At 48.5% G+C, this 132,010-nt stretch overlaps 2 protein-coding genes across 2 annotated transcripts; both read right to left on the reverse strand.

The window, feature by feature from the left end:
- Window positions 1-23,547: 23,547 nt before the first annotated feature.
- LOC138287019 (olfactory receptor 5J3-like) lies at window positions 23,548-71,734 on the reverse strand. The gene is made up of 2 exons (XM_069227380.1): window positions 71,679-71,734; window positions 23,548-24,505 (listed from the first exon to the last, which is right to left on the reverse strand). The coding sequence occupies exons 1-2, from the start codon at window positions 71,732-71,734 to the stop codon at window positions 23,548-23,550; spliced, it is 1,014 nt and encodes a 337-aa protein (XP_069083481.1).
- A 6,969-nt stretch (window positions 71,735-78,703) lies between these two features.
- On the reverse strand, window positions 78,704-79,642 carry LOC138287020 (olfactory receptor 5AP2-like). The gene has a single exon (XM_069227381.1). It carries the CDS (start codon window positions 79,640-79,642, stop codon window positions 78,704-78,706), a length of 939 nt encoding a protein of 312 aa, XP_069083482.1.
- Window positions 79,643-132,010: the final 52,368 nt, after the last annotated feature.

Consider the following 132,010-nt stretch of genomic DNA (forward strand, 5'->3'; position numbering starts at 1 on the left):
GCCAAAGAGTATGATAATGCTGTGAGACAATTTAAGCAGATGGGGGAGCAAAGTTTGCATGAGATAGTTGCTTTAGAATCAGGATCTGATGTTTATTCAGATTTGGAGGAGCATCCTGGCACCAGTAACACAGATATATGACCATTAACTACTGTTGAATTTCATTTTTTACAACAAAATTGAGATCCACGGAGAAAACCAGACCCAGGAAGAAGAAGAAGCAACAGAAGACTCAGAGAGGTGTCTCAAAACGACAAAAATAAAATGCCCTATGGGAGATCGACACGGCAGACAAATAGGAAATGATGGATGAGAAAAAATTGACAGTTAGTAATCTTTCCTTACATGAATTTTGTGAAGGTGAACAGTTCCTTTTGGATGTGTGCATGCCTTTTTGCCCTGTATCTAATATGGATTATTGTAGGTTCAGATAGATTTGTTTTTATTTATTCATAAATTAAAGTTGATGAAAATAACGGAAACAAGTACCCTCCATGGCCAGAACGGTGGATCAGACTTTTGATAATCTTTGTCCTTTTTTGATTATCTTTGTTTGAGTGACATTGATGGGTTAATTACCCTTAAAAAATTGGAGGATGGTGTGAGAGAATGGGACATGGAAAGGGATTTATTAATTTCTATATGATTATGAACTGACTAGTTATAATTTATATAAAGAGTCAATTTTACGATATCACATGAAGCTGGGTGAATAGAGGGAGGGGGTTTATTGAGCACTGATGAGTTTAAATGTTTATTTGTACAGAAACCCATAGCACCATGTCTTTATATGCTCCCAAAAATCCACAAGAATAACTTGAATCACCCAGGGCGACCTATTAGTCTGCCAATGGGAGCCTTTTGGATCCAATGCCAATTTATCTTGATCATTATATACTACCATATGATTTGAGTTTACCCTCATATTGTAGGGATAGTACAGATTTAATAACCAAAATTGGTGCAATACCTTGGCAATCTTTATATCTTTTGGTGACGATTGATGTTGTGCCACTGTATAAGTGTACAGATCAAACTTGGGAACCAGGGCATGCAGAAATTCTTTCCGGGACAAGGCTATATTTTTGTATAATCACACTATGATGCTTCTTGACATGTTGAGATTCTGTTTGGGACATCATTTTTTCCTATTTAATGATGTATGGTACAAACAGGTTAACGGGACGGTGCTGGGCAGTTGCTTTGCTCCAAGTTTCTCTGTGATTTTCATGGGCTGGTAGGAGGTGCAGCATGTTCGGACAAAAGAACATTTATAGTGGACAAAGCACATGACCTACTACACCAGATATATTGATGACCTTTTTATTATGTGGGATAGTCCCAGGAACCTTTTACAGGGTTTCATGACACATATCTCACAGAATGATCAGCATTTGTCATTTAGATTTCAGGTACATGAAAAGAGTATGAACTTCTTGGATGTGCATGTTGAGAAAGAGGCATGGAGGGTTTATACTAGCCTTTTCTGGAAAAAGACAGCAGAGAATAGCATCCTACATGCCTGCAGCCATCATCCTATCAAATTGAAATGGAGTATCCCTTATGGAGAACCGCTTAGGGCTTAATGGAATTGTAGTAGTAAAAAGGCTTTTGATTGAAATTGGGTAAAGTGTTATCTAGATTTAAAGCTATAGGTTACCCTTGTGAGGTCCTCGAGACTGCAAAAAAGTAGTGGCTGGGCAAGAAAGAAATTACCTCTTGGCGCAGAGAACTGGGCCTGTTAGGAGTGATGAACAGGTGAGAATGATCACTACTTGTAATGCAGAGCCTACTAGAATCAAGAATATGATTGTGAAACACTTGCATTTGGTTACATCAGATACTGTTATAGGACAGAAAGGGACATAGGGGGTAATTTTGACTAAAATGACGGAAGCACCGGCAACAGGCTGGCGGTGCTTCCTGGCCTATTACGACCGCGGCGGTAGTGCCGCGGTCGCACCACCGGGGCCGGCGGTTTCCCGCTGTTTTAGCCCCGGCGGTGATAATCCGCCAGGGCAGCGCTGCCCTGGGGATTATGACCCCCCTACCGCCAGCCTGTTTCTGGCGGTTTGCACCACCAGGAAGAGGCTGGCGGTAAGGGGTGTCCTGGGGCCACTGGCATGGGCAGTGCAGGGGCCCCCAAACAGGGCCCCGGCCAGCTTTTCACTGTCTGCATAGCAGACAGTGAAAAGCGCGACGGGTACAACTGCACCCGTCGCACGGCCGCAACAACGCCGGCTCCATTAGGAGCCGGCTCCTATGTTGCGGCCTCATTCCCGCTTGGTTTGCGCCCGCCGGCCCAGCGGGAATGTTTTGATGGGGGCCGCGGGAGTGCGGCCGCATTGGCGGCCGCACTGCGGTTACCGCCCGCCAATGTCGTAATGACCCCCATAATGTCCGCAGATCACTCATCGCAGGACCAATTTCATGAAAGATATTTTGGTTCACAGTTATTTGAGTACAAAACATAAGGGATGGCTGTCAGAACAGAATGGCTTTTATAAATGTGGCAAATGCAAGGCATGAAAGGGCAGTAAGAATGTTATATCATGCACCCTACCTAATGGGAAGCGGATGAGGATTAATACCTTTATTTCATGCAGTAGTGCCTTTTGTGTATATGTGCTGGTATATCCTTGTGGTCTCTAATATGTGGGAAGTACTATTTTCCCTGTGAAGAAGTGGATTTTATAGCATTTAAGAGCCATTACAAATGGCGATCAGTGCTACCCAGCGGCGAGGCACTGTATGGCGAAGCACTCCCAAGACCCTGATGCACTTTCTTTTTTTGGCATTGGCAGGGTGTTCCTAACAGCAAGAGGAGGTGACAGGGAAAAGAGACTTCGGATTATAGAGTCAGAATATATCATTCACCTCAACAGCAGGGACCTGGGGGGGGGTCTTAATTTGGATAAAAAACTGTTTGTCCATATTGGTTGAATCTCCATTATTTCAGGCTTAATCTGACTATTGGATGTAACTATGAATTGACATTATGGGTTCAATTAGTTCTTGCTGACTATCAACCATACTGTATGGGATGTTCTTTCTTAGTGATAATTTAAACATGTTATAACATTGGATTGAGATGACTGTGCTACACTTATTTACATATATACTTGTTGTGCACAACCCTCCCCCTTTTTTTATTAAGCTGTTTTTTTGCTGGATTATACCATTATGTGGGCAAGCTAAACCCTATGATAGTGTGATCAACCCATAGAAGTAAACTAATTTCCTAATTATTACCCAATACAGTTCCAGTGTTGATAATTTTGCCATCCTCTCTAGAGAGACGTATATACAAGAAGGTATGAGACAACTGAATGACAGAGAAAGTTATGTGAAGGTATCCAAACAAGAAATAGAGACTTCCATCTCTTTACTTGCTATATTATGATATGTTATGGGATTCAAAGGACCATGGCCTCATTGAGTGTGATGAGTACTCTTTCCTTCTCAACAAATATTCTAAGCTATCTGTTATGTATTTGTTGTCAAAGTTACATAATAAATCATCCTTTCCCCCGGAAGACCTATTGTCTCCTCTATTGGGACCCTTTTAGAAAACACATCTAAGTACATAGGTTATTTGTTGCGCCCTCTTGTGTCCTCACGCCCATCATACATTCAGGACAGTTAGGATTTCCTACTGAGAATCTATGACATCCCTTGGGAGGACAAACCCTGTATAATCTCTTAACCCTGCACAACAAATGGCCTTTTGGCCTTTGGCTGGGCACAACAGGAATGAGCTACAGGGCCTGCATTGCCAACCCCCTATAATCACTTAACCTCACACCACACATGGACTTTGGCAACAGGGCCTACCTCATGGCACTCAGGAAGTGTTTCTTCGTTTGGTGGAGATGTGATCATATTCCTATGAATCAAGGACGTGTGTCCTAAATCAGTGGGAAATGCACTCAAAGGGTTCTGTCCCTCTTCATTTGAAAATGGAGGGAAGATGTTGCATACCTAATGTATATGTGGAGGCGGCAGAAGAGAGAACAGGATCTCTGGTCTCAGTACCAGATGACAAGAAAGAACCCACTTGTCACAGTCGCTACATGATGTATTGTGCTAAAAAAAAGAAGGATACAAACATTTCCATGAAGATTCAAGGATAATTTATTAAGATTGAAATGCACACAAAAACACCTACTTTTCCTTGACCATGCATAGAGAATTAGGATGTTTAGGGGGTCATTCGGACTTTGGCGGGCGGCAGAGGCCGCCCGCCAAAGTCCCGCCATCAGAATACCGCTGCGCGGTCAAAAGACCGCCGCGGTTATTCTGAGTTTCCCGCTGGGCTGGCGGGTGACCGCCAGAAGGCTGCCCGCCAGCCCAGCGGGAAACCCCCTTCCACGAGGATGCCGGCTCCGAATGGAGCCGGCGGAGTGGAAAGGGTGCGACGGGTGCAATTGCACCCGTCGCGATTTTCAGTGTCTGCATGGCAGACACTAAAAATCTTGGTGGGGCCCCACGACACCCCTTACCGCCATCCTGTTCCTGGCGGCAAAAGCCGCCAGGAACAGGATGGCGGTAAGGGGGTCGGAATCCCCATGGCGGTGCTGCTAGCAGCGCCGCCGTGGAGGATTCCCCAGGGCAGCGGGAAACCGGCGGGAAACCGGCGGGAAACCGGCGGTACACCGCCGGTTTCCCGTTTCTGACCGCGGCTGTACCGCCGCGGTCAGAATGCCCATGGGAGCACCGCCAGCCTGTTGGCGGTGCTCCCGCGGTCGTTGGCCCTGGCGGTAGTCTACCGCCAGGGTCAGAATGACCCCCTTAGTACTTTACAGAAGTGGAAAGTCAACTTGAGCTCCTGCTTTGTTTATATCTGTATGTGCTTCCCATTAAAGTTTAATTTCTGTGAAATAACCATCATACCAGAAGGAATACTGTCCTGCATATTTATTAAGAGGCCACTGTTTTGTGCAGAATGACTACCCAACTGGAGCTCTTTCTACTGGCTAAATAGTAAGTGATAAATTTGGTAAAATATATACTGCAACTCCTACAGTAAAGTTAGTAAGGGATGCCGAGGTAATGTCTGCAGATTCCTTGTGTGTCTATAGCTTCGCCAATGTGATTGTTTCTCTAGAATCTCCATCAGATAACTTTACGAAGAGGAACTGGAGAGAAAACACACTTGGGTGATTTGTACTTTACATAGGCAGGTGATTCTATTTTTCTTGGTGATGTAAGGGACCTCAGAAGGAGCCTCACGTGGATCCCAACCTGCTCCCTGTCTCCTGCGGGAACCTGCATTGCTCACACACACAGAGAGCTGCTGAAAATGCAGCTCCTTGTGTAGGGGAGCAATCCTTTCATCTCTTTCCCTGTAGACATGAAAAGTATGCTTGCAGCAATCAGGAGCGGTTTCAATGATCCTGCTTGCTGGAAGCAGTGTTATGTTTGCTTTTTCTTTGTGATAACTGTCATAGCTCCTGCCAAACAAAAGGAAACAGCTACGTGCCAAGGGTGGGCACCTCAGAAGATAGCAGGAGCTGGGCCTGGTGGGTTGCAGTCCCCAGGGCCATAAAAGAATATTCCCTCCTTTGTATACATTGTTGGTCTCCGGGGAGGTGGTGGTCCTGGGGCTGTATATGGCCTAAGAGTAGGGGCTATGTAGCCCCCCATGTTTTTATAATTTTTTATAGTCCCAGGGAGGGGGTGGTCCCTGGAAGGTCCATGCAGACCCCCTTTTTTAAATTTGTTTGGATTCCCACAGAGGTGTCAGCCCTTGGGGACTGGGGGTGTCCGCACGGTTGCCCTTTTGTTTTTAAAATGTAGCCCTGAGGAGGTGGTGGTCCCCAGGGCCCAGGAGAGTCTGTGCGGCCCACTTGCATAATTTAATTGTTATAGCCCCAGGGAGGTGGAGGTCCCAGTGGGTCTCCTTGCCCCTGCATCAATATATTGGTAAAACCCCGGGGAAATGGTGGTCCATGGATCCCGGGGCATATATGCGGACCCCCAATATTGTGTTATTGATCCCCTTGGGGTTGGTGGTCACCTACAGGGCAATAGATACCTGCACAAAAAATTCTTGACAATCACAAAGAAAATGTGTCTGCAAAGGAGTGTGCAGTAATGTTCCCAAAATCTCAAAAGAAGCAACTGAAACAATATACCAAATCTGAATCAAACAATCCCATGATAATGTAAAAACTATACTACAACATGCTACAGGTGTGTGTACACAGAATGTACTACAATTTTTACTGGTGAGCTGCAAACATGGCAGAGATGTATGAAGGTCACATGGTGTGTGCAATATATCACAATCATAAGATCCCATTTGACTGTAAAGGGAAAGGTTCCCTTTGTAATGCATATCTGCATATCATTGACACATCAAGTAAAAACAAACAAACATGCTTTCTCTTGTCATAGACACAAATACGATTTTAGTGTAAGTGTCTAGTAACAAGTTTTATGTCAATGAGGTAATTCTCTCATAAGTAAATAAATACAATTGCACATTAAAAAACAAAAGCAAAAGGCAGCAGCTATGGGGCACAGAGCAGGCACCTCAGTGATCTCATTGGGAGGGGGAGTCCTTGGGTTTGGGAGCTGCACACTTTGAACTTCACCAAGAAATGGTCTTCGCCTTGCTTCTGCAACTCCAGGAGTAGACTCCCGGTAAGCTACAGGTAAAATAAAAATGAGCTAACCAGAGTCTCCTGCACCACGTCCTGCAAGAAGAGCCCGCCTTACCAGTGTCCAGTAGCCATTTGAGGTTTCTGAACCGGTGCATTCTGGGAACTGTAGTCCCAACTTCCAGGGAGCAACTCTGAACTTCTAGGAACCTTGGATCAAGTTTGTGGACACTTCAAGGATCCAAAGAGGAAATCTGATCTGGAAGAAGACCGAGAAGTTTGGAAAAGTTTGGAGCAGCTGTTCTAAAAAGCTATATTAGTTGAATAGGTGCATTCTGGGAGTTGAAGTCCCGGACCTTAAGAGGCAAACCAGAGCCTCTGAACTCTTGGCTTGTGCTACTGATCACTTTCCTGAATCAAGAACCACTACTAAAAGTAAGTGTAAAAGTGTTACATCGTGGGTGGCCTGGAGTCTAGACTGTGCACCTGTCCAGTGGCACCTTTTTTTTAACCCTTTGATCACTATTTGCTTCTAAGTGCTAGTTTTACTTTGATCTTTAAAAAATCATATCTTTGGTTCCCTACATTGGATTGTTGTTGTTGTGTTGTCATTTTAAAGATACACATTTTTCTATTTGTATAAATTGTTGTTGGATTTTTATTGTGTTGTGGTTAATTACTGTTTTTTTGATATTATGGGGGTCATTACAACATTGGCGGTAAAAGTCGCTTACCGCCGTGCAGAAGACCGCCAACACACCGCGGCGGCCGCGGAATTCCGCCACAGCTATTATGACCCACATCTCAGAATCCGACAAAATTCAGACACCCACACAAGTCCGCCACACCAAAGGTCAGTGATAAACTGGCGAAAACAAAAACCTCCACCGTCACTCCAACAGAAATACGGCCACACTATCACAACACATGAATCCACGTGGCGGTCTTTTAACTGCGTTATTCCACTGGCGGTACACACGGCTGCGCTCAAAATACACACACACATACAAAACACCGCCACATTGGACAATTCGAAATACACACACCTGATACACATACACACACCACTCCCATACACCCATTGCAATATAAAACACACACCCACATCACCCACAAACCCTTACGACCACAATTACAGAGAGAAGGCCAGAGAGAGACACAACCATCCACAAACTAGCAGCCACAGGCACACAACACCATCACCCACACAACTTCCACGTACAAAACACCACACACCACTACATATCACCACACTTATCAGCACACACACCACCCCACACATCACCTACACCACCCCATGGCATGGCAAAGACACCCCAGGTTTTCAGAGGAGGAGCTCAGGGTCATGGTGGAGGAAATCGTCCGGGTAGAGCCACAGCTATTTGGATCCCAGGTGCAGCACACCTCAATTGCAAGGAAGATGGAGCTATGGTGAAGAATAGTTGACAGGGTCAACGCAGTGGGACAACACCCAAGAAATCGGGACGACACCAGGAAGAGGTGGCCTGCCCTATGGGGGAAGGTGCGTTCCGTGGTCTCAAGACACCACCAGGCGGTTCAGCGGACTGGCGGCAGACCCCCACCTCCTCACCCACAACTAACAGCATGGGAGGAGCAGGTCTTGGCGATTCTGCATCCTGAGGGCCTCGCAGGAGTCGGTGGAGGAATGGACTCTGGTAAGTCAAACCTTTAACAACCATATCCCCCACCCTACCTGCATGCTATCACATACCCCCACCCTCGCCCCCACCCCTATCACTCCAACTCCTCACAAATGTGCCAATATCACAAAACACACATCCCAACACCAAGCCCTGCATGCAACAACAACGCATGGACACCCATCACTAAAGCATGCCCACTGCACATACACTAAACCATCATCACACAAGCCCCCACACAGGAATTTCAGCACTGGGGTACACGGTCACCCACCCATTGCACACCATGACACACACGGATGCAATAATCATGCTTTTCCACCCCTGCAGGACCACTACCCAACGTCACCAGACAGGAGGGTCCAGACATCTCCACTCCACCCATAGAAGAGGCCCACAGTGATGACAGCACTCCTGTCTACCTGGATCTAGATGACCAGCCCGGACCATCGTGGGCCTCAGTACAGTCGGTTCCCCGCACACAGGCACAGGCCATCACAGACATTCCCCCCTCTGGTAACACCAGCACAGCACCCACCCAGCGGGCCCATACCTCCGTCCCCAGGACACGTCAATCAGCTGTGTGTCCACCACTACAGGGAACCCAGGATAACCCACCACCCCAACAACAACAGGGACCTGGGGGCAGTGGTAGTGGGCACACGGTCCAGGGGACGGAGGCCCAGGAACACAGGGGAACTGGGAGGGCTGCTGTGCGACAGGGGGCGGACAGGCCAAGGGAACCCACTCTCCATGAGGCCCTCTCCTCCATCATGGGAGCATACCACCACTCCCAGGAGACGATGACAACGGTCCTGGCCAAGTTTCAGGAGACCCAGCGCATGCAGCAGGAACAGTATTTGGGGTTCAGGGAGGAACTCTGAACCATCAGTTCCGCCCCGGGCACCATCATAGGGGTGCTGAAGGAAATACTCAACACCAGGATGGACACTGTGGCACTACAAGGGGCCCCTGACACTAGCATGGGCGATGAACTGCCCACCACCTCCGCCGGCGCTAGTGGACAGGAGTTTCCGCCACAGGACCACCACACCAGCACCCCACCCCCTGCAGACGGAGAACCACCCCGCAAATGGTCCCTGAGATCCAGGAACAAGACAGAGCACGATGCCAAGACCCCGCCAAGAAATGATACCACCCTGATTGTCAAGCCACTGTCCCACTTTGTCACCCTGTCCATATTGAAACAGCCCCAGCTCCACTTCCAATGCCCATATGGGCAATGCACCTGTGAGACTAATAGACTGGACTCTGCCATGGACACTACTCCGCCATCACCCCTCACCATTTGACTTCCCCCTCCAATATTTTGTATGTAAATAAACACACCTAAAGCACCAAAAGATCTGGAGTCTGTCTGTGATTTCGAAATAGTGTATTTACAATTACAGTGACACAATTTTCAGGAAATAGTAATGTCAACATACCTATGTCACACAGCTCTAGTCCATTTAGGAATCTAAGCAGATGACACACGTTGGGACCCACACCTGTGAAACCGTAATGGAAAGTGACAACTCAGTGACTATACACTGGGTGAAATCGACAGACAGGATAGAGGTAGAAGTGTAAGAGTACCTATAGTAGGCAGGAATGTATTCTCACCTGTGTTTCACTGGAAATATTTCTGGATGACTGAGTCCCTGTTGTCAATGTCTTCTTCCTCTGCTTCCTCCTCATCACTGTCCACCGGCTCCACAGCTGCCACAACACCGCCATCTGGACCATCCTCCTGCAGAAAAGGCACCTTTCGTTGCAAAGGCAAGTTATGAAGCATACAGCAGGCCACAATGATCTGGCACACCTTCTTTGGTGAGTAGAATAGGGATCCACCTGTCATATAAAGGCACCTAAACCTGGCCGTAAGGAGGCCGAAGGTCCGCTCGATCACCCTCATAGTACGCCCATGGGCCTCATTGTAATGTTCCTCTGCCCTGGTCCTGGGATTCCTCACTGGGGTCAGTAGCCATGACAGGTTGGGGTAACCAGAGTCACCTAATAGCTACACACAGTGCCTCTGGAGTTGACCCATCACATAAGGGATGCTGCTATTCCGCATGATGTAGGCATCATGCACTGAGCCAGGGAACTTGCCATTCACATGGGAGATGTACTGGTCAGCCAATCATACCATCTGTACATTCATGGAATGATAACTCTTCCAGTTCCTGTACACCTGTTCACTCCTGTGGGGTGGGACCAAAGCCACATGGGTCCCATCAATGGCACCTATGATGTTGGGGATATGTCCAAGGGCATAGAAATCACCTTTCACTGTAAGCAAGTCCTCCACCTGAGAGAAAACGATGTAGCCCTGCCGGTGTTTCAGAAGGGCAGACAACACTCTGGACAATACGTTGGAAAACATAGGCTGGGACATCCCTGATGCCATGGCCACAGTCGTTTTAAAAGACCCACTTGCAAGGAAATGGAGCACTGATAGCACCTGCACTTGAGGGGGATTCCTGTGGGATGGCGGATTGCTGACATCAGGTCTGGCTCCAACTGGGTACAAAGTTCCTGGATTGTGGCACGGTCAAACCTGTAGGTGATAATCAAATTTCTTTCCTCCATTGTCGACAGGTCCACCAGCGGTCGGTACACCGGAGGATTCCGCCATCTCCTCACATGTCCCAGCGGACGGTGCCTATGAAGGACAACAGCGAGCACAGAGTCAAACAACTCAGAGGTATGTAGCACAGTCTACAGAGAACACGATTAATACACAAAATCTGGCATGTATGTGTGTTGAGAGTAGGCCTAGGTATGTGTGACGCAGTTGGTAATTAGGCCATGTGGGCCCCTGAAATGGCGGCTGCCTGACCTCTAAAGTGGGACAATGGGATGTGAGGTAACTGCGCTGGCGTTGTACACCGTCGCGGTAGGCGGTCGAAGACCGCGGTGCAATGCTGCATTGGTTAACATTGGACCCTATGGGTCCCAGGAGCCAATGACGATGTACACCGGCGGTGATGGTACGCACCGCTGCAGACGTGACCGCCATTTACTAGCTGTTGAATCACTTGATACCTGATCTTCGACAGGAGAGGACCTACACTGCAAGTGCTGCTGTGACCGCGGTCTGGAAGAGACAATGGCTCATGCGTCTGGGGAAAGGGCCCCTGCCTTCACATCGAAGGAGTTGGAGAAGCTCGTCGACGGGGTCCTCGCCCAGTACACGCTACTCTACGGTCCTCCAGACCAATAGGTAAGTACACGGAGCATGTTGTATGGGCTATGCCTGTGTGGAGAGGGCTGGTTGTAAGAAGGAAGGGGGCAGAGTTCTGAGTGCATGAAAGACGGTGGGTGCATGTGCCACATGGCAAGGGTAGGGATGGGGGCCACTCACTTTGACGGTGCAGTTGGTAATGACTTCTCTTCTTTCCCTGTAGGTCAGCACCCACCAGAAGAAGGATATTTGGCGTGCCATCGCCAAGGACGTCCGGACCCTGGGGGTCCACCACAGACGGAGCACGCACTGCCGGAAGAGTTGGGAGGACATTCGCCGCTGGAGCAAGAAGACGGCAGAGGCTCAGCTGGGGATGGCCTCCCAAAGTGGGAGGGGTGCCTGTCGAACCATGACCCCCCTGATGTTCGGGATCCTGGCGGTGGCCTACCCTGAGTTGGATGGGCGCTTGAGGGTATCACAGCAGACACAAGGGGGTGAGTACACTCTCATTCAGCTGACTTTGCGCGCAGTGGAGGGGTCTGGGTGGGGGAGGAGATCTGTGGGTTTCCCTAGGCCAGGGCGAGTTCCGTAGGCTAGGCCCCTTCGTAAGGCATGGCCCTGTGGCCCCCCACCCCACCTCTGTAGAGTGCCAAGTACAGCTATTCATGCACCTGTGTCATCTATGTGTGCAGATGTCATCCATAGCCTTGTAGGCCATTTTCCAGGAATTACACTGTAGAGCCCAATAGCGTGACGTAGTGCAGGGGGCTGCTGTGTCTGTCTTGTCCGCCAACGGTAGCGGTAAGCCATGCACTCAACATGTCTTTCTTCTGTTCCCCCCCCCCCTTTTTTTATATGGTCTCCCTGTTCTTGTGTGCATTAGCATCATCAGGGGGAGGAGCAGTGGCACCGGAGCACGAGGGAGCTGGATCCCACATGGCCATGGAGGCCCCCACTACTGACTCTGAATACACCAGTGGGACGGAGGGCGAGGGGAGCACCACGGTGGTGACAGGAGCTGAAACCAGCAAATCAGACTCGTCCTCTGATGGGAGCTCCCTTGTGGTGGCAGCAACATCTGTGCCCCCCACTTCTACAGGTACAGCCGCCACCCCCCCCCACCAGCACCGCCCTCCCAGCAGCCCCTCAGCCTTCGCCCCGTGCCCGCTCACCCAGGAGGGTGGGCATCACCTTTGCCCCAGGCACCTCAGCCCCTGCCCCTGTCACCTCTGCTGCCCTCAGTGAGGAGTCCATTGACCTCCTCAGGTCATTCATTGTTGGGCAGTCTACCATTTTGAATGCCATCCAGGGTGTAGAAAGGGAGTTGCAACAAACCAATGCATTCCTGGAGGGCATTCATTCTGGTCAGGCTGCCCTTCATCGAACCTTTCAAACTCTAGCCTCGGCACTGATGGCAGCCATTGTCCCTGTGTCTAGCCTCCCCCCTCCAACTTCCTCCTCCCAGACCCAATCCCCTGTACCTCTGCCTCTACTAAGCACACCATCAGACCAGCCTGCACACACCTCACCACACAAGGGAAGCTCAGCCAAAACATAAGCACCACACATCCCACAGACACTCACGCAAGCATCACACACATACAGACACAACAACATCCACTGCCTCCACTGTGTCCCCCTCTTCCTCGTCTCCCTCCTCCCTCCCAATCTCGTCTCCACTCACACCTGCATGCACTACCACTACAGCCACTACGTCCTGCACCAGCACACCCACAACCACACCCCGCTCATGTGCACTCACCACCCCCACTACCATTAACACGTCCCCTGTGTCCTCTCCTAGTGTGTCTGTGACACCCCCTCCGAAGATACACAAATGTAGGCACACACCCACCCAACAGCCATCCACCTCACGACAGCCTCCAGCACATGCACCTGCACCCAAAGCCACAAAACGTACACCTCCTACAACCACCACCTCTTCCTCCACTCCCAAACCTCCTCCAGCTACCCGTCCCAGTGTCTCCAAACAACTTTTCCTGTCCACCCTTAACCTATTTCCCACCACCCCCCCGTCCAACTCATAGGTCCCATACTAGCACCTCAACCACAAAATCTCCGGGACCAGTGGTGCCTGTTGCCAGGTATGTGGAGTGCACCGGCCACAAGGCCAGCCAGTGTGTCACGGAGCCACAGCACAGCTGGTCCCCCCCCCTGACGCACCAGAAGTTGTCCAGTGCCCGGCGGGACGGCTCCAGCCAGCCAAGCCGCTCACAGGGGTCCCAGGAGGAGTGTGGACTCAGCTGTGACTCCTCCCAAGGTGGGGAAGGGGCAGAAGAAACCTGCAAAGTCTGGGAGGAGCAGCACGGCGGAGAAGACTGCCATCATCCTCGCTGGCCAGGAGGCCACCGGCAGCCCCATCGTCGCTGCCCAGAAGGCCACCGCCAGTCCCATCGTCGCTGCCCAGGAGGCCACCGCCAGCCCCATCGTCGCTGCCCAGGAGGGCACCGCCAGGCCCATCGTCGCTGCCTAGGAGGGCACCGCCAGCCCCATCGTCGCTGTCCAGGAGGACCCCGCCAGCCACAGCCCAGCTGCCCAGGAGGGCCCCGCCAGCCACAGCCCAGCTGCCCAGGAGGGCCCTGCTAGCCACAGCCCAGCTGCCCAGGAGGGCCCCGCCAGCCACAGCCCATCTGACCAATGAAGGACCGCCAGCCACAGCCCAGCTGGGCAATGAGGGACCGCCAGCCACAGCCCAGCTGGGCAATGAAGGACCGGCAAGTCAAGCACCACTGAACAGGGCAAAGACCTCCAAGGCAAGCACAGCTGAAAAGGGAAAGCACCGCTGAACATGGCAAAGACCGCCAAGGCAAGCACTGTTGAACAGGGCAAGCACCGCTGAACAGGGCAAAGACCGCCACGGCAAGCACCGCTGAACAGGGCAAGCACCGCTGAACAGGGCAAAGACCGCCAACTCAAGCACCGCTGAACAGGGCAAGCACCGCTGAACAGGGCAAAGACCGCCAAGGCAAGCACCGCTGAACAGGGCAAGCACCGCTGAACAGGGTAAAGACTACCAAGGCAAGCACCGCTGAACAGGGCAAAGACCGCCAAGGCAAGCACCACTGAACAGGGAAAGGACCGCCAACTCAAGCACCGCTGAACAGGGCAAGTACCGCCAACTCAAGCACCGCTGAACAGGGCAAGCACCGCTGAACAGGGCAAGGACCGCCAACTCAAGCACCGCTAGCCCATGAGCAGCAGGGGCAGTGACGTAACTGGGACCGTCACGGGGTGAGTGATGCACTCTGGGCACCAGTCCCCCTCCAGAACCAGTGGAGACATGCATCCACTACCTCTGTCCTGCACAGGATGAAGCACTCTGGGCACCAGTCCCCCTCCAGAACCAGTGGAGAACAGCATCCACTACTTCTGTCCTGCACAGGATGAAGCACTCTGGGCACCAGTTCCCCTCCAGAACCAGTGGAGAACAGCATCCACTACCTCTGTCCTGCACAGGATGAAGCACTCTGGGCACCAGTCCCCCTCCAGAACCAGTGGAGACATGCATCCACTACCTCGGTCCTGCACAGGATGAAGCACTCTGGGCACCAGTCCCTCTCCAGCACCAGTGGAGAACAGCATCCACTACCTCTGTCCTGCACAGGATGAAGCACTCTGGGCACCAGTCCCCTTCCAGAACCAGTGGAGACATGCATCCACTACCTCTGTCCTGCACAGGATGAAGCACTCTGGGCACCAAGCCCCCTCCAGAACTAATGGAGACATGCATCCACTTGAGAGACTGTGGCTGTGCACTCCCCAGGATGGAACAGTGGGCAATCCACCCACTGTAGGGACTTGAGAGACTGTGGCATTGCACTCCCCATGATGGTACAGTGGGCAAACCACCCACTGTAGAGACTTGAGAGACTGTGGCTTTGCACTCCCCAGGATGCAGCAGTGGGCAAACCACCCACTGTAGGGATTTGAAAGACTGTGGCTTTGCACTCCCCAGAATAGTACAGTGGGCAAACCACCCACTGTAGGGACTTGAGAGACTGTGGCTTTGCACTCCCCAGGATGGAACAGTGGGCAAACCACCCACTGTTGAGACTTGTGAGACTGTGGCTTTGCACTCCCCAGGATGGTACAGTGGGCAATCCACCCACTGTAGAGACTTGAGAGACTGTGGCTTTGCACTCTCCAGGATGGTACAGTGGGCCAACCACCCACTGTAGAGACTTGAGAGACTGTGGCTTTGCACTCCCCAGGATACATCAATGGGCATGGAGCCCCCTCGTGGATCTGGCGTCGTGCACTCATCCGGCTGAGGTGCCCCCCCTTCCCTTCCCCCTGAGGTGCCTGTTGTATTTCTATCTGATGCCCCAGCAGTGTTCTCTCCGTCATGTTCGGGTATCTTGTGTGGGCCTCGCCCATGCATTTTGGGCCCAGTGGTCCACGGACTATGAATGGTGCAATACCTGGACTACTAATCGTGGTGTATATTTTGTTAATAGTGTATATATATATATATTTTTTTTTTTGCTTACTGAATTTTGATATATTACAATGGTTACACTAATTTCCTTTTGTCTTTGCATTCTTCCGGGGGGGCTGGAGGGTGTTACTGTAATGTATAGATATGCATTGGTGTGTGTGTGTTGTAGTGGGTGAGGGTGGGGGTGGGGGTTGGGGTGTTGTGTGTGAGTGTCCCTGTTTTTTCCCTCCCCCCCCCCCTATGTCGTAGGTGCAGTACTCACTGTGGTCTTCGCCGCCGGCGTTGGTGCTCCTGGTAGAGGAGCAGGAAGCCTAGCGCAGGGAGAATATGGAGTTTCCGGGTCCATGGCATCCTCGTTCCTCGTGGGGTGTTTAGAGGTGAGCGTTTTTCCTTCAAAATGCCTGTTTCCGCTGTGTTTTTATCTGCGCTGAATCCGCCCCGGAAAAGGTGGCGGATTGGCCTGTCATAATAGTGTGGGCGGTACATTGTCCTCTGCCTGTCTGTTTGCGGTGACCGCCGCGCTGTTTGTTTGTACCGCCGTGGCAGTCAGAGCGTTAAAGTGGCTGTCTTTGTTGGCGGTTTCCGCCACGGTCGTAATTCAAATTTTTTTACCGCCGGCTTGTTGGCGGTCTTACCGCCGCTTTAACACCGTCCGCCGGGGTTGTAATGACCACCTATATGTTTTACACACCTGTCTCTTAAGTTAAGCCTAACTGCTTGTGTGCAAAGCTACCAAGGGTTGAGCGAGGACTAATTTGTTGAGACCTTGACCGGACCTAGTGGGAATTGTGGCCCATTGCTAACTGTCGGTACCTATGTACCCTTCCCAATAACCCACTTTCCTGTAGGAATACTTTGAAGAAGGCGTGGTGAGGGTCAGGTGGAGCCCCAGAGTATATGATCTTCATGGTAGAACTGATTTCAATGGTAGTGACAGCAGGCCACGGGGTCAGTGCTCTTCTTCTGCTGTGATGGAAAGTTGAATTGTGATGGTAGCAGGGTCGGTTGATGGTTGTAGAATTTCAAGAGCATGTTGCAACGGTCTTGTTAAATGGTGATGCTGCTGGAGGTGGAAAAAGGTACGGTGAAGTAAAATCTTTGATGATGGTGAAGATTTGCATGCTACTGTTAGTGCTGGCATTGATGCAATCTGTAACAGCTGTATACTTGTTGTTTCTTATCTGCTCATGGTAGCATCTTTGGGCTGAAGATTTCTTTATCTGCAGTGTCCTAGCTTGTTCTCCATTTGCACTCCAGTTGCTTGCAGTGGCATTTTGTCAGCTTGAGTTCCTCAGTACACCAGTTAGGCTGTGGCCGGGCTTTTGCATTTAGGTTATGCTTGAGGGGAACCAAGGTGTCGGCACATGCAATTTTGATGGCTTTCTACAAGTCACTGGTATGCTCTGCAGGTTCTCAGAGAGGGTGAAAGCCCACTCCTCTTCAGAGTTTTTTTCCATCTGTGGCAGGCAGTTCCTGTGGTCATAGGTTACTGATGGTGTGTGTTAGAAATGGGGTCTCCAGTTGGCAGTCAGTTTACACCTTATCCAAGTAGGGATCCTGACTCTAGTGAGGGAAGGGAGTCATACGCCTAAGCTAACCTCTGCACACCCCCTTCGTAGCTTGCCAGCAGTTAGGCTTATCTCAGAGGCAATGTGTAAAGTATTTGTACACACACACACAGCAACACACTGAAAACACCACAAAAGCACTCACCAGTTTAGAAAACAGCCAATATTTATCTGAGTTAAACAAGACCAAAACAACACAAATCCAACATACACAAGTAGAGCTATCACTTTTTAAAGTTGAAAAGAGTCTTAATTCTGAAGAATCAGTGGTTGTATCCTTATAACACGCAGTAGCTTGGATGCATCAAAAAACAATGATGATGCGGGCCGCAATGGAGGTGATGCACTGGAAAAGCAAGCATGCGTCAGTTCTTTTCCCATCGGATGAGCGATGCACCCATTCTTTTCCTGCCAGTTGGCAATGCGCCAATTCTCTCCTAGCAGAAAAGGCAATGCATGGCATCCTTCTTGCCGGGCAGCGTAAATGAAGAATATGATGCCCAGGGGTAATGCGTAGGATATCCAGACGCACAAATAAGATTAATCCACTCTGAAGCAAAAGATGCGTAATTTCTACAGCCTCAAGGCAGGCACTGCATAGAGTTTCTTCCTCAATGGCTCTGTGCAGATCTGTGCATGAATTTTTCTTTGTGTCAAAAGCTTCCACTTTCAAGGGCCCAGGTACTAGATTTGGATTTGGAACCACTTGGCAAGTCAGGACTCTCAGCAGAAGAGCCCAGGCACTGGCAGATGAAGTCTTTGATATCCCTGAGAATTCTTAAGAGGAGGCAAGCTCAGTTCGAGTCCTTGGAGAACCTTAGAAAGCAGGATGTAGAAAGTAGAGTCCAGTCCTTTTTTACTCCTGGGGCAGAAGCAGCAGGCCAGCACAGTAAAGCAACAGGCAGAGGGATATTTTCTCGTACAGCATCCAGCTTTTCTACCTGGCAGAATGTCCTCAGTCCACAACTGATCTGAAGTTGTTGTCTCAGAGGCCTGATACTTATACTAATTTCTACCTTTCAAGTAGGGAAATTTCAAAGGAAAGTCTTTGTAGTGCACAAGACCCTGCCCTTTCTGTCCTGGTGCCAGACACACTCCAATGGGTTGGAGACTGCTTTGTGTAAGGACAGGCGCAGTCCTATTCAGGTGCAAATGTCAGCTTCTCCCTCCACTCTAGCCCATCAGGATATGCAAGGCACACCTCAGCTCCCTTTGTGTGACTGACTAGAGTGAATTCACAAACAGGCCAACTGTCACCTAGACATCTAAAAGTGGCATTTTAATACTTACAATTTAAACACCAACTTCACCAACAGATGTATTATTAAATTGTGAGTTCCGAGACTCCAAACTCCATACCTCTATGTGCTCGCATTGGGAAATTTCACTTAAAAGACATTTCAAGGCAATCCCCATGTTAACCTATTGGAGGGATAGGCCTTCCAATAGTGAAAAATGCACTTAGCAGAATTTCACTATCAGGACATGTAAAACACACCAGTACACGTCCTACCTTTTAAATACACCGCACCCTGCCCATGGGGCTGCCTTGGGACTACCTTAGGGGTGACTTACATATAGTAAAAGGGAAGGTTTGGGCCTGGCAAGTGGGAACCCTTGCCAGGCCAAACTGACAATTCCAAACTGCTCACACAGACACTGCAGTGGCTGGTCTGAGACATGTTTACAGGACAGGACTACTCATGTGGGTGGCACAATCAGTGCTGCAGGCCCACTAGTAGCATTTGATTTACAGGCCCTGGGCGACTTTGGTACATTTTACTAGGGACTTATTTGTCCATTTACACAGGATCACAACAGGAGATCAGAAGCCACAAAGACAGGGGAAACCACACCAAGAGCTGACAGGTCTAACAATGTCTGTGAATATATTAATACAGTCAAGGGTGTGGTCTGTCCAAGTCCTAGCTGTGGCTCATCGACTGGGAATGTTGTTTATTGAGATGAAAAACTGGACCAATCAGTGCCCAGCGGTATGGGTGGGTTCAGTAATATGCTGAGTGAAACCAAGGTTTCTGAGGTTTTCTAGAAGGGCCATAGAGTTTCGATCCATGCGGTCTTCTAGGTGACCGAAGTCTCTGAGGAGGATAAATTTACTGACTTTGATGAGGTCTGCAAAGTCAATTATGTCACTACTGAAAATAGAGCACGAGTCGGGTGGTATACAAGGGTTCCACACAGGGAGAAGTTGGCTTTCATGTTCATCTTGAATGTGAGGTGGTATCCTTGGATATGATGGTGATTCCCCCTCTGGGCTTGTGGTGTCAGTCTTGTCTTGTCAGTCTTGTCTAATGATCATCTATGCAGCAGGTATGGTGGTGGCAATGTCTGGTGCCAAGGTTAGGACCCGCCACGATCCATGAGAAAGAGCATGTCTGGAGCGTCGTCCCATATCTCCATGGCATGGGTGAGCATGTGAGTGTTGAGGAGCACGTCAGTGTGGCATGTTGTTTTTGTTGTACTTGGTCTATGTGTGGGAGCAGGGGGATGGTTTGTGAGTATGAGTGATTTGGGTTCTGGGTGCTGGGTGCTGTTGGTGAGGGAGTGGTGGGTGAAGGGTGTGGTAGAGTCCATCAGTTTAAAGTCATATGTTACACAGTTATCACTGTGTGGTTAAAGATAGGGCTGTATTTAAAAGGAAATATATTTTTTGGTTTGTCAATAACTTTGGTGTTGTTTCACGAATCTTCACAACATTTCCCAAAAAAGTTCATCCACCTCAGCTCCATTCAGAAGGTCTTGATGTGACCTGTCGATCAGTGCCTGACAAAAAGGAGGCGATCCAAAATGCTTTTTCCCCATGCATTTTCCTTAGGGATTTTTAAATCACACTACAGCCAAAGCGACTGAGTAGAATAGTACCAAATACGGCAGAAAGCTAGATCTTTACCCAGAAAACATGTTTTTTGTGATTTTGTGTAAATCTACAGTGAATATGCCTACTCTAAACTAATGCCCATCAACAAAGGTTACTTTGTTCTATTCTATACTGCTCAATTGGGTATGTATATATGTGGCATGTGCATGGTATGCATGTGGTATCTTGAAAAAAAGTCTTTGTAAACGATAATTAAAGTGAAGTTAAGAGTTCTTGTGGTGATTCAACAAAATCACTTAAACACATTAGGGACATATTTAACATTGAGTTGTGTCGCAATTGTGCCACGCAAGAGAGCGCAAGGATGACACAACTACTAAGTCAGATTTGTTAAGCCATGCAAAACTACCTTGTGTGGCTCTAGAGTAACACAGCTCAGCACAAAGCAAGATGCAATGCGCCACTTTGTAAATTTGGTGCAGCGATTTTGGCCTCTTTGAGCCCCGTTTGGCGTTAAAAAAAATGATGCTATTGCGGCGCAAGGAAGCGCTAGGGACACTAAAATCTGCCCCTTTTACTTACTTGTTTTCTCATTTCCTTTGCTAGTGACATCGCTTTCAGTTAATCAAGTTAATTACTTGTAACAGCACATCTACTGACTTGAGTAATTTAGTGGTAGTCGATGGAGTGCAGACAATATTGTTTTCATACAATATATCTCACAGAATGATACCCACAGTTAAGGACATTCAATGGATGTATTCACAATCAGACCCTCTTGATCAGGTACATTTAGGCCCTGGTTTATACTTTTTGGTGCAAAACTGCACCAACACAGTATTGCACCAAAGAATTTAGGGGCATATTTATACTCTGTTTGCGCCGAATTTGCGTCGTTTTTTTCGACGCAAATTCAGCGCAAAACTAACGCCATATTTATACTTTGGCGTTAGACGCGTCTAGCGCCAAAGTATGAGGAATTAGCGTCATTTTTTGGCGTGAACCCCTTCCTTGCGTTAATGAGATGCAAGGTAGGCGTTCCCGTCTTAAAAAATGACTCCGACGCATATGCGTCGTATTTATACTCCCGGGCAAAAATCACGCCCGGGAGTGGGCGGGTCAAAAAACCCCGCTTTTGCGCCTCTTTTTAACGCCTGGGTCAGGGCAGGCGTTAAGGGACCTGTGGGCTCAGAATGAGCCCACAGCTGCCCTCCCCTGCCCCCAGGGACCCCCCCTGCCACCCTTGCCCACCCCAGGAGGACCCCCAAGGATGGAGGGACCCACCCCAGGGACATTCAGGTAAGTTGAGGTAAGTAAATATTTTTTTTTTTAAATATTTTTTTTGTGGCATAGGGGGGGCCTGATTTGTGCCCCCCTACATGCCACTATGCCCAGGGGACAGAAGTCCCCTGGGCATGGCCTTTGGGCAAGGGGGCATGACTCCTTTCTTTGCTAAGACAGGAGTCATGTAAATGGCGCCTGGGCGTCGTAAAAAATGGCGCAAATCGGGTTGAGGCGATTTTTTTGCCTCAACCTGACTTGCCCCATTTTAAGACGCCCTAACGCCATTTTCCCCTACGCCGGCGCTGCCTGGTGTACGTGTTTTTTTTTCGCGCACACCAGGCAGCGCCGGTCTGCTAGCGCCGGCTAACGCCATTCAATAAATACGGCGCCAGCATGGCGCTTCAGAATGGCGTTAGCCGGCGCTAAACTTTTTGACGCTAAACTGCGTTAGCGCAGTTTAGCGTCAAAAAGTATAAATACGGGCCTCAGCATCAGCTTTCACCATTTCTGAGCACCAGCTGGACACCATATTTATGGAATGGTGCAAGCCGGTCCAAAAGTTGGCTAGTGTAAAAACAAAGGGGTTAGCTGGGTGGGGCTGGCAGTATGGAAGAAGCAGGTTTTGCATCAAAAAATGACGTTAGGCAGGTTAGAGTAAATAAAAATGACTCTAACCAGCCTAGCATCATTTTCTGATGCAAAACCATCCATAGCACCTGCCTCCTGTCTTAGAAAAGGCAGGAGTCATGCCCACCCAAATCACCAGCACAAGGGACCAGGGTCCCCTGGGCATGGCTATTGAACCCAGTGCCATGTAGGGGAGCCCACTTCAAGGCCCCCAATGGCACTTTAAAAACAAAATACTTACCTGTACTTACCTATACTTACCCAGGATGGGGTCCCCTGTCCTCCGCTGTCCCTCTGGTGTGGGTGAGGGTGTCCCTGGGGTCTGGGAAGGGCTCCTGTGGGCTTATTTCATGGTGTTACAGCCACATTTCCCCTTACAACAGCCCTGACCCTGGTGTTAAATAATGGTGCAAAGCAAGCTTTGCAACATCATGTGACCCCTCTTTCTCCTGTGCGTGATTTTAGCACAGGGGAATAAATATGGTGCTAAGGCCATAGAGTAATTTTTTGCACAGGAACGCCTACTTTGCATCTCATTGACGCAAAGTAGGCTTCCACATCCAAAAAATGACTTTAACTCTATAAATTTGGTGCTAGATGAGTCTAGCGCCAAAGTATAAATATGGAGTTAGATTTGCACCAAATATGTGTCAAAGAACTGACGCAAACTTTGCGCAAAACAAGTACAACTATGCCCCTCAATGTTAATATAAGCATTACGCAGTTTCAGAAATGGCCCAGCAGCATCTGTATCAACTGGAGAACGTAGAGCCGGAAATTGATGGTGATGAGTTAACTGGCCTATCATTCCTGTTTACAAGTGCCATTAGATGCCAGTGATATTTGGACAACAAGCATTTTGTAGTTGGACTATTCAATCGCTAAGAGAAGCAGCAGGCATTTTGACAACATGGTTACTGTACATCAGTCACAGAAATGAAAGCAGAATATTGGAATGAGTAGGAAATTCTATATGGGATAAAGGATTATGTACTTCAACTTGATATGCAATTATGCACAGGATATATATCCCTTCAACTATTTCATTGGTTCTCTGAAAATTCAGTAGGAGCACACCAATCTGCAGAAACGCATGACAGCTGTTCATAATCATTGCTTAGAAGTGGATGGCTGTTCTCACTTATTCAGACCTCACTTAGCCAAAATATGCTACCTGTATAGGAAACAAGAATACTGTGTAATGAAGCATAATTACAAATCAGGTGTAAGGTCTGATGGTATGTTGTGGCAGGTAATTATTACAAGTACCAACAGGACTTTTTGGTCATCTTTAGGAGGTTGTAATGATTCTTATCACCAGCAGGATGTCTGGTACAACAGCTTCCTTAGAGCTTCTTTCACCTCATTGTTCCTCAGGCTGTATATCAGGGGGTTTAGAGCGGGAACTACCACAGTGGGGATGACTGATACCATTTTGTATTGTTCTTCTGAAGAGGCTGAGTTGGGTCTGATCTCCATGAAGAAAGCAGTGCCGTAGAAGAAAAAGACACAGGTAAAGTGGGAGATGCACGTGGATGCGGCACGGTGTCTCCTAGCTGTGGTTGTGATCCGCAGGATGGCAGTGACAATATAGGAATAAGAGACAACAATTACTAGGAGTGAACTTATTACGACAAACGCAGCAAATACAAAGCGTAATGAATCATTAATTGAGATATCATTGCAGGAAAGTTTCAGAAGCACAGGGTAGTCACAAGCATAGTGATTCATGACATTAGGACCACAAAAATATAATCGCTGTAAGCAACTTGCATGAATCAAAGAGTGCAAAAAGCCACCTACATATGATCCTGCAACCAAGCGTACACATAGACGTTGACTCATAGTCAATGTGTAGAGCAATGGGCTACATACCGCTACATAGCGGTCAAATGCCATCACTGCCAGCAGGAAGAATTCAGTACTACCAATGGCGGCAAAAAAGAACATTTGTGTTACGCAACCATAAAAAGAGATTGTTTTCTTTTTGCCAATGAGGTCAAGCAGCATCTTGGGGGCAAAAACAGAGGCAAATGTAAGATCCAAGAATGAAAGCTGGGTGAGAAAGAAGTACATGGGTGTGTGAAGATTAGCGCTGCACCAAACAATGAGTAACAGGCTGATATTACCCAATAGTGTGAAGGTGTAGACTAACAGAAACAGAAGGAAAAATATCACTTGCAGCTCTGGATAGTTAGTGAATCCTAATAGTATAAACTCAGTCACAGTGCTTTGGTTTCCTGCTTTCATGGCTGTGGGTGGTAAAAGTGATCTGAGGAAGAGAAACACAGGAAACACATTATTGAGCTGGGCAAACATAGGTGTTTTAGAATATAAACTTAAAATCAGCTTAGACAATATGAAATGGAAAATGGAATGGAGCCTCTGTGGAACAAGGATCGATGGCCAGAAATTAAGGGCCCAATGTACAAGAACACTCACAAATACATGGATCATTGATACTCTTGCTTGGTAAAGGTACAGAATACCGACAATGTTGAGTTAAGGTCTTTTATATCAACATTAAATACAATAGGGTAGATCACTTACAGACACATACACACACATACATACAAACACTCACATATATATATTATACAAATGCACAGTTAAACTCCCATGTATCTTTGTAGAGAATCATACATAGGCATTCCCCCTCAGTTTCCCTGTGATATGCTTTAAAGAAGCTGCAGTAGACTATGTGTAGCACACACACACCTATATGCCTCCCTCTCAGACACAGACACAAACCCACGCGCACACAAACATGCATACATAGAACCATCTTTCCTGTGGTTGGATGTGACCGTACTTATGTGTATGAGACAAATACCCCTTAGAAAACCAGAATAGAACAAAATGCTGAAATTGTCACAAAAAATATTTTTGAAAAGAGAGTGTGGTTTGGTTGCTGGAACCTTTGAAAACAGTGTTGTTTCTGGTGTTGAAAAGTTTTGTGGTGCTATTCCTCAGAATTGCATTGCTGGGCATTTTAGAGGATTTAGGGAGACAGCAGGAATAATGACAATGGTGAGTCTACCTACACATCTGGCCAAGAGAGACATTGTGCCTAAGCAGAATACCGGCTATGGACTAGTGCACACAATTATGTATCTACCGTGCCCAAGGCTGCCAATGTAAACACACCAAAATATGAAAAAAACGGTGAGACTAGTTTGGGCTGCTTTGTTAACAGGTAGATGTCTGATAAGTCCTTAGATATGAAAGCCCAAATTTATGAAGCATTTGCGTTGCCATCACAAAAGGTAGCCGAAGACAAATCAAGGGCTTCAGTAAGATTTAGTAAGCCAGGCAAAGCCATCTTTTGTGGACCTGCGTGGCTTAATAAATCCAGAACAACACAAGGCAGTGGAAGGTTGCTGTCTGCATTACTCTGCCTTGGGAAGGCGTTCCTTGGGTGGAGTGTAGGTGTTCACATGTATCCACCTATAGATGGGATTTTGGTCTATTCCCAGATTCACTAGACCAGTAAATTTGGGAGTGCTTCAAAATGCTATGACTTCCCAACAGAGGCATAACAAGTATAAATAACTTAATTTCTCTTGTTTATTTCCTCTTTCTATGTGAGCTGCATTCTGCAGCACACACAGAGGAAAATCCCTCGGAGGATAGCTTTTGTGCCTTCCTGCACCAAAACAATCCTGACTGCAATCAATCAAAATATTTGTAAAGCGCGCTACATACCAGTGAGGGTTTCAAGGTGCTTGAGGAGGGTGCGGCTACTGCTCGAGAGCCAGGTCTTGAGGACTCTTCTGAAGGAAAGAAGGTCCTGGGTCTGTCTTAGGTCAGACGGTAGGGTGTTCCAGGTCTTGGCCGTGAGGTACGAGAACGATCTGCCGCCGGAAGATTTGCGCCTGATGCGGGGGATGGAGGCGAGGGCGAGGTTGGCGGAGCGGAGTTGCCGGGTGGGGGTGTAGAAGCTGAGTCTGCTGTTCAGGTATGTTGGTCCAGTGTTGTGGAGTGCCTTGTGTGCGTGGGTGAGGAGCTTGAAGGTGAGCCAGTGAAGGTCTCTTAGGTGGGGGGTGATGTGGCTGTGGCAAGGGATGTTGAGGATGAGTCGGGCAGAAGCGTTTTGGACGCGTTGGAGGTGTTGTTGGAGTTTGGATGGGATACCGGCGTAGAGGACGTTGCCATAGTTGAGTCTACTGCTGACGAGGGCCTGGGTTACTGTTTTTCTTGTTTCTGTTGGGATCCATTTGTAGACTCTGCGGAGCGAGCAGAGGGTGTTGTAGCAGGAGGAGGAGATGGCACTGACCTGCTTTGACATGGAGATGGGATGAGTCGAGGGTGAAGGTGAGGTTTTGTGCGCTGTCGGTATGTGTCGGTGGGGGACCCAGCATGGCCGGCCACCATGAGTTGTCCCAGGTGGAGGGGGTGGGCCAAAGGATGAGGACCTCTGTTTTGTCCGAGTTCAGTTTTAGCCGGCTGTCTCTCATCCAGTCGGCGATGGCTTTTAGTCCCTCGTGGAGGTTGGTTTTGGTGGTGTGTGGGTCCTTGGTGAGGGAAAGGATGAGTTGGGTGTCGTCGGCGTAGGAGATGATGTTGAGGTTGTGCTGATGGGCCACTTGTGCGAGGGGGGCCATGTAGATGTTGAACAGCGTTGGGCTGAGGGATGAGCCCTGGGGTACGCCGCAGATGATGTTGAAGGCCTTGGATTGGAACGGGGGGAGGCAGACTCTTTGAGTTCTGCCATTCGAGGGCCTGGTCTTGGATTCCTGCTGCAAGGAGGCAGGTATTCAGAGTGTGGTGACAGACAGTGTCAAAGGCGGCTGATAGGTCTAGGAGGATGAGGGCTGATGTTGCAAGGGTTGCTGCATTGGCAGTAGGCTGCACTATGTCCACCAGCAGAGAGGAGGAATGCACCATGTATTGGTAAAAATGGTGTATTCCTTCTCTCTCCATTTGGCACAGTGTGATAGTAAATCTGTGCCTAAAATGTTTGTATACATTCACAGGTAACTGCAGTTGGGCTGCTGGAGAAGAAAATGTTGATCTGTCACAGAGTCATGGTGCTGTGAAACGGCCATAGAAATACAATTTGGTCAAAAATGAGAAGGAAAGAGAGCAAGAGAGGGAGTGTGTGTGTATGTGTGTTTTTGTGTGTGAGTGTATGGAAGGGGTGAATGTGTAAGTGTGAATGATTTCTTGGTGACGAGGAGTTTGATTGCTCCCTACTGAATGAGTATATATATTTATATATATAATATATATATATATATATATATATATATATATACACACACATATATATTTATATATAGAGATAGATAGATAGATAGATAGATAGATAGATAGATAGATAGATAGATAGATAGATAGATAGATAGATAGATAGATAGATAGATAGATAGATGCTAACTTACTAGAAAATATCTTAATCTCAGTAGATCTCAGTCAGAAATTCAGAGGTTGACATGAGCAGAACCTACTAAATGTCTCTTAGCCTGGCACAGTGCATATTATGGTACATTTACACCAAATGAGTGAGGAAGCTTTTGGCACAGTAATTACGATTGGTGAAATGAACAGGCTTGTGGAAGCCCAGAGAAGACACTTTTGAACAAAAGACGTAACACAACGGCTTCAAGTCAGATGATCTCAGTTGGGACAAGCCCAGTAAAAGTCTATATAGGTTGCCACTCGATGCTTGCCATGGTGAGACAGGAATCGGGTGAGAGACTACTGACCTTAAATAACAAGACTGACCAGGCCTGTCTCATTTTACCTGAGTGTCCCCACTCCTCCATATAACTCAAGACTTTTATTTTAGATGCCGTGGCTACATGAGGTGGAATCCTCCTTCCTCTTAACCTTCAGTTAAGACATTTTGGAATGGGCTTTCAGGGCAAGAGGGACAACAATGTTCTTGTAAATACTATGGCCCACATTTATACTTTTTTTTGCGCCGCGTTTTCGTCTCTTTTTGGCGCAAAAGCGGCGCTAACTTACAAAACACAATTGTATTTTGTAAGTTAGCTTTTGCGTCAAAGAATGACGCAAACGCAGCGCAAAAAAAGTATAAATATGGGCCTACGTGGCTATATTTATACTTTTTTAGCGCTGCATTTGCGCCGCTTTTTGACGCAAAAACGGCGCAAACTTACGAAATACAATTGCGCCGCTAAAAAAGTATAAATATGGGTCATATATTTGTTTAGAGCTTTAATGTAGTAGCATCATATGTTCCGTCTGTCATAATAGCCGGAAGCACTGTATTCATACAGAGATAGGACACGGATAATAAGACACTTTCAAAGTATGAGTTTGGCAGAAAGTAGTGTTCTGTCCACGTGTGAAGTCCATGGACATTTTTTCTTAGTGTTTAGTGGCAAGTAATGTGACATTATGTTACTGGCATTTGTGTAGCGTACAGTCTGCAATTAGCATGGCCTCATAGATGGCACTCACCTAGTTATCTAGGGCAGAATCTCTCATGTTATATCCCAGCAAGAGGACTGTATTCCACAAAACGTAGCCACATTCCACCCCAAGGCAGCCTATGCCCCTTCTATGTTTAGGTCCTTGACAACGCTCAGCTGAATCTCTTCACGGAGCTCGTCTTTAAATCAATGACCTATACACTCTAGAAATAACCACAAAAAGAAACACCTTTCCCATCCTCAAATCTTGTTTCCCGAACCACTACCTAATCTTCACCTGTTAAGTGAGTTAGGTCTGCTCTCTATGCCTGCCAACAATATGAACACTTAAATATAAGGAAATAACAGTGTTTCTGAGAGATATACTTAGATCTCGAATACAAATAGAAAGCGAAATGTTGTTAAATTTCACAAACAGAAAAGTTTCCAAGAGTCTCTCTGGCCCCTCACCTAGCTACTGGTCTTCCTTGGGAATCTTGGAGGTCATAAGTGTGAGGGTGCAGGCAATCCATTGCTGCCACTGCCTGTACCACCCCATTTCTTTATGTAAGGAGTGCCCAAGCCATCACTTGACGACATAGAGAGTTGACATTGCACCTTCATGCCACACCAAATATAGAGAACACGCATGCATCCTTCTTTGATCTTACCTTGAGGCAGGTTGTGAATGTTATATTGATTGTCCTTTCCTCAGCTTTTCAAAAATGAAAAGTAAACAGACAGGTTCGAGATATACATTTGCGTATTGTTACTTTATGGGCCTCACTCAGTGATAGTTTTGTATGTGGATTAGCAGCTCATAAAGCGAATATTATGCATCTCATTGAAGCAATATATAATTCAAGTGTAATGACCTGGGGACTTCAGATCTCTAAGGATAACCGACACTGAGATGCCAGGAATGTGGCACCACACATGATAGATCTCCGAGTAAGCTCAAGAGACAAGTACATGTGTTATCCCTCATAGGGAGGCTCAGACGGAAATTAACTCTGCTGTATTTGACAAACCAGAAATAGCAATGCACGATTCCATCTCTTACTCAGTATTTTCATATTCTTTTTAATCCAGAAGATACGGTGAAGTTATGTTAAATTAAATTATTGAGAATGCTTTGCAAGCACTCTCTAATATTCAGAGGGGAGGCTATTAGGCATACAGATATGCTGAGCCAACAGGAAGAAGGAGTCTTATTGGGCAGCAAACTTTAATGCACGTAAATCAACAAAATAACTGGCTCATGCTTCATATTGGTATGTTATGGAATATTTCAAATGAAATTGAAATAGAAAGAAAACTGGCTAATGTACAGAATCCACCCAAATCTATAACGATGTTCCATGACACGGATCGTTGCTAAATTAGACCTTAGTTTGTTACTGAAGGCGACCGCCACTTATTGAAAGGCATATGCAAATATTAGGTTAGAATTCCAAAGAAAGTTTAACATGTGCTTTGTACATCTTGTGTGACTCACGCTCAAAAGTTAGACTCATGTAAGGCTAAAGTCAGCCTTGCATCATTAAGGGTTCTATATATTGAGCACCAATGGTCACACATTTTATTTACAATACTTAGAAAATGCATTCACTGTAACATGATATACTATATCTAGACAAGCTGCGATAACTTTAGGGAGAAAGTCTATTTGTGTCTGCACATGAGGTCTGCTCTCCATCTTAAAGGAAGACCAACTAATAACCCATCACAGGACAACACTAAAAGGTGATAGGTAGTCAAACCCTCTTTTGGTCTAATGGCTACCAAGGAAAAAGTACCTAGTTCACATATCTTTCCAAAAATAACCAACCCACTGACTACCCCCTTGTTCCTGTAGCCTACACACTGAAAATGTAATTATGGAGAAACCTCAGCCAAATGACACCATTTTTAGTGCAGTCCATAACATACCCATTCAAGAGATTTGGGGGCTCAGAATCTCAATTCGTTCGTTCGTTAAACTTTATTTCGGCAAAAATTGCCATAAAAGTCAAGACAAGAGATAAATACAACATACATATATACATTTCACAATTAGATATAAAATACAATACATACAGTTGGCAAGAAATATATGGATGTCTCCATGATTAAGCAGTACCGCATATAAAAATATAAATAACAATTTATAAATTAATTAAAAGCCAGAACTAAAAAATTAATTAACTTGGATCGAAGAAACAGTGCATCATATAACTATACCAAGGACGGGAAAAAGCGGGCCACCTAACAAAATATTACAGTTTGTGACCAAGTCGTTTCCTGATAAGGTACACATTAAATAAAAATCTACTCGTGCCAAACACCACTAATTGTGAAGTATTAGACTGAAATATGCGCTCTGCTTCTTTGTAGGATCTAAGCCCCACATATTTACAAACGGGTTTGATCCAACAATCCCTTGGTTTCTTGTATACTGGGCAAAAGAAGAGTAGATGAACAACATCTTCTTTAGCCCCTAAAGTACAGAGAGTGCACAATTCACAACCTTTTACCCCTCCCCAATTGCATGTGTATGCATTAGTCTGTAGGACCCCATACCTAAACTGTAAGTATAGTGTTTTTGCCAGTGGAGGACCGATCTCATCCAAAAATTGTTCGAAGTTAGGTGTATCTTTTATGTTAAAAAAATTCAAAGTCAAAATACCAATCGATGAACTATGCAATAGCTCTCCGTTGACATAAGACCAAAAGGTGTCCTTTACATATTTCCTGGTACTTGTTGTCATATTCTGAGGAACTTCCCATAGGTGTGATAAACCTAATCTCTCATACCACTTAGATACATATTTTAACCAAGGGGTATTCATATGACCATCTATCTGAGTTAATTCAGTCAGTCCACTCTTGTAATCACTCAACTCCGGGGTTACCCATAACCTAACCCAATACAGTAGTGGTCTTAATAATGCTTGATAGTCTGCTCTTTTAAGGTTAATATCAAGGAAAACAGGGACTAGAGGAGTTCTTGTCGGTATTTTAAGTAGCCTTCGTACAAAGTGGTTTTCCGTTTTTCCAAAATTATTGTTACAATAGTAGCCCCAGAGTTCAGCACCATAAAGGGCGGCCGATTGGGCCTTCGATTTATATACTTCAAGTGCCGGTGAAATTGCTTTAGAATAACTAGCACCGTGTACTTTTAAAATAGGCATCGAGTTTTGTTTAAGGGATAAGATGCTTTTATCCATCTGTCCTTTCCAGGACAGGTTACTATCCAGCATTAACCCCAAATAATTAAAGCTCCCTACCTGTTCCAGTTTTTGATTCTCCAAGGATAGATTATTCCTGAGGGATTTCTTGGGGTTTATGGACATATACTTAATTTTGGTAGGATTTATTTCTAGCCCCTTCCCCACACAATACTTCTGGAAAGAATCCACCAAATTTTGCAAACCTCTCGGAGTTTGAGAAATAAGGATGGTATCATCGGCAAATAATAATGCCGTAACCGGCTCACCACCTAGCTTCGGGGAGTCATGTACACAATTCCTTAAATAGCTCGGAATATCATTAACATATAATGAGAAGAGTGTAGGTGCTAACACGCAACCTTGGCGCACACCACGATCTACAGGTATGGCCCTTGAGGTTTCACCTTCTTTTCCCCATCTAATTTTTGCATAGTTCCCTGTGTGAAGCTTGATAAGTTCTTTTAGTAGTTCCCCAGGGACCGCCATGTTCCTTAATGTAATCCACAACAAATTGCGCGGAACAAGATCAAAGGCGGTCCTTAGATCCACAAATGCCACATAGAGACTACCCTTCCTTATGTTTATATACTTCCAACAGATGCACATAAACCTAAACACCTGGTCAACCGTACTGGTTTTTATTCTAAAACCAGCCTGATATTTGGTTAATATTTTAGTCTCTTCAATCCAATCTAAAAGCCTATTTAAAATGTGTCTGGCATATATCTTTTGAAAAATGTCTATTAAACTTATTGGGCGGTAGTTACTTGGATCATAGCGATCACCTTTTTTAAAAATTGTTATGATTTCTGCCCCTTTCCATGAATCGGGGATCGGTGTGCCTGCCACAATGGAATTACTCAGGTAATTTATATAAGGCCCCCACACATCCACATCATATTTTAGTAAATCGCCGGGAATTTTATCAGGGCCTGGGGCTTTGCCCATTTTCACAGCTAATAAAGCCTTATTAGTTTCTTCTAAACTAAAAGATAATGGAGCAATACTCATTTCTAAGTTTGCCTCATAGTCCCCGAAGGGCAAACTCTCCTTTTTGTTAGCATAGAGCTTAGTGAAGTGATCACACCAAGTATTTTCATCTAGGATAATATCCTTTGTTGATCTACCCTGCTTATTTCCCTTAGCGATTAAATTCCAGAACATGCTCTGATCCCGTGACTTAGCTGCACTCAAGAGATCTTCCCAAAAACTTTCATCCCATACTTTTTTAGCTTGGGCCATAGTGTTTTTGTAGGCTAGTCTACTGCTTTTCATATCCAAACAGTTCCCGGATTTTACTGCCTGGATCAATCTTGATTTTGCTATTCGACAATCTTTATTATACCATGGGTTCGCTGTCTCAAGGTGGTTCCTTATCCTATTACCATCTTTTTTATAAATTTTACTCACTAGTGGAGTTAGTGCATCTACCAGCTTAAGATGTAAATCCAGAACAGCTTGTGTTCCCACTAATGCTGACTGTAAGTCTCCTACCGTTTCAGTAAATACATTGTAAATATTTATCAGCGTCTTTTCTGTTCCCAAGATATATGGCCATCTTAGAGCACGCCTGTTATTGGTTACCTCTAGCTCCGCGACCGTGGTATTTAATAGGGTCTCTTCTTTGGATCTAATAATAAATGATTGAGAGTCTAGCCATAGTTGGAGGGGGAAATGATCACTCTCCGTCCTATGGTCTATCTTGAAATCAGTTATTTGGTCCCATATATTCCGGGTAGCCATTACAAAATCTATATGTGACCTGGAATTTCCCTTAAAATAGGTTGGAGCTGCTGGTCTGTCTGATCGGAATCGACCATTACAAGCCCTTAGATCATGTACCACAGTCAACTGTAAAATCTGTAAGGCGGCTTTTGTGCTTTTAACTGAACTTACAGATTCTAAGGGCAAGATATCATTAGCAGCATCTTGTTCATCAAGTAGTTTTTCCAACCCCAAGACAGGCTCATATTTACAGTTAAAGTCCCCACCAACTAACACCTTGGCATTATCTCCTAATGAATCTAAAAAGGAATCCAAGAGTTCTACCACCCCTGATTCCTTGTTAGATGGGGACGGTCTATTATATATATTTATTAAATGTATAGTTTCTTTCCCTCTTGTATCAATTTTAAGGGCTAGTAGGTCCGGAGAGGGGATGGATAGCTGGGTGACATCTATTTCTAGAGTCACTTTAACCCAGATAACCAGCCCCCCTGAGGCTCTACCTCTAGTTGATGGAATAGCATAAGAACAGTATGTTTTATACCCCAACCTATGGGGGATTTCAACCATCCAAGTTTCCTGTAGGAATATGATATTGTGATTCTCAATATAGGAACACCATACCACATCCTCAAGGTTCCTGGCTAAGCCAGCAATATTCCAAGATATCAGTCTAATATTTGTTTTCCCTTTTACATAGGGTGAATCTAATACTATAGGTAAGTTGTCTTTTTCTGCAACATCCTCTGGTTCAACTAAAGGATTTAACTCTTTGTCTTGATTATAGTCTTTACTAACGTCATTAACCTCCGTAGTCACTGTAAGGCACTTATCAGGTACGCCCAAACTGATTACCTCACTCAAAAGGGAATAAGGGGATTTAAAGCTGTTTACCAGTTTAACTGTCCGTAAATTTCTGGGGCTCGAAGGTACTATAAGTTTCGGTTCTAAATATTCTATACTCTGTTTTTTTTCCCACGTCTGGGTATATACTAACATTTCTGTGATAGATTCCCCTGCTCGTGGGAGTCAATAGTTTTCATACAAAGTACTCAGTACCGAAAATCTATTTTCAATAGGAGTATTAAAATTTGTGTTTCTTCTATTAGTCAAGAGTCTGTGTTTTTTAGAAAATTCTGATGTACTGGCTAAAAAATACCCCAGAGGGTGCACCCCCACGTTAGACTCCTCTACATCCAAAGGAGCTGCTCTAAGAAGAACAGTCGCAACATGTTGAGGGTGCCTAAAATTAACAATTACACAATCCCCCTTACATTTTTTCTTCGCGTTTCCGATCCATGGTACCCGTCTAGTAGACAGTATATGATCGGATAGATGTGGGGGGAAACCACAATTTTTGTTTAATCAAGCAACTGATTTCCGTTTGAGAGAATCATGTGATTCCTCACGGAAATTCATTGCTGTTGGTTCTAAGGGAGGAACATTCGAAAGGACTATGACATATGGTTCACAATCAGGTGGAAGATTAATATGATTTGGTCTGTTCACGGGAGTAGTGTACCTCACGATATTAGATGCAGCTGCTTTCATATGAGAGGTACTATCCACCATACATGGTGGCTCCCTAGATTCTGGTAAACATGACCTCTGTGCTACAACCAATTGTGCAGTTACCGGATTGGACAGGTAGCTCAGACTGTTTCATAGTCTGTTCCTTACACATCTTATCTAAAAGACCACCCAACCTAGATACCTCCGTAGATAACAATTCAATTTTTTCCATAAGAGGTTTAGTCATATGGTCTAGTTTTCCTCAAATAGCTTAGCGATGTGACCCAAGAGATCACAATTCACCTCGTCCTTATTAATTATAATCTCGTTATTAGCTACATTACTTCTATGACCATATTCTATCGTTGGTTTAAGATGTATGTTCCCCCGCTTAATTTGCGTTTTTCTGCATTTTCTAACAGCTCTCTTAGGAGGAGAGTGAGACAATGCAGACTCACTCGGGGGCTCAAATGGGTCTTGAATTGGTGGTTCTAAGACTAAGGGTAAAATGGCTGAGTTTTCCAAAGGGAAAGCTTCAATATTAAGGGGATCCACCATAATAGAACCGCTACCATCATCTACAGATGAAAAAATTTCTGAGGTGGGCTCCTTCCCTAAGGATTTCCTTCTGTCAATGTTTATCTTGCTCACCATTTTAACCAGGTAATTATCCAGGGTGGAAATATTTTTAGTCATTCTACACCACCCTCACGTATATAACAACCACTACTAGAATCGATAAGATACTCAATGGACTGTCTAGTATTTAAAGCCCTGCCCTGCACAGTGCTTTTATATCGTAATACAGTATAGGGCACCTACATATATCAGCAATAACACAGAACAACAGTGTGTATGACCCAGAAGGCACAATAACTCAATTAAATAGAGCCCAAGTATACACCTTACAAAAGCGTTATCAGATTAAATAGAAGCAATTGACAGCTTAGCGAATTGGCCATGCCCTGGCTTAGCCCGGTCCCGCCCAGCCAGGGGCAAGATCAGTTTAATAGCGCCTTCGGGTGCGCAAAATGCGTTGGTTCTGCTTCCGGGGTGCAAGGGGACCTAGGTAATGTAGTCCCGTCCTGTCCCGTCAAACGCTCCCCCCACACAGCGGTCGCGATGTCAGGAGACGGCGGGGGGGAGACGTGGAGGCCAGCAGAAGGAACAGCAGCCCTGAGGACCACAGGGGTACACAGGTATGCAACACGATACGGGCGGGCGTAGGTAAATTCACTGTAACCTCTGACTTGGCCTCGTGACGTAAGTGACCAACCAAGACGTTTCCAGTTCCGTTGCTTACAGAAAGGAGAGATGTGAAGGGAGACTTGGTGTTTTAGATAACCAAAAGTGAGGATGGAGACAGTTCCAAATGAATAAGAACGACAAGCTGATAGGCTGTAGTTTCAACCGGACTGCGCTTTTGGCAGACGTAGTAATCGCTCCTCCTCTAGTAACGCTGGAGGAGCATCCGAGGTCTACGCGCTCCTTCCACAGTTTTGTTGTTAGGTTTAAGATGAGCCCCTGCTCCTGCCATACACTAACACACACTGCAGAGCCCCTCCTGTGCACTCAATTTTCTGGCAATGACGGCCTTCAGCTGTTGCGCCAGGGACTGTCTGAATGTGTATATATAAACGTGTGTGTAGTTACTATCCGGAAGAACCCCGCGTATGTTGTAGTTTAGGAGCCCAGCGCACGTGTGAAGCGCCGGCTTGAGTCCACCCTGCACGTGCTGTGATTGGCACAGTGTAAAGAAATGGCTCCCTGTTGCAGTTACCCCCCACTTTTTGCCTGATACTGATGCTGACTTGACTGAGAAGTGTGCTGGGACCCTGCTAACCAGGCCCCAGCACCAGTGTTCTTTCACCTAAAATGTACCATTGTTTCCACAATTGGCATAACCCTGGCACCTAGGTAAGTCCCTTGTAACTGGTACCCCTGGTACCAAGGGCCCTGATGCCAGGGAAGGTCTCTAAGGGCTGCAGCATGTCTTATGCCACCCTAGGGACCCCTCACTCAGCACAGACACACTGCTTGCCAGCTTGTGTGTGCTGGTGGGGAGAAAATGACTAAGTCGACATGGCACTCCCCTCAGGGTGCCATGCCAACCTCCCACTGCCTGTGGCATAGGTAAGTCACCCCTCTAGTAGGTCTTACAGCCCTAGGGCAGGGTGCACTATACCACAGGTGAGGGCATATGTGCATGAGCACTATGCCCCTACAGTGTCTAAGAAAACCTTAGACATTGTAAGTGCAGGGTAGCCATAAGAGTATATGGGCTGGGAGTCTGTCAAAAACGAACTCCACAGCTCCATAATGGCTACACTGAATACTGGGAAGTTTAGTATCAAACTTCTCAGAATAATAAACCCACACTGATGCCAGTGTTGGATTTATTAAAAAATGCATACAGAGAGCATCTTAGAGATGCCCCTTGTATTTTACCCAATTGTTCAGTGTAGGCTGACTGGTTCCAGCAGCCTGCCACACTAGAGACATGTTGCTGGCCCCATGGGGAGAGTGCCTTTGTCACTCTGAGGCCAGTAACAAAGCCTGCACTGGGTGGAGATGCTAACACCTCCCCAGGCAGGAGCTGTCACACCTGGCGGTGAGCCTCAAAGGCTCACCCCTTTATGCCAGCACTGCAGGACACTCCAGCTAGTGGAGTTGCCCGCCTCCTCCGGCCACGGCCCCCACTTTTGGCGGCAAGGCCGGAGAAAATAATGAGAAAAACAAGGAGGAGTCACTGGCCAGTCAGGACAGCCCCTAAGGTGTCCTGAGCTGAAGTGACTCTAACTTTTAGAAATCCTCCATCTTGCAGATGGAGGATTCCCCAATAGGATTAGGGATGTGACCCCCTCCCCTTGGGAGGAGGCACAAAGAGGGTGTACCCACCCTCAGGGCTAGTAGCCATTGGTTACTAACCCCCCAGACCTAAACACGCCCTTAAATTTAGTATTTAAGGGCTCCCCTGAACCTAAGAATTTAGATTCCTGCAACTACAAGAAGAAGGACTGCTGAGCTGAAAAACCCCTGCAGAGGAAGACCAGAAGACACCAACTGCCTTGGCCCCAGACTTACCCGCCTGTCTCCTGCCTTCCAAAGAAACCTGCTCCAGCGACGCTTTCCAAGGGACCAGTGACCTCTGAATCCTCTGAGGACTGCCCTGCTTCGAAAAAGACAAGAAACTCCCGAGGACAGCGGCACTGCTCCAAAAGAACTGCAACTTTGTTACAAGGAGCAGATTTAAAGACCCCTGCAACTCCCCGCCAGAAGCGTGAGACTTGCAACACTGCACCCGGCGACCCCGACTCGACTGGTGGAGAAACAACGCTTCAGGGAGGACCCTCCGGCGACTCTACGACTGTGAGTAACCAAAGTTGTCCCCCCTGAGCCCCCACAGCGACGCCTGCAGAGGGAATCCCCAGGCTCCCCCTGACCGTGACTGTCTGAACTCCATTTCCCGACAGCTGGAAAAGACCCTGCACCCGCAGCCCCCAGCCCCTAAAGAAACGGAACTTCTGTGCAGGAGTGACCCCCAGGAGGCCCTCTCCCTTGCCCAGGTGGTGACTACCCCGAGGAGCCCCCCCCTTGCCTGCCTGCATCGCTGAAGAGACCCCTTGGTCTCCCATTGAAAACTAAAGGAAACCCGACGCTTGTTTGCACACTGCACCCGGCCGCCCCCGCGCTGCTGAGGGTGTACTTTCTGTGTGGACTTGTGTGTCCCCCGGTGCCCTACAAAACCCCCCTGGTCTGCCCTCCGAAGACGCGGGTACTTACCTGCTGGCAGACCGGAACCGGGGCACCCCCTTCTCTCCATTATAGCCTATGTGTTTTGGGCACCTCTTTGACCTTTGCACCTGACCGGCCCTGAGCTGCTGGTGTGGTAACTTTGGGGTTGCTCGGAACCCCCAACGGTGGGCTACCTTGGACCAAAAACTGAAACCTGTAAGTGACTTACTTACCTGTGAAAACTAACAAAAACTTACCTCCCCCACGAACTGTGAAAATTGCACTGTGTCCACTTTTAAAACAGCTTATTGTGTTTTATGTCAAAAGTATACATGCTAATGTAATGATTTAAAGTTCCTGAAGTACTTACCTGCAATACCTTTCAAATGAGATATTACATGTGAAATTTGAACCTGTGGTTCTTAAAATAAACTAAGAAAATATATTTTTCTATAACAAAACCTATTGGCTGGATTTGTCTCTGAGTGTGTGTTCCTCATTTATTGCCTGTGTGTATGTACAACAAATGCTTAACACTACTCCTTTGATAAGCCTACTGCTCGACCACACTACCACAAAATAGAGCATTAGTATTATCTCTTTTTGCCACTATCTTACCTCTAAGGGGAACCCTTGGACTCTGTGCATGCTATTCCTTACTTTGAAATAGCACATACAGAGCCAACTTCCTACACACAGGTACCGCTGTGAATATGCAAGCAGAACCAGGCAATTGTTCGTGTCCCTGCGCGGCTCTACCCCCGCGGCCCTCCCTTACCACAAGCTGCGGCTCAAGCAGCGACTCTCCGCGGCTGGGTGTGCTGCTCGTCGGCGGCTGGGTGCTAGCGGTCTGTCCCGGTGCGCTCTGTGCAGCCGCTGCTGGCTGGGAGGGGGTGTGTGCGCGGCGTGCTCCGGGCAGCGGCTCGGCACTTCCTGTCTGGAGTCGTTCGTTAAACTTTACAATTGCAGTAACGCCACACGCCTTGCTTGCCCCTTCTGCCAAGTGTTTGTTGTCTCAGGCGTCTGGCGTTTCCACGTGTGGCTTGGTTCCGGCTTAGTTCCGGCTGGCTGCCGCTTCAGTGCGCTGCGAGCAGAGTGATGAGGCAGGGATCCTGCCCCGCGTTTACCACTCCTTGAATTCTCCGTGGGAGTGGGGGCAACGCTGCTGTGCTGGGCTGCAAATAGCCGGGAGCGGATCCGGGTCCGCGGCTGCCGCTGACCTCCGTGTTTTTGCCGCTCCTTGATTTCTCCTTGAGGGAGGGGGGTATACCGCTGTGTGCCGCTGTGCCGCTGTGCAGGCAGCCACAAGCGAGTCCGGCTCCAGGTCGGGCCCCACTCCTGAAGGGCCTGCCGCCGCTGCCGTTCCACGGCTCAGTCGAACTCTGTCGAATCAGCTACCTGCTTCCGGTTCCGCCCGCTGTAATCTAATCTAAAGTGCCCTCTCTCAACAAAGAGGTCCCGCTCTGTGCCTCGCCAGAATCTCAATTGAAAATATGATACCTTTTGAACTTCTCATTCCATCAATTTATACAGTTTTAGAGTGTTCCTGCTTCCTTTCAACGGACCACACTATTTAGTGGAAACCTACATTCTAATCCCAGAGACAACACTTTCTGGTGAGATCATTCCTCAGTACACCTCAAAAGGGACGGTGTTGCTTAGAAGAATATCTCTGAAGGTTCAAACCACTCCATTTTTTTCCAATATCATTTGTATTGAAAAGGTAGGTGAGGCTCATGTGCCCGACAACCACTCAACCACTTTCCACTCATCAAAGTCCGGTGTTTCCTGGGAGGAGAGGCTAGGTATTCTGCCATCACTCTGACAACAGGATGGCTGCAGGAAAGAGTAACAGATACTCATTCAAGTCCTACTTCTCTTCTATCTGACACCAGAGTTAAAATGCCTAGCTGGGATCCTTTTTTCAAAGCCTTCCCCACAATTTCATTCAGATCTACTTCGGAGTCAGAGCTGGTTGAAGACATTGGTGTGAAGCCTAGTATGAATTACAGAAAGTAATCCTCAGTCCTGAATAGGCAATATCATTCTGAAGGGCACCCTACCAAACAATTGTGAGTCCAGAGACACCATATGTATGTACATAATGTAATAAGGTAATCCCAATCTTATCAAATGGGAGAGATAGGGCTTGTTGTAGTGAAAATAACACATTTCAGAGTTTTTCAGTACATACATGCCACTCTGCCCTGTGGGTCATATAGAGCCTACCTTAGGGGTGACTTAAATGTTTAAAAAGGGAAAGTTTAGGCCTGGCAAGAGGTTTATTTTGGCAGGTCGAAGTGGCAGTGCAAACTTGTGTCTTTACAACATGCACATCCCATGTTCCCCTTTTCGAGTGTGCACTGGACTTGTGTCTGGCTATGCAAATGGTTCAATCTATAATATGAATCTGCATGTGTGTCTGTTGAAGGCCCAGCTTCAGTATTGTCCTATGAGGCTGCCATTGCTGCTGGATGGATACTATGAGCCACTACTTCTGAATCAATACAGATGCTTCTACCTCTGAATTCCTATGCTCTGGCTCTCACATTGTGGTTCCACTACCGGCTATCATGCCTTCAGCATCTGCTGAATTGGCTAGATTTGACCATGTGTTTTCACTGGAACTTGCTTCTCAGGCCACTTTGGATCCGGTGTATTCCAATGTGGGTTTCTTCCTGGACCCTAGTAATTCTAGACATGGAAATGCCTCAAGAGCTTCATAGATTTTGGCTCAGCCCCTTGCTTTAAGGCAATTTGTTTTTATTAGTTTTTATTGGCTTTTTAATTGGCATGTTTTTAATATGTATTTCATGTGCTCTTATAATTAAAGTATATTTACATTTTACATATGTATTCATTTATTACTAATATTTTAGGCTAGCTTTTTCGCTTTTATTTTAGTTTGAGTTAAATCTCCCATGGCCAGGGAGAGGGTTTGGTAAAGCACAATAGGGCCGACAAAGAACTTCTATTTTAGATCACACATTTTTGCTTTCCATCTTTTTCTGATGGTGTCTTTTAACATGGTTTAATGCTCTAGGGATAAAGTATTGAGAAGACACTGTACATGGAGCCTATTCCTTGTAAGCATGGCTTCCATACAGTCTTTATCCGCTGTCCAAGACTAGGCATACAGAAGGCTATGCACTTGTATCATGATTGTCCATTGGAGACAGCTACAAAAAAACAGACATATCATTGCATCAGCTCTGCACCACTGAGACAGTGCAGTATGAACAGTGCTTTTATTATACAATCTGGCTATGTGCTATGTTCAGCAGAGGAGCCCTGCTGACTCTGACCTCCATCCTGCAAAGGATGATAGCGTGCACCACATCAGACAAACTTCCTGGCTTTCTGGTACATCTTACCCAGGTATGGGGGGTCATGTCATCCCAATTAATGTGGCAGAGGATACTCCCAGTATGCTCGCGATAGTGTAGATAGTAACAGATAGCAGAGTACCAACGCATTAACATTATCACTGTTGAATTGTTTATCATTTGTTTTCCTTTCTTATAATGCTGGTTACCATGCTTAGTTTCATCTGCCTAATATTTGCAGCTCATGCTTTCTATGCAGGAATAAAATTGTTTCAATAACCGTTTGAAAATACATTTGTGCATCTCTTTTGTGTCTTACCTTGGACATGCAAAGTGACAATGAATGGGTAGATCTGTTTCCAAATGTCCTTGGAAATGCAAGTAGTCATGTTTGAGGTTACCTAAATCATTTGGTCCCCTGGTAAGTTTAGGGTTTCAGATGGAGTACTGTGAAGAAGCTAGGAATTGTGTCAACATTTCCTGATGTTACAGACGGATTGAGTCCTTATCTCCGGAAGTTTATGTTGACCAGATGCACAGTACTACTTAACTCATAGGAACTGTATAACAGATGATCTGAAGATACTACAATTTGTCAACCAGGTATCATGGTGTTTTCCACAATGTTCAGCAATGCTTTTTGCATTTCAAACACAAAGTCTTAAAGTAGTGTTTTGTGTTTTAAAACATAAAACAGGGTCGCTGATACACAAGATATTTTCTCCCTGCAAGCTGGGAGCATTGATTTCCCGGCCAGACAGTTATTTTGTTTCCATATTCTGGTACATCTATGGTACATTTGAGATTTAAATTAGCCTATCCTCTTTCTCCAACACTCAACATGAATGGCAATCATGAGCAAGTAAAAGTAGTGTTGGTAACACCAAACTGAATAGGGCAAGGGCAATTGTCACTGTGACATGGCAGCCAAGAAGTAGGTGGGCCCCCAGGTCAAGCATGTCAAGCTGATGTGCCAGCTGAGGCTCTGTCTTGACAGTACACCAGACCTCCCAGCAAACTCAATATAACATTATCTTGGCAACTCCTCTTTGGTGCATGGTTGGGGTGAAGCAGTCAATTGTTTATCTTTGTTAGTTTCACTAAGGAACCATGACAATTTGTTGCATTTTTAATTAATGAAAATTGTAGTTTTTGTGTTTCTCACAGGTTTAAATATGTTTGTTGCATGCTTTACTTAAGTCATTGTTTTTTTGTCTGAGTAACACTTTGGGGGTGATTCTGACCTCGGCGGTAAAATGCCCTTACCGCCGGTCAGAAGACCGCCATAACACCGCCGCGGCCGCGGTCAACCGCCACGGTCATTCTGACCCACAACGGCCAAACCTCCAAAAATCCGTCCTCCACTGCAGCCCGCCACATCGGCGGGCAGCGATAAACTGGAGATGACCAAACCTCCACTGTCACGCCAACAGAAATACGCCCATGCCATTACGACCCACGAATCCACACGGCGGTCATTCAAACGCGGTATTCCATTGGCGCTACACACCGCCGCGGTCAGAATACACACACATCACCAAAACACAGCCACATTGGACAATTTGAAAAACACACACCTGATACACATACACACACCACTCCCACACAATCAACCAACTATAAAACACACACCCACATCACCCACAAACCCCTGCGACCCCAATTACTGAGAGAAGGAGAGAGAGACACAGCAGACAATCCAAAGCAAGACACACTGAGGCACACTACACCATCACACACACCACATAGTAGCACAAAGCAACACTCACCAACACACTCCTCATCACATACACCACCCCACACCTCACCCACACCACCCCATGGCACCCCAAAGGCATCCACGATTTTCGGACCAAGAACTCCGGGTCATGGTGGAGGAAATCCTAAGAGTGGAACCCCAGCTCTTCGGCTCGCAGGTGCAGCACACCAGTATAGCCAGGAAGGCGGAGCTATGGCAGCGGATCGTGGACAGGGTCAACGCGGTGGGACAGCATCCCAGGAATAGGGAGGACATCCGCAAAAGATGGAACGACCTACGGGGGAAGGTCCGATCGATGGTCTCCAGGCACAACATCGCGGTCCAGAAGACTGGCGGCGGACCCCCACCCACCCCTCCCGAATTTACATCGTGGGAGCAAGAGGTCTTGACCATCCTGCATCCTCAGGGCCTCGCAGGAGTAGCCGGAGGAATGGACTCTGGTAAGTCCCATCTCAACTACTATATCCCCCACACCCCACCAGCATGCCAACCCACACCCCCACCCTCACCCCCAACCCCCCAGCACACATCCTTCCTGACAATGTCTCACCAGCACAACCCACCCATCCCAACACCAACTCCTGCATGCCAACACAAACCATGGGCACCCATCACCTAAGCATGACCACTGCACTAACCCCTCCCCCCCACTAAATACCCTCACAACACCTCCCTCCAGGGAATGCCTGCACTGGGGGACAAGGGCACCCACAACACGCATGCTATTGCACACACAGAAACAATAACCAAACTCTCTTACCCCATGCAGGACCCGAACGACAACACACCAGCCAGGAGGGTCCAGAAGTGTCCATCCCACCACCGGAACAGGCCCACACTGAAGATAGCAGCTCTGTCGACAGTGAACCTGATGACCAGCCCGGACCATCGGGGACCTCTGGGCAGTCGGTTCCCCTCACCCAGACACAGGCCACACCAGACCCGACCCCCTCTGCCGACACCAGCACAGCTCCCACCCAGCGGGCCCATGCCTCTGTCTCTAGGACAGCTCAATCAGCGGTGTGTCCGCCACTACAGGGCACCCAGGCTAACCCGACACCCCAACAACAACAGGGACCTGGGGGCAGTGGGAGCGGGCACACCGGCCAGGGGACAGAGGCCGGGGGAAACCGGGCAGCTCGGAGGGCTGCTGTGCGACGGGGGGGGGAGGAGAGGCCCAGGGAACCCACTCTCCAAGAGGCCCTCACCACCATCATGGGGGCATACCACCACTCCCAAGAAACGATGGCGACGGTACTGGCCAGGTTCACTGAGATCCAGGCACAGCAGGAAGAACGCTACATGGGGTTCAGGGAGGAGCTGAGAATCATCGGGACCGCAATGGGGACCATCGTCCTGGCCCTCCACAGGATAGAGGACGCGTTGCGGGACCATGGTGCACCACACAGGGCCCCTGTCACTAGGCCGGACCAGGAACAGCCTACCACCTCCGCCGGCGCTAGTGGACAGGAGGTCCCAACACCTCGACAGCCCCCCAGAACCCCACCTCCTGCTGAAGAACAACCACCCCGTAAGAGGAGCCTGAGACCAAAGAAAAAGACAGAGTAGGATGTCAAGACCCCCACCAGCAGGACATACCCCCTCAAGTCTTCCCACTGTCCCACATTGCCACCCTGTCCAACCATGAACTGCCTATGCTCCATCCTTCCACAGGCAAAAGAACAATGCACCTGTGAGACTGAGAACTGGACTCTGCCATGGATATTCCTCCACCCCCACCCATCACCCTTAGAATCACATGTACCGGTATCTAGCACTGTAAATAAATCACATTTTGCACACAAACCTGTTTTGAGTCATGCTGTATTATTAACAAAGGGATAACATATTACTGTTCAATTTCTGTTCTGTCAATTAGTCATGACAACATACCAATGTCAATACGCTGTATTTCATGGGCGAACCAAGCAGAAGTCAGGTACTGAGTCAGACAGCACTGAGAAGGGAAGGGAAAGGCATAAATTAATAAAAAACATCTGTGGGGAACTACAGAAAGTATAGATGCAGGAGGCTAGAAGCAATTGTGAAATGGCGTGGGTGATTCTTACCTGGGTGTTACTGGAAATACTGTTGTATCACTCTGTCCCTATTGTCTGTGTCGTCCTCAGAGTCTTCCTCCTCTTCACTCTCCACAGGCTCCACGGCTTCTACAACACCACCATCTGGACCATCCTCCTGCAGGAAAGGCACCTGGCGTCGCAAAGCCAGGTTGTGAAGCATACAGCACGCCACAATGATATGGCACACCTTCTTTGGTGAGTACATTAGGGATCCACCAGTCATATGCAGGCACCTAAACCTGGCCTTCAGGAGGCCAAAGGTTCGCTCAATCACCCTCCTTCTACGCCCATGGGCCTCATTGTAGCGTTCCTCTGCCCTTGTCCGGGGATTCCTTACTGGGGTCAGTAGCCACGGCAGGTTGGGGTAACCAGAGTCACCTATTAGCCACACACGTTGTCTCTGTAGCTGCTCCATCACATAGGGGATGCTGCTATTTCGCATCACATACGCGTCATGCACTGACCCTGGGAACTTGGCATTTACATGGGAGATGTACTGGTCAGCCAAACAGACCACCTGGACATTCATCGAATGATAATTCTTTCTGTTTCGGTACACCTGCTCATCGTCTTTTGGGGGTACCAAAGCCACATGGGTCCCATCAATGGCACCAATGATGTTGGGGATATGTCCAAGGGCATAGAAATCACCCTTCACTGTGGGCAAGTCACCCTCCTCGGGGAAAATGATGTAGCTCCGCATGAGTTTCATCAGGGCAGACAACACTCTGCTCAAAATCTTAGAAAACATAGGCTGAGACATTCCAGATGACATGGCCACTGTGGTCTGGAATGACCCAGTGGCCAAAAAATGGAGGACTGACAAAACCTGCACCAGAGGGGGAATCCCTGTGGGTTGGAGGATGGGGGACATCAGGGCTGGCTCCAGCTGGGCACACAGTTCATGGATAGTGGCACGGTCAAGTCGGTATCGAAGGATTATATGGCGTTCTTCCATTGTCGACAGGTCCACCAGCGGTCGGTACACGCGAGGATTCCTCCTTCTCATCCCAAGTCCCAGCGGACGGTGCCTAGGAAGGACAACATGGAGCACAGAGTCAGCCAAACCACAGGTACGTACAGACAGCTTGCACAGTTAAAGAATGGCAATGGGTTGAAAGGCGTGTATGTGTGGCAATGCAAGGCCTAGGCCTGTGTGTCGCAGTCAAAATTAAGCCATGTGGGCCCTTGAAATGGCGGCTGCCTGACCTGTGAAGTGGGACAATGGGATGTGAGGTCACTGCGCTGGCGGGGCACACCGTGGCGGTAGGCGGTCGAAGACCGCGGCGCAAAGCCGCATTGGTTAACATTGAAGCCTATGGGTTTCAGGAGCCAATAACGAAGTGCGCCGGCGGTCGCGGTACGCACCGCCGCGGTACGCACCGCCGCGGACGTGACCGTCATTTTCTATCTGCTTAATCACTCGAGACCTGATCATCCACAGGAGAGGACCTATACTGCAAGTGCTGCTGTGACCTCGGTCTGGAAGATACAATGGCTGCTGCGACTGGGGAAAGGGCCCCTGCCTTCACGTCTGAAGAATTGGACAAGCTCGTGGATGGGGTCCTCCCCCAGTATGCGCTACTCTACGGTCCTCCAGACCAACAAGTGAGTACCCCGGGTGCTAATGGAATGGGCTATGCCTGTGTGGATTGGGGTGGATGTAAGTTGGTGGGGTGGGGGGCGAATGAGGAGTGCAACGCCCGACAGATGAGAGCATGTGCCATATGGCAAAGTGGGTGGGGGGGGGCCAATTACATCTAACATGCAGGCCATTGATGATTTCCTCCTTTCCACCCTGTACATGTCTAATAGGTCAGCGCCCATCAGAAGATCGAGATTTGGCGTGCCATTGCCAAGGAAGTCCGGACCTTGGGGGTCCACAACAGACGGGGCACCCACTGCCGCAAGAGGTGGGAGGACATCCGCCGCGGAACAAGGAAGACCGCAGAAACACTGCTGGGGATGGCCTCCCAACCTAGGAGGGGTGCCAGTCGCACCATGACCCCCCTGATGTCCCGGATCCTGGCGGTGGCCTACCCTGAATTGGATGGGCGCTTTAAGACATCACAGCAGACACAAGGGGGTGAGTATCAGCACATTCTCCTATCTTTCTGCGCAGTGGAGGCGTCTGGGTGGGGGAGGAGGGCTGTGGGTGACATTAGGCCAGGGCGCTTTCTGTAGTGTAGTCCTCTCCCTTAGGCATGGCCCTGTGCCCCCGGCCCCCACCTCTGTAGGGTGACAAGTACAGCCATTGAAGGTCCAGCATCTCCCATGTGCGCGTTTGACGTCTCTTGGCCTGTTGTCTTAGTCAGTAGTACTGAGTAGTGTACCCCGAATGCGCGGCTTAGTGCATTAGGCACCTGTGTCTGTCCTCTCCGCCAACGGTGTTGACATTGCATGCACTCAACCTGGTCTTCTTTTTTCTCCCCCCACCCTTTCTCTTCATCTTCTTGTGCATGTGTGCATTAGCATCATCAGGCGGAGGACATATGGCATCAGAGCACGAGGGAGCTGCAGGACACAAGGCCCCGGTGGGCCCAGGAACAGACACCGAGGGCACCAGTGATCCGGAGGGCGAGGGGAGCACCACGACGGGGACCGCTGGTGAGAGCAGCGAAAGCGACACGTCCTCGGATGGGAGCTCCCTAGGGGTGGCGGCAACATCCGTGCCCCCGCCTCTACAGGTACAGCCGCCACCCAGCGCACCAGCCCCGCCCTCCCAGCAGCCCCTCAGTCTTCGCTCCGTGCCGGTTCGCCCAGGAAGGCGCGCGTCTCCTTCGCCCCAGGCACCTCAGCCCCTGCCCCTGTTGCCCCTGCTGCCCTCAGTGCGGAGCTCATTGACCTGGTAAGGACGCTCATTGTTGGGCAGACGACCCTTCTGAATGCCATCCAGGGTGTGCAAAGGGAGGTGCAACAGAGCAATGCGTACCTGGAGGGCATTCATTCGGGTCAGGCTGCCCATCAACGAGCGTTCACTGCTCTGGCCTCAGCACTGACGGCAGCCATTGTCCCTGTTTCCAGCCTCCCTCTTCTGACTGCCTCCAGCCTGTCTCTGTCTCCTGTTCCTCAGCCTATCCCATCCACACCATCAGACCAGCCTGCACACACCTCAACACCCAAGAGCAGCTCATCCAAACACAAGCACCACAGATCCCGCAAACACTCACCCGAGCAACACCCAGATGCAGACATGCCAACAGCCACTGCCACCCCTGTGTCCCCCTCCTCCTCGTCTCCCTCCTCCCTCCCTGTGACGTCTACACTCACACCTGCATGCACCCCAACATCAGCCAGTGCTTCCATCACCACCTCACCCTCCAGTACAGTCCACACTCGTGCAGTCACCACCCCCACTGCCATGTACACGTCCCCTGTGTCCTCTCCCACTGTGTCTGTCACCCCCTCTTCCAAGACACACAAACGCAGGCAGCCACCCACCCAACAGCCATCCACCTCACGACAGCCTACAGCACCAGCACCTTCACCCAATGACAGCACACCTGACTCTCCTACAACCACCTCCTCTACCTCCACTTCCATCTCCACTTCTCCTACCCTTTACCTTGGCCCTAAAAAACTTTTCCTGGCTAACCTTAACCTCTTTCCCCCCGATGACCTCCCCCATCCATCTTCAAAGAGTCCCAAGAGCACCGCAGCCACCACCAGCCCAGCTTCGGGTGTCACTGTTGTGCCTGGGTTCTGGAGCCCACCCTTTGCCAGCAGTGACACATCGATCAGCAGCAAGGACACGTCCAGACCCCCCCCCCCCGGCAAGAGGACCCGCAAAACCAAGGACCGCCGTGCGAGGACCGACAGGGCTGCCCCCAAGGAGCAATGTGCGGCCACTTCACCACCCACACCATCTGGGGGAGGCAAGGGCCCGAGAGCCCCATCAAAGGAGCGGAAGGGCAGCAGGAGCGCAGAGAAGGTGGACCCCACATGCCACATCCCAGCTGGGAAGGAGGACACTAAGGAGGCCAGGAGTCCGTCCCCGAAGGGTCCAGAAACGTCACGGTCCGAGGGCGACTGAACAGGGAGTCCAGGCCAGGTCTGGCTCCCTTGACCTGCTGGATGAGCACCGCTGAACAGGGCCCGCAGTGCAGAAGAGTACCGCTGAACAGGGCCCCGCCGTGGAGATAGGCACCGCTGAACAGGGCCCGCGGTGCAGAAGAGTACCGCTGAACAGGGCCCCGCCGTGGAGATAGGCACCGCTGAACAGGGCCCGCGGTGCAGAAGAGCACCGCTGAACAGGGCCCCGCCGTGGAGATAGGCACCGCTGAACAGGGCCCGCGGTGCAGAAGAGCACCGCTGAACAGGGCCCCGCCGTGGAGATAGGCACCGCTGAACAGGGCCCGCCGTCTCAAGCACCGCTCCGCTGGGCCCTTCCTGTCAAGCACCGCTCCGCTGGGCCCTTCCTCTCAAGCACCGCTCCGCTGGGCCCTTCCTCTCAAGCACCGCTCCGCTGGGCCCTTCCTCTCAAGCACCGCTCCGCTGGGCCCCGCCGTCTCAAGCACCGCTCCGCTGGGCCCTTCCTGTCAAGCACCGCTCCGCTGGGCCCCGCCGTCTCAAGCACCGCTCCGCTGGGCCCTTCCTGTCAAGCACCGCTCCGCTGGGCCCCGCCGTCTCAAGCACCGCTCCGCTGGGCCCCGCCGTCTCAAGCACCACTGAACAGGGCACCGCCGTCTCAAGCACCGTTGATGGTTCACTGTGCCCACCATGCCTCCTCCTTGACCAGTGGAGACTGTCATCCACCTGATGGACTGTGGCTTTGCACTCCCCAGGATGGTCCAGTGGGCAGCCCACCCACTGTAGAGACATTGAGAGACTGTGGCTTTGCACTCCCCAGGATGGTCCAGTGGGCAATCCACCCACTGCAGAGACTTGAGAGACTGTGGCTTTGCACTCCCCAGGATGGCCCAGTGGGCAGCCCACCCACTGTAGAGACATTGAGAGACTGTGGCTTTGCACTCCCCAGGATGGTCCAGTGGGCAGCCCACCCACTGTAGAGACATTGAGAGACTGTGGCTTTGCACTCCCCAGGATGGTCCAGTGGGCAATCCACCCACTGCAGAGACTTGAGAGACTGTGGCTTTGCACTCCCCAGGATGGCCCAGTGGGCAGCCCACCCACTGTAGAGACATTGAGAGACTGTGGCTTTGCACTCCCCAGGATGGCCCAGTGGGCAGCCCACCCACTGTAGAGACATTGAGAGACTGTGGCTTTGCACTCCCCAGGATGGTCCCGTGGGCATGGTGGCTCCTCGTGGATCTGGCGTCGTGGACTCATGTGGCTGTGGTGCCCCCCCCTTCCCTTCCCCCTGAGGTGCCTGTAGTTTTTACATCTGATGCCCCTGCAGTGTTCTCTCCAAAGGACTCAGGTCTCCTGTGTGGGCTTTGCCCTTGTTTCTCAAGACTTTGGCCCACGGACATGCTGAATTCGTAGGATGTGCAGGACTTGGTACTTCAGTTATACACTGATGTGTATGTCATTTGTTTTGTTGTGGATATCTTTCATGGTTGTACGCTAATTTTCTGGAGCTTTTTGGTACATAAATATTTATTCCAAATATGATTATGTCCTAGCATTTTTCAGGGGTGTTTGGGTGGTGTCACTGTGACTTGGTGCTCTGCATTGGTGAGTACATGATTGGGGGGGGGGGGGTCGCATATGTGTGTGCCCGTAACCTTTCGTCCTCCCCCTCCCGTGTGTCGTAGGTGCAGTACTCACCGTTGTCGTCTGCGCCGGACTTCGTACTCGTGGTAGATGAGAAGGTAGACGAGAGCAGGTAGGATGTTTAATTCGGGTTCCATGCTGTCCTCCGTACTCGTGGAGTGTGTTTTGGTGAGCGTTTTCCCGTTCGTAGTCTGTTTCCGCCGTGTTTTTATCGGCGGTGCTCCCGCCCCGGAAAAGGTGGCGGATTGGTGAGTTATGATAGTGTGGGCGGTACATTGTCTGCCGCCTGCCTGTTGGCGGTGACCGCCGCGCTGTTTGTCTGTACCGCTGCGGCGGTCGGAGTGTTAAGTTGGCGGGCTGTGTTGGCGGTTCCCGCCAGGGTCAGAATTCCATTTTTTGGACCGCCAGCCTGTTGGCGGGTTGGCCGCCGCTTTAACACCGACCGCCAGGGTTAGAATCACCCCCTTTGTGTTTTTGATCCATTTAATTATGCATGTAACAATTAAGTTAGTTTGACTTTATGTCTTGAAGCCAGAATCATATCTTGTGTCCCTTCCAATTTGGCTTCCAACAGGGACTAAGTACAGTAGAACAGTGCTTAAACTTGAATTTATTTACCAGCAAATATGAAATAGCTAATCACTGTATCTGGCCTTTACGGACCTGTCAACGCCCTTTGACTGTGTTAATAGAGCCATGGTGTAGATGTTGCTGCTGAACCTAAGTGTGGAGGTCTCACTTGTGGACTTCCTTTACATGACTCTATGAGAACCTAGAAATGAAGGCTTGGTATGGCCAACTGGGAGATCTTTTGTCTATCCCTTGGGTTGCATCAAGGATGTATCTTGCCCCCCATGCTTTTTATCATTTACATCAACAATGTGTGTCCTGCCTCGGTTAAAGCCACTAGAGATATCACCAAGGATTGACCAAGTGTGTGTTCCAGCGTTGCTTTATGCAGATAATGCGGTGCTGATAACATGCACATCAGGAACCCTATGTCTGTTAGTAGAATCTTTTATATCCTTGAAATTGGGTCTCTGGTTGGCAGAGGTTTGCAACTTGTCCAAGTAGGAACCACAATTCTAGTCAGGGTAAGTCAGAAACACACCCTAAATTAACCTGTGCTCAACCTCTGGTACCTTAGCACAGAACAGTTAGGTTTAACATAAGAGACAATGGTGGTCATTTTGACCTCAGCGGTCTTTTTCCAAGACCGCCGAGGGACCGCCGTGCGGAAGACCGCCAGTGGTTGCGGGCGGCGGGGAAGGTGAGGTTGCTCCACCTCCACCGCCACGCCAACAGAACCCCGCCCAGCGAATCACGTCCTGTGATTCTGTGTGGCGGTGTTCTGTTGGCGGTGTTGTGTCAGCAGAGCAGCCCCCATGGCTCCCGGAGGATCGTCGGACCAGGTAAGTCGATCGTCCGTGAGGGGAGGGTAGTGGGGGGTGTTGTGTGCGTGTGTGTGGGGGGGGGTGTGCGTGTGTGTATGTAGAGGGGGTGTGTGAGTGCGTGTATGCTTGTGGGGTGTTGTGTGTATGGGAATGAGTGCGTGTATGTCTGTAGTTATGTCTGTATGGATGTGTGCGTGTATGTTTGAATGTGGATGTGCGTGTCTGACTGTGTGGATGTTTGCATGTATGTTGGTGTGTGTGCGTGTTTGTGTGTTGGTGGTGCCTGCGTGCGTGTTGTGTGTGTATGAGTGTTGTTATGTTGGTGGTCGGGGTGGGGAGAGGGGTCCTGCCACCTTTGGGGGGTGACAGGGGTGGTAGTGGGGGTCACGGAGGGAGTCGGGGTGACACCTATCAGTACCAGGGAAGGAATTCCCTGGCACTGATAGTGCTTACCGCCATGGATTTCATGGCGGTTTCAAACCGCATGAAATCCATGGCGGTAAGCTGGGTCAAAATACTGGCAGCGGTATGGTGACGGCTGCCGGGCTGGAGACCCCGGTCTCCAGCCCGGCGGGCGGAACGGAGAACCGGCGGATGACCATGGCGGCAACCGCCATGGTTATAATACAAAAAAAAAGACCGCCAGCCTGTTGGCAGTCTTACCGCCGCTTCTCCGCCTTCCACCAGGGTCATAAGGACCCCTAATTTGTAAAATAATTGTGCATCACTTAAATTACATTGACACTGTGAAAAACAGCACAACAACAGCACAAGAAGACTCCACACCAGCTAAGGAAAATAGAGAATATTTATCTGAGTAAAACAAAAAACATCCAATAAAATCCTGAGATATGCAATTTTATAGATTTAGGTGAAATATAGTGCATAAAAGTGCAAAGTGCCAGCTGTGGTTATGTGGTAGTGCCAGACCAGGACAAAGTTAGGAGTTTAGGCTGACTGTGATAGAGCATGTCCTGGATACAGGGATCCACGTAGGCCTGCTGAACATAGTATCATAAATACTGGTGCATGCTTTGCCAGGCTTTGCAGCAGTTCCAGTGAGGACCACAGAGGTCAGAGCTTCTTAAGCACACTTAAGGGTCTAGGATTGGGCATGGACTAGGACTTGATAGGGCAGACTTACAGATGGCGGAGCACGTTGATTAGAAAAAAATTCTTCCCCTGAGACTTCAGAAGACAGGAGGCCAGTCAGTCTGACTTTTGGAGAACTGGGGTTCAAGGATGTAGAGAACTGGTCCGGGCCTTTCACTCCAGACAAGAAGCAGCAGATGCAGGAAAACACAGCAAAACAAGTAGCAAATTGGCAGCCCTTCCTACAGCACAGCACACAGCACGCAGTAGGTAAACACAGCAATGCAATTAGCAGAGAGGCAGTTCTTCCTGGCAGTACTGCAGTTCTCCTTCCTGGCAGTGTCTTTGGCTCCAAAAGAGTTCTGATTTGGTGGGACTAGGGGCCGGTACTTATAACCAAATGTGTGTATGAAGTGGGGGAGATTTCAAAGAGGCCTTGGAAGATCACAAGGTCCCTGCCCTTCTTTTCCTGGCACCAGACACTCTACAGAGGGTTATGTAGCCCCTTCTGTGGGGCAAGGTACAGCCCTATTCAGTTGTAAGTGAGGCAGTGCTAAGCTACGCCCCCTCATCAAGCCAGCTAATGACCCATGAAGGCCCATCAAGTCGCACCCAGTCTACCATTTTGTGTGGCTGTCTAGAGGGAATGCAGAAGACCCTGCTGTCATCCACCTCAGACATATATTTTGAGACAGACAGAAACACAGAATGGTTAAAGTAAGATAATGCTAGCTTTCTGAAAGTGGAATTTTTTGGTTTATAAATTAAAATCCAACTTCATTATAAGTTGTGATTTTAAATTGCGAGTCCAGAGACACCAAACTCCACATTTCTATATTTTCCCAATTGGAAATTACACTTAAAAATATTTTGAAGCAATCCCAATGTTAACCCATGGGAGAGATAGGCCTTGCAGTATTGAAAAATAAATTCAATAGTTTCTCACTACAAGGACATGTTAAACTTAAAAGTACATGTCCAACTCTTTAAATACATTGCCCATAGAGTTACCGGAGGCCTACCTTAGGGGTGACTTCTATGTAATAGAAAGGAAGGTTTAGACCTGGTAAGTGGGTATACCTGCCAGGTCGAAAGGCAGTTTAAAAACTACCCACATTGCCTCTGCAGTGAGACATGCTAACCTCTCTTCATCTAACCACCCTCCCTAAATCATCAATCAGGCCTGGAAGAAGCAAAAAATAACCATCAAGAGGCACTGTTGGAATCAAGAGTGAAACAGACATATGACACCCTTACATGTGCTACCATATTCACTCCCAATTCAAACAGCGTTTAGCGCAGTATCATTAAGTATTGGCCAATCTCCATTCAGGGACCCTTGGCATAATATGCACTAGATTTAATTTCAATGGGTACTCAAAATTAGAAAAATCTCCTAGTACATACCAGACTCAGGCTAATAACTAGAACAGAAATAGACTTCTTTCTGGGGCTTGTTCCCTAGTCATGAGCCACTTCTCTGACAGATTTTGTAGTGTTTGCCCTCTAACCAATGCCACAAAGGAAGTCTACTTGGGTGACAATTTTGTTTGTTATCAGAAACACCACCCAACACAAAGAACTGTGTTTACCTGATCACATGCCTCTTTGATTTAAAATATGTAGGGATGACCACAAGACCAGTGAATACCAGGATCATGGAACACCAGAGCAATATTCAATGCAAGCGTATTACTACAAAAATGTACATCCACTACTCCACTCGAAATCATACATGCAGTGACCCAGGTGAACTACCTTGGAAGCAAATGAATTCTCTGGAAGGTTGACATTGTTCCACAAAGAACAACAATGGGTTTTCTGCTTGGCAACTCACTCTCTTGGCCTCACTGATGATATCCCATGGTGTGAGACAAGACCATATCCCTGTTAGATACTCCTGGCCCATTGGATCGCTCCTGGGCTATGGTTCTCATATGATCATATTACTACTGTATGACTATTTATCGTGAGAAATTATCATCTATAAAAGGACTTCACATATAGAAAAGAAAGAATCATATGGCCTCCACATAACCAGCTTAATGTGTTGTGAAGTTACCAGAAGCCATACAAGTTTGCACATAGAAGATGTAACATGTTTGCTTTTATCCATAAACATCATGGTAATCCTTATTAGCTTAGGAGCTAACAGAACAGCATTTAAAGATGGCTCAATTGACTCACATAGGGCTTTCCCGGATTTCATACTCCAACCATCATAGGGTGTTGCAACATTGGTGATATGACTATATCTATAATAGGGATTTCTATCACACACTAAGATTGTGAACTGCTATTCCCTGCACCATCTCTTCCTTTCTGTTGTCCTTTTTTCCAACATCACTACGTGAGCGGCTGAACATGCGCAGCCTTAACCAATCTGGGGCTGAAAGTGGCACAGCTTATTCATGGCTGCACCTGACATGACATCATCTGTACTCAGCTTGGATGTGACTTCTTATGCGCGGTCACCTGACCACTCAGTTGATCTAAGTTGGTGGCCCGTGTCAGGATAATGTTTATGCTGACACTTAAATAGCATTGTGATGACCTCAGGCCTTACAAATACTATGCCTCCTGTCTGAAATTAATTTTCAGGCTAAGCAGAGACAGGTTGGTTACTGGATCTCATTACATGAGACCACGTGAGTACTTGATATATTTTCCTCAATACAGTTCCCCCGACACTAAGGATCTTATGTTATCTATTGTCGTGCATTTCTATTTTTCAGTGATTGAAGTTACTTTGCATCTGGGGGCATCTTTCTGCTTATGACATAAGGGGTCAGACAGATATATCATACTGGGTAAGACCCCCCCCCCCACCCTTGCTAAAGGGGATATGGTGACCCTTTGGTCTGTTTTAAGGTATTTGTTGTTTATCTTTTGTGTACTGTGGTTTTACAGTTTTTACACTTGTGGTCACCTGCCTGACCTGTTGTTTGTACTAGCACTGATACCTAACAGCGACCTTTTGATGCTTGCTGCACGTAGTGTGAATATCGAATAATGTTGGAAAATGGGTTATTGGTAGGGCAGGTAGGTACCTACACCTAGCAACAAGCCACAAACCTCCACATAAGTACAGTTAGGTCTCAGTAAATTAATCCCAGCTCTACCCTTGGTAGCTTGGCATCGAGCGTCAAGGCTTAACTTAGGAGACAAAGTGTAAAGCATTCAAATATCACAAAACAGTAATTAAATAAAACACAGGAAACAGTTTAAAAATCCAAAACCAATTTATAAAAATAGCTTATATTTTTATCTTTAAATTGACACAAATACGATTAAAATCGGTTCAGGGGAACCGGAGATATGAATTTTTAAAGTATTATTATTTTCTAGCGCTTAGAAACAAAAAGCGCCAATCGGGTCATCTGGTTGCACCAGGACCGGGGCAAAGTCAAACTTTCAGGCCGACCGCGATGGAGCCCTGCTCGGCTACAAGTCGCGGGAGGCCTCGGTTAAAAAGTTACCTTCTGACTTAGTCTCTTTTTTGATGTTTTTCTTCCCCGGGACGAACCTGCCAGTTGGATCCGACCTCCTGGAGCCCTTGCCGCGAAGTCGGTTTCCTCAGTGGTGATTTTTACCTTCGGACATAGTCGTTTTTTCGAGATGAAAATCCTTCGACCGGGGTAAACCTGGATCTTGATCCGACGTCCGTGGAGCCCTTCTCGGATACGATGGCTGGAAGGTCCCGGTCAACTTTTTACGTTCGGACTTAGTCTCTTTTTTGGATGTTTTTCTTTACCGGGACGAACCACGAAGTCAGGCCGGGTCGCGGTTGAGGCAAGCCGGCTAGAATTTCCGCGTCGGGTCGGTCACTTTATGGAGCTTTTTTTCAAAAATTCTCCAATCTTTTCCAAACTTCTGGGGCTTCACCCAGATGTTCTTTTAAGGTTCTTTTGGGGTCCACAGCTCACCCCAAGGGTCCAGAAGTTCTGTGATGGTCCTTGGGAAGTGCGGACTTCAACTCCCAGAATGCACCTGGCGCAAACTCCTTTTTGGCCACTGGACAGTGGTCAGCTGGTCACTTTTTCAGGAGTTGGTGCAGGGGACTCTGGATAGCAATTTTTCACCTGTAGCAAACAGGGAGTCCCTCCTTGAACCAGTGGAAGCCAGGCAAAGTCCTTCTTGTGGTGAAGCCCAAGTGTGCAGCTGGTGCAGTCTTTCTGAGTGCAGGGTCCAGGTGCAGGCCAGGGGTCCAGCAGGGCAGTCCTTCTTCTTCTTTAGTTCCTTTCTTGTTGAATTCTGGAGGGGATCTCTGGCGTGGGTGCAGGTCTGCCAGTTTTATCCTTGCTCCTGGGTGAAAAGCAGGGGTCCCTGGTTCTCCAATCAGGGACAGGGTCGTCCCCCTGTGATGACCACTTCCTGGGAAGTGTGGCAAAAATCCATCCCAGAAGGCAACAGTCTCTAAAAATCCAAAATGGATGAATCTGATTTTTGGAGGAGAGATCTGGCTGAGCCCACCCACTGGTGTGGCTAAAAATCATAAACACACCCCTCTCCTGCCCTCTCCTAATCTAATTAAGGGGGCACCTAGCTGTCTGGGGTTGCAGGATGTGGGGGTGTTGCTGGGTGCTCCAGATGTCCTTCTCTGCCTTTGAAGACCAGTTTGGCAGCCCTCCCCCTTCCTGCCTCACCATCTGCTGAGGGGAGATTCTCTCCCCCAAGCACATTCCTTTGTGTGAAGCCAGGCCACTTCACACCTCATTAAAGTAGCCTGGCAGAAGCTGCTGCAGGCTGGCCAATCAGAGCACAGCAGCAAAAACAATGCAGAGCTGAAATTGGCAACTTTTTAGGTAAAGTCTAAACTTTTTACCTGAACTAGTTATATTAAATCCAACAACTGGAAGGTGTGGGATTTATTATAACAATCAATTTGATACCAAATTATTGGTATGTAACATTTAAGGAGACTTTAAAATTTAAGATAAAGTCTGCCCATTCTAGCCTATGAAGGCCATTTACTTCAATGAGGGAAAAACGAATTTGGCTGTTTTTACCTCACCAGGGCTTATAAATCTATTTTTATAAAGTCCCTGCTTATAGTTACATGGCACCCAGCCCTAGGGGCACATAGGGCACACATTAGGGGTGACTTATATGTAAAAATAAGGTAGTTTAAGACTTTGGAAGTACCTTTAATTCCAAAGTCGAATTTGCATATAACTTTAATTTAAAAGCAGCCAGCAAGGCAGGCTTGCTTTTAAAATGACACTGGGCACCTCAGCAATGCACCTAGGTGTGCACCACCTATGCTGTGGTCCCTAAACCTACATGCCCTACCATATACTAGGGACTTATAGGTAGGTTAACTTAGCCAATTATAATTAGCCTAATTTGCATATCCATTTTACACAGAGCACTGGCCCTGGGACTGGTAAGCAGTACCCAGGGCACAGCCAAGAGTCAGTAACCACCAGTACCTATCCAGAAAGAGTGGGGGTGATCAGGCAAAAAAAAGGACTTTCCTACAGCGACCTATTGGCGCCTACTGCATGTAGGTTGATTATGGCATGCATTACAAAATGTGTCAATCTACATACCTTTGAGGTGACATCTACTACAAATCCTATCTATTTGTTTTAGTTACCGCTTTACAGAATGGATCATACCATAGAGAGTTACTTTTGTCTCTTAGAGAGCACCAACTATTACATACCCTTTTTGGTGTAGGGTAGGGATTTCTGATCCTGATGAGGTCCAAGGATATGGCAGGACCATAGGGCGCGCGAAACATGTTGACATTAATGAATTCACTCTAAAGGCAACCTGGATACATTGAGCCTGGTGGTAGCACTTTGGGGGTCATTATGAGCTTGGCGGTCTTCTGACCGCCAGGGCAAAGGTGGCAGTTTCACCACCAACAGACTGGCAGTGAAGACAGCCACATTATGAGTGTGAAGGGTTGGCCTCTGCCAACCCCCCACATCTCCTCTCATACCCCCAGGGCGGTCGGCCATGAAAAACCTGGTGGAAATGGTACCAGTGACAGGGAATCTCTTCTCTGTCAGCGGCAGATGACTCCCCCACCCCTGCAAGCACAATGCCTCCCCCAAACCCAATCCCCATTCCCACCCGCCGCCACTCCAGGTAGCTCACCCCCTCCACGCATACATGAACACACCCACAGACACCCACATGCACCACACATACACTCATTCACCAACACTGACATACATTCACTCACGTGCATCCATACACACGTTCACCACAGCACTCATACTCGCATTCACCACAACAATCATACTTGCATACACCACAACACTCATACTCGCATACACACAAGCATACACACACATACACACTTACATGCATACACACACTCACTTCTACATTCAGACATGAATACACACATTCATGCACACATGCAGACAACACACACTCACACACACAAAAACACCCCACCATCCCACTGACCTCCCCTGTCAGACAATCAACTTACCAGGTCCGGGCAGAGGGTCATCTGGCACGGAACGGGCCCTTCCACCACCGGCAGTGCCCCGCAATCAGGATACCGCAGGCCGTATTACAGCTCATAATATGGCTGGAAGAGTCCTTTTGTTGGGGATGGGCCTGTGGTGGAACCGCCCCAGCGCCTCCACCTGCCAGCATGACTACTGCTGGATTTCTGCCCAAAATGTGGGGGAAATGCAGCAGTACCCATAATATGCTGGTGGTCTCCAGGCACCCGTATCTTTGGTGGTCTTGCTCAAAGACACCCAAAGTCATAATGAGAGCCTTTATCTTTGTTTTCAAACCCGCTAAGGCAACCATGGCATTAAAGGTTCTTGAGGTACCCCTTAGGCAGTTTTAGCACATGATAATTTTTCTCACGTTCTCACCTCCCTATATAGAACACACAGTCACACATTAGATCATTACAGAATCACTTAATAGATCTCAGAAAAAGTGTCCTCCACAGGGCCCTTCAGGCATTGCAGTGGCCGCCAGATGAGGAGCTCACCCTATGATGAAGCATGACACCCATTTGGGTGTGTGAGGGCACTATTTTATGAGTATAGGGACTCCCCTATAGGTGTGCTTTTTCCAACCTTGCATTCTTCAGTTCCCTTATAGGAACAGCAGCTCCAGTTGTTTATTGATGATATTTCAGAGGACAGGTGTTGGACCTTCATTGACTCCCTGTCTCTCCTCTTGAAAATATATTGTTTAACTTTTCATAAAAGAGACACTCAGTTTTTCCTTTTCAGATCAAAACATTACAGACAATAACCATTTTCTGAATTACCCTTTGGCTCTGTCTGTCTGTCTGAGTGCTGTAGGCAATCCTCAATTCACAAAAATGGATGAGAATATATAAATAAAGTCAGAGCTGTGATCTTATATGAATCATGAAGAGATTCAATGGAGTGAAGTGACTCATAATTATCAGGTTTACTACTACCAAGGCAACATTCAATCCCAAAGAGGGCAGAATGACCATATCTGTAGTGATTGTATTCCACAGCTCAGAATACTATGGAGTAAAGTGACTCATTGTAACTGTCAGATCAAATACAACACTCAATCCCTATAGATAGTAATGCCAGGATATATGTAGCAATGACATTTCACAGCAAAGGTAGTTAGAGCAAAAGTTTTAAACACTATGCCATTTTCTGCTTGTCTGATATTGACTTTATGCATATGTATTGGTATTAAACCTATAAAGTGCAGTCCTCAGTGTATTAGTTCTACCACTGTTGTCCCAAAGTTCTGTGTAATATTTGCTGCCAAACCAAATTCTTGAGTCCATGCAAATCCTTAAAGTCTCTAATGCAAGATTTGCACAATCATCCTCATTTTATGATGTAACAATTGTTTCCACTGATGCCTGTGCATCCTGACCATCAATCTTATTAAAGGACTGTTATCCCTCTATATGGGATATGTGTGCTTCAACTATGGAGGAGGTGTATATAGTTTAGCTGAGTGTGTTAAATAATATGTGTGTAATAGTTGAAATCCTTTCCACTTTGTTAATCTGGGTGCATGGAAAAGTTGCAATCACCGAGCAATGGGGACTGACATAAAGGCTACATCATTCAGGTCTATTTTTTAGCTTACAAAAATTGAACATTTATATGATTACAGCATATGAATTTCATACAGTGGGCACCCATGACTTAGGTTCTTCACAGGTTACACCTTACAAACAAAAGCTTCCATTTCAAATATATTTAGGAGCACATTGTATAATTCAAGGAGCCACACAAAGCTGAAAAATGTTTGAGCTTGTCTACTCCTGCAAGGGGGGTGGATAACATGCATCCCTAGCATTAATGGTACTTTATTTACAACTTATAAATCTCTAAGTAATATTAATTTAACATTTCATGTGTAGTTATAGATTCTCTTCCTCATCTTGTCCTAAATTCAATTGTATACATATCCTCTTCCCACCTAAGAATACATAAACGATTCCAATGTAAAACACCTATTAGTCATTATTATACCATAGTTTACATCTATCCATAGTTCAGTTTACAAATGCACGCAGCATACAATTGAATGTATTTGTTAGAAATCAGAGTGTTATAAGGAGAAGATGTATTTCAAGGAATGGATGTCATTAAATTTGCATTAAAAAACCTGGAAGTTTGTGCCTGAGCAGTCTGTGGTGGGTGGGGCATCAGAGTTACTAATGATTAAAGTCAAGTTAAGGGACTTTCAGGTTATGAGTGGCAGTTGGAGGCTTCGGAAGAGGTTAACTTCCCTAGTGAAGGTGCCTAGCAATTTCTTATGTTGTATTGGCTCCTTCGCTATCACTTCAGTTTGTTCACCATATTGTGATCCTCAGCTTTTTTTGTTTTGTTTTCCATTTCAGTATCTTGACCGTTTTGTCTGAACTCTTACTTGCTTCTGGATAATAATTTGTTTTTTTTGCTGACCTGTTCACCAGACTGTGATCAGACTCAATAACCATTTCATTTATTGCCCAGTGATACCTCAAAGTGCCCCCTTTGGATGCCTAACTAGAGAGCTTCTCTGAATTAGAGCTCTTAACTAAGTTGAATGGTACTCCAAGACATTCTGTTTGAGTTTGCCCTGTTGCTAGGATCCATGGAATGTTCAGTCCTATTATTAGAGTTTAAGGTTGAGGATTGAAAGAAACCTGCAATAACATGAATATATTTCTTGTATGGTAGCCTCCACTTTCATGGTTTTTATTAGAAATTGAGTCTTTGGTTGGCAGTCAGGTTACCCCATGTCCAAGCAAATACTCTCACTCTAGTCAGGGCAAAGGAGAAACACACATGGTTAACCTCCACCCCCCCCTTGGTAGCTTGGCACGAGCAGGCAGGCTTAACTCAGAAGCAATGTGTAAAGTATTTTTACCAACACATACAGTAATACCGTGAAAACACTACAAAATGGACACCACAACAGTTTAGAAGAATAGGTCATATTTATCTACATCAACCAAGATCAAAATGATACAAATCGCTTTTGTTGAAGGAAGTGAGGCGTCAGCAAGATAATCCCTGGCAGGAGCCCTTTAAATTTGAAGCTTGCGCTCCCGCTTCGCGGGAAGCGCGTCTGTTGGAGGAGGGGTGGCTGCAGCAAGACAACCAAGGGCAGGAGCCCTTTAAAACCGAGCTCCCGCTCCGCGGGAAGTGCGTTTGTTGAAGGAAGGGAGGCGTCAGCAAGATAATCCTGGGTAGGAGCCCTTTAAATTTGAAGCTCGCGCTCCCGCTTCGTGGGAAGTGTGTCTGTTGGAGGAGGGGCTGCGGCAGCAAGACAACCAAGGGCAGGAGCCCTTTAAAACCGAGCTCCCGCTCCGCGGAAAGCGTGTTTGTTGAAGGAAGGGAGGCGGCAGCAAGATAATCCCGGGCAGGAGCCCTTTAAATTTGAAGCTCGCGCTCCCGCTTCACAGGAAGCTCGTCTGTTGGAGGAGGGGCGGCGGCAGCAAGACAACCAAGGACAGAAGCCCTTTAAAACCGAGCTCGCGCTCCCGCTCCTCGGGACGCGCGCGGGCAGCGCCCAGGCGAAGCCCGGGCCAAGGGCCGGCCTGTCCTGCGCCCGTCAGCACCTGGCAGAGGCTGGCCTGGGCCACCCCCCTGACATTTTTTTCTGCAACTACAGCTTTGGGCACCTACATAGGGTAAGGACACGCTCTCCACCAGGCTGACTCTCCCGTGGACTTTATGATCCAGTGTGCTACTGGGCCGCAAGGAGACGCTTAAGGACTCTGAGCTACAGCTGGTGTTGGTTCTGTGGACGGGGCAGGAACCCTTTTTATAACTCCCTCGCGCCGCCGCCGGGTGCCCCTTAAAGCCCAGAGGAGGCTGGGCAGAGCATTCCCTGTCGATATCTGGTTTAGAGATTTGCATATATTTTGCCGTGACTAGTGAAGAGTGTCCAATATAGTAACCCCATATGCATAATGGGGAAAAGAAAGCAAAATTAAATAGGGAACGGTATCAACATAAAAACCCAGAGAAGCACTTATACGATTACTAATTATCTTACAGATGCAATGGGGAAAATTAATGAAGAAATTATTAACGCCGAAGCACGATTAGTGGCGACAAAAAATGTCTTACAGGAGGCCATCACTGAAGTGAGCACGGAAGCTGTAGGTTTAATTTCTGAATTAAAATCTCCAAAGGAAAAATCCACTGGGGTGGATCCTAGATTTTCCTAGGCCCTTCACTACCTACAGATACAATAGAAGTAATTGATCCATCAAATAGTATAGACGACCAAATTTCTTCACCTCCAGAGAAAAAAAGAAGTAGTCAGATCACAAAAGCTAAGCTTATGTCACCACCCCCACAGTTCCCTAAGGGTAGCAAAATAACCACTGAAATGCATGGGGGTCATTCAGTAGTAGCATTATCAGATAATGATGGTCCCTTACAAAAACGTATGGAAACTCTTTTTAATTAATTGCATGGTAAGTTATATCATATAGAATCAAAAGTATTGCTAGAATTCAAGGAAATAAAAGAACGCATAACTAAGATAGAAGTAAGTGTTAATTCAATGACTAAAGCGAAAGTTTTGTCCCTTGGCAGTGACACTATATTAAATGAGAGTCAAGCGGCCATAGATATAAGGAACAGTGCAATGACAGGGAAAGCAGATTTTAATAAAAGAAGTATGGAATATCGGTACCCCATACAGGAAGAAATCCCCCAGTCGAAGCTACCTATGATTAATAAAAGGGAGCAATTGGATAGAAATCATAGGTGCCAGTCTTTGAGTAGAAATAGACCTGTGAAAGAGGTACTACAACTACCGCCAGATGCTACTCCATAAACAATCATTCTTAAAAATGTTCCCAAATTGGGGCCAAATACTGTTGAGACCTGGCCAAATTTACGCAACAAAGTAGTACACTGGATGTCAGAGAATATATGTACACCAGATAAACTGTTTTGTGAAATTTTATATGCAAGGAGGGTTGATTGGGTGGGTCATTTGGAGGAAGAAGAGGGAGACTGCATTGTGGTCAATTTCCGTAATCCTCGCTTTGTGGGTCAATTACTAGTGGACTTGGATATAAGACATCGAACTGGCAAAAACCTGAGAAGGGAGATTATGGCTGTCCCACTAGGATATTTTTATAGAATGATGGATACCTCAGGTACAAGAGACATAGGGGCTACAAGGAATATACCCAGTAATTTGGTCAGGCATAACAAACTAGAATGTTCCAATCGATTCGCTCCCCTGAGTAACATGGAGGATTTGGACTGACAGCAGGAGGACATGAGTAGAAAAGAGATTGTGCTATCTGACAAAATACAACCTATCACTGTAATGCCCAAATTAAAATCTTTAAGCTGTAATGGTGATGTTGAGCCAGATGGGAGGTCCCTAGCAAGATACTCAATTATACTCATGTCGTGGAATATAGCTGGAGTAAAAACGAAAATGGTTGAGAAGGAATGGCAGACCATAATAAACTCATCACTTATAATCTGTCTACAAGAGACATGGCATACGGGATCCTTTTTTATTGAAGGTTATACCATATTCTCCACACCAGCTTCTGCCTCAGCCAGTGGTAGGGCAAAGGGAGGATTAGCAATACTGATCTCAACATTGGTACCGTATACATTGGTGAAATCCCCCCTTGATTCCCCTTACTATCAGTTCTTATATTTTCGGATAGATGGAATTTTAGGAATTGTACTAATAAATTATTACAATAATAAATTTGATGGCACCAATAGAGTAGTGGCATCGACCCTCCAGGATGATTTACAGATCTTTATAAATGATATAACTTCTAGTTATACAATAATATGGGCTGGAGATTTTAATATTGGGACATGCCAGAACACCATAGGAAAGACATGTGGATTTATTGACGATGGGGGAAGCGCCCAAACGCACTTTTTGCACAATAATTATGGAACTGTACTGAATGAAATATTATCTAGATATGATTTAGAATTGACACAACAAGATGGGCTTAATGGAATGAAGCTTCCAACGTTTATAGGAAGAGGCCATTTTTCATTAATCGGGCATATATTAATTTCTAAGAGTAACATAGATATGGTCGAATCTCTGAAGATTGAGCCAACCATCTATAGTGATCATCACCCCTTGTTACTTTCTATGAGATTAGCTAAACCTTTTAATATAGGTGAACGATTAGCAACAAATATAGGAATAAGAAGGGAAAATGGAATTGTAATCAAATGGACTGGGGTAAATGAAATAGATGTGATGAAAAAAGTTGTGACACAACACCGTCAAGAAATGTTCACATGTACAGAATACAATCAAAGTCCAAATGAGATTCTAGGATCTTTTAACCAGCTTAGAAACGCCATCGCAGGAAGCTTAGTGAGAACATTGGGGAATAAAAAGAGAGGAAAAGTGGGGTGGTTTGATCATAATTGTTCATTAGCAAGCCAGGAATTAAAACAAGCCCTGCAGACTCGACCAAGAAATAGGTAAGAAGTAATTATTAAACGCGCGAGCTACAAACATGCACTTATGACCAGGAAGGCACAATTGAGAGCTAGGGCATGGGCTAACCTTGAACAAGCAACGATACTAAGAGACAGTACTCTATTCTGGAAAACTATCAACCAACCATTCCTAAAAAATAGTGATGCTCTTGAAATAACAGTACATGTTCCATCATCGGAATGGCTTCCTAATTTTGGCTTAATTTTTAACCCAGATAATCTGACCATTCGCTCTTCGAATACTGGGATAATTGAGATCAAGCCACCCTTCTTGAAACCAGTTAGTTTAGGGGAAGTGAAATCTGCTATAGGAAGATATTTGAAAGGGAAGGCACCGGGCCCTGATGGGGTGCCAATAGATGCCTATTTGACACACGTCGATCTATGGTGCCCTATTTTGACCCAAGTTTTTATGAGTGCGACAAAGGGATATATTTTAACATCATGGACCGAAAGTATAATTGTACCTATTTTCAAAAAGGGAGATAGAGGTGACCCCAAATGTTATCGACCAATTTCACTTTTAGATACCTCTGTCAAATTGCTGGGAAGAGTACTCCTAGAAAGACTAGAGTTATGGGTAACCAACAATCATATACTCTCAGAGGCTAAATTGGGATTTAGACCTGGGGTTGGTACTCTCGAACACTGTTTAAATCTTAACTTAATAATAAGTAAATATACAATAGCAAGGAAGGGTCATGTGTTCCTTTGTTTCGCAGATCTTAGCAGCGCTTTTGATTTGGTGAACCATGCAAAGCTGTGGAAAATCTTAATAGACATGGGTGCGCCCTCAGATATAATAAGCTTCTTGGCGCAATTATACAACCATTTAACAGCGAGGGTGAGATATGGAAGAAATGGCGAGTGTACCCCAGGTTTTAGGATAGGGAGAGGAATACGCCAAGGTTGTGTTTTAGCGCCCCTTTTATTTTCCCTTTATATAAATGGAGTAGATGCCCACCTAAAAAATATAGGAATTGATACCCCTAAAATAGGAGAATGCTCTATCCCAGTCCTTTTATAAGCAGATGATGCAGTACTGTTGTCACGAACTGCAAATGGGTTGCAGCGGCTAATCGATGGCTTTGTGGAATTTATGGAGGAAAGAGATATGTTGTTGAATATGAGCAAAACTGTTGTAATGACTTGCGGACAGGGAAAGGCCAGGAAGAAAACACATTTCCTCAAGGGCCATACATGTGAAGAGGTGAATGGATTCACATACTTGGGTATACAGTTTTCTAATATGGGTCATTGGAAACAACATATAGAAATTATCAAGATGAAGTATATTAGGACAACTGAGACTGTTTTTAGATTTTCAAAAAAAATTGGTAACAAACCCCTTAGGGAAATGTTGCAGATTTACAAAAGTAAATCAATTAGCAGCATTACGTATGGTTCTGCCCTTTGGGGTCTGATGCCCGAGATCCATTCATTACAAGTGCTATAGAATACATTTTTCAGTAGATTACTTGCAGTCCCAAATACCACCTCCACATTTATGGTACATAAGGAACTGGGCTGCCCTTATGTGGAAGATCGAATATATACTAATGTGTTGTTGGCCTGGCATGGCATCTGGTCTAAAGAAGGAACGCAATTTACCCAAGAGATTATTAAAGATTGCCTTACATTGGAATATTGAGATAGAATCCCTTGGTTCATGCATCTAAGAGATTTGTTGAAAGGTATAAATCTAGCTCCAAATTTGGACAACCCAGGTATTATACTCCAATTCAGCAAGAAAGAATTGAAAAACCAATTAATGGCATGGAGGGATAATGATAGAGAAAATAGAGAATGCAGGAAATCAACAGTTGCACTTTATATGACTGAAACTAACGAGGTAATGCCAAATTACTTACTGACAGTTGCAAACATACAGGATAGATTTTATCTGACTCGAATGCGCTTTAGAACGTTGCATTTTTTGGTAGCTTTCCCAAAGATAAGGACTTGGAGTAAAAACCTACCGAAGTGCCCCTGTGCGGGACGATTTGCACAATCTACAATGCACTTTATTATATCCTGTAAATTTTATCATGATATTAGGAAACATATTTTTAAACCTTTATTTGCTATTAACAAACTATTTTATTGTAAAGAAGCTTTTAACTCTTTATGTAAATTGGATACTAACGAGAAATGTGATGCAGTAGCAAAATTTATCCTATATGCCATTGAACAAAGAAAAAAGCTGTCAGATTTAGAAAACCTCCGGCATGAGAATGAATAATCGGCTAACTTGTCGCAGCAAAGGTTTTTTTTTTGTTTTTTTTTTTTTGTTAACGTTTGTTTTTTTTTTTTCTGGAAGTATTTTATTGTACATTATTATAATTTTTAAAGAGATTGTTTATCTTTTATGGAGTAAAATCTGAATAAAGATTGATTTTGAATTTGAATTTGAATTTGATACAAATCTAATACACAGGTTAAAATATGAATTTTCGAAAGAATATGGCCCATATTTATACTTTTTTAGCGCCGCATTTGTGTCGTTTTTTGACGCAAAATCGGTGCAAACTTACAAAATACAATGGTATTTTGCAAGTTTGCACCGATTTTGCGTCAAAAAACGACACAAATGCGGCGCTAAAAAAGTATAAATATGGGCCTAAGAGTCTTACTCCATAGAAAACAATGGAAATTATGATTTTGCAAATAGTTCCTGGTTAGCATAAAAAATAAAGCCACACAGGAGAGTGTCCATCGGAAAAGGCAGCGATGCGTCAATTGCTTCCTCACAAGGGAAGCCGTGCGTCTTTTCTTACCTGGTCAGGTAGGCAATGCATTTCTCCTGTGCAAGAGAGCAATGAGTTAATTTCTGGACGGGGCACCGTGGATCCGCACAGTGTCAGGTTGACTTTGACGCCCAGGGACGATGTGTGGAAAATCCTTTCACACGGTGTTAGAAAACTGCGCTGAGTGGGGTTTGTGTCATTATCAGCAGCTGCAAGCAAGTGTTGTGCGTTGTTTCTCCAGCTGCGATGTGTTGATCTTCCAGCTGCGATGCAGGTGAAGCATCGATTTTAGCCGCAAAGCTGGTGGCCTGTCTTTTATCAGCCACGTTGCGGATGATGCATCAGAAATGTCCCCGAACAGCGTTCTGTGCATGCATTTTCAGCTCTTGCCAACTTCACCCAGGGACTAGATAGGACACCACTTGGCAGGGCAGGAGTCTCAGCTGAAAGTCCATATGTTAGCAGAGGAAGCCTTTGATGGCCCTGAGACTTCAAAATAGGAGGCAAGCTGAATTCAAGCCCTTAGATATTCTTCACAAGCAGGAATATACCACAAAATCCAGTCTTTGTCCCCTTTCACAGGCAGAAGCAGCAACTGCAGGATAGCCCAACAAAGCACAGTCACAGGCAGGGGCAGCACTTCTCCTCAGCTCTTCAGCTCTTCTCCTTGGCAGAGGTTCCTCTTGGTTCCAGAAGTGATCTGGGGTTTTGGGTCCACTACTTATACCTCTTTCTGCCTTTGAAGTAGGCAAACATCAAAGGAAAGTCTCTGTTTTTACAGGATACTGCCTTGCCCAGAACAGACCTGAGACACACACCAAGGGGTTTGAGACTACATTGTGTGAGGGCAGGCACAGCCTATTCAGGTGTAAGTGACCACTCCTCCCTCCACTCTAGCGCAGATGGCTCATCAGGATATGCAAGCTACACTCTAGCTCCCTTTGTCTCACTATCTAGCGGGGATTTACAAACAGCCCAACTGTCAAAGTTACCCAGACAGGAAATCCACAAACAGACAGAGTCACAGAATGGTTTAAGCAAGAAAATACCTACTTTCTAAAAGTGGCATTTTCAAACCAACAGTCTAAAATACAATTTTACTAACAGATATATTTTTTTAATTCAGTTCAGGGGCATGGCCAAGAAGGCGGCATGCTAGGACGCGTTTGTCCGAGCTCCGCCGCCCTGGCCCTCTGGATAGCTGCCTGGTCTGCTAAGGGGGTCGCACTGAGGCCCCCCAAAAGCTCCAGACGCCGCCGTGGACCGCGCACTACCCCCTGAGGGCTCCGGGGTGCGCCAGGCGGCTTTTGGCCAGCGGGAGCCGGTGGAGCGCTGAGGCGCGGCCTGTACCGAGGTGCGGCATGGGCGGCCGCCTATGCCGATGGGAGGATTTTTTCCCCGGCAGCTCGCCTGCCTTAGTGCCTGATGGCTGAGAGCCGGGGAGGCTCGCTCCCCCTTCCTATTTCCCACTTCTGACATTTTGGAGCCCTCACCCTCTCAGGGTGGCGCGGAGGGCCTGGGCCCAAGGACTTTAGAGTTGTGGGCGCGGAGGGCTCCCCTTCCGAGTCAGTGCTGCATGAGGCTAGAAGCTGGTTCCTCCATATTGACGTGCCCTGCAGCAGGAGGAATAGAGGCCCGGGATCCCGGTCAGGGACAGGAGAGGACATCGCGTCGCTACGGTGGTACCCCACGCCCCCCCATGAAAGCAAGCAAGTGTGGGCCCAGGCAGTCATCGTGATTTGGAACGTCACAGAGGAGGATAACGGGGTACTGGTCTCGGGTAGTGGCCCGATCAGAGAAGGCCCCCATGTTTGCCAGGGAGGGCGGGCTTGGCATAAGAAGGCAGAGGATTTAAAGCTCACGTGCGGCAAGAGCTGCTTTCTGGGTGCGGGTTCCAGACATAGAAGTTGCCGTGCATCCCCGAGCCCGCTGCTACTGGTGGAGGTGTTGTGGATACGTGGGCAGCTGATCCGGCAATCTGCGCCTGGGCCGCTGAAACATGGCGACGGCTAAGTCTAAGCGAGAGCGGTCAGTGAAAGACATGCTGGCAGGTGCCCGTTCGATTGTGAGTGGCATGACCGAAGACTCACCGGCGACAAGACTTACAGAAGGTCGCCTGGAGGTGGACTCTGATGGTGGCTCGCCAGTCACAAATGTTTTTTGACCTACCTTTTTGACTCACTCCGTAGCGATATATAGGACTTGCGACTGGACATATCCCAGGAGGTGAAGGAGTTGAGAGGAGAGGTGTCCTCCTTGGGAGGGCGTGTCTCGCAACTGGAGGATGGTGAGATTCCTCGGGGTGAAGAACTAGCGGGCCTGCAGCAGGAGGTTGTCCGTCTCTGAGAGCAGCAAGAACATCTCCAGCTGGCAGTCGAGGATCTGGAAAACCGCTTGAGGAGACAAAACATCCGCATCAGGGGGGCCCCGGTGGGGACGGAGAAGGAGGACATCGGGGACTATGTGAAGGGCCTGTTTTGTTCTCTACTTGGCCCGGATGAGACACAGGAGATAGCCCTGGATAGAGTGTATCGAGTTAGCCGAGGTGGCGGCCCCGGGGACGGCCCCCCGGACATCCTGGCCTGCCTTCACGACTTTGTCCTCAAAGAACAGATTTTGCAGCGAGCCCGCATTCTTCAGAAGGTACTCTTTAGAGGACATGAACTTCAACTATTCCATGACCTCTCTGTGCGTACTTTGCAAAGGAGGAGAGAATTCAGACCGATCACAGAACACCTCCGGGCGCACAACGTTTCTTATTTTTGGGGTCACCCATTCCGCCTGGTCTTTCACTGGGAGGAGCAGCTCCGGCAGGTGACATCTACTGTGGAGGAGGCCCGGATCCTGGGCTTGGAGGATGAATCCAAGTGTCGAGTGAGGGGTCGGCCTTGTCGGGGGAGGGCTGCCCCCGTTGGCGACGAAAGGAGAAGAAGCGGAAACTGCAGTGTCCGTCTGCCTCGGAGCTGAGATCGGAGAGGGAGTCCGCTCGGAGTAGTGTGGCAGCTGGAACTTCGGTGTAGAGAAGAGAGCTCGGAGGTGTCCTGATTGGTGGTTGACCTTGCTGCCAACGTCGTGTCGGCCGTTGGAGGGGGTCAGGGCGGCGGGGGTGTAGGACGACGATTACCACACATGGCTGGTTCTACTGCCCTCTGGAGACTTTTCCTCGTGAGGAAGGATGTGCGAGGACTTATATGTTTTGTGCACCTGTTGTGCGTAATGGTTGATTGTTGCTGGGTTTCCCGGCGGGACTGGCATTTAAATGGAGATTCTCCCAGGGCTTGTGGTTATAGGTGGAGTAGATCTGGCAAGGGGATTTTCTTCCTGCACTTTCTCCTCCTCTTTGCTTGTGACTTTTAACTTAGCCCATGCTTATTAAATTTATGAGCTTGAATGTTCGGGGGCTTAATAATCCCACCAAGAGGCTCGCCGTCTTGTCCACCTTAGAGAGCTCAGGCTGTCACATATGTCTGCTTCAGGAGATGCATCTCGTCCGAAAGACACCTTTCGCATGTGCTCTAGGTGGTTCCTAGGCAGTTTTGGTCCTCGGTAGCAACAAAGCACGTGGGGGTGGCGATCCTATTGGCGCGCTCATTTCCGGGAGAGGTAGTGTCCAAACTCCATGAGATACAAGGGAGGCTTCTGGCCATGCGACTGAGATTGGGGGGCTTTTCCTTCACTAATGCCTCTTTGTACGCGCCTAACTCTCAGCAGGAAGCTTTCTTAAAACAAGCCTTAATTCTGCTGTTGCAGTTCCTAGATGGCACCATTCTGGTCGGGGGCAATTTCAACTTGGTGATGCGACTAAGACATATGCTTGCCTAGACCTCTTCCTGGTCTCGCAGGAACTTCTATCCCGGATTAGGGACTCTTTGATTGAGCCTCGGTCTCTTTCGGACCACGCCCCTGTTACTGTGGTCGTCTACACGAATACGGAGCAAGTGAGTGCGGCGGGTTGGCGGTTTAGGGACTCATTGCTTCAGAACGCTGTAACAGTGCAAGAGATCTGCAAAGTTATAATAGACTACCTCGACCGGAATGACGACGGGACCACTGGCGAGGCGACGCTGTGGGAGGCACTGAAGGCTGTCATTAGGGGGGAGGTGATGTCGCTCTCGGCTAGAGATTACAGGGCAAGGAGACTCCTTAGAGCAGATCTTGAACGGCGGGTGGGCGAGCTGGAGCGCTCACATAAACACACCGGGGCACCAAGAGTCTGGCGCGAGCTTGAGAAAGTAAGGAAACAGCTGAAAGGGCTGGACTGGGACAGGGCAGAATATGTGGTGGCGCGCCTCAAACATAAGTACTATGTGGGTAGTAATAAGTGTGGGAAGTTACTGGCGCACATGTTGCGAGCACAGCAAACGGCATCAATGATACGAATGGTTCGCTCTTCCTCGGGGGCCGAAGCACACACAAGTGACCAAATAGCGGACTCCTTTGCGGAGTTTCATCAGGCTTTATATCAGGCTGAGGAGCCCGTTTTTTCTTCTCCAGAGGCCTTTCTAGAGGGTGTAGCAATTACGCCTATGCCGGAGGGGGATTTGGCTTCTTTGGAGCAACCTATAAGGGCGGAAGAGGTTATATCAGCATATTCACGCCTGAGCTGGACGGCTTCTCTGCACTCTTTTATAAGACCTTCTGCGTGGAACTCGTCCCAGTCTTGGTGCGACTTTTTTATTCCTTTCGATGCTCGGGGGCCCTCATGCCTAGTGTGCTTGATGCCACTATTGTGGTAATTCCGAAGCCGGGAAAGGACCCCGAGGATTGCGCTTCATACAGTCCTTTCTCGCTCCTAAATATCAATGCTAAACTGTTTACAGGCATATTGGCGCATCGTCTAAACTACTATATGCCAGGCTTGGTTGATCCGGATCAGGCGGAATTCATACCGAGTCGACAGTGTAACGATAATACCAAACGATTGCTCCATTTATTGGACAAAACGGAACGCTCTAGAAGGAAGGCGCTTTTCCTCTCTATTGACGCTGAAAAGGTGTTCAATAGGGTTCATTGGCCATACCTGTTTAAGACGCTAGAGCGTTTTGGGTTGGGCCCTGGTTTCATGGCTTGGATTCGATGTATCTACCGAGCGCCCCGTGCGGCGGTACAGGTTAACGGGATGCTCTCTTTGCCATTTTTGATTCAAAGAGGAACACGGCAGGGGTGCCCCCTCTCGCCACTTTTGTTTGCTTTGTATATGGAACCTTTGGCTCAGCAGCTTCGTGATGACCCTCGGATTGTGGGCGTTAAGTTTGGGGGAGATAGGCATCTCATCTCATTATACGCGGATGATGTGATCCTTACCTTGGCGGAACCTACGACCTCGCTGCCTGCGCTAATGCAGGTACTTGAGGAATTTGGTTGGGTCTCGGGTTTCCGAATCAATATGCTAAAGTCGCAGGCTATGAGTAGGTTTATCAGCGCTGAACACGAAAAGGATTTGAGGGACCGATTCCCCTTTATATGGTCTTCCTCAAAGCTTCCATACCTGGGGGTGGAGTTGGGTCCTACACTTGCCTGTACAGCGTCGTTGAATTATATGAAGCTGACGCGGGAGGTACTGCGTGATCTGGAGAGCTGGGAGAGGCCTAAATTGTCCTGGTTGGGCCAGGTGGCGGCCGTCAAGATGACCATCTTGCCGCGAGTATTGTGTGTATTTCAGGCACTGCCGGCGGATCCCCCGCTGCGAACAATAACAGCCCTTCAGACGGCGGTCCTAAGATTTATATGGGAGGGGAAGGCGGCGAGGCTGTTCCTTGCCTCCTGAGATACTTTCAGGCCGCACAATTGCATTTCCTACTGGAGTGGAACCGCCCATCCTCCGAGAAGCACTGGTGTTTCTTGGACCAGGCGGTGGCTGGCTCACATATTTGGAAGGAGCCCTGGTTGAAGAGCCGCCACAGAGCCCGTGGGTTGTACGTGTCCCCGGTCACGGAGGTGTCGATGCGGGCGTGGGACAGCATGGCCAGTCACTTGGGCCTGACGACCTTTCCGTCCCCAATGACCCCTCTGGGTGCGAATCCTGATTTCGGTCCGGCCCTACAAGTCGAGGCGCTTCGTCGTTGGCATGCAGGGGGTTGTAAAAGGGTGGGCTGTTTCTTTGATGAACAGGGTGTGATCCCCTTTGACCAGATGAGGGAGACATATGGCTTGTCGGAGGCAGACAGGATGATGTACTATCAGATACGACATTGGGCCCTGTTGCCTGCCAATAGATAGGCCCTTAACACCATTTGAAAAATGGATTATAACAAAAAAGGATGATAAGCGATTGATCTCTATGCTTTATGCTCTCCTGCAAGGGGGGGTCCAACTGCCCAAAACTAAGGGTCAGCTGAGATGGGAGAGGGAGCTAGAGAGAGAACTCTCAGAGGAAGAGTGGGAGAGCATCTTTTACAGAACACATCACACTGCTTATAATGCGGCAGGAACAGAGTCAGCTTATAAAGTGGCATCCTACTGGTACTATACTCCGGCAAGGATCCATGCCTGGGATCCAGTTAAGTCAGAATTGTGTTGGAGAGGGTGTGGAATGTCCGGTTCTCTCATCCACCTCCTATGGCACTGCCCTAAGCTCCATCGGTATTGGGAGAGTATATTAGATACTCTTGACTCGGATTTCGATACTCATATACCTAGATTTCCTGTGTTCATCTTGCTGGGCATTCCCAATGTGCTTACCTTCCCTTTGAGGTCAATGAAGGGTAGACAGATGGCCTTAGCATTAAATGCAGCCATACAACTGTTGTTGAGTAGGTGGGGGTCCGATCAGGTCCCGACGCTAACACTATGGCTTCATAAGCTATGGTTTATTCTCGCCATGGAAAAACTTACCCTGTCCTCATTGCAGAATAGTGAAGATTTCAAGGAATTGTGGCAATCATTCTTACAAATACTGTCAACGGAGTTCACAGCACTAACATGCCCAACTTATTTGAGGGTTTTGAAGCTGATTTAAGGGTGGAGAAAAGGGTGTGCTATGCTTGCTCATACCCGGGGCCATAACTACGCAGATACAAGTCCTGGGGAAGTACAATATTGAAATGACTTTGTAAGCCACCTGTGGGGAAACTATGTTCGATGCTTTATTTACGTTACTTATTTAGGTTTTCCTTGTCTTACAGATTTGCATAGAGCACATTGTATGTTATTGCAATGGTCTTATCATGTAGTGTTGCATATGCATTGTTTATAATTGAAATACAAATAAACAGATTTGATCCATAAAATTCAGTTCAGAGACCCCCAACTCCATATTCCCCTCTGCTCTCAAAGGGAATCTCCACTTTAATAATATTTAAAGGCAGCCCCCGTGTTAACCTATGAGAGAGCTAGGCTTTGCAGCAGTGAAGTCTTGTAACACACATCAGTCCCACCTTTAACATAGACTGCACCCTGCCAATGGGGCTACCTACGCCCTACTTTTGGGGTGTTTTACATGTATGAAAAGGGAAGGTTTAGGCCTGGCATGTGGGTACACATGCAAAGTCGAATTGTCAGTTGAAAACTGCACATAGAGATACTGCAGTGGCAGGTCTGAGCAATCTTTACAGGGCTACTAATGTGGGTAGCACAACCAGTGCTGCAGGCCCACTAGTAGTATTTGATTTACAGGCCCTGGACACTTCTAGTGCACTTTACTAGTAAATCAAATATGCCAATCATGGATAAACCAATCACCAATACAATTTACACAGAGACCATATGCACTTTAGCACTGGTTAGCAGTGGTAAGGTGCTCAGAGTCCTAACCCCAACAAAAACAGGTAAAAAATATGGGAGCAAGGAGGCAAACGTTTATTGATGACCCTGCAAAAAGAGCCACATCTAACAGTTTTTCATGTCAGTCCTTGAAGAGATTCTCTAATTCCGGGTGGGAAATCACCATGTATAAAATGCAATAATGTATAGAAGGCAAAATGCTGCGTGATATGCTATGTTGCGAAAATACCCTCTTATTCATTCTTTTGCTGAGAAGAACCTGTAGCCCTCCTCTCAACATACCACTCCCTATATTTGCTAACCTTTTCTATATTATGCACCTATGTTCCTCACATTTACCTGCAGTCACACATTTCACAATGACTTCTCCAAAGTACATGAAATAGTTCTAGGGAGAATTTGTAAATCAGAGGTTGATTTTTGTTAGTTCTGTGTTCCACTTATTCCAACATTTGGTTTGTTCAGTTGATCTTCCAATAGTATAAAATGATTTCATAGGGAACACTAGCACTAGTTCATTTTGAAGATTGGATATAACTGTTGTACCTCACAGACTCCCCAGTCTTTTATCTTAACTACATGCAAAATTCAGGTGCCAACTGTTCCATTGCTAATAAAGTGTCATCTTGATTAAGGTAAATTACAATGTCATTGACATTAGCGGAACATATATATGATGCTCATCAAATAAGAGCAAACAAGAGTGTTTTGCCTAGTATTGCAACCTACAGTGGTACTAGATATAAATCAAAAAGTATTGGAGAGAGTTGGAATCGTTGTCTGATTCTATATGACTTTCTGAAAAGTTCAAGCATGTGTCTGCTTGCCACACGCCTTGGTGAGCGAAATGTATGCAGTTTAAAGGTTGCTGAGGAAGGAAAAACCTTTCCACAATGCCCACTATATCAAATCAAATGGTTTTTCTGCATTTAGTACAATGAGCGCAATCACTTGCTCTGTTTTTTGTGTTCAGTCAATAATATAACTATATTAGTTTGGCCTGAAATCACTATTTAACTGGCTGTGCCCTAGCTCTTGCTTAAAACAATATTGTGTAAGGTACGGCCACGTTAGGTGAGCTGGTGTTTATACTATACATCCTGCTACCAGTCACATGCTTTCTACAGCCATGTTTCATTCTCTAAAAACTAGTTAAGGTCAAGGTTCACCACTGGTGACTTATTTTCTGATACATCTTCTGCACAGTTTCTTTCATCTCTTGGTTTCTCAGGCTATAGATCAGAGGGTTCAGAGCAGGAATTACCACAGTGGAGATAACAGCTACTACTTTGTCCTGTTCCTCTGAAGAACTTGAGTTAGGCCGCAGCTCCATGAACAGGATAGTGCCATAAGAGAGGAAGACACAGGTGAAATGGGAGATGCAGGTGGAGGCGGCTGTCCATCTCTTGGCTGTTGTGCGAATCTTCAGTATTGAAAGGATGATGAAGGCATAAGAGATGAGTATAACAATCAGAGAACTTAACACAACTAAGGAAGCAAAAACAAAACGCACTAAATCATTGATGGAAATGTCAGTGCAGGACAGCTTCAGCAGCACAGGGTAATCACAAACAAAGTGGTTCATAATATCAGGACCACAACAAGTCAGGCGATGCAAGCAACCTGCATGAATCAGAGAGTGCATAAACCCCGCTACGTATGACCATGCAACCAAATGCATGCAGGTACGGTTTGTCATGGTGACTGTATACAGCAGTGGGTTACATACTGCCACATAGCGGTCAAAGGCCATAGCTGCCAGGAGGATGAATTCAGTGCTGCCAGTAGCACCAAAAAAGAATACTTGAGTTACACAGCCATAAAGGGAGATGGCCTTCTTCTTAGACAGTAGATCAACCAGCATCTTGGGGGAAATAACAGAAGAGTACATAAGGTCAAGGCATGATAGTTGGGTGAGAAAGAAATACATGGGTGTCGGAAGGTGAGTGTTGCAGCCAACAATAACTAGGATGCTGATGTTGCCCAGAAGAGTGAAAATATAGACTGGAAGCAGTAATAGAAATAGCAGGATTTGCAGGTTGGGGTCACTGGTGAGACCCAGCATGATAAACTCAGTGACAGTGCTCCAATTTCCAGATCTCATGGCTGCTCCCAATGACATTTTTCTACACAAAACCAAGAAAGGGACACTTTCTTAATTATATTCAGATAACTACTTAAAGACACTCAGCAAATGTCAAATAGTCTACCAACCTATGATGTAGCTGAATGTTACTACATGTCATCCTGTGTGAAAGCCATCAGCACATGATTGTGTGTAGTTGCTGCCCTTCAGGAGGGACATGAGAAGACATATGTGTATTTCCTGGCTGTGAAGACAGCAAACTAAAAAACCCATATTCTGAAGTAACCAAATGTTCAAACTGGTGCGAACTGTATTGTTTTCTGCCAACTCCTGGTCCTCTGATCAGTTATTGACAACATGTATGAGTGCTGGCACTTTGAGCAGTCACATACACTCTCTTTTCATAATGGAATCCAACTCAAGATCCACAGGGGGCATTTCTTTAGACCAAATAGACCCTGCCTAGTCTTCCTCAGTTGGGTGTCAACAGGCACATTGACCATTGTCTCACTCATGCAGGAGTGTATACTATCAGCAGTGTCGCATTTGTAAGATTATAAGTGCCAGGGCTCAAAGTTCTTCTCACACACCCACCACCAGCATTGCTGAATGTCTAGGCTGCTAAAGAGCAAGGCTGTCAATTCTCAGTTCCACGTCGTGCCTCTTTTATCCACCGCCATATACAGTCTGCTTCTTTTCCACTCTTGCAGGCTCCTACCATCCCTTCTGTCTCTCTTCAGCTCTCTTTTGCTCTATTTCTCTTCCTCTTTCTTTTTTTCCTTTTGTTCTTCTCACTCTCTTGCTCAAAATATAATGATGATAGAAAACAAGACCCATTCCTCAAGAATGAGCCCAGAGATCCCTCCTGCAACAATAGGCTCAAATGAGTCTTGGCTATCAGAGCTCACTCATAATTTCACAAATACAGATGATCAGGCATACACACAGGGTCACTCATAACTCTGTAAGAGGCTGTGTGGGGCTCTTCTTAAGTCCAAGCTAAGTGATCAGTCCACTTCAGGATCTGTGCAAGCTCTCAGCTCTATGCTATCTGGACCACCCTCACTTCAATTTGCATATATGAGTGTATGCAATGGTGGTTGTGCTGAAAGTCTTAATTGTACTAATTGGTAACCCAATTTACAGTCCAGCTGCCTTAGAAATCTAAACTGGAAGCACTAGCTTTCCCCTGCATTCCCACAGATATCCCAACAGATATCCCAACCCCATGGAGTTCCCTTTAATTTGTTCTTGGAGTTCAGGCTTATCATTTATCAACAGCCCATTCTCAGGCAGACTTCACACAGTCGCCATATCACCCTGAGCAATTGGATCTATTCAATTTGTAGTGTGGTATACTCTGGTTGTCTGTGCACCTGTGTAGTAGGCTGACCTATGCTGATTCTGAGGGTGCTTGCAGGTGTGTAATGTCACTGGTGGCATGGCACAGGGTGCTGGATGCAGTCATATAACATTTCCACCTACAGTGCTGAATGTCTGCCACTACAGATGAATAGTCCCATAGCCTTGCAGAATACTAGTGGACTATGATCCTAATTTTCATGGATTATGACCATACAACCCATTACTAGCTGGTTGTGCAGTGCAGTCCAGTTCTTTCAATTACATCTCTTTCCCAATGCTGGATTTACAATGACTAAGTATATATGTCAAATACAAAAACAAGGTGATAGAGGGAATTCTCACAATAATCACTTGGGGCAGAATCTGAATCCATCATTGTATGCCTACCATGCCACCTCAGTTTAGACCTAGCCAAATGCACATCCGTCTTGACTCTGTTCCTCATGGCACAGTCTAGCCTGCACTGCTAGGCCAGGTCCTCCCTGAACCAGAACACACACAACTCAGGGCCAGTTCTGCACTAGTTAGGGCTCTTCAGCCAGTTATAGCTTGGTTTCACTGGCACAGAGAGCCTGGCACCATGTCTGGACGTACCCAATAGATTTAGGGGGTCACACACAAAAACAGAAAAGTGATGGATGGAATGCCTGGATTATTCTCAGCCACTGGCAATCACTTGGGCTGCATCCCAATCTAATATTTTTCACCCACCATGCCACCTCAGTATAGACCGAGCTTTATGCAAATCAGTCTTGACCTTGTGCCTCATGGAAACAGTCCAGCCCGAACTGTCAGGCCAGCTCCTCCCTGCACCGGAACACAAGCAACCTACGACCAGCTTCACCCTAGTTAGGGATCTTCAGGCAGGTACAGCTTGGTTCCAGTGGCACAGTGCCCCCTGAACCCATGTATACTCTGCACACTTAGGTATATATGTCAGCAAAAGAATTCCTAAGAATCCCAACAAAGTCCACCGTGTAGAAAGACAGGTTAAAAATACGTCATATAGCTGTTGCTCTCCTAACTTGTCAAGGAAGGTACATCTATGGTGACTAATGCTAAAGAAATACATATGCACCGTAAGTGGGAATTTTACCTTTGGCCCAAGTTCAGGCACGCAGCACTTAAACTTAGATTTATCACAGTTCCAAATCCAAAGAGGCCATTAGTCCAGCTCTATTACATCTAGATCACTGGTAGAGAAACAATTAGGCAGGTACTCATTGCGGTGGCAATCATAATCCATGACTATTTCAGAACATGACTCTCTTCAGCTGTGGTAGGCACTGGGTTATTGATCAGATTTAGTAAACCTGATTTACAAGGGTGATTTACACTTTTGAACACGTTTAAACTTTTCAGTAAGCTTACTACCTCTTGGCATTCACATACTGCACATTTGTAGTAATTTAAATTTATGTAGTAATTTACACTTTCAATGCAAGTCCAATACTATGCTAGTACTGAAACACTCTCCCAGGTAAAATAATGGAAGTAGGGATTTACTACAAAAGTGTAAGTTACTAAAAAGGTGCAGTTTATCAATAGCACTTGGTAGTAAGTTTTGTAGTACTACTATAGTAGTACAAGATGTACTACGAAGTGCAGTTTTTGAATTTGAGAGGTGGGGCATATATCTATTTAGTAAATGCACCCTGGTTATATGACAAAACAACTTTAACTGAATGTTTAGTTAATCTAAGTAGCTATCCCAAAAGCAGGCAAGTTCCATGGGAAAAAAAAAAAATCTAAACTAATCTTGAACTTCAGGAAAAAAAACTTTTGTTGAACAAAAAGGCAAAAATGATTAAAATGGATAACAGGATGCATATATCTGGATTTTTATAGTTTTCAGGGATAATGCTACAGTAAAACATAAAGCAGCAATTTGCACAGTTGACTGGGACCCATGCATGATTTCGTACCAGCCACAATGGAGTGGTGAAATAAATTGGGTCATTAGTTTGGAAGGATGTGACTCACTCACAAGTATTAAGCCTGCAACTGTTGTATTAATAGAAGCCAAGAAACCCATTAGAGGATTTAGCATAATAGCAAAGAAGAGTAGTATGCGGCCTACTCAGGGAAGGTAGACTTACCATTGGTAGGAAACAACAACACTCATTAAATCATTGACTGGTCAGGAAAAGTACTTTTATTACTCACACTGCTGAAAACATAGCACAGTAGCTAGAAATACCTTTTGTGAAACCCTCACATCATGTTACACCACTAGTCGGTCCTGAACACTATGAGAAAAAAAAAACACCTATACCAAATGCAACATCACAAAATATTGGTAATAAGACAAGCCTACTGGCTTTTCCAGGGTGTCACCACATTATCAAAAGTGGACGCATGTCCCGTTTCAACTTTGCACTTCCATTAAAATCAATGGGTATGGCAACCATGTTCTAATACAGTCACTTGTAAGGGCTTATGATGTTCTTCTTCGGCTCTAAAACGCTGAGATACTTTGTGACTGATCATAAGAATGCATTTGTGGTTCAATAAAAGTAAAGAAAGATTCCGCCAAGACTGTTAAGGACCATGAGTCTCGGATTAATAAGGTTACCCACTAGCTACGTTTCCAACAGAATTGTCTTTCAGTCATACGCTTGGATATTTCTAAAACCAAAAGATGGAGCCCCTTTGGGTCGAATTTCGATGTAATCTCAATCGAGTTTTTCGACAAGACCTTGGCGGATCAACTCATTGATTTTGATGCATCACCTTAGTGTCCGAATTAGACGATACAAGGCAGGTCCTTGCGCATGGTCAGTTTGCCCACACCATTAGGAGGGATCCCCGGGAGCCAGATGAACCTATGCATTCCGAATTTGTATGACTGTCTCCAGTCCAGAAAGCCTCACCCAAGGACAAACTAGAGGAACCATACATGAATAGACTGATGAGATCACCAAAATCGAGCCGATCCTTGAGGCTGCTCGTTCCAATTCCTATGGTATTGAGTTCGACACTACTGGCCTGTCGATAATAGACTGGTGCACATGCAGAAAATCTCAAGATGTGTGTCTTTTCCAAGAAACCTGGGTTGAGGATAGCATTTTTATAGACGGGTTTCTTTCTTTTAACATTCCTGCTCAGCCATCAGAAAAAGTGACAGGCCATGCAAAAGGGGGACTTTTAATTCTTTTAAACATTACAAGGTTTTAAAAGTTGATTGTCCTGATTTGATGGGGTTGCAAATTTCCTTTCAACAGAGTTTTAATGTAATCCTTATTAATGTTTATGCACAATCTGTTTCCCGAGGATCTGAATATCCGACTTTAACCTTGCTTTCTGATTTCCTTGATACCATACAAACCAAATTGTATTTAATAGTAGCCTGTGATGTAAATTGTACTTTTGAACCTTCGGTGCTCCTGTGGAGGAGGACAAACTATGGGGGATTGCACAACTGAATGGCGATCTCCCTTTTCCACAGTCCCGAGTTGCTGTCCAGCTGGCCTCACTATGTTTAAAGTTCGGCCTTAGGGCCTGCAATGGTTGTACTCCCTCCGATCTAAACCTTGTACCTACATTTAAATGAGGCTCAACGACAAGTGTCATTGATTACTTCTTAGTGGATGTGCGACTATGGCCCCTGTTGAGAGACATGAGGGTGGACTCTAGATGTGAGAGTGACCATTATCCTCTGTTACTCTACCTCTCTGGGAACCTATTTGGAAGAACCTTGAACACCCAACTCACAATGGTTCCTTCTCCTACCCTGAATAAAGCACATATGAAGTTTGGGTGGCCAAAAGTGATGTCAAACCCTAATCTGTTATGTGAGATTTATCAAATTTTTATAGATAATTTGAAAGCTTTTGAAGACTATGACCCAACGGCGATCCCAATTCTTTGCATACATGAAACCATGACTGATAAATTACAAAGTATGTTCTATAAAAAGATTGGGGTAAGACCACAACGTGGGGCCTTGGTCAATAACAGATAGTTCGATGATTCATGTTCGAGGGCCAAATCTGGGCTAAAACAAGCTATTGTGAACGCGACCCTGGGGGAAATCCAACAAGCTAGACGTCTTTATAAGAAGACCACTCTATGTTCAAAGAAATCCTGGGAAGACTCTATCTGGCAGGAGCTGTTGGACGCTTCGAAGTCCAATAATAACACACTGTTTTGGGAATTGTTGACCAAACCTGAGAAAGGGGCAGGACCAGTTTACGGAACCATCTCCAACCGGAATGTTGGGTGGAGCATTTCTCTCTCCTTTATGATAAAATTGTTATTTCTGGGGCTCCGATACTAACAATGTGGGATTAGATCCCCCCAAATTACCAGATGTAAACTCTGTCATTATTCCCCCAGATGGGAGCCTTCGTGGCCCTGAGGACCACATTTGTTTTTCTTTAAAAGAAACTGCTGACGCAATCAACTCCCTTAAACCTGGCAAAGCCCCAGGACCAGATAAAATTCCAGGTGACCTCTATAGATCAGAGCCAGTTATATGGACCTGGTACATTAACCAACTTACTAACAAAATTGCAGAAGGGGGACGGATTCCCTCTTCATGGAAGGGTGCCAAAATCATTCCCATCTACAAAAAGGGTAATGTAAATCTCCCCATAAACTATAGACCGATTAGTCTCATCGATAATTTGCAAAAAATCTTTTCCAAACAGCTTTTAGGTAAACTATCGAGTTGGGTTACAGAGCACCAGATTCTTTCTCCTCTTCGGGCAGGGTTCCGACCTAGAATAAGTACGGTGGATGAGGCTTTTAGGTTGGCCGTGTTATACTGGAAATATGTAGTCCTGGCAAAGCAACCCCTATATGCCGTTTTTGTTGATCTGTGATCCGCGTTCGATTTAGTCCCAAGAGAGAAGCTGTGGGAAGTGTTATACAGAATTGCGATCCCAGTTAGCATAATTCACCAACTGGAGCGTATGCATGAAGATACATACGCACAAGTGAGATGGGGTAACATAGGTCAGCTGACCGATAAATTCCCCATAAATAGAGGAGTCCATCAGGGGTGCGTGCTCGCACCGCTCTTGTTTTCCTTATTTATTAACGAGGTGGTGCAGGTAGTAATGGCATGCCAAAACGATGCTCCCACCTTAGTTACCCAGAAATCCCTATTCTTCTCTTTGCAGATGACTCAGTACTCATCTCAAAGACTCCTATGGGCTTACAAATTCTTGTGGACAGATTTAATCTATTGTGCCGGAATTATGGTCTAGAGCTGAATTTTAAGAAAACTAAATTGATGGTACTTCGTTCTGGCTCCCGGAAGAAATGCACTATAAGGTTGGACAGTAATATTTTGGACCAGGTTACTTCCATCGATTATTTGGGTGTAAGGCTCACAGACACATCACACTGGGAAGAACAGACTAGTAAAAGTGCTGGGCTCCTGCAACATAGTGCAGCATCCATACAGCGCTTTTATAGGAGCACGACGGCCAAAGCTGTATCCGCAGCGATTAAGATTTATGTAGCCAAGGCACAGGGAGCCGCTGTCTATGGTGCGGAGATATGGGGGTTTTCCGATAGCAGCAGGATAACCATAAATGAGAACAGCTTTGCGAGGGCTCTATGCGAGTGCCCTCCCAGCACCCCATTAATCCCAATGTTCTAAAACGGATAGCCGACCTAATTATCTTACGTCCCCTGTTATACTGGGTGAGGCTATGGATCGTCCCGGAATTGGTCGTATACAAGATCTCACTTTTAGAACTGTTAAAATGTCCAAATTCTGTTTCTATTCCATGGGTTAAACATGTATGTAGCTGGTTAGGCATATTGGGTTTAGGAGATTTTTGGGAGAATCCACACAAACTAGAGAAATCTCATGTAAAAGTATTGAAGGGCGCCTCTTGGTCCTATGTACGGAACGACTACATTAGCTGAGAATCTTATGGCTGTCTAACTAATCTTTTTAATGATTTTAAATGGTACCCATATTTTTAACTATATCTAGATATAATACCCAACTTATTAGTTAAAGGACTATGGTGGTCATTCTGACCTCGGCGGTAAAAGGCGCCTACCGCCGGTCAGAAATCCTCCATAATTCCGCCGCGGTCGCGGTAACCCGCCACGGTCATTCTGACCCGCAGCAGCCAAACCTCCGAAAATCCGACAGCCACAACAGACCGCCAGACCAGCGGTCGGCGGAAAAGTGGAGGTGACCAAACCTCCACCGTCACGCCAACAGAAATACGCCCATGCCATTACGACCCACGAATCCACGCGGCGGTCTTTCAAACGCGGTTTTCCATTGGCGGTACACCCCGCCGCGGTCAGAATACACACAAACGAACAAAACTCAGCCACATTGGACGATTTGAATTCCACACACCTGATACACATACACACACCACTCCCACACACACAATACAATATAAAACACACACCCACATCACCCACAAACCCCTTCGACCAAAATCCAAAAAGAAGCACTGAGAGACACAGCAGCGATCACAGAACACCATCACACAGAGGCACACTACACCATCACCCACACAATATCCACACACAAAACAACACACACCACCACACTCAACACACTTAACTACACATACTCCACCCCACACATCATACACACCACTCCATGGCACCCCAAAGACACCCCCGCTTCTCAGACGAAGAACTCAGGGTCATGGTGGAGGAAATCGTTCGGGTAGAGCCCCAGCTCTTCGGCACACAGATCCAATACACCAGCATTGCCCGGAGGACGGAGCTATGGCAGAGGATTGTCGACAGGGTCAACGCTGTGGGACAGCACCCCAGAAATCGGGAAGACATCAGGAAGCGATGGAACGACCTACGGGGGAAGGTGCGTTCCATGGTATCCAGGCACAACATCGCCGTGCAGAAGACTGGCGGAGGACCCCCACCTCAACCCCCACAATTTACAACATGGGAGGAGGAAGTCTTGAACATCCTGCATCCTGACGGCCTCGCAGGAGTCGGCGGAGGAATGGATTCTGGTAAGTTGAAGCTTCAATACTGCTTCCCCCCCACCTGCATGCCAAATCATACCCCAACCCTCACCCCCATCCTCGAACCCCACCCTCACCCCCACCCCCATCCTCACCCCCACCCTCACCCCCACCACCATCCTCACCCCCACCACCATCCTCACCCCCACCCCCAGCACACCTATTCCCTGCCAATGTCTCACCATCACAACCCACACATCCCAAAACCTAGGCCTGCATGCGTCCACTAAGCATGGACACCCATCACCAAAGCATGCCCAATGCATATACACATCCCCCCCACAAGCCACCCTCACCAAAGCCCCCACACACGAATGCCAGCACTTGGGGACACGGGAACCCACAGATACACCCATATGCCACACATTGAAACTATAACCATACCTCTATACCCCTGCAGGACCCAACCGCCAACACACCGCCACGGAGGGCCCAGAATTCTCCACACCCCCCACCCAAGAGGCCGTCAGCGATGACAGCAGCTCTGTCGACCTGGACACTGATGACCAGCCCGGACCATCGGGGACCTCTGGACAGTCGGTTCCCCTCACACAGGCACAGGCCACTACAGACCCAAACCCCTCTGGGAACACCAGCAAAGCTCCCACCCAGCGGGCCCATGCCTCTGTCTCCAGGGCGCGTCAATCTGCGGTGTGTCTACCACTACAGGGCACCCAGGATAACCCACCACCCCAACAACAACAGGGACCTGGGGGCAGTGGTAGTGGGCACACCGGCCAGGGGGCAGAGGCCCAGGGAAACAGGGCAACTCGGAGGGCAGCTGTGCGACAGGGGGGGGACGGGCCCAGGGAACCCACTCTCCACGAGGCCCTCACCACCATCATGGGAGCATACAACCACTCCCAGGAGACGATGGCGACGGTACTGGACAGGTTCCAGGAGATCCAGGTACTGCAGGAGGAACACTATCGGGGGTACAGGGAGGACATCAGAGCCCTCACCTCCACCCTGGTTACCATGGTAGGGCTGCTGCAGGAACTCATCAACACCAGGACGGACACTCAACAACAACAAAGGGCCCCTGCCACTAGCCTGGACCAAGAACAGCCAACCACCTCCGCCGGCGCTAGTGGACAGGAGGCCCCCGCACAACAGCAGCCCACCAGACCCCCACCTCCTGCAGGAGAAGAACCACCCCGCAAGAGGGCCCTGAGATCTCGCAAGAAGACAGAGTAGGATGTCAAGACCCCCGCCAGTAAAGGATACCACCTGATGTCATCCCACTGTCCCACATTGTCACCCTGTCCATCCTTGAACTGCCCATGCTCCATCTCTCCACAGGCCTATGGACAATGCACCTGTGTGACTGTTACTCTGGACTCTGCCATGGACATTCCTTCACCATAGCCCCCACCCACTTGAAACCACCCATCCCATTTTGACCACTGAAATAAACACCTATTTTGCACAAAACTATCTGGAGTCTGGCTGTGATTTCTAAATATTGTAATTGACATGACAGTGCAAATATGTCCTTGTACATAGTGAAGTCAACAAACAGCTGCCACAAAGCTGTAGTCCATGGGGAAACGAAGCACAGGACTCGTAGTGGGGACCCCAGATCTGAAATAGGGAGGGAAAAGCCACAACTCAGTCATCATACACTGGGGCAAATAGACAGGCAGCAGAGATGCTGGAGAGTAGTTTACATTTACTAAATTATGTTTGAATTGTTACCTGTGTCCTATTGGAAGTACTGTGCAATGATTCTGTCCCTGTTGTCTGTTTCAGCCCCGTCGTCTTCCTCCTCTTCACTCTCCACAGGTTCCACAGCTGCCACAACACCACCATCTGGACCATCCTCCTGCAGGAAAGGCACCTGGCGGCGCAAAGCCAGGTTGTGAAGCATGCAGCAGGCCACGATGATGTGACACACCTTCTTAGGTGAGTACATTAGGGATCCACCTGTCATATGCAGGCACCGAAACCTGGCCTTTAGGAGGCCGAAGGTGCGTTCGATCACCCTCCTAGTACGCCCATGGGCCTCATTGTACCGTTCCTCTGCCCTGGTCCGGGGATTCCTTACTGGGGTCAGTAGCCACGACAGGTTGGGGTACCCAGAGTCCCCCAATAGCCATACACGGTGTCTCTGTAGCTGTTCCATCACGTAAGGGATGCTGCTATTCCTTAGGATGTAGGCGTCATGCACTGACCCTGGGAATTTGGCATTTACATGTGAGATGTACTGGTCAGCCAAACACACCACCTGGATGTTCATGGAATGGTAACTTTTTCTGTTCCTGTACACCTGCTCCCTGTCTCTTGGGGGAACCAAAGCCACATGGGTCCCATCAATGGCACCAATGACGTTGGGAATATGTCCAAGGGCATAGAAATCACCCTTCACTGCAGCCAATTCGCCCACCTCAGGGAAAAGGATGTAGCTCCTCATGTATTTCATCAGGGCAGACAACACTCTGGATAACACCTTCGAAAACATGGGCTGAGACATCCCAGAAGCAATTCCCACTGTTGTCTGAAATGACCCACTTGCCAAGAAGTGGAGTACTGACAGGACCTGCACCAGAGGGGGAATCCCTGTGGGTTGGCGGATGGGGGACATCAGGTCGGGCTCCAGCTGGGCACACAGTTCATGTATAGTGGCACGGTCAAGCCGGTAGGTCAGGATAATGTGGCGTGCTTCCATTGTCGACAGGTCCACCAGCGACCTGTACACGGGAGGATTCATCTGTCTCCTCGCCAAACCCAGCGGACGGTGCCTAGGAAGGACAACATGGAGCACACAGTCAAGCAACCCACAGGTACGTACTCACAGCTTGCACAGTAAACGATTCTCTATGCAGGTAATGGCGTGTCTGAGTGGCTATGCAAGGCCTAGGCCTGTGTGACGCAGTTGAAATTGAGCCATGTGGACCCTCGAAATGGCGGCTGCCTGACCTGTGAAGTGTGACAATGGGATGTGAGGTCAATGCGCTGGCGTGGCACACCGCGGCGGTCGGCGGTCGAAGACCGCGGTGCGAAGCCGCATTGGTTAACATTGAAGCCTATGGGTTTCAGGAGCCAATGGCGAAGGGCGCCGGCGGTGGCGGTACGCACCGCCGCGGTACGCACCGCCGCGGACGTGACCGCCATTTTCTATCTACTTATTCACTTGCGACTTGAACTTTCACAGGAGAGGACCTATACTGCAAGTGTTGCTGTGACCTCGGTCTGGAAGGGACAATGGCTGCTGCGCCTGGGGAAAGGGCCCCTGCCTTCACTGGAGAAGAGTTGGAGAAACTTGTGGATGGGGTCCTCCCCCAGTATGCGCTACTCTACGGTCCTCCAGACCAACAAGTGAGTTTAATTCAATACGGATTTGGGGCCACTGGCTGGCTTGGGGGCCTGGCGGGGGTCTGGCGGGAATGGGGGGCATGTTGGGCCTGGCGGGGGGCCTGGTGGGGATGGGGGGCATGTTGGGCCTGGCGGGGGGCCTGGCGGGGGGCCTGGTGGGGATGGGGGGCATGTTGGGCCTGGCGGGGGGCCTGGCGGGGGGCCTGGCGGGGATGGGGGGCATGTTGGGCCTGGCGGGGATGGGGGGCATGTTGGGCCTGGCGGGGGGCCTGGCGGGGGGCCTGGCGAGGATGGGGGGCATGTTGGGCCTGGCGGGGGGCCTGGCGGGGATGGGGGGCATGTTGGGCCTGGCGGGGGGCCTGGCGGGGATGGGGGGCATGTTGGGCCTGGCGGGGGGCCTGGCGGGGGGCCTGGCGGGGATGGGGGGCATGTTGGGCCTGGCGGGGGGCCTGGCGGGGGGCCTGGCGGGGATGGGGGGCATGTTGGGCCTGGCGGGGGGGCCTGGCGGGGATGGGGGGCATGTTGGGCCTGGCGGGGGGGCCTGGCGGGGATGGGGGGCATGTTGGGCCTGGCGGGGGCATGGCGGGGGGCCTGGCGGGGATGAGGGGCGTTGGGCCACTGGCAACGAAAATGCAGACAAACTTGAACGTGGTATTTCTCCCTCCCTGTACGTGTCACATAGGTCCGCGCCCATGAGAAGATCGGGATTTGGCGTGCCATCGCCAAGGAAGTCTGGACCCTGGGGGTCCACCATCGACGGGGCACCCACTGCCGCAAGAGGTGGGAGGACATCCGCCGCGGGACCAAGAAGACCGCCGAGTCTCTGCTGGGGATGGCCTCCCAACGTAGGCGGGGTGCCTGCCGTCAACTGACCTCCCTGATGTTCCGGATCCTGGCGGTGGCCTACCCTGATTTGGATGGGCACGTGAGGGCAGCACAGCAGACACAAGGGGGTGAGTACAAGCATAATCTACTCTGTTGTCGCGCAGTGGAGGTGTCTGGGTGGGGGAGGAGGGCTGTGGGTCCCCCTAGGCCAGGGCGATATCTGTAGGCTGGGCACCCCCGTAAGCCCCTGTGTCCCCAGCCACCACCCTCAGTAGTGTGCCAGTACAGCCATCCCTGGGCAGTGTCATCCATGGGTGCAGTTGTCAACTCTAGGCGTGTAGGGCACGTTCCACGGAATGCGTAGCGGACCCCAAGTGCGCAACTTAGTGCAGGGGGCATCTGTGTCTGTCATGTCCGCTAACTGTACCGGTGATCCATGTACTCAAAATCTCTTTATTTCTCTCTCCCCCCCCCTTTTTGTTTGTCTTTCTGTGCTTGTGTGCATCAGCATCATCAGGCGGAGGAGAAGTGGCATCGGGGCAGGAGGGAGCTGCATCTCACATGGCCCAGGAGGGCCATGCCACAGAGTCTGACTGGACCAGTGAGACGGAGGGCGAGGGGAGCTCCACAACGGGGATGACTGGACCCTGCAGCGACACGGACACGTCCTCGGAAGGGAGCTCCCTTGCGGGGGTGGCACCATCCGTGCCCCCGCCATTACAGGTACAGCCGCCACCCAGCGCACCATCTCCGCCCTCCCAGCAGCCCCTCAGCGTTCGCCCCGTGCCCGCTCTGCCAGGAAGCCGGGCATCTCCTTCGCCCCAGGCACCTCAGGCCCTGCCCCTGTTACCCCCGCTGCCCTCCTCCGAACGCTCATTGTTGGGCAGACTACCCTTTTGAATGCCATCCAGGGGGTGGAGAGGGAGGTTCATCGCAGCAATGCGTACCTGGAAGGCATTCATTCGGGTCAGGCTGCCCATCAGCGATCGTTCCAGGCTCTGGCCTCAGCACTGACGGCAGCCATTGTCCCTGTCTCCTGCCTCCCTCTACTAACTCCCTCCTCCCAGTCTCCTGTTCCTCTGCCTGTCCCACCCACACCATCAGACCAGCCTGCACACACCTCAACACCCAAGAGCAGCTCATCCAAACATAAGCACCACAGATCACGCAGACATTCACACAAGCACCATTCCGATGCAGACATGCCAACAGTCACTACCACCTCTGTGACCCCCACCTCCTCGTCTCCCTCCTCCCTCCCTGTGACGTCTACACTCACACCTTCATTCACCTCACCATCAGCCAGTGTTTCCATCACCAGCACACCCTCCAGTACAGTCCGCACACGTGCAGTCACCACCCCCACTGCCATTTACACGTCCCCTGTGTCCTCTCCCACTGTGTCTGTCACCCCCTCTTCCACACCACACAAACGCAGCCACCCACCCACCCAACAGCCATCCACCTCACGACAGCCTCCCACTCCTGCACCTGCACCCAAAGACAGCAAACTTGTTTCGCCTACAACCACATCCTCTCCCTCCACTCCCATACCCACTGTACCTACCACTATCCATTGTCCCAAGAAAATCTATCTCTCTACTGCTACCTTCTTTCCTGACCCTGAGCCCCCCCCTCCTTCTCGTCGGGGTAAGAAGAGCACCTCAGCCACCACCAGCCCTGCAGCCCCCTTGACAAGGGTGCAGGGGTATTGGAGCCCACCAGCCCGCAGGTCTGGATCTTCGCCCAGCAGCAAGTGGACAGCCAGCCCACCCCCTGGGAAGAGGAGCAGAAGGCGGAAGGGCCGCCGCAGGAGCCCGGGTTCTATATCCCCCCAGGACACTAGCCAGCCACCGTCAACAGCCACAGCTCCAAAGGGAGGAAAGGGCCACAGACTCCCGACTAAGGAGGGCAAGGGCAGCAAGGCGGAGAAGTCAGGCAGCAGGCCTGCTGCCCATGGAGGACCCGTCACAGCTGCCCAGGAGGAGCCCACCACCCCCATAGCCGCTGCCCAGGGAGGAACCGTCACAGCTGCCCAGGGAGAGCCCACCACCCCACATAGCCGCTGCCCAGGGAGGACCCAGCCCAGCTGCCCAGGAGGGCCCCACCACCCACAGCCCAGGTGGGCATTGAAGGAGCACCATCCCCGCTGCCCAGGAGGGCACCACCAGGCAATGAGCAGTTGGCCATAGAATGGCCGCCGTCTCCAGCACCGCTCCGCTGGGGACCGCCGTCTCAAGAACCGCTGAACTGGGCCCTTCAAGGCAAGGACCGCTGAACTGGGCCCCGCCGTCTCCAGCACCGCTCCGCTGGGGACCGCCGTCTCAAGAACCGCTGAACTGGGCCCTTCAAGGCAAGGACCGCTGAACTGGGCCCTTCAAGGCAAGGACCGCTGAACTGGGCCCTTCAAGGCAAGGACCGCTGAACTGGGCCCTTCAAGGCAAGAACCGCTGAACTGGGCCCCGCCGTCTCCAGCACCGCTCCGCTGGGGACCGCCGTCTCAAGAACCGCTGAACTGGGCCCTTCAAGGCAAGGACCGCTGAACTGGGCCCCGCCGTCTCCAGCACCGCTCCGCTGGGGACCGCCGTCTCAAGAACCGCTGAACTGGGCCCTTCAAGGCAAGGACCGCTGAACTGGGCCCCGCCGTCTCCAGCACCGCTCCGCTGGGGACCGCCGTCTCAAGAACCGCTGAACTGGGCCCTTCAAGGCAAGGACCGCTGAACTGGGCCCCGCCGTCTCCAGCACCGCTCCGCTGGGGACCGCCGTCTCAAGAACCGCTGAACTGGGCCCTTCAAGGCAAGGACCGCTGAACTGGGCCCTTCAAGGCAAGAACCGCTGAACTGGGCCCTTCAAGGCAAGAACCGCTGAACTGGGCCCCGCCGTCTCCAGCACCGCTCCGCTGGGGACCGCCGTCTCAAGAACCGCTGAACTGGGCCCTTCAAGGCAAGGACCGCTGAACTGGGCCCCGCCGTCTCCAGCACCGCTCCGCTGGGGACCGCCGTCTCAAGAACCGCTGAACTGGGCCCTTCAAGGCAAGGACCGCTGAACTGGGCCCCGCCGTCTCCAGCACCGCTCCGCTGGGGACCGCCGTCTCAAGAACCGCTGAACTGGGCCCTTCAAGGCAAGGACCGCTGAACTGGGCCCCGCCGTCTCCAGCACCGCTCCGCTGGGGACCGCCGTCTCAAGAACCGCTGAACTGGGCCCTTCAAGGCAAGGACCGCTGAACTGGGCCCCGCCGTCTCCAGCACCGCTCCGCTGGGGACCGCCGTCTCAAGAACCGCTGAACTGGGCCCTTCAAGGCAAGAACCGCTGAACTGGGCCCTTCAAGGCAAGGACCGCTGAACTGGGCCCTTCAAGGCAAGGACCGCTGAACTGGGCCCTTCAAGGCAAGAACCGCTGAACTGGGCCCCGCCGTCTCCAGCACCGCTCCGCTGGGGACCGCCGTCTCAAGAACCGCTGAACTGGGCCCTTCAAGGCAAGGACCGCTGAACTGGGCCCCGCCGTCTCCAGCACCGCTCTGCTGGGGACCGCCGTCTCAAGAACCGCTGAACTGGGCCCTTCAAGGCAAGGACCGCTGAACTGGGCCCTTCAAGGCAAGAACCGCTGAACTGGGCCCTTCAAGGCAAGAACCGCTGAACTGGGCCCCGCCGTCTCCAGCACCGCTCCGCTGGGGACCGCCGTCTCAAGAACCGCTGAACTGGGCCCTTCAAGGCAAGGACCGCTGAACTGGGCCCCGCCGTCTCCAGCACCGCTCCGCTGGGGACCGCCGTCTCAAGAACCGCTGAACTGGGCCCTTCAAGGCAAGGACCGCTGAACTGGGCCCCGCCGTCTCCAGCACCGCTCCGCTGGGGACCGCCGTCTCAAGAACTGCTGAACTGGGCCCTTCAAGGCAAGGACCGCTGAACTGGGCCCTTCAAGGCAAGGACCGCTGAACTGGGCCCCGCCGTCTCCAGCACCGCTCCGCTGGGGACCACCGTCTCAAGAACCGCTGAACTGGGCCCTTCAAGGCAAGGACCGCTGAACTGGGCCCCGCCGTCTCCAGCACCGCTCCGCTGGGGACCGCCGTCTCAAGAACCGCTGAACTGGGCCCTTCAAGGCAAGGACCGCTGAACTGGGCCCTTCAAGGCAAGAACCGCTGAACTGGGCCCTTCAAGGCAAGAACCGCTGAACTGGGCCCTTCCAGGCAGGAACCGCTGGCCCTTTGGCAGACGTGGCAGGGCAGGATCTGTCTCGGGCAGGGCTGCAGGATGTCCTCTGGCCAACATGCCTCCTTCAGTGGCAGTGGAGTATGTTATGGACTGTTTGGACTGTGGCATTGCACTCCCCAGGATGGCCCAGTGGGCAGGCCACCCACTGTACGGACTGTATGGACTGTGGCTTTGCACTCCCCAGGATGGCCCAGTGGGCAGGCCACCCACTGTACGGACTGTTTGGACTGTGGCTTTGCTCTCCCCAGGATGGCCCAGTGGGCAGGCCACCCACTGTACGGACTGTATGGACTGTGGCTTTGCTCTCCCCAGGATGGCCCAGTGGGCAGGCCACCCACTGTATGGACTGTATGGACTGTGGCTTTGCACTCCCCAGGATGGCCCAGTGGGCAGGCCACCCACTGTATGGACTGTTTGGACTGTGGCTTTGCTCTCCCCAGGATGGCCCAGTGGGCAGGCCACCCACTGTATGGACTGTATGGACTGTGGCTTTGCTCTCCCCAGGATGGCCCAGTGGGCAGGCCACCCACTGTATGGACTGTATGGACTGTGGCTTTGCACTCCCCAGGATGGCCCAGTGGGCAGGCCACCCACTGTATGGACTGTTTGGACTGTGGCTTTGCTCTCCCCAGGATGGCCCAGTGGGCAGGCCACCCACTGTATGGACTGTATGGACTGTGGCTTTGCTCTCCCCAGGATGGCCCAGTGGGCAGGCCACCCACTGTATGGACTGTATGGACTGTGGCTTTGCTCTCCCCAGGATGGCCCAGTGGTCATGGAGTCCCCTCGTGGATCTGGCGTCGTGTACTCAAGTGGCTGAGGTGCCCCCCCTTCCCTTCCCCCTGAGGTGCCTGTCCTTTTTTCTTTCTGATGCCCCTGCAGTGTTCTCTCCGTGGAGTTCTTGTCGTGGGACTGGGCCTTGCCCCTTTGCTCAGGACCCCTGTGGTCCACGGACAGTGGTTGGACTACATTTAGTAGATGTATATATTTTGTACATAGTTTATTTATTTATTTGGATTACTGCTGTCCATTTTTCAATATATCTGCCCGTTTAAGATCTCTTCTTTTGGTCTTTGCATTATTTCGGAGGGGGGGGTTTGTGGGTTGTGACAGTGATCTGTGGGAATGCATTGATGTGTGTGTTGTAGTGGGTGTGGGTGGGTGGGTGTGTGCCGGTAATCTTTTCCCTCCCCTGTGTCGTAGGTGCAGTACTCACCGATGTCTTCCGCGCCGCCGGGGATGACCTGCAACTCGGGTTCCATATTGCCGGAATCTCGCGTGGAGTATGTGGAGGTGAGCGTTTTCCCGTTCGTAGTCTGTTTCCGCCGTGTTTTTATCGGCGGTGCTCCCGCCCCGGAAAAGGTGGCGGATTGGTGGGTCGTGATAGGGTGGGCGGTACATTGTCTGCCGCCTGGCTGTTGGCGGGGACCGCCGCGCTGTTTGTTTGTTCCGCCGTGGCGGGCGGAGTGTTAATGCGGCGGGCTGTGTTGGCGGTTCCCGCCAGGGTCAGAATTGCATATTTTGGACCGCCGGCCTGTTGGCGGGTTGGCCGCCGCTTTATCACCGACCGCCAGGGTCAGAATGAGGGCCTATATGTCAGATTCTGCTTTGGGACATTACCGTCAAAGTTGACGAGTAGATGGGGACCTAATGTCACATCTGATATTTGCCCTGTGTGGTACTACTTCAGAAACTGGAGAACATTTTATGTTTTTCTGTCCTGCATACTTATCCCCTAGGTCCAAGTGGATCCGTAAAATTTGTCGAGAAATGAAGATAAAGAAATATGTTTTAGCCTTGAGGTTTTTAAAAAGCTACAGCTCCAATGTTTTAATTTATGGTGTAAGTAAGTTCTTAGGGGCAGCGTGGCATATACGCAAATTTTATATTAATAATGATTTTTAATAGGATTCACAGATTGGGTAACTGGGGCTTCTCATCACTAGACATTGCCTAAGGATAGAACTGTATTATCGTATTTATGATGTTATTTAACTTTGTATTGTATTGCTTTGATGGTCTTCTGATCAAATAAAGCTTGTTGTTGAAAGAACAATTCATACATAAATTTTAACATTAAAAAGCTTAATTGATAATATTGTTGATGAATAATGCCAGGTTTACCATTGGAACTTTTCGAGGTATGTAAGGATTTTGAGGGCCCAGGGCCAAATATATTTTGGGTCCCCTGTTCATAACTGCTTTAAATTTATGATCCAGTTTCAGGTCTTTGATGCCCTCTTTGGTCAAGTCACTTAGTGCAAAGGCACACTCTTCCAAATTCTAAATATGTTTAGATCACATATTCAAGGGTAGCGGTGTGTCTTCAATATTGTAACACAGCAGCAGCTCACGAATATTACTGCAAATAATCTCTGTGGCACCTTAACATTTCGTATATATGTGAGGTCCTGTTTTGATCTAAGGGAAACTTTTTATGGATGTTGCATGATACATAAACACAACGTTTGTCTGCAGAATGCCTGCAATAGACTCTCCTATATCACACACATTAAAAATAAACAAAAGGAAAACGCTATTAACATGATCTGTTTAAGAATTATTCAAGGTCATCTGTACAAGGCTCTCTGCAGAATAGAGATGGCTCTATCAGGAGGCCCCCTGAAAGACTGGGGTCTTGGGCCAGAGCCCATTTTGCCAATGCATTAAAACATCTCTGTTTCAGGGAGCTCTTCTCCAACCAACAATAAACACCTTAGAGCTCCTTCTAATGTAAAAATGCTACAAAAAGTAGAAAGAGATCTAAGTTTGTGAACTATACTACTAATATACAGAAATGCTTAACTATAAGGAACAATCTAAGTTTCTGGTAGTGATGCTTAGATCTCAAATGCAAATAGAAATTGAAAGGTTATTCAATTTGAAAACAGGAAAGGCGGCAAACGTCTGTCTGGCACTTCACCTAACTTCTGGCCTTTCTTTGGGAATCTTGGAGGTCATTAGAGTGGAACAGAATGACTTGCGACCAGCTTCCAAAACAGATATTGAAGCACCGACTAAATCTGTGAAGGTGCAGTCAATCCCTTACTGTTACTGGCTGTACCACTTAGTGTAAGGGGAGTCTGACCTATCATTTGAAGATATGGCGAGTTGACATGGCACCTTCATGAAACACTAATTATACAGAGCACACACGCACATTTATTTGATCTTACCTTCTGGCAAGTAATGAAGAAGGTAATGTTGACTGTCCTTTCCTCAGCTGTAGAAAAATTACAAAACACACATGTTTGAGATTTACATTTGAGCATTATTACTTTATACGGTGTCCACTTTCAGTGATATTTTTGTCTACTGGAATACCAGCTTCATAAAGAGAATAATATGCATATCGTTGAAGCAATATATAATTCAAGTGCAATGACCTCGGGGACTTCAAATCTCTGAGGAAAAGCAACATTGAGTTTCCAGGAATGTGGCACCACACTTGTCAGAAACCCAAACAAGCTCCAGGGACAGGTACATGTTTTATTCCCCATAGGGAGGCTCAGGATGAAATTAATTTGGTTTTATTTGACAATCCAGAAATCTCAATTCACAATCCCACCTCTTCATCAGTTTAAAAATTTATTTTTAAATCCAAATGATGAGATGAAGTTATGTTTGTTATTGTGTAAGCTCTGTAAGCTCTCACACCATGATTCAGATAGAAGGCTATTGGACATATACATTTCCTAAAAGATATGTTGAAACAACTAGAATAAGGAGTTCTACTGGGCAGTGTTGGAAAGTGGATTTTTGGTAAGGACAGTTAAGTACCTACACTTAGCAATAGGCCACTAGTCCCCACTTAGGTCCAGTCAGGTCACAATAAATTGATCCCCACTCAACCCTTGGTAGCTTGGCAATACGCGACACGGCTTAGCTTGGGAGACAGGTGTGTAAAGCATAAATAAGTAATACACAAAATACAATAACAATGCAATTTATAAGAATAAATTATATATTTTCATCTTTAAAATGACACCTATATGATTAAAATCAGTCGAGGGGTACGGGAGATATGAATTTTTAAAGAATGAATGTTTTCTGTCTCATACAAACTAGAAGCACCAATCTGGTAGCACTAGACTGGGGCAAAGTCAAAGTTTAACGCTGACCACGATGGAGCTCTGCTTGGCTACAGCAAGCAGGGAGCCTTGGTCAAAAGTTTACCTTTGGACTTAGGCTCTCATTATGAGTTTGGAAGTTTTTTGGTAGCCCCCCTGTGGTGGCTGCCAAAAGACCACCAGTGTTGGTGGCATCCTACCCGCCGTACTAAGAGTCCACAATGAAGACCCCCAAAAAACAGCAACAAAACTGACACTGCCAGGGCGCTGGCAGGTGGGAAAGATGCAGTTCCACCAACTTTTCGCCCACTCCATAGCGAACCCCAAATCAACACAGCGGTCCTTTCCTGATGGGAAACCATTGGTGGCCGAACTGCTGTGGACAGAACACTCTCCTGTCAGAACAAACCACCACATTGGACAATTTGAAGACCCCACATCTAACACAAAAACATACACTAGACACACCCACTCGCAGTACTATATAACACACCCACACACAACCCACAAGCCTTTGCCACAAAAACACTGATCGAGAGACAAGAGCAGCCATAATCACTAAGCTAGCACCTACATACTAGAGGCACATATACACTTCACACTCACTACACACCACACAACTGCACCACCAACACAACACACACATCACAATTACACGCAAACACCACAACCTACCAGTACTCACAAACACCCCCACACCACCAAGAACCCTACACTGCACCCTACATACACAACACCCACTCCCAACCCCACCTACAACACAACCATATTACGTCAAAAGCACCCATGTTTCACTGACGATGAGTTGATAGTCATGGTGGATGAAATCATCAGGATAGAGCCACAACTCTTAGGAAAACAAGTACAGCAAACCTCCATAGCCAGGAAAATAGAGTTATGGCAGAGAATAGTTGATAGGGTCAACTTAGTGGGAAACCACCCACGCACAAGGGAGGACATCAGAAAGAGGAATAACGATCAACGGGGAAGGTGCGTTCCATGGCGTCCAGGTACCAGCTGGCAGTACTGAGGACTGGTGGTGGGCCTCCACCTCTTCCCCCAGAGTTCACATCATGGGAGGAGAAGGTCTTGGACATCCTGCATCCTGAGGGCCTGACTATAATGCTCAGAGGACTAGACTCTGGTGAGTAACTAATACTCCCCTGCCACTAATTCACCCTGTCCAGCATGCTTCTTCACCACCCAAACACTCCACAAGTCTGACCATCTCCCACCAGACCTCCCACATAGTCACCTAATGCCCCTCTCCTGCATGCCACACCACCAACCAACCCCAGTGCCCACACACTCCCTGCCAAGTGCATGGATAGCACTGTCAAGTACAATCACTACGACTTCTATATTGCACTAGCACATCCACAACAAAACCTGCAATGTGCACGTCACATCGCACATTTTGCATGAATGACTATTGCACTAGCTACAACAGCTGGATGTTCTGACTGAGGAACACTACATGGCAATGACAGCCATGCAATGGCACTACGCAATGCCAAAGTAGTCCAAACACAGCATTGTCACCAATCCTAAGGGACACTAATCTAGGCCTACTACCCTGAAATGGACTAATCCTGCCCTTCAAAGTAAGAAGGTATACTCCATGCACAAAAGGCACAGACAGGACAAACAACTTTGCACACACATACCTCTCTCCCTTTAGGATACCATGCTGCAATGTGTAGCCATTCCCACTCATATACCAGGCCAGAATGCCCACCAGCTAACATGGTCAAGTGAACCATCAAACAGGAACAGAACCAAACCACCCAGTCAGAGTAATCAAGCCTGATTCACAACAACCCCAAGGAGCATGGTACACATGTCACTATCTACCATCCACAAACAGTGTTAGCTGTGCTTCACCTGTCAATTCCATTGCCGGAAATCAAGTCAAGCCACTGTATGCATCTGACTAACAGACAACCACACATATTCCCAACATTTAACTCCCTCTCACTCCATCCAGAGGTACCATTTCCACAGGCATCAGAGAGAGGTTACTGGAGAGCGCCAGCCCTCCTCATGATGAAGGCCCCAATGAGGACAACGCCGCTGGATGTCTGGACACTGATGACCTACATGGCCCATTTGGGACCCCTGGTCAATATACTACTCCCTGCGTCACCCTGCCCACATCAAACCCCCCCACACTCTGTGGCAACATCTCAGCCAACCCTTTATTCCCAAACCTGTGCCCCAATGACTGTTCAATTAATTATGTACCCCTCAGTTCAGAGACCTGAGTCCACCCCTCACATCCAAAACAATGAAGGTCCTGGTGAAACTGGAAGAGGGCACACCGTGCCAGGGGCCAGAGACACAGGCACATGGGGACAGGGGGCATGGAAGGGAAGCTGTGGGCGAGAGGAAGGGACAGCCAAGAGAGGCCTCTGACCAGGAAGCCATCTTCCAAGTCTTGGGAGCATATCCACTATCCCAGGACAGGATGGGCCAGATCATTAACATGTTGGGGGAAAACCAGAGATTGCAGAAGGAATACCACAAGGAAGCCATGCAGCAGCTGCAGGCCCACAATGCTAACATGGCCTCCATCATAGGGGTGCTCAGGGACCTCAACACCATCATGAATTCTTTCCCACATACCAGCAGGCCCCTTCCACTAGCCACATCACACCTGTGCCATCTAAATCTGCAGCTGCTAGTGGAATGGGGGCCCTCCCAGGGGAACCACAGGCCTCAGCCACCCCACCCACAGTAGCTAGGAACTCCGCGCAAATGTGGACGTCCATCCACACATCTGGCTGCAGCAGATGCCAAGACAAAACCCACTGCCAGGAAGTGACCCTCTCCTGATTACTCTCCCTTGTGTGCCACTGAGACACCCTTCAATTACATTACTCCATTTTCCATTCAACACTAGACCTGTGCTACCTACTCTGAGGATTCCATATGCCATGACCCCACTCATCATCTGTTTGCCACCCTATTCATAATAAACACTATAGATCACATCTACTGCTTGTCTGTCTTTATTTGTACAAATGTGGGTATGGCGTCATAATCCAACATGCATTGTAATGGACTGCAGAGGGAGACACAGTACAACATATATATGTCCCAGGGTAGATGTAAGGGAGTCACTAGTACAGCCACACAACAGAGTACATCCAAATATACAACCTGCAAAAAGAACATGACAGAGACTACCATCAGGACCGTAGGCATGGCACCACAGAGAGCACATATGCAGTTCATAGTTGTTGTGTCCAGTGTAGATAGTCATCTAAACAGGCTACAACAGATGTGACATGAAGATAGGAGAATACAGGACACATACCACAATACAGGTCTGTCCATAGGAGATGTGAATCATGCAACCTGCAGAGAGTACACATGGTAGAGATGATACATTAACAGATAGCACCTTACATGCAATCAGTCACCCCCACAACACACGCATAGGAATAGGCACACAGACACCACCACTGATAAACCAAATCAGGAGGACAATTGGAAGGAAACTATGTTGAAATAGTACACAAGCAAATACACACAGAGCATACCAGTATGTTATTGGAATTATTGATTGTTGAGCTCTGCCCTGGAGTCAGCTACATCTTCCTCATCTCCCTCCTCATCCTTTTCTACTTCTGCATCATCAGCTGCTGCCTACTACTCATCACCTGGTAAGGGTATCTGACATCTCAGAGCCAGATTGTGAAGCATGCAGCAGGCAACGATAATCTGGCATACCTTTTGGGAACTGTAGAGGAGGGCACCTCTAGAGACATGCAGGCACCTGAATCTGACCTTCAGGAGACCAAATGCCCTTTCTATTACATGCTGTGGGCCTCATTGGAATGGAGTTCCCCTTCAGTGGCAAGGTACCTCACTGGTGTTACAGCCAGGGAAGGTTAGGATGGCCAGAGTCACCTTTGTGCACAGAGGTAGGACCTTTTACAATACAGGTACAGGCGCAGGGAAGAATGTGGTGAGAGGCGCCATAACAGAGACACACATCCAAAAGCATGCATACATGCAATGAGCCAAGCCTTCTCTCTCTGTGGTCATGCCATCATGTGTGGGACATTGCTCTTCCTCAGAACACACCACCTGCACATTGATGGAGTTGTAGTTTTTGCGGCTCCTATCCACCTGTTCATTGGCACTGGAAGGGACCAAGGCTATATGGGTGCCATCTATGGCCCCTATTACATGAGTGTAGGAGGCTGGCATGGTGTGTAGGGGGTACCCATGGTACTTACACCTTATACCAGGTCCAGTTTTCCCTTATTAGTGTAGTGTAGTCAGGCCCAGACTTATCCTTGCTTTGCGCTGAATTAGCTTCATTTTTTTTACGCTAATTCAGCGCAATCTTAACTCCATATTTATATTTGACGCTAGACTAGTCTAATGTCAAAATATTGAAGTTAAAGTCATTTTTTGGATGCGTGAACCCACCTTGCGTCAATGAGATGCAAGGTAGGCGTTCCTGTCCAAAAAATGACTCTAAGGATCTAGGGCCAGATGTAGCAAACCTTTGCGAGTCGCAAATGGCCCGAATCGCAATTTGCGACCCCGCAAAATCGGAAATGGGATGTAAAAATCCCGTTTCCGAATCGCAAATTGCGACGCGAGCCATTACCGACTCGCAAAAATTGCGACCCCATTATGCGACCCGCAAATAGGAAGTCGCAATTTGCGAGTCGCAAACCATATGAAATAGCAACTCGCAAATTGCGACTAGTCGCAAAAAGCCCATTTTGCACTTCCAATTTACCACTAACTCAGAGCAGGTGGTAACCATAACCAAAGTATAAAAGGGGACCCAGAAGGCACCTGGATCACTCAAGATGGCTGAGATATATGTGATAGCAAGGAGGAGGAGAGCCCACACTGCACAGCAGATGAGGTGGAGGAGCCAGAGACAGGAGAAGATATACGGAACCAGACAGACACTTTTCCAACAAACTGAGCAGGAGATATATGATGAATACAGACTCAGCAGTGCAGCAATATTAGAATTAATAGATCTACTCAATCCGCAGCTTCAACGCCAGACTGTGCGAGGCAGCGCCATCCCCACACATGTGCAAGTGCTATGCTCACTGCACCTCTTGGCCTCGGGTAGCTATCAGGGGGTCATTGCAGTGGCAGTTGGGGTATCTCAAAGTGCACTCTCACGGTTCTTCAGATCATTCCTAGATGCCATACTCACACACATGTCCAGATACATATACCTACCCAGGAATGAGGCAGAAATCAACAGCACCAAGTTGGAATTCTACAGAATTGCCAACTTCCCGCATGTAATAGGGTGTGTAGACGGGACACATATACAAATATGCCCTCCTGCAAATCTGGAATATCTGTTCAGCAACCGGAAGTGTACCCACTCACTGAACATCCAGGTGGTATGTGATGCCCATTATGTTATAACTGACATGGTTGCCAAATTTCCAGGGAGTACACATGACTCCTACATTTTCAGGCACAGTGGGCTACACCAACGCCTAGAACGTGGGGAGTTTGGAGACGGATACCTCCTAGGTATAGCTGAATACACCTTACAGACATACACACAGGTCAATGTGGAACCCATCTATGCCCAGCTAACATTGTTCATTTTGTGCCAAACAGGTGACAGTGCATATGCACTACGACCATGGATACCTACCCTGTACTTAACACCCAGCAATGAGACAGTGAGGCGATACAACAGTGCACATAGGAGGACCCGAAATATTATAGAGAGGACCTTTGGACTGTTGAAGGCAAGATTCAGATGCCTCCACAGAAGTGGAGGTGCCCTCCAGTATGCCCCAATACCAGCATTCAAGATCGTTGGCGCATGTGCTATACTGCACAACATTGCCACCAGACGTGGGCTACATCTCACCCCTGCAGACCCAGATTCGGAGGATGACGAGCAAGAGCTACCACATCGCCATCATCGGGATAGAAGCATTGCAAATCAAGGCAGAGAGAGATGGGACCACATTGCAAACCAATACTTTGGAAGGTACGTGGTAACTGTCACCACACACACGAATGTCACACACAAAGAGCCCAGGTGTGAAGTGGAACAAACAAGAACTTTAATGATGTGAACCAATAAACTATTTACATAAACTATTGATCAGGGGATGTAAAAGTCCACCTGCTATGAGGACACATTAACCTCATGTGCCTCCATTGTATGTCAGTGTGTAGCTCACACCCTACGCCTGGGACACCCAGCATGGCTGGTTCCTGGAGCGTCTGCAGTTCCCTGCCGTGCACTTCCACTACGCAACACCCTGGTGTCTGTGGCAGATGCACTACTTATAGTAGAACCCTCCTCACTGTCTTGCGGCATGTCTGCCGCGCCCCTAGCCACCTGTCCTGCCTCCATCATGTCCACTGCGTGGTTTATGCGTCCCAGCCCACGAGCCACATCGCTGGCAAAGTGGCCCATGTCCAGCTGTAGGCTGACTGTGCGGCGTGACAGCCCTGTGGTATTTACAGCCAGGCAGACGATGGAGGCAGCCATGCAGTCTAGTCGGTGGATTAGTTGCCGGTCACGGCCCCTTGCACCCTCTCTCTCCATGACAAGTTCAGCCACTAGTCGTCTGATTGAGAGCGCAAAGTCACCTACATTGCTGTTCAGGTGTTGTAGCTCTGTGTGGACCTGTTGCAGCACTGTTGTTTGATTCCTTTCCATTTGCCGCATGGCCCCTGAAATCAGTCTCATTTGCCTTGTCTGCAGGCGCTGACCATGGATGAGTGCAGCCTCGGCGGCGGAAATGGAGGCGTCCTCTACTTCTCCCTGTGACACTGTAGGGACATTGACACGTCGCCAGTGACGCGGTGGTGGATCTGTGTCCTGTACGCAGGCACTGTGGCTGGGACCGGGTGCTGCCTCTATCTCCAGTATGGCCACTGGTGCATCTGGAGGGGACTGTGGTTGGGTGGTGCAGGTCCCTGTGGTGTCTGCTCCTGGGTCCTGTGCTGCCTGGTGGCTGACCTCTGGCCCCTGGACGGTGTGGCTGGAGGAGGTGGTGTCTTGTGGGAGACCTGTGGGACATAGGGAACACACTGTCAGTAACTACCATCTGTTGTATGCTTCCTAATAAACTGTTGACTATCAGCTGCCTACTTGACTACATTGCCCATAATGCACTATTCTGGTGGTTGCTACTCTGAAATGGAGCTATTTAGGTTCAGCATGCTGCTGTGTACTAGGTGGGTGGGGGTATGGCAGATATGGGTGTACATGCACGTTTCATGGTACTCACTGGTTGATTGTCCTGGCGATGACGTGTCCAGCTCTCCTATTCCAGACACTGCCTCTGGCTCCAGGGTCTCTTCCACTCTTTCCTTCAAGGGTGTGGGTGGTGGTATGGTAGATGGTCCTCCTCCAGTGCCCCTTATCTCCCGGAGGCGCTCTGTCACCCTCTCCTTGGTCCGGAAGCGCAGGTCATACCACCTTTTTTTAAGTTCATCAATGCTCCTGTGATTCACGCCCATTAAATTCACTCTGTCTTGGATTTCAGTCCAATACCTCCTTTTCTCCAGCTCTGGCACACTGAGGGCTGCCCTCCCAAAGAGTTGATCATGGTGCTAGCAGTATTCATTCATCAGCACCTCCAGTTCTTTTTCAGAAAATTGTATCTTTCTCTTTCTGGCTGATTCCTCCATTTTTGCTGCTGTTCTTCCTGTTGGCTGTTCAGCAGTTGGAAATGGGTGTGGTCCTCCCTCCTCCCAGGTGTATTAGTAAACTTCCTGGCTGTGATGTCATCATCAAGAGCCAGGAAGTGTTTTCCAGAGTGTTCTGCTGCACCTGCATGCAATTTGCGGCACAGTCGCAATTTGCGACACCCACTCGCAATTTGAGTGTTCGTTTTTAGCGAGGTCGCAAACAGCGACCTTGCAAACAGCGGACTTGCAATCTGCGGTGTGACTTCATTTGCGAGTCGCAACATGAAGTCGCTTTTTCTTGTTGGATACCATTTTGCGAGTCGGAAATTGCAAGTCGCAACGACTCACAATTTCCGACTCGCAATTTTTTAGCTACCTACATCTGGCCAATTGTGCCTTATTTATCCTCCAGTGCAAAAATGGCACACGGGGGAGGTGGGCCTAAATAAAGGCTCTAATCTTGCTTAGCCCCATTATTTAACATCTGGGTCAGGGCAGGTGCTAGGGGACCTGTAGGCCAATTTTCATGGTGGAACACCATGGAATATGTCCACAGGTGCCATCCCCAGGTCCAAGGAACAACCCAATCCACACCAGAGGGACACCGGAGGATGGGGGATCCAATCCCAGTAAGTGGGGTAAGTATAGGTAAGTTATTTTTTATTTTGAAAGTGCCATTGGGAGCCCAGAAATGGTCTGCCCTGCATGGCGCTGGGTGCAATGGCCATGTCCAGGGGACACAGGTCCCTTATGTTGGCCATTGGGGTGGTGGGCATGACTCCTGTCTTTTACAAGACAGAAGTCATAGTATATTGTACATAGTTACCCATGGCATTGGGGTTCCAGGGGATCCCTATGGGCTGCAGCATATATTTTGCAACCAATAGGCAGCCTATGCAAAGGCTTCTGCAGGATTGCCATTGCAGTATGCGTGAATAGGTGCAAGCACGCTTTCACTGCCATTTTTCGCTACACAAGGTCACTTATAAGCCACCCCTATGGTAGACCTTCCAGTCCAGAGGGCAGGGTGCAAAGCACCTGTGCGTGAGGGCATCCCTGCACTACAAGAGGGGATGCCCTCACACACAACCTCCGGTTAAGAGCCCACTCTAAAAAGGGGGGCTCTTAACCAGAGATCTTTTTCCCAATGTAGTTATGCCGAGGATAAATACAACCTCTAGGCACAGACAGGAGAGCAGAAAAACAGAGGATAAAACTGGCTCTAAACCAAAAAACATCAAATTTATTAGATCAGAAGGAGGCTTAGGCCAAGATTAAAAGAACGGTAAAGAGACTGCTGGAAGAGGTAATCCTCATATGCACTCTCACATCAGTTAAATCGAGAGAAACAGAACATTATCCTATCTCCTCTAATACTGGGTCGACATGTTTCGCGTCTCAGGGGTCACCACGGATCCAATGACACTTCATAAGGACCAAAAATATAACCTTAACTTCTCCTAAGAACAATACATAGACCTCAATGTGACTTCAATTGATAAGCATACTAAACTCCAGTCACTTACTTCAACCAACTGCATGTCTGATTAGTCTAGTCGAAAGGTTGCCCTGTGGAATAAAGACAAAAGCAGTAACACACATGTCATAAAATGTGATACATAAACAACAGTCTAATAGCACTTGGAAAACACTGTAGTAATACTGTATTCAAAAGTAGTGTGGAAAAAACAGATAAATAAATCCACACAGGCTTACAGTCCCAAATTATGATCAATGCTCCTTAGGAACACACGGGCCCACCAAGAGGTGTACATTACTGACCAAAATATTTTGAAAAAAATAAAGAGAAAGTCATTTCAGTATCAGTGGTTAGACATCCCATTCCTCAACTGCACTCACTATGAGGAAATCCTTCTGGGGAAAATGTGATTATCAGCACACAGCTCTTCATAATTTCAGGAAAAAGAAACAATCTGTCAGACGTAGCATCCTTTGTTAGCACTCAGGTGCCATTAAAGCAGTTCAATCTAGCTATGTGGAGAGTGCCAACTGGTACCACAATCAAGATATTAACCCCACAACGTCAGGCAAAAAAAAGAAAGGCCAATAATGTGACACAACCTTGTCTCAGGTTGCTTCAGTAAAGCGATTACGTAATCGCGAAGAAACTGTACCAGAAACGTCATGGCTAGCCAACAGCGAGGAGGTACTTATTCGCGTCTCGCCTGCCAGTAGCCGGGGACCTACCCAGGGGCTGCGTTCCTGCAAGAAATGATGGAACATGCTCAGAGCGTTTTTAAGGGAAGTAAAAGACGCACGACACGAAACCAGAAAGTATTCCTGGAGCTTCAGTTGGTCACTCCTTGTCACATGGAGAGGGAGCGCTGAAAACAAAAGAAAGGCCATCACATGTTACAAGGCACACCCAAACACTCAAAAAGGGATAGCTCTATGAACCACTGCCAGATTCAGGCAACTCAGTAACCTAAAATGTAACAAAAAGGATGATTCTGGTGCCAGCATACATATTTTACTGGGCAAACTGACAAAGTGAAAATACAAAAGTAGTCAATATACAAATAGGAATGGTTCCAAGGAAAAATACAGCACAATTAGTCGTCGATGGATACTTATATAAGTGTCCAGTGATGTACAAAAAAGATAATCAATGTGCTAGCTGTGTCCATGGAATATCATCATTCAACCCCGAGACATGCGTTTCTAATTTGAAGACCCAGCACTGTTCGATATCGAAGAGGGTCCTACAGTCATTGCCTGTCAGTCTTTGGGGACTCCAGAACCACCCACCATAATTTATCAGGCCATGTTATGCTTCTGAAAAATGTACACCAAGTTTTGTAGTAGCACGGGCACATCTGATATTACTTCGGTGCTCGTTGATCCTATTTTTGACTGGTCTGGAGGTCATTCCAGTGTAACGGAGGCCACAAGGGCAAGTGATTATGTAAACGCAATTACGTGTGCTACAATTGGTGTGTTTTTTGAAATACCATGCACCTATTGGATCCAGGTCAAGTTTCTCCAAACGTCTGGTCAATGGACAAACATTGCACATACCTCATGGGAAATAGCCTTAAACAGGGGGGGAGGTTCCATAACGTAGTTTGGTTAGGGGTCTCACAACTTTTACGTGGACGAGTGTGTACCGCCATGTCTTTGATATTGGCAGGCCTTTTGAATGCAAACAAGGGTTTTGGAATACATGCTTACTAGGATCGACCGTCTTTTGTTAATCAATTTTTTGTTTGGAGAAACTTGACCTGGATTCAATAGGTACATGCAATCTCAAATGTGTGAGGGCTAGTACTCCTGATAAGAGAGTCTCCCTGTGTCTCCTTTTTTCATTGTTGGAACAGTGTACCTTATATTAGTTGCATAGGTTATACTTTCGGGAGGTTGTACACTGGACCATTAATCTCCCTGACCCTCTCTTTTTGAATTCCATTTTCCCTAACTTCACGAGTGTGAGACACCATTGTACAAGTGTACTGGACATAAGTCACTATTTATGTCCAGCTACAGAATGGTAACTCTGAACATAGCCATGTTTGGTATCAAACATGTTGGAATCATACCCCAAGGCTTTTGCAAACATTGGTTGTATGAGTTCATGCGCTCCAGAACCCCAGTACTGCCATTTCAGCCTTCAGATGGTTTTCAGGCAGCCCAAGCTGCTGCCACCTCCCAGACAGGTTTCTGCCCTCCTGTTTCTTGAGAAGCTCAAGCCCAGCAAGGCAGAACAAAGGATTTCCTTTGGAGAGGGGTGTTACACCCTATCTCTTTGGAAATAGGTGTGACAGGCTGGGGCGGGGTAGCCTCCCCAAGCCACTGGTAATGCTTTGAAGGGCACATTTGGCACCCTTCTTGCATAAACCAGTCTACACCCATTCAGGGACCCCCGTCCCTGCTTTGGCACGAAACTGGACAAAGGAAAGGTGAGTGACCCCTGTCCATCACCACCCCAGGGGTGGTGCTCAGAGCTCCTCCAAAGGGCCCCTGGGTTCAAGGTTGACAGGGAACTCTGGGAGCATCTGAGTGGCCAGTGCCAGCAGGTGACATCAGATCCCTCCCCTGATAGGTACTTACCTGGTTAGGTGACCAATCCCCCTTTCAGGGCTATTTAGGGTCTCTCCTTTGGGTGGTTCCTCAGATTTGGATTGCAATCCTCTGCACTCGACCTCTCGCCAAAGACACTGTCTCTGGACTCTTCAGCACCCTACAAGATGCAACAAAGAAGCAAGAAGCCTTCTGCAACATTGTATCTCTGGCTCCAGCCAGCAACTGCAACAGTTTCATGGTCGTGCACCCTCTGAAGATAGCCCATCTTCAGCCTGCATCAGAAGGAAGAAGGAATCTCCTTTGGGGTGAAGGAGTCACTCCCCTGCTTCTGCAGGCCCCAAATGTGACAACGACTAGCTGCGTGGATCTCGATGGTCCTCTCTTCCAGCTGTCCAACTTAGGTGGAGGTAAGACCTTGCCTCCCTACACAAGCCAGTACCACTGTGCACTCTGTCATTTGCAGCTGTCAAGGCTTGATGGCATCCTTCCTCCAAGTTCTTCATGCATCTTGAAGCTCCAGCCCCCAGCACTCCATCCGGTGGCATGGGAGCCTTTGTCGTAGTGCGGCATGGGCCTCTTTTGCAACTTCCTTGTCCCCTGTCCTGTGGGACTCCTGTGTGCGCTGCCTGGTCTTATGTGGGCTTCCTGTACTGCTGAGGGCCCCCTCTGACTTGCCTTCCTGGGTAGGGTCGACCTTGTCATTCATGGTCCCCAGCAGCACCATTTTTCGCTAACCGCAAGCTTTGCATGGAACAAGGCTTGTTGCTGGACTCCAAAGATGCAAACCCTACTGCAATCCTCCATCTGGCATGGGGCATCACCTGCATTCTCCAGGAACCTGACTCTGTCTTCTTGAGTGCAGCGCTGACTCTTCTTAATCACCGGTGGTTCATTTCTTGCACCTTCTTCCTGGTGGGTGGGGTGGGTTCCTGGACTCTTCTGTACTTCTTGGACTTGGTCCCCTCTTTCCACAGGTCCTCTGATCCAGGAATCCAGTGTTGGTGTCTTGCAGTCTCTTCTGTGTTTTGTAATATTCTTCTGTTCTTCTTTTTGTGTGTTCTAGGAAATTTACTGTGATTTACTTCTGCTTTCCTGGTCACTGAGGTGGGTTCTGGTACTTACCTTTGGGCTTGGCTTTCTAAGTACTCCCAGCTCCCCTCTACACACTACACGTGCCTAGGTAGGAGAAGGACTTTGGCATTCCACTTTCTTAGTTTATGGTTTGTGCTCCCCTAGATCCATTTCTAGCTATTGTGATTTCCACTAACTGCACTGTTTTCTAACTGTTTGTATGCCTATTTCTGCATACTAGTGTATATAATGTGTTAAATTACCAGTATGCCAATTGTGGGTGAAATACAGACTTTCAGAAGAGAGAGCATAATCACTTGGGTCCTGATTAGCAGGATCCCAGTGAACACAATCAAGTACACTGACATCAACCAGAAAAAGAGGGTAACCATCCCAAGAAAGAAGGTACTTTCCTACAATGAGGAATGTGTCCCACATCATACAAGTCTGCCTTCACATATGCCAAATCCCCTCATTGGGGGAACCTGATGTAGTTGTCCCAGGTGTTTTACAAAAGCACACAATACATCCTTCAACACAAGACTGAACATGGGCTGTGGCATCCCTGCTGCCAAGCACACTGTAAGCTGAAATGATCCTGTGGCAAGAAAGTGTTGCACTGACAGGACTTGAACTGCGGGAGGGATGGCATATGGATTATGAATGGCAGGCAATAGATCTCGCTCCAAATGGGCACATAGATCCATGATGGTCTGACGATTCAGACAATAGGGGGCATATTTATACTCCGTTTACGCCGAATTTGCGTCATTTTTTTTTTACACAAATTTGGCGCAAAACTAACTCCATATTTATACTTTGGCGTTAGACGCATCTAGCGCCAAAGTTCATGGAGTTAGCGTCATTTTTTTGCGTGAACACCTTCCTTGCGTTAATGATATGCAAGGTAGGCGTTCCCGTCTTAAAAAATGACTGCGATGCATATGCGTCGTATTTATACTCCCGGGCAAAAATGACGCCCGGGAGTGGGCGGGACTAAAAAACCCGCATTTGCGCCGGATTTTAGCACCTGGGTCAGGGCAGGCGTTAAGGGACCTGTGGGCTCAGAATGAGCCCAGAGGTGCCCTCCCCTGCCCCCAGGGACACCCCCTGCCACCCTTGCCCACCCCAGGAGGACACCCAAGGATGGAAGGACCCACCCCAGGGACATTAAGGTAAGTTGTGGTAAGTATTTTTTTAAATTTTGTTTTGTGGCATAGGGGGGCCTGATTTGTGCCCCCCTACATGCCACTATGCCCAATGACCATGCCCAGGGGACAGAAGTCCCCTGGGCAGGGCCATTGGGCAAGGGGGCATGACTCCTGTCTTTGCTAAGACAGGAGTCATGTTAATGGCGTCTGGGTGCCAAAAAAAATGGCGCAAATCGGGTTAAGACGATTTTTTTGCCTCAGCCTGACTTGCCCCATTTTTGGACGCCCAAACGCCATTTTTCCCTACGCCGGCGCTGCCTGGTGTACGTGGTTTATTTTCACGCACACCAGGCAGCGCCGGTCGGCTAACGCCGGCTAACGCCATTCAATAAATACGGCGCCCGAATGGCGCTTCAGAATGGCGTTAGCCGGCGCTAAATTTTTTGGCGCAAAACTGCGTTGGCGCAGTTTTGCGTCAAAAAGTATAAATATGGGCCTAGGTTTGAATTATATGCCTCTCCTCCAGGGTTGCAAGGTCCATTAGCTGACGGTACACTGGTGCATGTCTCAATATCCTCATGACAGGGTATCTAGGATAGAGAAGAAAGAATGTACAATGTGATATGGACACCACACATGTTAGCAGAACATATCAAAATACCACACACATAACACTGTAGACATGTCGCAAACTGCTGACACATACTATATTGGGCATGCTGAAGGGCATGGACTGCACCTTGCTACACAGTGCTATACCTGATCTATAGTTTCTGACATACATCACATGTGACATGTTCCATATGCGGTACACGGACCCGTCCTGCACTGAGCATGTATGTACTCATGCCATTAACCAATACGGTGACAGGCCATTCAGCCAACGTATAACTGGACGTGCTGGTCATTAGACAAGCAGCCACATAAGGTCTCTGTGTCATGCATGTCAGATATATGTGTCAAACCATGATGGCACAATTGAGGCCTACTCTGCATACCACAGACAGAGGTGTATGGCGCACTTATTTTGCTACATCAAGGCATGAGATGTACCTAAAATGGCAGACGCCTGTCCTACTGCACAGGAAAGGTGGAAGTACCTAAGTCCACCGGTGTATGCCGTCATGTCGGTAGACGGTGGCAACTGCCATGCAACTCCTCATTGATCAATATTGCTGCCTATGGGGGACCGGGGCCAATGGCGATCACCACAGACAGTGACGGTGCTGTACGCGGTGGACGTGATTACCATTTTCTGCTGCCTTGCTCACTTGACTCCAGACACTCTAGCAAGCAAGACCTCCACTATGTAAGCTGCTATGTACTGTATCTGGGAGATGTAAGGCCACGGCCTGCAGGTGATGGGGCCCCTGCCTTCACCCAGGAAGAGCTGGAGAAGCTGATATAAGGGGTCCTATTGACAGCTTTATGGGCATCAGAGGAGCAGGTGAGCCCAATGTCATACTCATGTATGATAGGGGGGTGTCTGAGGGTGAATGGCATGCATGTACTGGTCAGGGAGTACATGCATGCAGGAGGCACAGAGTTTAGGCGTGCAAACCGTGAGGTGGGTATGTATGGGCATGTGATGGTTCTGCTGTTAAGAGTGCACTGCTGCTGGTGTGGAGCCAGTATACATGACTGTCTTCTTCTGTCTGTGTCATCCATGCAAGTCAACGCCCATTAGAAGAAGTGGATTTGGCGTGCTATCGCCAAGCAAGTGGTGACCCTAGGGGTCCATGCCCAGTGGAGCACCCATTGTCACAAGCGGTGGGAGGACCTGAGACTCTGGGCCCAGAAGACCACAGAGGCCAAGCTACGTTTTTCCTCCCAATGAGGGGGGGTGCCTGTCAGACCCTGACCCACCTAATTGCCCACATTTTGGCAGTGGCCTACCCTGCCGTGGATGGGCATTGGAGGGCAGCACAGGAGCAACAAGGAGGTGAGTACTGACTGGATCCTGGGACTTAATTGGGATTGGGTGCCTCAGTCCTGGCAAAGTGCCATTGTAGTTAATGCTACATGTGCATCAACATTGGGAAATTTTCAATAGGCACCATCGCAGATGTATCCCCATGCTTACTGGCAGTAGATTAACATCCCCCTGTTCCATACCTCTCCAAATCTGTAATATGGAGAAGCACAAATGTCATAGGCACATGTGTGACTCCATCCTGCCCATACAATGGATGTGAGTGTCAGTAGCACCCAAACATTGTCACCATGGTGTGCATTTGGTATGTATGACAATACCCTAGCTTGTCCTCTGCTGCATTGCTGACTGACTGTCTATATCATGTCGACATGGATAGTTGGGGATACTTCAGATGGCCCATGAATCTTACAGCTTAGCTTGGCTACTAGGTTGTGGCTGAGTAGGAATGGCTTGGGTATTGCATGACACATGGCATGTTGATGTGACTAAACTGTTGCAATCAGTTTCCTCAGTCTGCTTATGTGCTAGTGGGTTGTGTCTTAGGTGTACTGGCGGTGGTGTTTGTCCATGTGTACCTCATGCATGCAAAAGATTGCCAGCCAATTGTTGTATGGTGTGTGTGTGTGTGGAATTGTCATAGTGCATAGTCCAACTAGTATGACTGCATGTGTGGTAACATGGGAAGTGGTTCATGATGTGGTTTCTGTGTTTCAGAGGTACATCTGTTGTGACACTGCACACAGTGGATGTGATAGTTTGTTTTACATGTGGTACATGACCCATTGTGGATGCACTTAGCAGTTTGGTGATATATGTGTTTTGTGCCAGCAGATCTGGATCTGTGATGGGGTCTGACTACTCACATGGCTAAACCATACATTCGCATAGTACACATCTGATGTGAAGTGTTTGGGTGTCTGATTGGCATTGGCAATATCTGCGTTGTCCTCCATAAAGGCAGCATTATACTGACTGGCTAGCAATGTTTAAGGAGAGGTAGCTAGTATGTGCTCAGTGAGTGGAGTTGTCTTCACTGTCATGGACATATTCTAGAGGACATGGAATAATCAGTTGTTGTCACTGTGGAGGCCTGCAGTGTTCTGTTGTGTCAGCCACATATCCAATGGGTGATAGGTGAATGGAGAGATAAGATGTGCATTTAGGCATAGTATTGATAGTTCATCCAGTGCATGCTTTGGCAGCTTAAGTGGGCATTAGTTGGCATCATGGGGATGAGTCTAGTAGTGCAGTCCAGCATAGGTTTTGCTGTAGGTGTGAGGGCTAGCAGACAGGTGTGGGTAGTAGTGGCATGTCATGACATGATGTAGATAATGTGTCCTTGCAAATGAGATTCCCTGGCCATGGTATGTATTGTGACAGATGTACATGTGAAACTGTGCCAATGGGAGGTGTATGTTAACCTTTTTGCCCCCATATCTCTCTCTCTCTCTCCCTCTCTCTCTCATTGTGTGCATTAGAATCGTCTGGTGGAAGAGAAGGGGGTCGGGTGAGTGGGCAAGCAGTAGTCCACAGAAACCTGGAAGGTGGCACCACCAACATCAAGGGACCCCATGGGACGGAGGGTGAGGGGAGTGCCATGGGGGAGACCAGATCCAACACCTCATCTTCTGAATCTTCCTCCAGTGCACACTCCCTGGTGGTGGCAGACCCATCGGGGACCACCCCAGCACCATCTTTTTCCGCCACCCCCCTGAATAGCACTGCCCTCCCTGTGGATCCCCACCCAGTTGCCCGTGCCTGCTCACACAGGAAGGTGAGCATCTCTTTCACCGTAGGCACATCTGCCCCTACCCCAGTCAGCCCTGCTGCCCTCTGTGAGGAGGCTATTGATCTCCTGAGGTCCATCTCTGTGGGTCAGTCAGCCATCGTGAATGCCATCCAGGGACTGGCAGCTCAAGAACCACAGAGCAATGCTTTCCTGGAGGGTATTTATTCACAGTGCCATGGCTGACCTCAAGAGATCCTTTCAGGCTCTGGCCTCCTCACTGATGGACCCTTTGTCTACCTTTCTCCCTCCATCGAATTCTTCTTAATCCGAAAGCCCTCTTCCCACACCCATCCAGAGCACACATTCACACATCCATGCATCCACCTCAACAGACATGGGTGGCACTGCAAGCACAAGCACCACAAGACCCACCACTGGCATGCACACAGACAACACCCTCAGTCATCCACTCCATTGCACTCCCCAAAACCACTGACACCCCCACATGACCAAACTTTTGACATGTGACATATGGTATGTTGTATGGGTATGTGATGGTGTTGATTTGTTGTGAGTTGTCATTTCCTGTTGTTGTCAGTATGTGTTGTCATGTGTAGGTGTGCAGTGTATTGGCTTGCCAACTTGTTTGTGTAGTTGCAGTTGTGATGTCATGTTGTGACTCAGTGGTGTTATGTTTGTGTGTGTTAGCCAGTGCCGGCGATGTGTTTTTGCAGGCTGATGTGTGGTTGGCACTTGTGTGTTGGCTATTGTTAGACTTTTCATCCTTGGCGTCTTCTCCCTTAACTTTTTGCCTCAGTTTCCCAGGTTGTTGATGTGTGCTGGACTCTGATTTTGCTGTTTTTGTTACTCTGGGCACTTTACCACTGCTAACCAGTGCTAAAGTGCAAGTGTTCCTTTACAAAATGTGCATGTAATTGGTTTATTCATGATTGGCATTATTTATTTATTAGTAAGTCCCTAATACACTGCACCAGGCGTGCCCAGGGCCTGTAAATCAAATGCTACTAGTGGGCCTGCAGCACTGGTTGTGCCACCCACATAAGTAGCTCTCTAATCGTGTCTCAGACCTGCCATTGCAGAGTCTGTGTGTGCAGTTTTAACTGTAAATTCGACTTGGCAAGTGTACCCACTTGCCAGCCCTAAACCTTCCCTTTTCTTACATGTCAGACACCCCTAAGGCAGGCCCTAGGTAGCCCCAAGGGCTGGGTGCAGTGTATGGTTAAGGTACGACATATAGTAATGTGTTTTGTGTGTCCTGACAGTGATATATTGCTAAATTCATTTTTCACTGTTGCAAGGCCTGTCCCTCTCATAGGTTAACATGGGGGGCTACCTTTAAATCTGATTAAAGTGTAGATTCCCTTTGGGAGCGGATGGACATGTGGAGTTTGGGGTCTCTGAGCTCACAATTTAAGAATATGGCCCTCATTACAACCCTGGCGGTTGGTGTTAAAGCGGCGATAAGACCGCCAACAGGCCGGAGGTAAAAAACAATTGAATCACGACCATGGCGCAAACCACCAATATAAACAGCCACTTTAACACTCCGACCGCCACAGCGGTACAAACAAACAGCATGGCGGTCACCACCAACAGACAGGCGGAAGACAATGTACCGCCCACACTATTATGAGAGGCCAATCCGCCACCTTTTCCGGGGAGGCACCAACGTGAACAAAAACATGGCGGAAACAGGACTTGGAAGGGAAAACACTCACCTCTACACAACCCACGAGGAACCAGGACGCCATGGAGCCAGAACTCCAAATACTCCCTGCGATAGTATTCCTGCTCCTCTACCTGGAGCACGAACGACGGTGGCGACGACCACGGTGAGTACTGCACCTACAACACAGGGGAGGGGGAGGGAAAAGAGAGTGACAAACACAGGCAACACCCCCACCCCCACCCTCACCCACAACAACTTACACACTAATACATCCTGCAACATTACATTTACACCCCCTCAACCCCTCCTGGAAGAACGCAATGACAAAATGAAACAAGTTGAACGATTGTAATCAATAAAAATCAATCAAAACTTGAAATACAGTATAAACAATTATGTACACCAACTATACAAGTCCGGATAGTGCACCATTCATAGTCTGTGGACCACTGGGCCCAAAATGCATGGGCGACACCCACACTCGATACCAGACTCCAAACAGAGAGAACACTGCTGGGGCATCAGATCGAAATGAAACAGGCACCTCAGGGGGAAGGGACGGGGGGGCACCTCAGCCAGATGAGTGCACGACACCACCTCCACGAGGGGGCTACAGGACCATTGATGTATCCTGGGGAGTGCAAAGCCACTGTCTCTCAAGTCTCTTCAGTGGGTGGGTTGCCCACTGCTTTATCCGGGGGAGTGCAAAGCCACATTCTCTCAAGTCTCTCCAGTGGGTGGTTTGCCCTCTGCTTTATCCTGGCGAGTGCAAAACCACAGTCTCTCAAGTCTCTCCAGTGGGTGGTTTGCCCACTGCTTTATGCTGGGAAGTGCAAAGCCACAGTCTCTCAAGTCTCTCCAGTGGGTGGTTTGCTCACTGTTTTATCCTGGGGAGTGCAAAGTCACAGTCTCTCAAGTCTCTCCAGTGGGTGGTTTGCCCACTGCTGCATCCTGGGAAGTGCAAAGCCACAGTCTCAAGTCTCTCCAGTGGGTGGTTTGCCCACTGCTTTATCCTGGGGAGTGCAAAGCCACAGTCGCTCAAGTCTCTCCAGTTGGTGGTTTTCCAACTGCTTTACCTGGGAGTGCAAAGCCACAGTCTTTCAAGTGGATAACAGTCTCCACTGGTTGTGGAGGGGGCTTTGTGCCAAGAGTGCTTCATCCTGCTAAGGACTGAGGTTGTGGATGTGATACTCCACTGACGGTGGTGCAACATGCAAGCTGGCCAGACTCCTGGAACTGACCACCAGCCTCGGACAACTGACCACTGGGGATGGCAGCCATGTCTGCGGTGGTGTCACTGGCTCAGGATGTCATGCGGCCGCTGAAGGTGTTGGCGGCGCTGTCAGTAGCAGCGGTGCTTGCGGCGGACTCTGTGGCATCAGTGCTGGTGGCAGCCTCTGTGGCATCGGTGCTGGCGGCGGCCTCTGTGGCACCAGTGCTGGCTGGCGGTCCTTGTGGCGGCAGTGCTGGTGGCGGTCTTTGTGGTGGCGGTGCTGGTGGTGGGCTCATTGACTGTGGTGCTGGTGGCGGGCTCAGTGACTGTGGTGCTGGTGGCCGGCTCAGTGGCTGCGGTGCTGGTGGAGGGCTCAGTGTCTGCAGTGCTGGCAGCGGTCTCTGTGGTGGCAGTGCAGGTGGAGGTGCTGGTGGCGGTCTTGTCCGCCGTGCAGGTTGGCGTCGACGTGGACCTTCCCTTGATTTTCTTGGCCTTCCCCACCTTGGATGGTGGTGCAGCTGTGTTGCCACTTTCCACTTTTGTTTTGCCTGAGCCCTTGGTGGCAGGTGTTTTTGCCTTCTCCCTCTGGGATGTGGGCAACGTTTTGACTTTTGGAGGTTGCAGAATGTCCTTGCCCTCACTCTGTGGGACACTGGCAGCCCTGTTGCTTGGCGCACTCCAAAATCCCACTATTGCTGGCACCACTGTGCCCCGTGATGTGGTGGCTGAAGTGCTGGGTTGGGACCTGGAAAGGTGGGCCCTAGGGGACGGACAGGGGGAAGTGTAGGGAAGAGGACAACATTTGATTGGAAAAGCTTTTTAGACACTCTGGGACGGGTACATGGAGGGGGTTTGGGAGTGGAGGAAGAGGTAGTGGATGTAGGAGGTGTACGCTTGCAGACTTTGGGTGAAGGTGCATGGCCTGTAGGCTGTTGTGAGGTGGATGGCTGTTGGGTGGGTGTGTGGCTGCGTTTGTGTACTTTAGGAGGAGGGCTCGCAGACACACTGGTAGAGAATACCAGGGATGTGTGAATGGTAGTGGGGGTGGTGAGTGCACGTGAGCAGTGTGTGGTGATGGGCTTGCTGGTGATGGAGGTAGTGGTTGAAGATGTCGTTCATGCAGGTGTGAGTGGAGACGAGACGTGGAGGGAGGAGGGAGATGTGGAGGAGGGGGACACAGTGGAGGCAGTGGATGTTGGTATGTGAGCATGGTTATGATGCTTGTGTGAGTGCCTGTGGGATGTGTGGTGCTTATGTTTCCCTGAGCCACCCTTGTGTGTTGAGGTGTGTGCATGCTGGTCTGATGGTGTGCTTGGGATAGGCTGAGGTACAGGGGATTGGGTCTGGGTGGAGGAAGTTGGAGGGGGGAGGCTGGACACAGGGACAATGGCTGCCATCAGTGCAGAGGCCAGAGCCTGAAATGCTCGCTGTTGGACCTGGCTTTTTGACAGGGACATCCCCAAACTTTTTGCCTCCTTCCTCCTATTTTTTTCTGACCTGTTGTTGTTGGCTTTTGACCTCTGGGCACTTTACCACTGCTAACCAGTGCTAAAGTGCATATGCTCTCTGTGTAAATTGTACTATTGATTGGTTTATCCATGATTGACTATTTAATTTACTTGTAAGTCCCTGGTAGAGTGCACTACATGTGCCTAAGGCTGGTAGATTAAATGCTACTAGTGGGCCTGCAGCACTGGTTGTGCCACCCACCTCAGTAGCCCCTTAACCCTGGCTCAGGCCTGCCATTGCAAGGCCTGTGTGTGCAGTTTCACTGCCACTTCGACTTGGCATTTAAAAGTACTTGCCAAGCCTAGAACTCCCCTTTTACTACATGTAAGTCATCCCTAATGTGTGCCCTAGGTAACCCCTAGAGCAGGGTGCTGTGTAGGTAAAAGGTAGGACATGTACCTGGGTAGTTATATGTCCTAGTAGTGTAAAACCCCTAAATTCGTTTTTACACTACTGTGAGGCCTGCTCCCTTCATAGGCTAACATTGGGGCTGCCCTCATACACTGTTGAAGTGGCAGCTGCTGATCTGAAAGGAGCAGGAAGGTCATATTTAGTATGGCCAGAATGGCAATACAAAATCCTGCTGACTGGTGAAGTCGGATTTAATATTACTATTCTAGAAATGCCACTTTTAGAAAGTGAGCATTTCTTGGCACTAAAATCTTGTTGTGCCCTTCAATCCACGTCTGGCTAGGTTTAGTTGACAGCTCCTTGTGCATTCACTCAGACACACCCCAAACACAGGGTACTCAGCCTCACTTGCATACATCTGCATTTTGAATGGGTCTTCCTGGGCTGGGAGGGTGGAGGGCCTGCCCTCACACAAAGGACTGCCACACCCCCTACTGGGACTCTGGCAGACAGGATTGAGCTGAAAGGGGGCTTGGTGGATTTCTTAGAGACTCTTTGAAGTCACCCCCACTTCAAAGGCACAACTTAGTATAAAACAGGGCCTCTGCCCTACCTCATCAGACACTTGCTGGAGAAGAAACCTGAACCAGAAACTACATCCTGCCAAGAAGAACTGCCTGGCTGCTCAAAGGACTCACCTGCCTGCTTTCTACAAAGGACTGCTGCCTTGCTGTTGCCCTGCTGCCTTGCTGAACTCTTGTCTGGCTGTGAAAGTGCTCTCCAAGGGCTTGGATAGAGCTTGCCTCCTGTTCCTTGAAGTCTCAGGACCAAAAAGACTTCTCTCTTTTACTTGGACGCTCTGTGCGCCGAAAATTTCGACGCACAGCTTGTTTCGCGGCGAGAAAAACGCCGCATTCCGACGCTGATCAACGCGACGCCTGCCGTGAGATCGTAATTTCAACGCGCAGCCCCGCAGATCGAAGTCTAGAGGAGAAATCGACGCGACGCCTGCCGTGAGATCGTAATTTCGACGCGCAGCCCCGCAGATCGACGCGCAGCCGGAGAACAAGCAGGAAAATCCACGCACAGACCCGGGACATCTGGTAATCCCCGCGATCCACAGAGAAAGACTGTCTGCGCGCCGGAAAACAACGCCCGACTTCCCCGCGTGGAAAATAACGACGCAGGTCCGTGTGTGCTGGGGAGAAATCGACGCACACACCCGTTTTCCACGCACCTCTTCCCTTGTGGCCCTCTGAGGAGATTTTCCACCAGAAACCAGGTACTTTGTGCTTGAAAGAGACTTTGTTTACTTTCTAAAGACTTAAGACACTTTCTATCACTTTTCAGTGATATCTTTACAAATTCGTATTGCAACTTTGATCGTTTTGACCTGAAGATACCCAGATAAATATTATAGATTTTTCTAAACACTGTGTGGTGTATTTTTGTGGTGTTATGCTATGGTGTTGTATGATTTATTGCACAAATGCTTTACACATTGCCTTCTAAGTTAAGCCTAACTGCTCGTGCCAAGCTACCGGAGGGTGAGCACAGGCTGATTTTGGATTGTGTGTGACTTACCCTGACTAGAGTGAGGGTTCTTGTTTGGACAGAGGGCAACCTGACTGCCAACCAAAAACCCCATTTCTAACATTGGTGATCAGCGGTGAGGATAGGACTTGTGTTTGTGCAGTGACATACAGTAGCTAAGTATTTCACTACCTACCCACAGTTGAAGGTCAACTTGATTTTTCATCTTTTTTGGCTCTTGGTTCTCTGATGTCCTCCTGGATATACTATTGATATTTTGGACTTTGGATTTTGGTTTTTGCTGATAAGATCTTATCAAAATGGGATTGTGTACCTACTCATTCTTTGTTCGTACTGACCACCTCACTAAGGCTGACCTAAGGAAGCTTTGCAGAAAATGGGGCCTTCCTGTAGCAAGGAGATCTACTAAGGCGGAGATGCTCCATCACTACATAGTCTGGGGGGAGGAAAGATGGGCAGAGAGAGAGGCAGCAAGAAACCAAATGACTAAGTACCCCTCAGATGAGGAGGAGGACTACGCACAGGAGGAGGAAGACTGCTCACATGAGGAGGAAGATTGCTCACATGAGGAAAGAGAACCAGTGGGAGATGAATGGCTCCTAGCTCTAGAGCGGTGTCTGGAAGAGCTAGATGAGCAGCTTGAAAGGGCTGAGGCAGCAAGTCTCTTAGCCCTGGAAGAAGAAAAGATTGCAGCTCAAGAGCTGAGCTGTAAAGAGCTGAAACTGGAGGCCGGAAGGGCTGAGTCCAGTTCAGATGGTGGCAGCAAAAATCTTGCATCTAGTACTGCTGAAGAAGGGCACAAGCCCAGAGATTTGGTGCCCAACTTGAAGAAGGGAGTTGACACACCCCAGGCAGTTCAAGGGTATGAGGTAGTTCCCGTTATGCACAGGGTCCCTGAGAAGGATTGGGGAACTGGCACAGAGAGTCATATTCCTACTGGGGGGAGGGACACTTTACTGACTCTAGCAGAGAGTGACAGAGAAAAGGGTTCCCCCCGGTGGACGTCCTGGATATAGAGTGTAGAGACATCCCAGAAGAGTATGGGTTGAGTGTCAGGGACAGACAGATACTGTCTCACCAGTCTCAGGATGGTGAAGTAGAGTGCTTTTCCAAGGTTGAGTTACTGGGTGGTTGGGTGAAGGGTACTGTGGTTAATACATGTGAAGGGCAGAGTGATGTAATTGCTGGAGAGCATATGTCTGGTCCTTATTTTCCAGAGCTACGCCAACACCAGGTGGAGTGTGAGTTCTCTGACCCTAGGGAACTTACAATGGAGGCAGACTTCTGGGTGAGTACCAGAGAGTCTGAAGAGGCATTTGGGGGTGCTCCTGAAGGGAGTGGTCTAGGTGGTTCCCAACCGAGTGTGGTGGGAAAGGATTGTAGTGTCCCAGGTAGGTCCCAGGTCCTAGAGGGTTCCATGAGGGAACACCAGGAGGGAAGCCTAGCCTGTACCGTAGGGCCATCTTTTGAGGGAAGCCCTGCAGTGTCAGAAGAACTTGGGGGGGTGACTGTAGCCAGCATCCCAACAGTTCTGGTGTCTGTCAGTACCCCTCCTAGTGAGGGGGTGCAGAAGTCCAGACATAGGGTTGAGAGGGGGTTGCAGACCCCAGTGGAGGACCTTGAGAGTCAGGGGACAGCTCTGAGAGCAGAGCCCCCCAGGAATGACCCAGGTGAAACCGTTTCTGGTTTGGGGGAAACCCAGACTCTGTCGGATGGGCAGAGGTCGGGAGACCTGCGCCAACCAGACTCTTGTGTGGCCCTTGGGGACGGTGTGTCCCTTGTGGGGGGTGAGAGTGCCCCCCAGGAAGTCCTGGCATGCCAGGCAAAGATTCAACCTCAGGGTGGTGACTCTAGGTTGGATACCCAGGTTCAGAGGTTAAAATCTGACCTGGTGGGAGGTAGGTGTGCCTCCCAAGAGGTCCTGCTGTGCCAGGCAATTGTCCAACCTCAGGATGTTGACTCTGGGTTGGATGACCATGTTCAGAGGTTAAACTCTGACCTGGTGGGGGGTAGGTGTGCCCCCCAGAAAGTCCTGGCGTGCCAGGCAATCGCTCAACCTCAGGGTGGTGACCCTGGGTTGGGAAACCAGGCTCAGAGGTTAAACTCTGACCTGGTGGGAGGTAGGTGTGCCTCCCAGGAAGTCCTGGTGCGCCAGGCAATTGTTCAACTTCAGGGTGGTGACTCTGAGTTGAGTGACCAGGTTCAGAGGTTAAACCCTGACCTGTTGGGGGGTGGGTGTGCCCCCCAGAAAGTCCTGGTGTACCAGGCAGTGGTCCAACCTCAGAGTGCTGACTCTGGGTTGGATAACCGGGTTCGGAGTTTAAACTCTGACCTGGTGGGGGGTAGGTGTGCCCCCCAGAAAGTCCTGGCGTGCCAGGCAATTGTTCAACTTCAGGGTGATGACTCTGAGTTGGATGGCCAAGTTCAGAGGTTAAACTCTGACCTGGTGGAGGGTCAGTGTGCCCTCCAGGAAGTCCTGGCGTGCCAGGCAATTGTTCAACTTCAGGGTGGTGACTCTGAGTTGAATGGTCAGGTGCAGAGGTTAAACTCTGACCTGGTGGGAGGTAGGTGTGCCTCCCAGAAAGTCCTGGTTTGCCAGGCAGTGATCCAGTCTGAGGGTACAGACCCTGGGCTGGAACAGGTTCAGGGTGTCCCCCCGGACCTGGAGGGAGGGGCTACTGGTAACAGTGCCCCTACCATGTTGTCTTCTGAGGAGGCCACTCCTAGTTGGAGGGTGCTGGACCCCAGAAGGGAGGGCAGGGGGAGGGAAGCCTCACCCCGGGCCCTAGTCCAACCTGAAGGTACAGACCCCAGGTTGGAGGGCCAGTTGCAGGTTAACAGCCCTGCACTGGTGGAGGAATGGTACAGGGCGCCTTCTGTAAGCACCCTGACCATGTTGGACTCTGGGGGTACCGCTCCAGGAGGGAGGGTACAGAGCCCCAGAGGGGAGGACCAGGTTCAGGCTGTCATCCCTGACCTGGTGGAAGGGAGAGTGGTTAAAGGGTGCCCAGCACCTGGGGCTACCGCCCCCCACTCTCCACAGCCACTGTGGTTGGAGAGCTTTGAGAGGCCTGGGGCCTGGCTCTCATCCCTGACAGCTGTCAGTAATCACTGTGGCTTGCTGTCCGGGTGGACAGAGTTATCCCTGGGGAGGGGACAAGTGTCACACCCCGGGGGTAGAGTGGGCAACACCACTGTGTTGGTCATGGTGGTACTATCCGGCTCCTGGGATACATCTGTGAGCAAAGTAAGGTTAGGTGCTGCACAGATGGGATCCGCAGGTAAGGAGAAAGGTTCCCCATGGGTTGGCTTAGTGGGCCCTGAGAGTATGGACAGAGTGATCCAATTGGAGTCAGGAAGGCGAAGAACTGGAGCATGCCCCTGCTGTTGTGGGCCTGGGTCCTTGTTCTGTCGCCTCAAACAGGGAAGTACATCAGGATAGTGATTGTTCTCCCCTGGCTTTAGGCTGGTAGGGGGTCATGTTGGACCTGGCTTTTTGACAGGGACATCCCCAAACTTTTTGCCTCCTTCCTCCTATTTTTTCTGACCTGTTGTTGTTGGCTTTTGACCTCTGGGCACTTTACCACTGCTAACCAGTGCTAAAGTGCATATGCTCTCTGTGTAAATTGTACTACTGATTGGTTTATCCATGATTGACTATTTAATTTACTTGTAAGTCCCTGGTAGAGTGCACTACATGTGCCTAGGGCTGGTAGATTAAATGCTACTAGTGGGCCTGCAGCACTGGTTGTGCCACCCACCTCAGTAGCCCCTTAACCCTGGCTCAGGCCTGCCATTGCAAGGCCTGTGTGTGCAGTTTCACTGCCACTTCGACTTGGCATTTAAAAGTACTTGCCAAGCCTAGAACTCCCCTTTTACTACATGTAAGTCATCCCTAATGTGTGCCCTAGGTAACCCCTAGAGCAGGGTGCTGTGTAGGTAAAAGGCAGGACATGTACCTGGGTAGTTATATGTCCTAGTAGTGTAAAACCCCTAAATTCGTTTTTACACTACTGTGAGGCCTGCTCCCTTCATAGGCTAACATTGGGGCTGCCCTCATACACTGTTGAAGTGGCAGCTGCTGATCTGAAAGGAGCAGGAAGGTCATATTTAGTATGGCCAGAATGGTAATACAAAATCCTGCTGACTGGTGAAGTCGGATTTAATATTACTATTCTAGAAATGCCACTTTTAGAAAGTGAGCATTTCTTGGCACTAAAATCTTGTTGTGCCCTTCAATCCACGTCTGGCTAGGTTTAGTTGACAGCTCCTTGTGCATTCACTGAGACACACCCCAAACACAGAGTACTCAGCCTCACTTGCATACATCTGCATTTTGAATGGGTCTTCCTGGGCTGGGAGGGTGGAGGGCCTGCCCTCACACAAAGGACTGCCACACCCCCTACTGGGACTCTGGCAGACAGGATTGAGCTGAAAGGGGGCTTGGTGCATTTCTTAGAGACTCTTTGAAGTCCCCCCACTTCAAAGGCACAACTTAGTATAAAACAGGGCCTCTGCCCTACCTCATCAGACACTTGCTGGAGAAGAAACCTGAACCAGAAACTACATCCTGCCAAGAAGAACTGCCTGGCTGCTCAAAGGACTCACCTGCCTGCTTTCTACAAAGGACTGCTGCCTTGCTGTTGCCCTGCTGCCTTGCTGAACTCTTGTCTGGCTGTGAAAGTGCTCTCCAGGGGCTTGGATAGAGCTTGCCTCCTGTTCCTTGAAGTCTCAGGACCAAAAAGACTTCTCTCTTTTACTTGGACGCTCCGTGCGCCGAAAATTTCGACGCACAGCTTGTTTCGCGGCGAGAAAAACGCTGCACTCCGACGCTGATCGACGCGACGCCTGCCGTGAGATCGTAATTTCAACGCGCAGCCCCGCAGATCGAAGTCTAGAGGAGAAATCGATGCGACGCCTGCCGTGAGATCGTAATTTCGACGCGCAGCCCCGCAGATCGACGCGCAGCCGGAGAACAAGCAGGAAAATCCACGCACAGACCCGGGACATCTGGTAATCCCCGCGATCCACAGAAAGAGACTGTCTGCGCGCTGGAAAACGACGCCCGACTTCCCCGCGTGGAAAATAACGACGCAGGTCCGTGTGTGCTGGGGAGAAATCGACGCACACACCCGTTTTCCACGCACCTCTTCCCTTGTGGCCCTCTGAGGAGATTTTCCACCAGAAACCAGGTACTTTGTGCTTGAAAGAGACTTTGTTTACTTTCTAAAGACTTAAGACACTTTCAATCACTTTTCAGTGATATCTTTACAAATTCGTATTGCAACTTTGATCGTTTTGACCTGAAGATACCCAGATAAATATTATATATTTTTCTAAACACTGTGTGGTGTATTTTTGTGGTGTTATGCTATGGTGTTGTATGATTTATTGCACAAATGCTTTACACATTGCCTTCTAAGTTAAGCCTGACTGCTCGTGCCAAGCTACCGGAGGGTGAGCACAGGCTGATTTTGGATTGTGTGTGACTTACCCTGACTAGAGTGAGGGTTCTTGTTTTGACAGAGGGCAACCTGACTGCCAACCAAAAATCCCATTTTTAACACTCGCTGTTGGGCTGCCTGGCCAGAATGAATGCCCTCCAGGTATGCATTTGTTTGTTGCAACTGCTTCTCTACACCCTGGATGGCATTCAGAATGGTAGACTGCCCAACAGTGATCGGTCTCAGGAGGTCAATTGTCTCCTCACTGAGTGCAGCAGGGGTGAATGTGATACATTCCCAAACACCCAAATAATCTCCATTACAAACCCAAATGTATAATTAAATGTCTCAAATTAATCGTACCTTCAAAATCTAATCGAGTTGTGAATATGCTTATTATTGTTCCCTGTAATTCCAAAGCCTTTAATATATCCAGCTGAAACATAGGTAAGTATTCATAAATATTACATATTAAGTATTACATTCTCCTTCTAGAACTCTTACAATATATCACTGCTACTATATCTACATCTATAAACTCACCTAATTGTCAATATCCTCAACCAGAAAGATAGAACAGACTAAATAGACTTGCGTCTCGACTTCTGAGATAATAAAAATCAAAAGCGGACTATGTTATTCACCGTCGGTGCTACACATATTATGTCTGCATTACTAGTTCCTCTCCATGATTCTCATAAATAGGCAAATAACACTGAACTATATATGTGTCTTTCAAAATTATAAAATATGAGAACCCATCTTGTCTGTCCCTCGTATATCTTGCCATAATATTAAACTATTAAAGGACATGATATATGTGCCTTCTCAGTTAAATTGACTGCTAATATGGGTCTGTTTCACGAGCAATGGTGACACAATTACTTTGTAAATGTGGTTCCCACTGTATAATAGTCCATCATATCACAATAATTTCTGTAATGTAATCAGGATTGTTACGTATTAGTTGTATACTGTAACATTACTTATGGAAATATTATTATAGGAGGTCCTGATGAAATCCAGGGGCACTCCCCGGATGAAACACGTGTTGACGACGATGGATGACTGGAAGTGGTAACTTTTGGGAGGAACCAATTTTGAAAGGACTATATTGGACGGATGGAATAAATTGTGGATCATTTAGTGGAACTCATAGTGGACTTTTAGTTTCGTTGGGAAATTGACTATTCAACTTGGAACTTTAACATTAGGGGGGTATCAAGTTCGTAACTTTGTGTGTTGGCTTGTTATGTTATTGTATTGTTGGTAAATATGAGATTTCAGTTACTCTATGTCATTTAAAAAATTGTTTAAAAAAAAAAATGTAATTACATTTGTTCACGTGTGCTAATACATATTGTATGAGGTTTTGTTTTCACCAGTTTATCACTGACCTTTGGTGTGGCGGACTTGTGTGGGTGTCTGGATTTTGGCTGTTTCAGGCCTGTGTGTCATAATAGCTGTAGCTGATTTCCGCCGCCGCAGCGGTGTGTTGACAGTCTTCTGCATGGCGGTAAGCGGGATTTACCGCTAATGTTGTAATGCGGGCCTATATCTTTTATTAAAGTTGATTTTAATATTATGGCCCTCATTCCAACCGCGGCAGGCGGCGGTTGCCGCCCGCCTGGCTGGAACCGCCATATGGGTGCTCTGCGGTCGGAAGACCGCTAGGGCCATTCTGACTTTCCCGCTGGGCCTGCGGGCGCTAGCCAAAATAGCACCCGCCGGCCCAGCGGGAAAGAGGCCTCCAACACTGAAGCCGGCTCTGAATGGAGCTGGCGGTGTTACAGGTGTGCGACAGTGAAAAGCATACTAGGGCCCTGTTAGGGGGCCCCTGCACTGCCTATGCCAGTGGCATGGGCAGTGCTGGGGCCCCCAGGGGCCCCAGGACACCCGTTCCCGCCAGCCTGTTCCTGGCAGTAAAAACCGCCAGAAACAGGCTGGCGGGAATGGGGTCAGAATCCCCATGGCGGCGCTGCTTGCAGCGCCGCCATGGAGGATTTGGGCAACCGGGGGAAATCCGGCGGGAAACCGCCGGACCCGGTTTTCTGACCGCGGCTTTACCGCCGCGGTCAGAATGGCCCAGGAAGCACCGCCAGCCTGTTGGCAGTGCTTCCGTCATTTTAGCCCTGGCGGTCTCGGACCGCCAGGGTTAGAATGACCCCCTATGTGTTTGAAAATGCCACTTTTAGAAAGTGAGCATTTTCTTGCTTATACAATTTCTGTGACTCTGCCTGTTTGTTGACTCCCTGTCTGGGTCAGTTTGACAGTT

This window comes from Pleurodeles waltl, chromosome 4_1, assembly GCF_031143425.1.
Source record: "Pleurodeles waltl isolate 20211129_DDA chromosome 4_1, aPleWal1.hap1.20221129, whole genome shotgun sequence".
NCBI classification, from domain to species: Eukaryota; Metazoa; Chordata; class Amphibia; order Caudata; family Salamandridae; genus Pleurodeles; species Pleurodeles waltl.

Bases quoted from the DNA above. Each gene is read 5' to 3' on its own strand.
- LOC138287019 (XM_069227380.1), bottom strand. From the start codon at position 71,734: ATGCACGGCAACTTCTATGTCTGGAACCCGCACCCAGAAAGCAGCTCT. The intron at 24,506-71,678 runs GTGAGCTTTAAA...TCTCTTCCTCAG, and splicing joins GAAAGCAGCTCTTGCCGCAC to ATCACTTTTACCACCCACAG.
- LOC138287020 (XM_069227381.1), bottom strand. From the start codon at position 79,642: ATGAGATCTGGAAATTGGAGCACTGTCACTGAGTTTATCATGCTGGGT.